This window comes from Saimiri boliviensis, chromosome 2 (assembly GCF_048565385.1).
Source record: "Saimiri boliviensis isolate mSaiBol1 chromosome 2, mSaiBol1.pri, whole genome shotgun sequence".
Lineage (NCBI taxonomy): Eukaryota > Metazoa > Chordata > Mammalia > Primates > Cebidae > Saimiri > Saimiri boliviensis.
This window is the reverse complement of record NC_133450.1, coordinates 227,298,865-227,443,043: the sequence shown is the minus strand read 5'-3', so window position 1 is coordinate 227,443,043 and position 144,179 is coordinate 227,298,865. Positions and strand designations below refer to the sequence as shown.

Below are 144,179 nucleotides of genomic sequence, written 5' to 3'. Positions count from 1 at the left end.
CATGGGGCACATTTCTTCAATTTTCAGCAACTTAAATCCCAGCATTAATCAGCTTTTGTAGATGCCACCCACTGTTCATACAGCAGCTAGGAAAACAGTAATGAAGAACTGTAAAATTAGCATTAGATCAGTGATCATGCTGACTGGAGTATTCTCATTTTGTATGAAAATAGGTTTTTCTTATTATTCAGGAATTGGTCAAAACATGCCATGTCCGCATTAAATGACTTCTGCGAGTGCTTTCTTTCAGGACAATAAATGGTGCTAAGAAGTTGGCAGGCCTCCCACCAAGTAGACCTTTGATACATGTTTTGTGAGCACATTAATATAAAATCAGAGTTAGAGAAACACAGGGAGTGTTCTCTAAACATAATTATCTTTTTCTGGAGTGAAACATAAATCAAACTATCACGTTACTCCCAGGAAGCCTAAACCATTTATAAAATAATGACTTTTGTTTTTATAAATTGGTTTAATTCATCCATTTCTTTGGGTTCCTGCAATTGTGCAAGGCACCACAGGGGCTAAACAGATGCACAGGAATGGCTCTGCTGTAAAAGTGCTCAGAATATCCACATACACTCCATTGTTTGGTCCACACATTTTGCCTTCTTTTACATTGAGACTGTGGAATTGAATAAATGTGCCAGTATTCTTCCTGCATGTGACACTGCTAACGAACTCCTTTGTCTGTAAGCTATTGCATTGTGTTTTTTTCAGTATTGATGTTAGAGATTGCTAGTTCCTCATTTCTGGTTCTTTTGGTTTATCTTGGCACCAAACTACTACGTACATTTTCAGAAAGGCTTCTCAGAGTTAGGTTGTGTATAGATTGTTCCCTTGAGGGGGAACAAAATAAATTGATTGATACAAGATGGGATATTGTGATCTGGATAATGGTTATTGGCTATCACCATGAGTAGTTCTGTGGAGCAAGCAAGGGTGTGAAATAGAAGTTCAATCAGATGTAGTTCAAAGAAAAGAGAGCCAACCTACGGATGGTTCTCAGTAGAGTGGTTTAGTAATTAGTGATTAAAAACTGTAAACAGAAGGTCTTAAGTTGGAGTTCCATGACCGTGCTTCAGAGAGTACATGAACTTTCTAAAATTATGTCACATTTTATATTTAGGAAGCTATATGTTTTCTTGGAGAGATAATCCCTTAGCCTTCCTTGCATTCTCTAAGGGATCGAAGAACTCACGCAAAAAATTATGAACCATTGGCTTAGATCAGGAGTAAGTGAACTTTTTCTGAAAAGAGCCAGATAGTAAATACTAAAGGTGTTGAAGAATATACAGTTTTCGTCAACAAATGAGTGTGCCTGTATTCCAATACAACTTTATTTACAAGAAAAAGGTTGTCCAGGGGGCCATGGTTCTCTGACTTCTGGCTTAAGTGCTCAAATAAGTACACTCAAGTTTTCCCTTTTATATAGATTGTATCTGACATAAGGCATATTTATGTAATTTTGTTGTTTCTTTCTTGTTGAGGTATAATTTACTTGGGGTAAAATGAACATATCTGCTGTATACTTGAGAAATTTTTACACATACATACACCCATGTAACCACTACCCAAATCAAGATATAGAACATTTCCATCACTCCAAAGAGCTCCCTTGTTCTCCTCTCTAGCTGTAATCTGCCCTCCACCCCTGGAAGTAACCACTTTTCTCTTTTATATCATCATGACTTAATTTTGCCTTTCCTTGAACTTGATTGAAATGGGATTAGACCAGTGTATACTTTTGAAGTCTGGCTTCTTTTACTCAACATAATGTTTTTAAGATTCATCTGTATTTTTCAACAGAGATTTTTAAAACAGGTTTCCTGGGTCACTCATATTGTTGTCTCCAAAGACACTGCTTGTTTAAACAAGAGTTTATTGATCCTTTGGTGTTTGGAGTGCCAGACTAGGGGCCACAAGAAGAGGCAGGAATATTTCTTTCTCCACTCTCCCATTACTTGGAGTTAAACCATAAACTCATATCGCAATTCAAGAACCTCAGTTATAGATAACATCAACAAATTAAAACAAACTCTGAGAATACCTTCTCATTGTAGAATTTAAAGGATTAAAGATATTGAGTGAGGTCTCTGTTTCTCTTTACCTTCAGATCAGTATAAATTAATTTGCTTTTATACTACCATTGGTTCATAGAAGTGTGAAGAAGTTTCTAATGTGCCTTAGTCTAGTGCTTTTCACACTTTTATATGCATATAAATCACCTGGAGGCCTTGTTTAAAATGGAGATTTGGTCTGGGGTGTTGCCTGAAAACCTGCATGGCTGGCGAATTCCCATGTAGTGCTGGTGCTGCTCCCATGTGGAACATGCTTCCAGTAGCAGGGCTCCTGTCTACTAATCCTTTTTCATATTGTTTAGAACAGAGATGATAGTATCCTAGAACAATGGCAGTGAAAACTCAGACAAGTAATATATTTGTGAATTAAAATGTATAGAAGTTTCTGAGAAACCAGATCAGCACAGGAAAAAAAGAAGATACCAAGGTTTTTCCCGGGAGTCTGCCTTATATAGCTAGATAAATTGTGTAGCATTCAGTGACAAACTTGGAAGTCAATGTTATCTGGGGAGCAAAGACTTGAGTGTGTTCTCAGCTATACTGGGTTTGAAGTGTTTGGGGAAATCTACAAGTGGAGATGTTAGTAGGTGTTAGGAGATATAGAGTTCTGGAGCTTAGAGCAGGGTCTGCCTGGAGAGATAAATCTGAGAACATGGCCATGACTGACATCTAGAGAGAGACTATAGTGGGAAGGAAGGAGAATCTTGCCCTTGTCTTTGAGGAACTTCAATAGTCAATGGTCAGACAGAGTAATCTGAATTTGTAAGGAAGACTGAGAAGAAATATCAAAGAGATAGGAAGAAAATCGGAGGAGAGAGAGAGAGAGAGAGAGAGAGTGTGTGTGTGTGTGTGTGTGTGCGTGCGTGTGTTTAATTTTTGAAATACAAAGAGGAGGATGGTCTAAGAAATGAACAACAGTAGCAGTGTTCAGGAATGCCTAAGGTATATAAAAGAAAGCTTTAAATATATCTGTTGATTTAGCTTCTATCAATAATTACTGATCATCATAAGTGTTGTTACAGGAGAGCAACATGTCAAAAATCGACTTGGCATGAATTGATGAAAAATGGGAAATAAGATAATGGAGATAGAAAACAGAGGTTTTGTCCAAGGTCAAAAAAGAGAGAGGAGGTGATGACTGCATGGGAATGTGAACCCAAAGGAGCTTTTTGCTTTCTAATTGATGAGACTTGAACACATTCCAATTCCAGTGGGAAAGATTATTATGAGATGGAACACTTGGATAAGCAAAATAGATGATAGTAGTGTATGTTTCTGGAAAAGGCTGGAGTAGATGGGATCCAAGGATTAGGAATGGGCTTTGGAAAGGAAGAGACGTGTTAAACCAATGTAAGAGAAGTGGAGAAAGATGAAAAAATGTGCAGAAGAATATGGAGGGCTTTAACATTCTTTGCGAAGTAGGAGGTGAGGTCTCTGGCTCTGAGGAAAGAGGAAACTGGCACTCTAAGGTCATGACTAGAGAGAGGTGCCATAGATTCAGAGTCAATATTCTAGAGAGGGCAGTATGTTGATCAGATGAGTGTAACAGATTGCTGCTTATTTGTTTAGAATGTAAGTATGTTGTGCGACTTGCTCCGTGATGTGGACAGAGAACGTGGACAGTGGTCACGTGGACTCTACTACGCTGGACACGTGTGACAGGACTTTGGGATACTGGCCAGATTATCGTCTGGAATTTAAGCAGGAAGAGAATGAAAATGAAGAAATTAGAAGTCTGATGATAGGAGTTACAGTAAAGAAAACAGTTATTTGGAGGCCCTGAAAAGGAGAATGGTCACAATGGGAGTATTTAATAAAATAATTTCTAAGCAGGAAGGAAAGGAGACAGGGTCTAAATGAGAGATGTCCTGATTAGTAATTTCAGGGTATGACAAAGTCTAAAGCTATACTAGTGGAGTGGCTGATAGGACACAAAGGAGAAGATCAGGTCATGAGTGATGAGGATGTCAAGAGCCAAAGGTCAAGGTGTTAGATGGATCATCATCTACTTGGTTATTGAGGTCACCCAGGATGTTGGGAGGACTTGAGGTGGAGTGGAAGGCTATGACCATGTGCCGAAGTCTCCCAGGAATGGTGGTGACTGGGAGAAAAGGGAAGTGATGAGTCACTGTAAGGATGGCAGATGGCAGCTGTAAGGATGGCAGATGACGTAGGGGTAGATGATCATTGCTGGCAAGGGGTGATGGGAAGCACAGAGGAAAAAAACACCATGTCCTGATTTTGAGCTACTTTCACAGTGAAAGAATAAACAGTGTTCACTTGTGAGGGATATGGGCGCAAGTGGTCTCGCCTAAAACAAGGTGGAGGGATTAAGCAAAGAAACAGATACATTCATAGAAAATTAATATATGGAGCAGCATTTCCAGAGAGCTAGCTCAAGGATTTAGATGGGTAGGGAAGGAATAGGCTGGATCTAGGGCTCAGAAGTACCAGGTATGAGGGGTGAAGGTGAAGGAAATGTGACTGACCAGAGACTTATACTTTGGATGTTCCTGATGAAAACACGTGGTTGTTTGCAGTTAATCTCTTTGAGGAGAGTGGACACTGGGCCTCATGTTCAGATGACTTCTTTTGGCTTAGATAATGTTGGTCTCATTAGCTATTTCCATAGCCACTTGGCCTTGGGTGGTGTTCTTCTAGGCTGCAATCCTGCAGCTGACACATGGGATGGTGTAAAAATCGTATTATTATTGAGCCTTATAACCAAAATTCCTGGCTATGATTATTTTCAACTTTTATGTCTTAGCATCATGCTCACTTGGCATTAGTTGGCTGGGACTTGTAATACAAGCACACGTTTTCATAGTGTTCACAGGCCTTAGAACAGTTTACAATCTATTGTCAAGCACATGATCCTGTATTATACCATGCATTTTTCCTTTTATAAATGCAACAATTTTCTCTTAGTTTATTTGCTATTCTGGAAAAATTCAGGTAAATAAAAAAGAATTCTATTTTCAGTTAATCACTTCTGTAGATTAATTGGTTAGTCAAATGAAAACACAAAGACATTGAGAAGAATTTAGATTTGATAAATGAACTTGGGGAGTGACAGGCAAGGTATATTGTGTTGATTCTCAGTGACCCTGAATGAGTGTAGTTGAAACTAATCTTCTCAAGTAGGTCTTCCTGTCATTTTCTAGACTTGATAATGGCTGCTGTCTATATTTTTATTTATTTATTTGTTATTTGTTCACTTTTAACATAGTGCTGCTCAGTATAGGATTCTATACTATCTCATTAGACTTTGTGACTCTGAGGTAGAAAGGGGTGGCAGATATTTCAAACATTTCACTGCTAATGTAAGCCTCAGTTTGGCTTTGGGAGCAGCAAAATGAGGTGGAGGGAGCATGAGGTGTTGAAATTTAGCCTCTTGCAGTTACCCCGGCTTGAGAAACTTACACAGCAACTCCTAAACGTTATTTTCCTCCTAGTTAACAGTGAAATTATGAATAGTTATTTAACTTGTACAGTCAATACGGACACCCAATAAATATGAAGCTTTACTTCTTCCTCCTAGCTCATCTATATTTCTTTATTCTTGTCTCCGAAGTGAGGTTTGGAAGTGTAGAAGGAAGGTAAAATGGTATTTTGTTTAAAGCCCACTGGTCCTGGTAGTGGACAAGTGCTAAATAATGTGACCTGTTGTATTTCACACTTTCTGGATATTCTAATACTAGTTTCAGTAGTTAAATGTTATTTTTAGAAAACTAACAATGTTTTAATATAATTGTAGGCTATACGAAAGTACACAAAGTTAGTGAGGGGTTTGAAAGTTGATACATCCTACCAAGAATGTAATCACTTGGGAAATGCACGATAATTTGGTCAAATGAAAAAGCAAAACTTTTTCAAGATTTGTTACTGAGATTTTCTTTTTATGGGAAGAAAAAGGAAATCATACTTTGTAGTTCAGACGGACTGATACCACCATGTATATTTATGTAGACTCATCTCCTGTCCTTTTCTGTGGCAGACACATTGGTTATTGTGTGCTCTGTGGCTGCATACGACATTTTGATTAAAGGATCTCTTTTATTGTCCATCCCTATTTATTGCATGGACTGACTCAATGCTTCTTGCAAGCTGTCTCAGTTTCTTTACTGTAAAAATACCATGACGAGGTGACTCTCAGAGAAGTGCTGACTTTTAAATTTTCTCTGTTGATTGACTTACAATTATGGTTCGTGGATTTTTTTAAGGATGCTTATTTGTTCAAAGAAGAATAATGAATGTGAAGAAAGAGTTTTCTCAAGCAAAAAGTCAGTCATTTTATGGAAATTTTAAGGAAATTCTTATGTAAAGCCAAAATCTAGTATATGTTTAAAGAAAAATTCATTGATATTAAGATAAATATATTTTCCTTTCTCTTCAGTCAATAAGTCTTACAGGAATTTTCCAAGATTCACCAAGAATTCTGAGGACTGTGTTTGGAGGATTCTTTCATTGCTTGGCACAGAAAGAAAATGTCATCTTGACCTTGTTTCTGAAAGATGTTTTACCCTCACTAATTAAGCAGCCTCCACTTGCTATTCAGTGAAGCTCTCTTGAGAGTGAAGGGCCTTTGATTGGGGAAATTCCCTAATTGAATAGGACTTCTCATCATGAAGTAGTCATAACATGTTGATTATAGTTTTACCATTAGGAATTCTATTGCTTAACACAAATGTATTATAACAAGAATTTGATTAACCTAAGTCAATATTAGCCTGTAGATATTTGGAACCAGTGAAAAGATCAAGTCATCTTAGCAATCCAGGAGTCTAAGAGAAGAGAATGAGCTTTTGATTCACAATCATAAAAGTAAGTATTATGCAATAGTATTTGAGTTTTTATATAATAGTAATTCTCCAACAATTGCTAATATCTAATATCTCTTTTTTCTGTATCTCTCAGCCTGTATTAAGAAATTTTTGTTATGCAAATATTCATGAATTCTCAAAAGGAGAATTATAAAATGAATTTCCATATACCCATACTACACCTCTAATAATAATGAATATTTTTTCAAATATGGAAAAATCAATCCCTTTCACTTTTTTGTCTGTTTGATGGAATAATTTAAAGCAAATCCCAAATGTGTTATTTCACTCATAAACACTCCAGTATTCACCTCTGTCAATCTGTTTTCTGCTGTTAAAATAACTATAAATACTAACACTTATCTACTCCTTTACAGTCTTAAAGTGCCTTATCTCATTATTACTTATCATAAAAATTTGGTAGATATTATCATCACTATTGAGCAAATTTTTAACAAGAACCTCAGAGGTTCCAAGTGGCTAAATGACATTCTCAGGGACTACTGAAAGGGTTTCAAGCCTGGGCCTCCTACAGACACTTCACTCAGCTTTACACTCTGCAGTGTGTGTGACCATGTCAAGCAAAAGGCTGCTGCCTTGGGTATTTGACTTCAAATGCTCAGAGCAGATGATCCTTTCTTTTGGTTTTCTGATAACTGAGGATCCACTGAAGGAGTTTGAGGAAGGCTAGAGGGAAGTGGCCAGTGCAGATGTATAGTAAGCATGACTTTTTATTCTGATGTTTTGACATCTGGGGTCATGCTGACGCTGAAGATACTGTCCCTCCCAGGGCTAGCCAATTCCTAGAAATAGCAAAGGACTTGCCTGAAAATGTGCTTTTCCAACCAATCCAAGGCTTGTACCCCCCAACTACCTCCTTTATCTAGCTTTTACCTTTCCAAGTTACTACCCACCTGCCTTTATCACTCCAGGGCTGGATACCAGCCAACCAGGGATGGCCCTTGTGCCCCAGAGCCTGGCAAAATTACTCAAACTAGTCAATCTTAAGCCTACTTACCCTGCCTCACCCGTGTCTGCCTTCCAGTGGGAACCACAAGGAAGGTTCTTGCCCAGTTTTTCCCTTGCTCCCTCTGCCTCCTGCCCAACACCGGTGGTTTGCTGTATAGCTCAGGGTGGTGTAGCATGCCCTTTCCTCTTAGGAGCAACAAGTATATGAACTGGGCATGGTGGTAGGTGCTGTTATCCCAGCTACTTGGGAAGCTGAGGCAGGAGAATTGCTTGAACCCACAGGTGCAGGTTGTTGTGAGCCGAGATCACGCCAATGGACTCCAGCCTGGGCAACCAAAGTGAAACTGTCTCAAAAAGAAATGCCTCTTTCACGTTTGTACCATATTTTTTTTTCACACTTTGTGCTTTTTGTTTGTGATTTCACTGTTTAAAATGGTCCCAAAACATAGTACCAAAGTACTAGGTGTTCCTGAGTGCAAGAAGGCTGTGATGTGTCTTACAGAGAAAATATGTGTGTTAGAGAAGCTTCCCTCAGGCATGAGCTACAGTGCCGTTGGCCGTGAGTTCAGTTTTAGTGAATCAACAAGATATACTAAATAAATGGTCACTAGACAGAAACACACATAAAACAAGGTTATGTATTGATTGATTGTTGAAAGTGTTGTGAACAGAAGCTGGCAAAAACTTGACTATTTTTCCCTTAAGAGCAATGGTTCAGTATTCGCTAATTCAGTGTTTGCAGCAATGTTATGGAAGGTTAACTACCATGAATAACGAGAATCAATGTGGTGGTGTGTATGTGCTGAAGATAAGATATCTAGAGAATTTTATCCATTCATTGAATAATTTACACACTCATTTCACATAATTGGCACTATATAGTCACTTCTCAAATGTGACTTTTTAATACAGGCTTTCCACCATGGAAAAGTAAAAATCTTATTCAAGTAACCTTAGTGATCTGCTCATGCATAGTGCATCAGGGTACACAGTATGATATTTTGCAAATTATTTTTTTATCAGGCTTCATAAAATAGAAGTATTTGGCTGCCTTACTCTTAGCACCAGGAGTGTAGGGTCCTTGGCCCTGCAGCGTCCTCACCTGCAGACCCTAAACATTGGGAGAGTCCCCAAGGTTTCTGAGGCCTGCCTGGTCAGGAGCCTGGAAGATATATGAGAAGTAACTGTGCTTAATGTTGCTGTCTTCAAAATGGTGAGATTCTCTGAACTCAGAATGACTCTATCAGTGGTCTCCATGTTTCCATATTGCCAGAATATAAGGCTAGCAATGCTTTGGTGGCTTTCTCATGTCATCATGAAATAATGAACTGAAATGCACATTTAAAAAGGGACAGAATCTCCTAGACTCTGTGTGATAGGAAGGGCTTGCACATTGGAATATGACTACTCAAAAGAAAAAAATTGAAACTGGAGGAGCGAATATAATTCTCCTAAGGAAACATTGCTGTTTAGTAGGTAATATACCTAACAGTTGACTAATCAACTGGATCTTTTGCCATTTTTGTAACTGAACTAACTTTTACAGGAATCAACAAAATTATTGAAAACATAAGAGATAATAACAATGATAATAGCTATCATTTACTGAACCCATTCTGTGTTCCAGGAACTGTACAAGGTACTTGTTATACATAATTATTTCATCAACTTCCTTTCTTCTTTGTGTCAGAAGTAGCATTATCTCTAATTTGCAGGTAGAATGACTGAGGTTCTAGGAGTTGCAAAAGGTATGGTATAGTTCGCAAAGGTAATAAGCATGGAACCAGGCTTTCTGATTTCTTACCATGAAATCCCACTGGCTTCCTTCTTTATGGAAGGAAAGGGGGTATATTTCTTCTAAATGTGATTAGTTAAAAATGATTTGACAATGGGATGGGCTGATTTTCATAAATAGAGTATTGATTCACAGAATAGTCTTTGAATTTAGAGTGGAGACTATTTCTGGCTGAGAACAGATTATCACCATGTGACTTTTGTAAGCTTTGGGTGATACTGGTTGGTTAAAAGCCAGTGAAAAGATGCTCTGATGTAAGCAGCTGAATGGAAAAGTTTTGTGAGCTCAGTTTTATCTTTTACCAGCTTCATCTTGGGCTCTCAACTGTTCTTGCCTTGAATACTCTCTGAATAAGCAATGAGAGAACAATACTACATTTCTTTTTCTTTTTAATAGAAATGTCATGTACTTGAAATTATTCATTAAAAGTTGAAAGTCTGTGCTCAGCTTGCTAGATGATGTATTTAGATATGTTTGGGGAAGTCTTTCACATCTCAAAGTTCTGGGAAATAAGCTCATATTCTTAGTCTGTTTTCACTCAAAACTGCAAATCACACAGCAATAATAGCTTAATCTTACTCAATTTCTAGACATTCACTTTTAATGCATGAAAAACTCTTAAATTAACAATATGTACATATGTTGGATTGATTGACATCTTAAATAAGATGGTAGAGGCTGCACTATTGCTTACTGCGTAAATTAATTGCATCTAGTTTCATAAATGCTGTATCACCATAATATTTGAGGTTAGTTATTCTAAGCACAATATGGGATAATCACTTCCATGACTCTCTGATTTTTATCTTCCAATGGAGATTCTGCAGATTCTGGCACCAATATATGCAAGCTCACAAATTTAGAAGCTGGTCCCCAAATATCTTTGGGGGTGCTCTAGGTGCTGCTCATCAAGCAACACATAGTTCCTGGTATATGGTCAGTGCTTCATAAATTTGTGCCAAGGGCTAGGCTGAGACCAGGTCATCAAAGCTGTCTCATAGCAAGTTATGCATAAATTGAAATTTTGTGAATCAAGTCTCATTTTAACTACTGAGTGAGGGCTTGTTATATTTAGAAACTATGCTTCAAATTATTTGTAAAATGAATAGCTACTTCCTGTTTGACTTTCTCTTAGATAAAATTTCCTTAAAGGGTAGATCACCTGAATATATGAGAAAATAACTTAGCATAACACGATATAGTGAATAGGATCTCACCTGTAATTTTCATCTTTTTATGCCCTGGAAAATCAGACCCTTTCTGTGATGTTTTCTGAATGTCAAGCTTTTCAATAAGTTCTTAAAACAGCTGTTATGGAAGATAAACATGCTAATTTTGCCCTTGAGATTTCAGCCTTTGGAGTTTAAGGTTCTAAAAGTGGGCTTTTGTAGTCACTTATGTAGAGAGCATAAGTATATACATGTGCACTTAAATCAGACTATAACAGGTACAGGGAATATTACAGAATAATAATGAGACATCATACATATATGGATAGATAGAATATATATAAATATAGACAAATAGAAAGACAGAGATAAAGATGTAAGGGTGGATTAAGGATATAGAGGATTCGATTATCCTTTCTCTGTGGGTGTGTACATCTACAATAAGCCAGTATTCTCAGATCCTCCTCTATTATAAATTATGATAAGAAAAAATCTGGGTCTGTGTTCAGTTCCTAGAACCATCTGATATGATTGGCTCTGTGTCCCCACCTGAATCTCACCTGGAATTGTAATAATTCCCATGTGTCAAGGACGTGGCCAGGTGGAGATAACTGAATCATGGTGGGTTCTCTTCTGTTCTTATGGTAGTGAATAAGTCTCATGAGATCTGATGGTTTTATAAATGAGAATTCCCTGCACAAGCTCCCTCTTTGCCTGCCACCATGTAAGACGTGACTTTGCTCCTCCTTGCCTTCCACCATGATTGTGAAGCCTCCCCAGCCATGTGGAAATGTGAGTCAATTAAACCTCTTTTCTTTTATAAATTAGTTAATCTTGGGTATGCCTTTATTAGCAGCATGAGAATGGACTAATACACCATCTTAGTTGCAGTTAGGCACTTAATAATTTTATGATTATAATGATATTAGGGAGATAAATAAAATCTTCCTGTCAAAAGAGTAGAAAGTAGTCATAAACATGAGGGTTAAAAATAAAAACACAGTAAACAGTAGTTAAACCAAGCAGAAAACTCACATAAAATCTTGGGATTAATCATAGGTTAGATTTAATTTTTCCTATGTTTAAAATTTTCCAGTTTGGTATATTTTGATCTTTTAATAACACTTCAGTTTCTTAGTGTTTTATAACTCATTTTATTCTAATAATAACTGCGAATGAAACCTATTAGGCCTAAACTTGTTATTAATCTTAGAATCTTATAGCCAACTCCATTTTATATCATAAGTTTATCAAGGTCTCTCTTACTTGCTGATTGTGTTAATAGAGAACCTGGGTGCTTGCATAAGATGACTGAGTCTTACTAGTTTAGCTCTCAAGTGAAAATTCCTTTAGTATGGACTCTGGAGCCATAAGCCCTAGATTTGACTGATAGCTTTGTTGTTTACTTAGGGATAACCTCAATAAGATATTTTACTCCCAGACCCACAATTTTCTTATGTGTACAGTGGGGATATTAACATCTATTTTATAGGATTATTATAAACACTAGAAATAGTGCCTACAAAAGGCCTACCTGGGAATCTGATAGGCACTTCTCAACTGGGAACTATAAACATGATGACGATGATGATGATGATGATGAGTTTTGGGATATGTGACATTTTGTTTGACCAAAGGAAGGTTTTTGAAGGAAGATTTATAATGTAACTTCAACAAAGGCACTGCGACCATTCTATATTCCTAATGGGCCTATCTTGCAATATCAATAAATGATTTAACCACTTCTTCCTTTCACCATCACATAAGGACAAGAACTGGGATGATGTGAAAAGGTAAATGATGGCAAAATGGTCGTAGAGGAAATGCCCACTACAACAGAAGCCCACTTACTCATGTGTATGCACAAAAGTTGTAGCATTAAAGGTGTTCTTTTGAAGGGTCTAAGCCACAACACGATTTGCTTAATTTATTTCCATCTTAAAGCCTTTCCCCTCACTTTCTTATAATCCAAAATTATAGAGCTGCAAAGGACACTGAAAAAAGAACCTCATATTTTATATGATGTAGCATAATTAGCCCGTTTCTGTGGCTGCCCAACAAATCATGCAGGAATTTAGTGTTGTAAGATAACCCTTCAATTAGACTCAATGATTCTGTGGTTTGGGAATTTAGACAAGGCATTTTCAAAGAATTTTGCCTTCTATTTGGTTAGCAGTTTAGACACAGATAATCAAAATTCCAACCGTTAAGCACTTATTCTCATTTTTTTTCCCAGAGGAAACTGGAGCTCAAAATAATTAAGTAACTTGACCAAATTTGGCTAATTAGTAAATGGCAGTGTAGGCTTCAACATCAAGTCATCTGGCTGTCCATCCTATCCTATTTTTCTTTCCTCAAGGGGCAAACTGTTTTAATCTTTAATATGCAATATTGTTAAGGAAAGGGTACACCTGACTTTTAAAAGATAAGGAAACAAATCTAAATTCCCCAAGTTGATAAATGAAATACAGGTTTTGAACTGCTTTCAGACAATGACAAGAAATTCCCAGGAAGGGTCTAGAAATGTATTCCCAATAGAAATATAAATAAATCCACATGCATACTTTAAAATTTTCTAGTAGCTATATTAAAAAATAAAACATGAAAATAATTTTTAAAATGTTTTATTTCAATCCAATATATTTGAAATATTATCATTTTAACATATAGTCAACATAAACAATATTAATTAGATCTTTTATATTTTTTGTACTAAGTGTTCACAATGTAGTGAGTATTTTATACTTATAGCACATCTAAATTCAGGCAGGCCATATTTCAAGTAATCAAGAGCCACATATGGCTAATGGCTATGATATTGAGACAGTTCAAGTATAAACTATAGGATCTTGTGGAACAGGAATGACATCTCATGATAGTATGTTTCCATTTTAATCATTGGAAAAGCAGTTCCACAAAGCACCCTGAGGAAAAAATAGTTTCATGGTTAAGTAAATTTGAGAAATGTTGAACATTATCTTCTGAATAGAGATTTATAATAGATGACCCATATATCAAAATCACCAAGAAGTCCTGCAATAAAGAAGTCTGTTAAACGTTGTTCAACCCAATGTCTTATAACTTTCTTAATTATGGGACTTTCAACTAACATTTATGAAGCTATCATTCTGTGTAATATATATTTTAAATGCTATCTCAGACTAGAACATATTTTTATCTGGAAAATATTTTTATCTGGAAGGGACATAATTGGTCCACATTTGAAGATTTTCATGATAACTGAAGCTTTACAAGATGGGTCAGTGAAAATGACAGAGTAAGGACCTTCAAAAATATCCCTGTCCCTCATAGCAATTAAAAAACTAGAAAAAATAACCAGAATCAACTTTTTTCAGAACTCTGACTTGCTGCACTCCTTGGGGCATGTATGAAAAAAAAAGATAAAAAGCAAAAGAATAATAAAACAAAAAGAATATTGTTTATGTTGACTACATGTTAATATTTCAAATATATTGGATTAAAATAAAATATATTAAAATTATTTTCATGTTTCATTTTATTTTTTAATGTAGCTTCCAGAAAATTTTAAAATATGCATGTGGATTTATTTATATTTCTATTGGGAATACATTTCTAGACCCTTCCTGGGAATTTCTTGTCATTAACTGAAAGCAGTTCAAAACCTGTATTTCATTTATCAACTTGGGGAATTTACAGATTTGTTTCCTTATCTTTTAAAAGTCTGTATATAGTATGAAAGAGAGAACTCATTAGATTTCCTTAATATTAAGTTTCCTTTTAAGAAAAGACTCACTTGTGATTCAAAGACAAACAATGAATTGAAGCTAAAAGGATGAAAAACGATGTACCATGCAAACACTAACCAAAGGAGAGTAGGAATAACTGTAATTAGTAATTAGTAGATTAGTAGCTAGTAACATAAACAAAATAGACTTTAAGACAAAATTTTTTACTAGAGACAAAGATGTTTTATAATATGAGTCAATCTATCAAGAATATTCAGCACTTAAAAGCATATTTGCATCTAACAACAGAGGTCCAAATTACATGAAGCTTATTTGACAGAATTTATGGGAGAAATAGACAATTCAACAATATTAATTGGAGACTGTAATACCTCACTATCAATAATGGATATAACAGCTAAAGAGAAGATCGGCAAGGTAACAGAAGATGTGAACAACACTATTAACCAAGACAGTTCACATATTATCCCTCTCTCTCTCTCTCTCTCTAGAGAGATAGATAGATATATGTAACTCTCTCTCTCTCTCTCTCTCTCTATATATATATATATATATCTGTAGTTAGAGCTCTCTCTCTTTATATATAGTATATATTTCTCTATATAGACATATATAAAATTATCTCTATATAGATATATCTATATATATATAGACATATATAAAATTATCTCTATATAGATATATCTATATAGAGATACTTATATATATATCTATATAAAATACAGTATATATAATTATATATATATAGATATATCTATAGACATATATAATTATATATACTATTAATTTATGTAAATTTTATATAAATTTATATAAAACATAGTTATGGTTTTAAGCTGTAAGTTTTGGGGGTAACTTGTCATGCATCAGATAACTACTAATATACACTGACAAGTGTTCAGTATAAATATTATCCTGGCTTGTTGAGCAGGATATTGACGAACTCCAGACAGTTGTTGTTTGAGCCCATTTATCTAATCTGACCTCTTTATGGATATTTATTTTAACAAATATGTTCTTGAGCTCTGAGTGGCTTTCTTGTAAAAAAAAAATGGATCTACAATCTTTATTTTTCTTGTTATCTTATTCTTGGATCCTTCCCAAATAGCTGAAGCTGCTATAAACATAGCCTCTGATTTAAAGGTATTCATTCTACCTCTTCACATACCCGTAACACCTAGCACATTTTACACATCACTAGGTAGTTGGTTGCTTAAGGCATCTTCTTTGACAAAGCCACCTGAATGTTTTTTTTAAAGATAGAAATAATGAAATATAGAACAGAGAAGAGGTCTCAGTTTTGAATGGGTGCAGTGTGAAGGGTCACATACACATCACTGGTTACTGATTGAAGCTTTGTAACCTTTTTTTTCTTTCTTTTTTCTTTTTTTTTTTTGAGACAGAGTCTTGCTCTGTCGACCAGACTGGAGTGCAGTGGTGCCATCTTGGCTCACTGCAACCTCTGCCTCCAGGGTTCAAGCTATTCTCCTATCTCAGCCTCCTGGCTGTAGCTGGGACTACAGGTGCATGCCACCACACCTGGCTAATTTTTGTATTTTTAGTAGAGATGGAGTTTCACCATATTGGTCAGGCTGGTCTCAAACTCCTGACCTCAGGTGATCCACCTGCCTCAGCCTCCCAAAGTGCTGGGATTACAGGCATGAGTCAATGTATCCAGCCACATAATTTTTTTTGAGACAGGGTATCAGTCTGTCACTTAAGCTGGAGTGCAGTGGCACAATCAGGACCCACTGCAGCCCCAATCTCTTAGGCTCAAGTGATCCTCCCATGTCAGCCTCCCATGTAGCTGGGACTACAGGTGTGTAACCACCATGCCTGGCTAATTTTTGTATTTTTGGTAGAGATGGGGTTTTACCATGTTGCCTAGGCTTGAACTCCTGAGCTCAAGCAATTTAAATGCCTTGGCTTCCCACAGCGCTGGAATTACAGGCGTGAGCCACTGTGTCTGACCTGCAACATCTTTTTTATAATGCTTATATGATTTCATGTCATGGATGTTGAGATTTAATGTCTATAAAATGACAATGATTTAGAATAACTGAATTCACAGAGAATTAACGTCTGACTGATTATAAGAAGTTGATGGCCTCCTGGTTTACAGGTATTATTACTATTACTGTTTTTAGGTTGAAGTGAAGTGGGAGGGTATGGTGATGTCTGGAAGCAGTTCTGTTTTCCTGGGAACACTGAATGATGTTCTTGTACCTATTGTTCTTATTGGGATATATCTTTTTAAAATTTCAAATAAATAAAGGACCACTTTGTGGTTAAGTTTTCATTTCCTGGAATCACAATGCAAAGTATTCCTGGAATAGATGCAGCAGTACAGCTCCTGTCATTTAATTTAATGAGCATATTTTAAATATATAATAAGTTCAAAACAATTATGGTGAGCTGTTTGTAGTGAGGGATAGAAAAAAAAAAATACCCAAGACAAGTTCTTCCCTCAAGGTACTTATCATCTAATTTGAGGGAAAAAAATCATATATATTTGCAAAATCTAAATGGCATACACACATCAAGATAAAAGAGATGTAGGTAGCTTTAAGAGTGGGAGTGGTTTCCTGGAAAACAGTTTAACCTCAGACAGTCTTGAAGGACCAGAACGATATACATGGGTTAAAAAAAGGAAAAGGAACTCCAGATGACAGCAAATTGTCCCACACTGTGATATATTTTTTAACAGTTTACAGTTGCCAGTAGCTTCCCTATGCATCAAGGTATCCCCACAATCCTTTGAAGAGCTTAGAACAGGTATGATTAGTCCCACCTATCAAACAGGACATTTTGAGTCAGAAAGCTGTCTCAGACCTTCCGAGTTAATTCATGTAAGACATGGGTTGGCAAATGGTAGCAAGCTGCCTGCTTTTTACAACTTAAAGTGGTTATATTTTAAATAATTATATAAGAACCTACATAATATTTTTGATTGTGCCCCTTGACCTATGATTAAATATAAATTAAACCCTGCAAAGACTAAAATATTTGCTACCTATAAGAAAAGGTGTGCTGACTACTAATTTAGGATCTTCATAATGTTTCAAATAAAACATTTTAAACTTATTGTAAAAAATAAATATTTTATTGTAATGGAATCAGAAAAAAAGATATGTCACCATTACAATACAATAGTTAAGTATGGATCATTCTGTAAGTACAATTTCATCTCTGTGTCTTTTATATCTAAACTTATGCCATGTTCTTCTTGTTATCCATCATTTTTTCAAAAATATATTGATACTTGCATAATATTCCATTGTATGACCATAATAACTTACTTATGTATTAGCCTATTGTTGAACATATATTCTTCCAATTCTAGTTAGTAAAAATAGCAGGTAATAACTGTCCTTGCATATAGGTATTTGTATCTTGGATTGTTTCATTGGTGCAAAGCCCTAGAAATAGAATTACTAGTTCAAAAGTTATGAAATTACCATTCTTAATGATTGCAATAAATATTGCTAAATTCTTCTCAGAAAGGCTGACCTAGTTTGTTCTTCTAATAGTAGTATATAAATGTGACTATCTTGTTACACCAGAGGAAAATCCAGGGTTCCCTTAAATATGTAGCCACCATTATGTAGGGGGTGTCTTATTTTACGGTTTTGCTGATGATTCTTGACATCAAAATATTTTAGTATTCCTAATGGTATTTTGCATTTTTAATTTCTTTTGTAACTTCATGTGTGTGTATATATGTAAGTTTTTTGCCCCTTTTGTTAATGAAATACATCTTGTTTCATAGATTTGCAAACAGTCTATAGATATGATGATACTGATGCTTGGTCTTTGAAATATTTTGTAGATATTTGTTCAAGTATATCATTTTATGTAAAGTTTTTCACTTGATTCTCCTGTGTTTTCTTGATATAGTGAGTACATTTTAAGATAGAATATAATTGAATGTGTACAAAATATATGCATTTCAAAATGTTATAGTGATACATACATTCTTAAACCTGAAAAATCTCTTCTTAAAGATAATATATAAGACAATCATTTACCAATTTGGATTAGATCAGGTGTGTTCATGGTAGTATGGCCATAGAAAATTTACCAATTTGGGAGAGTCATGGACAAACCTCTTTGTGGAATTCATCTTCTCTAGGGCAGAATTGTAATGTGTAACACACTGATGTTCTAGAAAAAATATATAACAATTGTTCTGGTTTCTTGCTGGGGTACTACATACATATTAGACAGAGGGTGCAGAAATGGATCTGAATGGAAGAAGTAGGGCCATAATGAATAGGTACAAATTCGAACTACCCATGTAATTTCTGCTCATTTACTACGTTTGCTACAGATATATGCCTCCATACCCATACTTACAGATCATTGAGCCCATGATCTTATATTAGATTTATCAAATTGACAAGTTTCTGCCTTTGTTTTCTACTCACCAATGTCATCCCTCTTTCTAATTACAGTCCTATTCATTACCTCCTTGGTAATTTATGTAGCAGTTGGTAGACACAGTAAACTTGACAGAGTCCAGTAAACTTTTATATGAGAAAAACTGTCAAAACAAATAGAAAGGGGATATAATCTTTTTACTTCATTGTAGCCTTGAAGTCCTGTTTTAATTTAGGCCTAACTTCTTATCTGTGTTTAAACCCTGTTACAATTCGAAGTTTGCCTGTTTCTCTCTCTTTCTTTCTGCCTTTGTTCCTTTTTGTCTTGCATCTGGAACTATCTGGATAAAAGCTCTGGTTATAATCCCTTTAATCAGTCTACTACAAATATTTGAATTTCACTTTTAAATCTGACTGAAATACAATGAAGAAAAAAGTGATATAGGATGTACTGGTGCAAATGATAAAACTACTGTTAGATTTGTACTGCCGATTTCATCTGCTGGGGTAACAGTAGCTCCCTTGGGTGATGTAGGGCTAATGAAGCATTGTTATTCAGCTAGAACCATAGTTATAGACAAATAGGTCAGGTTCATTCTCTAATTAGGAAATTATCTTCATTTTAGAAGGAGGCTGTGTCTCTACGCTGAAGTGCAGCAGAGGCTGCAAAGAGAAAACTTCCTAAGTATGGATTATTTCCAACCAGCAGAACGAGAATTGTTTTTTCCATCCTGGCTTGGGTCCAAGGGCCAAGATCATACTAATTAAGTACAGAGAAGAGAATGACCCCAGCCTTCAGAGCTTATTTTGACACATTTTCAATCTCTTACTGACCCTGGGTATCTAGGCTTCATTTCCTGGTAACTATGGCAACATCCCCATTTTTTTTGTTGGCTCTCCTGGCACTCTCTTATAGGATTACGTGATTTATGCCTCCTCAGTATTTTCCATTTATATTTTACTTCCATGTCTTAAATAAAACATTTAATTGACTGGAATGTGAATTCAAAACCAGTTACATTGCACTGTTTATTGTACCCAAGCCTGTACTTCAGGAATTTAATTTATAGAGAGGTGGTCATGTCGGTAAATACATGACAGGTACTTGGAGATGCTGATCTCCTTGTTTTACTAAAACTTGCAGAGCAATGGTACCTCCTGAGCCTGGCTGGCCTAGTTTAGCAGGATTTACTCTATTATGAAGAAAAGAATGTTCTATTCTAAAAGTGATGGGAACTTCCAGTGATGGTTGAATAATTTGAGAGAAATGTATTACAGATATATAAAGCCTTTCCTAGTGGCCTTCCTCACATGATGGAATTGGTTTCCTTGGAAGAAAACCTGGGACATCATTCTTGTGTTCATAAAAATGCTCAATAGAAACCAGCGTCTCCATCCTGTGGTGCCATCACAAGGTTTTTATACTATTGTTCAGGCCAGAAATGAACAGGAACAATTATAAAACAAAACAAAAAACAGTCATGTCTACTTATTTACTAACAGACTATCAAGAATCAGAGGCAAATTACTTTTTTCATTGTGAAGCAATATGATTTTTAACTAAAATGCTCAGGAAAAGACTCATTTCATGCTTGCACAAGTCTGAAGCATCTGTTTCATTTACTTTGAGAAGAATTGCTTTGGAATGTGAACTTTGGAGACAGAGTCCCTGGTCCAAGCCCACAGCTCTTTAATTGTCAGTGTGACCTTGGATAGGTCAATCAAGCCTCTCTGTGCCTCAGTTTCCTCATCAGTAACATGAGGATGATAGCACCTGCCTTAGGATCATAGTGGGGATGAAGTGAGCTAATACAGAAAAGGTCTTAGGGGCCTGGCACAGAGAGAGCATTCTGTGTTAGGCATTGTTGTTTTTCATAATGCTCTTGAGTTTTTCTTTATTCCAAAGAATATGCATTATTTACTGTACATAAGCTTATGCACTAACTTAAGAAAAGGTGGTTATTGTTTCTTTTACTAAGATATTTTTTTAAAAGCAAAAAGTATTTAGTATTACTCAGAGTAAACTCATTATGAAGAATTTTGTATTTTATTTAATATATGAAAATATTTAGTATTTGATTGTATTACTCTACATATAAAACTAATTCAAATTGTCACTGGATTAGTAGGTTTGACACTTTTCTGAGTGTATTGAGCACAATCTTACTACTGTAACACATAAATTTTTGATTAAAGGTAATTCACTCTAATTTTTAAAAGAATCTGCTTGGTTAGGAGTACATTGCTTTGCTGGCATCTGTGATCAGCTGGAAATAGTGATGAATGGCCTGCTTGCATTTCTTGGAAGATCTTTTATTCCACTGCTCAACCCAGGTCTCTGATTCGTTAGAGACTGAGGCTCATCCATCTGTTTCCCTAATTCTGAAGAATGGCCTGAAGCCTTCCACTCAGGGTTTGACTGTGCTCTTCTAGTCCCTCCCAGGGCTGGAAAGGGGTGTCCCTGGTGATCCACAAAGGTGTCCCAGCAGTGCCTAAACTCATTGTATTTCATCATGGAAATTGGGGCCCCAGCTTTGTCCAGCCTGTGCAGACCCTTTTTATATCCTTATTGATAATCATAAATGCAGGCAGAGAAGATGCGAAGGCTCATGGGTGGGTTCTCCTGATGGAATTTAGCCACTTCCTGGGCACAGGTGAAGCAGGGGCTCCAGGAGATGAAGCAGGTGATCCTGTAGTGCTGGGCTGGGTGCAGCTTCCAAAAGGAAATCGGGTCCAGGAAGCACAGCTCTGCATGGCGACCTTCAGGGAAACCAGGATTATTTGAAGCCTTGTTGAGTATGATGCCCCTGTACAGGTCCAGCAGGACCCAGGTGCCATTGTGCAGGTGCTCCACCTCGTAACACAGGTAGGTCTGATGCTGTCCAAGGACCAAAGGATCATTGAAAGTTGTAAGTGAATGAGCCTGGATCCATAAGGTGTCTGAGAACCTCCCTCAGCATGATGTGCAGTAATGTATAATGTTTAGGCAGCTTACTCCAAGGCTTGTACAATCTTCGGTTGTACATGAACTTGTCCCAAGAGTGTTGAAATTTGCCATAATTCATGCTCTTCATGGTGGCATGTGGACTGTCTCTTTTCTGACACAGTCTGCGAAGCTCCTCACAGTAATGAGGGTCTCAGAAGTAGTAGAGGCAGGCCACGAAGATGGTCAGAGTGACCTTACCGTCCTCAGCCAGGAACTCGGCCACATTCCTTGCACACACTCACAGGGGCTCCAGGATACAAACCAGGTGACCTTGTACTCCTGGTCGCTATGTAGCCTCCAGTTGAGAAACAATGAGGGAATCTCATTTCTGGGTGGTGTTGAGGCTTGGAATAGACCTCGCCTTGAAAGGTCTTTGCAACCAAGAGGGGCCTTAAGGAGTCCTTTGTTTTCATTTTCACTTGGCATTCCAATGAGAAAGGATGGGTCTATTATAAAAGTTGCAGAATAATGTATCTGGATTCATTTGCGCCACTGTGTTTCTGGTCTGAGGCTTCATCTGTGGCCAGCGAGTCCCAGCCATGATCTTGGTCTGGACCACTAGGGTTTCACTTTCTGCTACCAAGAATTTTGTATTTTCATAATTATTGCAGGGAAGACTTATTTCCTAGATTGCACCAGTCTAATGATTCAGTGGAACCCAATGAGATACCAGAATTTCAGTACTTACAGATAGTACCATGAAATTTTTCTGTTATTAACAGAAATTAAAGAAAATATCCATTTTAAAGATGAGAAAGAAATGTTTTATGTATGTATAATTTCTTTTTAACATTGAAAGGCATAGACTTATTAGATACATGTGTTCTCTCTATTACTGACACCTGAATAATTCTTTTAGGGAAAATCCTTGGAAGTTTTCCATGCTCTTGTTAGCTTTATGAAGTACCCTCCATAGTATGCTATGAGAAATTTTCCAAATCTAACCCAGGCTATCTTTGTGTGTGTATGGGCCACACATACTATCTGGCTCTATCATCTTGCATGGGTGGGCAAAGGTCATCATACGTAGGATTTAACCATGAAAGTTCCTTTGCCTTTGATGTTGGCCCAGCCATATCTGTATGGGACTCTCTTATATTTCTGCTGTTACCACTTGTGATGCATGACTGTCTCCTTTATATAACAGGTCTGGGAAGTGGAAATATGTTTAGTACAAACCTACTTCCCTCCCCTCATTTCTATCACTTTCTTCCTGTCCTCCACTCTCACCTGTCTTCCTACAGTTCCATAATTTTTGGTAACTAGCTTAACAGAAGTGTTTTAGATGCTCATGCTTTTGGAGGGCAATATGGTACTGAATATGCATTTTGTTTATTCAGAATTATTTTTAGGAAATCCAACCAGTGGCAAATTTAAAATGTTGCTTAACGAGATTAACCTTTTTACCTATACACTTATTGTAAACAATTTGTTGCTTACACATATAATTTGTTAAGGTTGGTGGGATCTTAGAGGATGATCCTCTGACATGAGTATTTTTTAATTATCATATCACAAGACTGTTGACATAGTTTAGATATTTGTCTATGCTCAAATCTCATGTTGAATTGTAATCCCCAAAGATGGAGGTGGGACCTGGTGGGTGGTGTTTGGGTCATGGAGGCAGATACCTCAATAGTTTAGTGCTGTCTTCTTGATACCGAGTGAGTTCTCAGAGATCTGGTTGTTTAAGTGTGTGGTGTTACCTGACTTCAAACTATACTACAAGGCTACACTGACCAAAACATCAAGGAATGGTACAAAAACAGGAACATAGACCAATGGAACACAATAGAGAGCCCAGAAATAAGGCCACACATCTAAGATCTTTGACAAAACTGACAAAAACAAGTGATGGAGAAAAGACTCCCTATTCAATAAATGTTGCTGGGCTAACTGGCTAGCCATATGCAGAAGACTGAAGCTGGACCTCTTACTTACACGCTATACAAAAATCAACTAAAGATGGATTAAAGACCTAAATGTAAAACCCCGAACTATAGAAACCCTGGAAGACAACCTAGGAAAACTATCCTGGACCTAGGATTAGTCAAAGATTTCATGACAAAGACACCAAAAGCAACCACAACAAAAGCAAAAATTGACAAATCGGATCTAATTAAACTTAAGAGCTTCTGCATAGCAAAAGAAACGGCGGAGTAAACAGACAACCTACAGAATGGGAGAAAATATTTGCAAATTATATATCTGACAAAGGTCAAATATCTAGCACCTATAAGGAACTTACCAAATTTATAAGAGAAAAACAAAGGAACACATTAAAAAGTGGGCAAAGGACATGAAAAGACACTTCTCAAAAGAAGACACATATGTGGCCAAGAAGCATATGAAAAAAAGCTGAATATCACTGATCATTAGAGAAATGCAAACTCAGCCTCCCAGGTGGCTGAGACTACAGATACATGCCACCACGCCCAACTGATTTTTTATGGAGATAGGTTTCACTGTGTTGGCCAGGCTGGTCTCAAATTCCTGAGCTCAGATGATCCACCTGCCTTGGCCTCCCAAAGTGCTGGGATTACAGGTGTGAGCCACTGTGCCTGGCCTCATTTCTGTTTAATACAGGGATTTAAAAGAAACAGCTCAAGTTAGGTTTTGCTTATATTTACAAATCAAGGAAGGTTGAGGTCACTTATGAGGCCTAACTGGCTTTGTCTGCTCAGGGATTCTTCAGGCCTGGCCTCCATTTTAACTTACTTTGACAGCTGCAAACCATTGTTTGAGGTCAGTGAGTCTCAAGTTTTATCTGCATCAGAATCACCTGGGAGACTTGTTAAAACATAGATTAGTGAGCCCCACCAGAGTTTCAGAGTCAGTGGGTTAAGGGTGAGACTTCAAAGTTTCTAACAATTTCCCAGGTGGTGATGATGCTGCCGGCCCAGGAAATATCCTTTGAGAACTAGTGATTTAGGTTATACAGAGATCCCTTATCCCAGAAGAGGCCTTTTTGATTCGAAATAAAGGTAAACATTTGCCTAAGAGGATCAAAATTCCATGTCCATGATTTTAACAAATTCTGGAGTGGAGTTAGTTCTCCTGTCTCCTTCTCCCCACCATCCTCCCTTGTTTCCTGGGCTGCCGTTCCCTCCTACCTGGTTAATATTAATTCAGGCTCTTCTAGTTCATTTGTGAGCACAATTAACATGTCACAGTATTATCCAAAACAGATGGTTCCCTCCCATGAGTAATTCTGGTGCCAGAGGTTAAGATAATGATTATTTTCACTTCGTTATTAAATACACATCACAATTATGACACTGTAATAATTCTCTGAAATATTTCTCTAATCTCAAAATGAAACTCAGATGTCTTTGGATCTTTGCCTCTATCTTTTTCTGCTTGACTTTTCCCCAGTGTTTTCCTTTTATGCCTGATTTTTTTAGTCGGGACATTTTATCAAATGTCTTCAAATGTGTATTTAATAAGTTCAATTTGTATTTTCACTCTGGTAGGAGAGGGGAGGGTTTGGGATATGTCAGGACTAAGGTAAGTTTGAGGGTAAAATTCAAGAAACTATTTGTAAAAAGTATATTTAATGACCGATTCTAATAACTTTTTCATCCTCTTTTTCCTATTTAGAGGTTGTTCAGTGGCTAATTATTGTCATATTTGTTTGGAATGTGTAAAACTCAGTTTCTGTAAGAATGTCACCCTGGATGCAGTTGAAAAACTTTGCAAAAATTGTGGACAGTAAGAGAATGTTGATTGTGCCCATTTGTGTCTCTTTGAGTCTTATATGTCGTCATAAAGTGAAGAGGATCCCTGATATTCGCTGTGAACTGGTTTATGTTTCTTCATAAGCCCTCATGTTTGTTTCCATTTTATTAACACAGAGTTGTAGCAATCATTAAATATTTCCCAGAATATAGCTTCCAGTAATTTCATTTAAGGATAAACTAAGTTTTCATGGCCTTTCCAGTAGCATAAAATACATTAGTTTCTTTGTACTTTGGAATTCGTACAAAATTTCCAAAGTGAAAAATATCTGGAAAAGATTAAAACTAAAAATCTGTTAGTCATGGGTAACTTTTGACTTTGGAATACCATTTATCAGAATTATACAATAAGCTAATGAGGAAAAAATTCAGGACCTGTCAGAGTTGATGTTAGCATTTCAGGTATATTATATTTCAAAAATAAGTGAGTAGTCTTACTCTGCTCTGTAAAATCTAGACTCTGAGTAAAATCTGAGGTTTTTGTAATAAATATTTCATAAAATTGGGGAATCCATTGAGCAAACACTTCTGAAGGCACTCTGGGCCTTATTAGATTTCAAAACAAAATAATAGATCAATTTGAGAAAATTTGGGTTGTAAATTGTAAATGTTGTCTGGAAAAAAATTAACCAATAATTTGTTTATTGCTGGAAAACATCAACTGAGAACTGAAAGGACATAATAAAATCTATTTGTCTTTAAAAATCAGTGGCATTCTCAACAAAATATGTTGGGAGGGAAAGAATCTGTCTTTTTCTTCCACTTCATTTTGTGGCAAATGTGACCTCTTCCTCTTTTTAATTTTTTTAACTAGGCCTCCCCACCTATCTTCTACGATATTAAAGACTTGCAAAATCAAGGAATTCATGTAATATCATTAGAAACCTTTATTCTGTATTTCTAATTACTACATTAGTGAAAAATTAGTGTCCTGGTTCATTGTTAATCTAAGACTCAAAGGTATTGGTAAAAAGAGATTTATTTGAGTATCTCATCTTTTAAATACTGAATTATATAATGCTTTCCAGAGGACTAGGAATGGCTTTAGAATTTTTTAGATCTCTTTCTGACTTATCTAGTTTGTATCGTTTTGTACTTCTATGAACAGTTTTAATCTTTTTTTGTCTAAAAAATAGATGAATATTTTAACATCTCTGCATGTTATAGCATTGGTAACTACTTTCATGTCACATAGAAAATGTATATTTCTCCATTATTTTGAATTACTATGAATGTATCTCTGATCTAATGATGTACATATTACATCCCCTAGAGCTAAAATAAATTTTTGAGTGTTTTGAGATCAAATTCATAGGCTTCCCTAAGAAGAAATCTATTGTGGTCTCAGAACATAATTTGTCTTTAGTTAGAATATAAGCTTGAGAAAAAGTGAGTGTGTCCCAAGCAGCCATAAAATAGTAAATTAAGAACAAAGGAACGCTGACATGCCTATCATTCTGATAGTTCTTACATTAGAATGAGCATAACTGCCTAAGAGTTGTTTAGAATTATAATGTATAAACCCTGTCTACTTTCAAAAAGACTTTGAGACTTTTTATAGGTAAAAACATATATATGCACCCACATACGACTGAGCAATTCAAAATTATATTAAGAAAAAGTTGACTGGAAAGCAGTTAGAGAAAGAATGTAAATCAAATTGGGGTTAAGCTGAGGAATGCTGTTTAACACTAGATGTCTATACAGACTCTATTCAGACTGTAAGTTGAAATTTGCTGGAAGGTAAGGCAACATGGGGAACAAAATAAACATCATGGTCCTTTCTGCCATCTAAGAAGAGGCCTACCAACACTTCACAAAGGCAAAATTAATACTCCTTAAAAAGAATTGATCATAGGATCCTTCTATAATATTAAGAAACTGAAAAGCTTAATGAGACAAAATTGCATAAGGTTATACAGATGATGGTCAGTTGGTATTTACTTATTTTTAAAATTTTAAGTAAGTTATTAAGAGAATTTCCAACCTTCCTGCATTCTATCACCATTTCCTTGTGATTATTTCACTTCTTTCCCTACAATTTGGTTACTATGTTTCTAACAGGTTTAAACACATTTTAGGGGTGCTGAAGGTAAAAGACTGGTTTGAAAATAAGAAGATTCCTTGCCAATACATAAAGTTAACTTGCGCTATAAGAATACGTGAAATGTGTTCGTCCTTCCCTTCTTCCTGCATTGCAGGGTTGACACTTTCTGTAAAGGGCCAGAGAGGAAATATTTTAGGCTTTGCAGGCCATATGTATGTCACGGCTTCTCAGCCATTTTCTTGCAACATGAAAGCTAATGAGTGTGACTGTGTTAAATAAAGCTTTATAGACACTGAAATTTGAATTTCATATACATTTTCACATATTCTAAAATGTTTCTTTTGATTTTTTTTTAAACATAAAAACCATTTCAGTGAATGGGCCCTACAATAGTGGGTGGTAGGCTGGATTTACTGACATCTGGTATCTCTCAAAGGACCAACATCCTTTCCCTTGGAATATAGCTGGTTTTAAACTTTAGATATTCTCAACATGCCCTCACTAAACACAGACAGGTGACAAATTCTAAAAACAGACTTGTAATTTTCATGTTTGATACTATATTTCTCCTTTGAGAAACAGTAAGTACTCGTCATAGTCCAGGTTATTTGAAAGATTTTTCATGCATTTATCATGCTTATAATCCATGCTCAGCTGTATCCACTCCAGATAATCTGCGTTCCTTTATTTTCATCTTTTTGTTGTTGTTGTTGTTAGACTGAGGATTCTCCATCTCTGTAGCTGCACCATCACTTCTGAGCAAAATAAAAGTTTTACAGTTTTTTTTTGCAAAAGGTATTATCCGTTACAGTTGGATAATATTAAATGACTTATGTTTACAATACCAAAAATGAAAGTCCTCAAAAGCTACTCTATTTTAACATAGTTTATGCATGATAGTTTCCCCCACAACAACCTGTCATGTTCTGCAACCAGCCTTTTGTCAGAGTTTTGATCCTTCAACACTTACCTCCTTCTCCCTTTGTTTTCTTCTTTAAGAAAACAAACTTACACTTCTGTATTAGTTTACAATTGCTGTAAACAAATGACCACAAACTTGGCAACTTAAAACACTACCCTTTTGTCATCTTAGTTCTGTAGTTCAGAAATCCAGAAACGGCTGAAGTGGGTTCTCAGCTCAGTAGCTCACAATGCTAAAGTCAATATGTAGATCTGACTTCAAGCTAGGGATATGTTCTCATCACAATCTCAGGTCCTCTTCCAAGCTCACAGAGGCTGTTGGCAGGTTTCAATTCCTTGCAGTTACAGGACTGAGGTACCCATTTCTTGCTGGCTGTCAGCAGGGTGACATCCTCAGCTCCTTAGGGTCTATCTTCAGGTCCTAGCCACCTGGTGTTCTCATGACATGGCAGCTCACTTCTTCAAAGCCAGGAGGGAAATGGAATCATATAATGTAATCATAGAATTGATTATCCCATCATGTTCACAGGTCCTGTTCACTTCAAAGGGGACTATGCAGAGCATGTACACCAAGGGGTAGGAACTGGGGTGCCACTGTAGAATTCTGTTTACCACCATTTGCTTTTTCTGCTATCCAAAAGTGAACTGAGGTTCATGTATTTTTATTAGATTTGATTTCTCTGCTTCTTGTATATATAATATAAAACAGGAGCTGGGTATGGTGGCTCACGCCTGTAATCTTAGCACTTCAGAAGGCTGAGGCAGGCAGATCTCCAGCCCAGGAGTTTGAGACTAGCCTGGGCAACATGGAGAAACCCCAGCTCTACAAAAAATACAAGAAAATTTAGCTGGGCATAGTGGTGTGTGCCTGTAGTCCCATTGACTCCAGTGGCCAAGATGGGAGGATCACCTGAGCCCGGGGAGGTCGAGGCTGCAATGAGCTGTAATCACACCACTGCATTCCAGCCTCACAAAAAATAAATAAATAAATAATAAATTAAAAACACAGACTTTTGTCTTAACTGAGAGGAGCATGATGAACGAGACACAGAGTTTGCTCATGTGGGAAAATGACATAAGTTTTGCTTAGTCATCACAAAATGGGATCCAAAGTTGGAAACGCAACACTTCTTGCTCAGTTCTAATGATGAATGCCAACTCTGCTCTGGTTCAAGACATGAAATGGTATTTGATATTGTTTGGAGCATTACAGAGATACATAATTTTTTTAAATGAAAGATTTACCAAAATCTGATAACTGCCAACACAACACATAGACAACAATGCTAAATATTAATTACAGAAACCATATGCAGTCAAAGGGGAAGTTCATCGGGGTCTTTGATGCCTTCTTTAAAAAAAATAGATCTGAGGCAAACAGGACAGGATGTTCACACTTGCTAATTATGGATAGGAATATATAAGTTATTACTTTCTCTTTTTTCATGCTTTACATAAAGGGAAAGTAGATCACTATGATATAAGTTTGCTGACACATTCCTTTTTGCAAAATCTCCAACAATTTTCCTGTAACTTCCTTAGGAATGTTAAGTCCTGAGTATATATATTCATGAGAAAACTAAGACTCAAGCTCTTACAGGGCTATGTATGTTTCAGAGTGTTTCTGAACCTCCTAGCTGGTGCCTCAGTAGTATGCCATTACTAAGGTATCTAGTTCCATTTTAAATGGCATCTTGGATCTTTCTGGGGCAAAGTAACTGCAGTGTTAAGTCATGCTCTGAGGAACGTTCTTGTACCTGAAGGAAATCTTACAGGGTGGATTACAATAGGCTTCCACTAAAAGCTTTTCCCACTTACCAGATGAAAAGCAGGTTAAAGTGGTGCTGCTCATTCCCATTATAGGAAGTTGGGCCAATTTATGGTGTAGTGGCAAGGGACCACTTCTCATGACTCCCCAGCCTAGTCAATGTCTAACATGAGGTCTCCTAAAGTATGTTTTAAAGAGTACTAAGTCTGTGGAAAGCTCATGGAAACTGAAACCAAACCAAACCAAAACCCAAAACTCAAGGTTACCATAGTCAAATACATTTAGGAAATATTTGATCGAACAGCTTTATTTCAAAAGAATATAGGATTCTTTCTGAAATTTATTTGTGCTTTACAAATGTAACTGATCACAAAACTATTTCTTTCCAAAGATATCTTTTCACTGCTTTGAGAAACAGGTTCTAACAAGATTATCTCTGATTCTTAAAATTCTGAGCAGCCAGAGAGGAAGCTGATCTTTTCAAGTCATGCTGACAACCATGGGCAAGCTCTCCTTACCCACTAATTCATTGGCTCTCAATGGCTGCTCTGTTATCTCCAGTTCTTGGCTAGCTGCTTCTGAATGCTAAAATAAAAAAAGAAGTACCTCCTATTTCTTTTTTCTGTCTCTTCTGTTTCTTAAAAATAATTAGAGACAGATTATATGACCATGGCTATCCCCTGAGTATGGGGTTATTAAAAAAACATTCCTGCTGCCCGATACCTGAACTGACATACATGCTAAGTGATGTATTTGTGAGTGGCAGGTTACAGTGCAGTTGTGTAAACTTTTGTAGAAAAGCAGGATCCAATTCTTTTACTAAGCTGGGAAATGGTCTGGTTAGACAGAAGAGAGAAAAGCTAAAAGATCTGCTTGATATTTACATTTTGTCCTGATAATGAGGAGCTATTAACTTAATCCTGTGATGAAGTTTGGCTCATTTGGGGGACAATAGAAGCCCTGATGGGGACTAAAGGGTGAAATATTTGATCTATGTGGTGGGACCGAATTACAGAGAGTTTTGGATGTTCAGATGAAGAGTTTATCTTTAGTTCTCTTTTTATTGGAGCACCACTGGGGGTTTATGAGATAGGGTACAGGCTTCCTCAACCTCAGCAGAATTGACATTTTTGGCCAGATAATTCTTTGTAATGGGAAGGAGGGGAGGCTCTGGCCTGTGCATTGTAGGATAGTCAGCAGCATCTCTCTAGCTACCTACTAGATGCTAGGAGCATCTCCCCCTTCTCAAATTAAGACAGCCAAAAATGTCATCAGACTGCCAAATGTCCCCTGGGAAACAAAATTGTTACCTGATTGAGAATTAAAGAGCTGGAGAATGACAGAATAACTGGTGTTTAAGAAGGACTGTCCAGTTGTGGTTGTGTAGAATAAACAGGAGGACGGCAGGACCAGAGCCTGGCAGAATATATCAGAGGCTGCCCCTGTATCCTAGGCGTGGTCAATTGTTACAGTAAGGGCCTCTGTTTCTCTGTATCCCTGGTTTTTTTTTTTGTTTTTTTTTTTGTAGACCCCTAACATAATGACTTAGGGCTTGGCCATGTGACTTGCCAGTGAGACTTGTCAATGGAATATCAGCAAACATGACACAAGCTGAAGCCTGAAGAATACTTGTACACTGGTGCTTAAACTCCCTTGAAACACTGCCACCATGTGACAAAACCCATGCTAGCTTCTTGAAGACACATGGCCCAGCCAACAGCCAGCACCAACTTCCAAAAAAAATGAGTGAGGCTTTATAAGCATCCAGCTCCAATTGAGTCAACAAAAAAATCACCTAAGAGATCCCAGGCAACCTAGCAGACAAACCACCTACTGAGCCCTGCCCAAATTGACGATAATGGTATTATGAACAAATAAAACGGTAACTCTTTAAAATCACTATTGTTGTTATGCAGTGATAAAAAACTGATACCATAGGTCTGAAGTATATTAATATTGGTAGAAATAAGAAACTGCATGCATAAGACATTTGGAATAATTCCTTTTTTGTTTGTTTTTTGAGATGTACTCTGGCTCTGTCACCTAGGGTGGAGTGCAGTGGTGTGATCTTGGCTCACTGCAACCTCTTGTTTCCTGGGTTCAAGTGATTCTCCTGCCTCAGTGTCCCGAATAGCTGGGATTACAGGGGCCCGCCATGCCTGGCTAATTTTTTGTATTTTCAGTAGAGATGGGGATTTACCATGTTGGCCAAGCTGGTCTCGAACTCCTGACCTCAAGTGATCCACCCACCTCAGCCTCCCAAAGTGCTTGGGATTACAGGCATGAGCTGCTGTACCCAGCCAATTTGTGTTTCTTGATGACTCTTCAATGAAGGGGCTTAGTGAAAGGGCAAAGCAGGTCATAGAAGATAAAAATTCAGAAATAATGAGCACAAAGGTCAGAGTGAAAATTCAGGCATAAAGTTGTGCAAGCATTCTTTAAAAAAGCACTTCTGCCTAAGCAGTTTAAAACATTAGAACTCATCTGTTTTGAAAGTCATATTCATTAATTGCAAACAGTATAAAGATAATAATAGTTCAAATATTTAGTTTAATAAATATATTTGTAAAGTTTTAAAGACATTATCAAGCTGGCCACCTTTTAATTCGTATGGAAAAACCAATCTTTAAAATAGGAAAGCACATAAGCTTAAAATCAATAACAACTTATATTGCACTAATGATAAGATTCATTTCAATGTATTAGCTGTCCAACAGTATAAAACTATATTCACTTACCAATTAGGTTGCCAAGACCAGGACTTCCAACGGAATGCCTCTCATAATTTACCAGTTAAATTTGCAGATGGGGGTTATCAGTAGTAGTTACAGTTTAATAGAAGCTGTTAGCGTTGATCATGTTTATTGTACAATTCAAGAGGAAACAGTTCCTCAGATGTTTAGCACTTAGCTTTATGTTTAAGACCAGTAGCCTTGGGAGAATGTGTCAGTAATATCCCTTACTTAATGATCATATTTTTATGAAATCAAAGTAATAAACGATAAATAGAATCCAGAATGAGATGAAAGGAAAACAGAGTCAGGAAGTTTAAAATGTAGAGGAAATGGATAATGTGAATAAAGTAAAAATGACCCAAATGTATCTTTACAGGCCATGAGTAAGAATTACCTAAAGGCACGGTTACATAAGCCATATGACAGACTGAGGGTCTCCTGGAAACGGATGGACAAAATGTTTAAAAGGATCAAAATGGATAGATCTTAAAAATCTCCTATCCATTATGCAGTCAGTGTTAAAGAAACAATGTCAAAAAAAAAATGTGTTTAAAACCAAAGGGTAACATACCTTTGGATACATAATTTAACTAAAGTTTGTTTAAAGAAAAAAACCTCCAAAGCCACCTCAGTCTTTGTCTCCCTACACAATGCTGCCTGCCAAGCGATTTAGTTTACTTTTTCTCAGGTTTAGGAGACGAGGATTGAGAAAAATGTGTGGATCTGGAGATCTGGAAGATCTGTGTTTAAGCAGTGGGACCTTAACGTTAGACGCACAAAAATGCGTTAACAAAAGCCAGTAAAATTGAGAATGGGGTCTTCAGGTAAATCTTGTACTTTGGTTTGTAAGAAACTAGAATATAAAGAAGTTTACCAGTTTTCGGGAGTAAGAGAATAAAACGCACTTAACCCATTCGGAATCCTGACCCTCCCTCCCTTACCTCCCTCTGTCCGGTTACCTTCTCAGGCGCACGGCGTGCGGAAGCGGAGCGCTGGGCTCCACCCGAGCAGCGCCATGCCGAAGAGCAACGCTCCCGCCGCACCCCCGTGGCGGCCCGGTCTCCCCTTCCTGCGCGGAAAGCGGCGGCGGGCTCCGGGGCGTGGGGACCAGAGAATCGGAGCCGCGCGCTCCTCCTCCCTGGCTGGGCGGGGCCGCACCCGCCGGGAGAGTAGCGAGGGCTGCCGCGGCGCGCGGGCGCACAGTCGCGGGAGGCGCTGCTTCGAGGTGCCCGGAGCCTGAGCGCACCTCACGGCTCGCGGGCCCTGCGCGAACCGGCATCGAAGGAGCCGTCCGGCCACCCCCGACGTTCCGGCCCCGCCCGGACGTTTCCTCAAGTGGCCAAACCAGCCGGACGAGCCAAACTCGCCGGGCCTCCGGGCGGCAGCAGGTGGCCCCGGACTTCCCGGGAGGGCCGTGCGCCCCGTGGCGCTCCGGAGCCCTCTCGGCCGCCCCCGCCAGGCGGGATGGAGGCGGACGGGGACCGAGAGGAGCTGGCCCGGCTGCGCTCGGTCTTCGCCGCCTGCGACGCGAACCGCTCGGGACGCCTGGAGCGCGAGGAGTTCGGGGCGCTGTGCGCGGAGCTGCGGGTGCGGCCGGACGACGCCGAGGCCGTATTCCAGCGGCTGGACGCCGACCGCGACGGCGCCATCACCTTCCAGGAGTTCGCGCGCGGCTTCCGCGGGGCCCTCCGCGGGGGGCGGCGCCGGGGCTGGGGTCCGCGGGATCCCGCGCCTGCCGTGGCCGAGGCGGGGCCGGAGACACCGGACAGCGAGGAGGACGAGGGCGGCGAGGACGCGGCGGCGGCGCGGGCCACCTCGTGGGGCCCGGAGAGTCCCGGCCGGGCTTGGCAGGATTTCCAGGCGCGACTCGGGGAGGAAGCTAAGTTCATCCCCAGGTGCGAGTGTGGGCTGGGGGCGGGAGGTGCTCCTGGAGCTTCCTGCTTGCTTTCTCGCACTTAATTGCGTGTGTAGACCCAATGCACTCTACTCTTCACTGTGACGTGCTCACTTTGACTTTTCGGAGATCTCCTAGACTTAGGAGTTAAGAAAAGGTAATCAGAGAGTCAGTGTTTGGGGCGAAAGTTTTAAGTGCTGAATCCTGAGCCTGTAATTAACCGAGCCCTTCTGAAATTTGTAGCCGCTGGCGGCCCGAGGGGGTTTAGGCGCACGCCCCGCATTTCACCGTGTCCGGGTTACGTCACCTTCTACCCCAGGCCTTCGGCCCGGGCCCCAGGGCTGGGGCCCGGGCTGCTTGCCAGTTTGGCGTCCTCTGTAGTAGTTTTCTGATTTGTTGTTTTCCTAAGACTGTAGAAAAGGAAGCTTTGTTTGGGCATTTATATTGTTGGACACAAATATTCACTGATGCACCTGCTAGGCGTTTTACAGAGTTCACACCTTTAATTTTCAGAGCATCCCTAGAAGGTAGGCTTGCTTATTTCTGAACTTAGACCTAGAAATTAGACCTTAAGGGACTTGCCCAGTTCAAGATGTGAATGTTGACCCCACATCTGTGAACTGAAAAACTCACTTTTTTTATAGGACAGAATAAAATGATAAAATGACAGAATATACTCTCTGCTCTTATTGCTCTGACAGAAATAACATATCAAGTCACTGACTTAATTATCAGGAGGTGAGGGGATGCCTGCAGGTGGGATTTCAGGGCCTGGAGAGAGAGAGGCCCAGATTTTCTTTTTTGAGCTTCATTTGCATTTGTCCATCCCTTGGTGTCTGCGCGCCTCCAGCTTCTATTTTTCACTTAATTCCCCGGCGATACACACATTTCAGTGCTGTACGTGTTTTTCTGCTTTATGTTTGGGTTTTAGCTGAAATTTTATTGAGTGCTAGCTGTCGTTATTAAGACGCTCTGAAAGGCATCATTTTGGTTAGCAGTTTGCACATCTGAGAGGAAAGTCTGAAAAGGACGTATCCCTGGAAGGTAGTCAGTGTGCTTGTTCATTGCTTCTCAGCTTAGACTGGCAGGGCTGGAAGTCCTCACTTCCTCCTCCTCCCAATTTCTCCCACCAGCATGGAAAGTAAGGGGAATACTGGGCATGGGGAGTGACTCACTATGTAAAGTGGGTGTGTAACGATCTTTTCTATTATTTACAAATGAGTTACCTTCCCACCAGGGAAGCAGCAAAATCTAAACAGTCCTACAACCTATGCTCTTGCTTTTAGTCGCCTTTCATCTGTAACTTAGTCTGGGTACAGCTGGTTAAAAAAAAAGTAAGAATTTTAGTAATGAGACAGGGTGAGTCCACATCATATTGGATGTTATGTATGCATACATGTGGATCTGTTCTTTGCAGTTGTCTGATCTCAGCAACATATGTTTCACACACAACCTTAAATGATTGAAATGACCTGGATCAGTGTACTAACCAGGACTTGGTGTTATTGAGGCATTGTTATTATCACGTTGCCTTTCCAAACTCTTCAGAGATTGCTACCTCTAGTGGGCACCGGTGTCACGTGGTAGATTTGTGTCCTAAGTAAGCCTCACCTCTTGATGTGATACTAACAAGAACAATATTTGTCTTCTCTCATGTTCAAGTGGAAGAGATCTAAACTGAGTTGCTGCATCAGATTGTTGCCATGGCAGCCATCAGCTGTTTTGGTAAATTGGATTAATTCTACTTCACTTCCTCATACAGCTGTTCACCTTTCCTTCATTCCATCCAAATGTGATTTAAAAACATCTTTTGTTATTGATAATACTGTTGGCATTATTCCAGCCAAACTTATTCCACTAATATTACCAGTTGCCTGTTATATGCCAGATACTAGGTTGCTGAGGACAAAGAGAAGGATGATATGTAGTTTATGCCCTCAAGATGCTAATGGTGTGGGTGAAACAGTTTTCCAAGGATTTCATCAAAGAACATTTAAAGACAAGAGGGTTACTTGTAGGCAACTCCCTGTATTGTGCACATAGCCCAACAGATGGCTGCAAGCAAGAATTTTCTTTGAAGTCTTGAGCTTTTCTTTAAAAAAAAAATCATTAAGTTGTCCATCTTAGTACACAATATTTGGGAAGTTGTTTGAATATAAAATAGAGTTTCTTCTGAAGGGAGAATTGTCTTTCTAGGATTGTGTGCTATTCCAACTTGTGGCATTGTTTCCCACCTGGCACTCCATCTTATCCCTGTTGACAGCCTGCCCCAGGCCTATCCTGGGGAATGTTCACATCCAGTTTGAGAAGAACGGATATTAAATAGGAAAACGTTTGGTTCCTATAAAGGCAAAGCATGGTACTATTGAGAGGACTTTCATTTCAAGGATCTTTCAATCAAAATATTAAGCAATTTTGGGTTAAACTCCCCAGTCATCAGTAATTGTGATGTTAGAGGGAAGATAATATTGCATCATGAAGGGATGGATGAAAGTGACCTTTGGGATGTGTGTCATTCTTGAGTTTATTTTCTCTTAGAAAATTGAGGGCATTTTTCTTTTAAAGGCTGAGGAAGGAGTGTCCAAGGAGTTTTGTGACTTGGAAAGCTGAATCTGGCAGGTGTGAAGGGTCTGCATGGTCAAGATGGGGCTTGACCACTTCCTGGTCAGTTTGGTAAGATCAGCCAGCAGGTGGAAGCAGCAGGACAATGTGATGTCGTTACATAAGAGAATTTGGGAGGGCAGGTGCTACCAGCACCAGAAAAGTCATGGAAGCAGGAAGAAAATGTGTGGGTGTTGAGGGGGAGGGGCAGACAGAGAGCAAACTTATAATGGAGACTCCCTAGTTTCTGATGCCAGGGTTATTGTCTTGGTGAAAGGGAGTTTCATACCCAGGAGACACTCACTCAGTAAATGTTTGCCAAATGAATGGAATCAATCAGTATTCTTTGATTCTTGTTTCGTATATCTGCATTTTGAGAGAGAGTGTAGTTGGTTTATGCTGTGAGCATTTTCCCCACTCCTTTTGCAGATTCTGTCACTGTTTTTCTTTTTTTCCATTTACTGTTGTGAGGCCATCTTGGTGTTCAGAGATTGCTAAGAGAAGGAAATAGGGTGTGTGTGTGTGTGTGTGTGTGTGTGTATTGAGTATTTGATAGAGGGCTGAGAGGAGGGATGAGGGGCTCTTCTCTGACCTCTAGTCAGAGCTGAAACTTTTCAGTGTTTTCTCAACTCCATGTGTAGCAATTTTGAGTGTTATCTGTGAATTGATTGATGCAGATAAATTAACTTATAAACCCACATTCTCACAAACAGGAACGTGAGGGTACAGCTGGCACTGGAACCATCGTGGGTCTGTGAGTGGGCACAGGTATCCCCAAAGTGGCCAAAGCCGGGACAGCTGCAGGTCAGGTGCCTGCTGTGTGACAGATATCCATGATGGGTGACCTGCCAGGCAGGGCTAGGCCAGGATTTGTTGAGATGTCAAAATCAGTGCCATTAGTTGCTTCACATGGTTTGTGATGTTTCTACATGTGCAGTGTTGAAGGGGATTCTTGTATTTGGTAGTATAAAAACAGATTTAACTGAGAGGAACGAAAACTTTACACATGTGAGTTGTATACAGATTGGCAAATTGGCTTGCCTTATTAAACTCAAGAGGAAAGGCTAACCCATTGGAGAGCAGTCCTGTTTAACTGGGAAATTTTTAAAAACAAGTATCTGCCAGTAGAGGCGTAGTTTCGGTACTGGTGAGGGCTGCTTTTCCCTTTCCCCTTCTTGGGTTCTAGTTTTCCTTGTCAGAATGATTGCCTTGTTTTGTAATAGGGTAGTTGCTTCACAGCTCCCTTAATTTACATGATTCAGTGGTTGATAAGATAGAAAAGGGAGAGGAGAGACAGGCAGACAAAGACGTAAACACATCAGGAGGGAGCCAGAGAGCAAGAGAGAAGGCCAGAGGTAAGAGTGGCAGAGCGGGACATCAGGAGAGGGAGTGAAACACAACGATCAGATGGAGGGGAAAGGGAGAGAGACTGGTGGAGTCCGTCTTGCCTCAGTTTCCCCGCTTTCCACTCAGTGAGCCTATGGCCCGGAGCCACTTGAGATGAGAGTGGCAAATCAGCTCTCTCTTTTATCTCAGCTCTTGAGTATCTTCCATATGTGAATATCTTGGTGCTTTGGGATATGTGCGTGGTATTTAAAGACAAATATATATATATTTTCATGTTCATGGCCAGTCCTGTCTGGTTCTCATCCAAGAAGAGAAGATGTCTTCTAGCCTTACAACATGGTGGTGGGCTGCACCTAAGTCCTAGATGAGGTCCAAGGGTTCTTTTGATTGTATGAGGTAATTTGACTTCCTCTTTTCCAGTTTGGATGCATTTATTTCTTTCTTTTTCCTGATTGCTCTGGCTAGGACTTTCAGTACTATATTGAGTAGGAGTGGTGAGAGCGGGCATCCTTGCCTTGCTCCAGATCTTAAAGGAAATGAACCTTTGATCCTTCCCCTGGGCCTGTGTGAATCTGTGCATGCCTTAGGTTTTATGGGCTCTACTTGCTGGAAGGGGTTGGCCGCTTCTGGTTCTGATATTTGAATTTGATCTCAACGTAGTAATTTCTTTTTGGCTTTCAGATTTTGGAAATGTATTCTGACCTTCTGGTCCTTAGAAGGCTCTCCGTTTTAGCCGTCTGGGCAGTGGCCTGTTGCGACTCTCAGAATTCACTGATTGCTCAGAGCTTTGTTCTCAGAATTTGAGGAAAGATTATTTATTCTGTCCTTATAGTCCTTAAAACTTAGTGTTATCAGGGAGACTATACTCCCAGAACTACACTCTTCTCTAGCTTTTCCTCAAACCTGAGCTTGTGATTTACTCTTTTCCAAAATTACTGTTAAATTCAGTTGTACTACCCCTCTCTTTAAGCACTTAAAAATCTTTATCTGTTTCTTATTTTCTGCCCAAGTTATCCAATCTGTTTTCACTTGTAAAAAGAAAGTAGCTGTATCATATGGGGGAAAGATTCGTGTGCCACGTGATTCCAAGTATGTATTGAATCCCTTTTCTCTCGTTAGAGGATATATACAGTTTACATTCTTGTTTCATGTATAACGTATTACAATTTAGGTAGCACTTGAGTGCAGTGTATACTCAGAAGGGAGAAATGAGAAGAGATTATTTATTCTGTGTGTTCAGGGCTGCCTCACCTGATGCTATTAGTTTCATATGAGGTTGTAAAATGGAAAGTAAACACTGTCTCCCAGAGGAAGGTTCTAATGGTGGAATTTGTCTATGACACATAGTATTTCTTTAGAATTATTTTGTCAAACAAGTTCATTGTTTCAACTTGTAAATATTCAGGGTCTTCCAAATGATAATTGCTTTTGTCAGAGTAATTATAAGAAAAGAAGAGTGAATTTTAACCCTTAAGGCCATAGTCTGTCTGTCTTATAAAAACAAGATATACAGCTCCAGGAGTGCAAATGTTTCTTTGATCATTTCTCTAGTTGACATTGCCTTGACATCTCACTAGGCGCTATACACACCTGACCCTGACCTTGTTTCTCACCTTCTTAAATACTTAGGAGTTTCTGACACCTGAAGGAGAGAGTTTTAGAAGACCAAATATTCTTACTTACATTTTGGCAGTAATGTGAAATAAATTGATGTGAGCTCATTCTAGATCACCTGCATTGCAGATTTGGATGACTCTTGCATTACAGATTTGGCTACACAATTTCAAAACCTGCCTTTGTGTTTGTGAGGTGTCCCACAGCACTGTGTGCATTGTCACAGGCTGACAAGGAGCAGAAAGGTGGGCTCTGTGTGTGAGCCATTTGTTCACATAAACCAAAGGTGACTGATGACAGGGTGGGGGATTTTCTGTGGTCTCAATAGAAAATTGTTGAGAGAATAGGGTTTTGATCATAGAAGTGTGCTCAAGATAGCCACATATGAGCTGCCAGTCCCACACTGACATGGACCGTGGAGATTTAGCTTGGAAAACTGCGTCTTCTGTCAGATCAACTATTGCTAATTTTGATGTCATCTATTTTGTAAATGTGTATCAGTTCTAGAAATGTACTGATGCTGTTGGTATGAGTTTATATCCGATTTATGTTCGTTCATAGTTAAGTGTAATGTGTTATAAGCAATGTTTAAGTCAATTCTGGAATTCACGGGAGTCTTTTTTTTTTTTTTTGGAGACAGTCTCGCTGTGTTGCCCAGCCTGGAGTGCAGTGGTGCAATTTCAGCTCACTGCAACCTTTGCCTCCCAGGTACAAGTGATTCTCCTGGCTTAGCCTCAAGAGTAGCTATGATCATAGGCATGCATCACCATGATTAGCTAATTTTTGTATTTTTAGTAGAGATGGGGTTTCACCACGTTAGCTAGGCTGATCTTGAACTCCTGGGCTCAGGTGATCTGTCCGCCTCGGCTTCGCAAAGTGCTGGCATTACAGGAGTGAGCCACCACACCCAACCTCGCAGGAGTCTTTAGTAAGGTCTATGTGTTAATCAAGTATGAGAAATATTATTCTAATGGTACTTGAAATCCTCAAGAACGATATAGGATTGAAAACATGAGTGTTTCATTTCTCAATGCGTGTTTATCTCCTCTGTCATTTAAATTGAAGGCATAACACTATAGAAAAAGTAAGCCTCAAATTTCACAATCCTATGCAAGGAACATCTGTGTTGTTTTCCCACAGAAGAAACTCTTCTCACTGTTTTTCCTATTTTTTCATCCATCCATTCATTTATTTACTCATTCATTCCTTAACTTAACAAACATGTTTTTTTTTTTTTGTATCCTCTGTATGCCCAGGACTGCACGAGGCCCTGAGTACTTAGAAATAGTCTCCTGCCAAAAGCCAAAGTTGCTTGGCTGGTTTCTTTCTATTCAGAAGATGACGACATCAGTGAGGATATAAAGTGGCAGGAATCACGAGGTCGATGGCCCATGTCCAGCTTTCACTGATGATCAGAAATCAAACAGATCAGCTATACTTGGGGAGTTTCCTCCTCTGTACCACAGAAAAGTGATGCTTTCATGCCTTCCCTTGCAAGGCCAAAGTGTGCCAAAACTTTCTTTCATAGTCCTGCCTCAGGAGGACTACAGGTCCCAGTCAGATGACCTCTAAGCTCCTTCTACTCTTACTACACCGTGAGCTGTGATTGATGTAATGGAGAAGGGTACGCAAATGTGGAGGCCTCCACAGCCAGTCAGGTAACATTAACCTGTTGATATGGAGTTTATGGCCAGTAAGAGCCTCTGCTTCATATTGCTTAGGGGACAGCCACTTCACAGCTCAGCCACTTCTCGGCTCTGGACAGCAGCTGCCATGCAGGATGCAGGTCCAGTGTTGACAGCTATGCTGGATTTTAAGTGCAAATTTCCAATTTTGCATCTCTCTGAAGTTCAGAGCACATGGGTAGAAGAGACAGCATTTCCAGTGTGCAACCTGTTTCCTACCTGTGAATGTGCCCTGGTTAATTCAAGTGTTAGGTTTGATCTCAATCCCTGTTGATTCCATGACATCCTAACTTAGAACTTTAATGGTGCCACTTATTTCCTTTCCAACTTTGTGGGATACCCTTTTAACCCTTTTATCTTTACTTTCGTGCTCTTAGATGTTATTGTACTTTGCAGAGTTATCTTTCTCAGGCTCAACAGATGTCATTTTGTCATAATGGTATCTTTGATCAAGTATACCTTTTAATTAACTAGATAGGAAGCAAAAAAGTACAAAAGGAGTTACTTATTGTGAAATCTGATTGCAGTGGTGAAAGTATCACCTATTGTTAGCTGCCTGTAGCTACCTGGTGCGAGGGTGAGGGCTCATGGGAGGTTTAGGTGGCATTTTCTGATGAATAGCATGCCCATCTGCTTAGGCATGGCAGACTCTACCAATTCATCCCCTGGCATGACACAGTCACCTCATAATTCTTATTTCTATGAAATAGAATTACAGTCTGCTCTGCATGTACCTGCATTGTAGCAGGGAAGTCCTAAAAAAAATCTTGAGTACAGAACTCATGGGAAGCTCCAGCAAGGCACAAAGCAGAAATGAATGTCAGATTGATTCTGTGTATACAGATTCAGGGTTTTGTATTGGTCTAATAGGATGATGCATCACCTCTCTCCTAAGAGATTATAGCGAATAAGCTATCTTCAGGACAATAAAAGTCCATTAGTCCACATAATTCAAAAATCTATTAGGTTGTTAGAGTCCTAATGACCGTGGCTAAAATTAAAATATGATGGGATAGCTGAGCACTTGGAGCCTTGAGAAATGACCTACTCTGTTGAATGATGTTTAAAATTAAGGTTCTTATCAGTAACAAAGTTTTTATTCAGCTCTTTTCATCAGTCCTAGCATGCATTCACTGGTACATTGGTTTCCACTGATTAGCTCCAGTGAAAGTGCAATGATTTAAGACATTTTGTATTTGTTAGAGTTCTCCAGAGAATCAGAACCAATAAGATGTGTGTGTGTGTGCGCACATGTATATACATAACACACATAAAATATATGTGTTATGTATATACCATATATATACACATATCTTTTTACATGTTATTTAGAAAGAGAGAGAGATGGATTGATTTTAGGGAATTGACTCATGTGACTGTGGAGGCTGGTAAGTCCAAACTCTGCAGGGTGGGATGGCAGTCTGGAGACCCAGGGAAGGGTTGAGGTTGCAGTCCAGGTGAAAAAGTCATCTGCTAGCAGAATCCCCTCTTCCTCCTGGGAGGTCAGTCTTTGTTCTATTAAGGTCTTTGCTGAGTGAATGAGGCTCACATACCCACATTATGGAGGGTAGACTGCTTTATTCAAAGTCTACTGATTTCAATGTTAATCTCATGTACAGAATACCTTCACAGCAAAATATGCACATGTTTGAGCAAGTATTTGACAACTGTGGCCTAGCCAATTTGATGTAAATAAAATTCATCATCATAGCCACTAAGGGAGTTTTTCAAATATTCTCAGTTTCGTGAAGATCAGAGAGCATTTTTGAATGCTTGTAGCTTATAATGTAAGTAACAGAAAATTTTTAAACTATTTGAATCTGGAAAAATTCCTACGCATATATTATATCCCTTCACCTTCCAAATGCCTAAACACTCCACAACCCAGAAGTACCAAATTTCTGAGGCAACTTTAAAGTTACTAATTTTTTTTAATCTTCCAAGAAAAGGTTTGCCCTACATCTGCTTATGGCTCTGAGATACCCCTCTGGGAGAAGAGATCTTATTATTCAGACTTGTTCCTACCCCTCCATCCTCACCCTACAATTCCACTCTCACCAGAATATTCATAACTTCAAATTGAGCATCTCAGAGAAGATGCATCTTGGATTTGAGCAGCCTTAGCCATCCAGCAAGCCACGCAAACATTTTGCTTCGCTGGACTTTCTGGGCAAATTCACTGCTTGCTGGCTTCCCTTCTTCTTTTCCTTCCTTCTCACACCTTCCTTCCCTCCTTTCTGCAAGTGCTCTGTGAAAGGAAGGCATGGTGCCAAGAAGTCCAAAGGCTGACATTTTAATGAGGAACAGTAAGAAATTTTTTCGTAGTAATGGTTTCTTACCTGCTATGCCCAACTCCTAGTTTTTGTCCGTGAGTTGGAAGTTACTAACAGGGATATAATATGAGAGCACAGGGAAGCCTGAAGTATTCCACCAGGTATAGGTCCGAAAGCAGCCACAAGAGAGCTGCTTGATTCATTTTTCAGTTCCCAGCAGCTCAGCAGGCACTGGTGTTAAATCACATAATCTCTTTGCTAGTCAAGGGCGTTTCTAGAAAAGCAAACTCCTAGGTCCCACTGCAGACTCCTGGAAGCATCTACATTTTAACAGAATTTCCGAATGGTTTGTGTGTGTCTTAGACTCTGCTGAGAAAATGAGAAGTGAGAGTGTGGTATGTGGCCACATCTGCTGGGCAGATGCTTTCAAAAAGGCAGAAAAGACCCAGAAAAAAAACAGGCTGAACTGAGGTAGAAAAGGCAAACTTTGCTGATTTCAAAATTTTGCGTTAGGGTGCTTCTGCTTATATGATATCTGAATTTTGAGATGTTCATGACTGAATTTACCTTGAGGATACAGTCATTTATACTCTATCAAATATTTCATGTATTTTGTGAATGTATTCTTCAAAGACAAAAACAGATGCAGTAAAGCAGAGCATAAGTATATAGCTTGCTGAGTTTTCAGACGAAACACCTGGATAAATCAGAATGCAGGTGAAGAAACAACATTTTCCTATATTGCAGAAGCCCAGGGTCCCCCCTCAATCACTGCAGACTCCTCTTTTTCAGAGGAGTGATTGTCCTTTACCTCTGTTTTAATGCTACATATATAAGTCCATACAGTGCATTTGGCTTCTTTCAGTCACCATGATGTTTCTGAGCTTGTAGTTTCAAACTTTTATTTTCATTGCTGTTGAGTATTCCACAGTGTGAAAATACCACCGTTTATTTATCCAGTTTACTATTAATGGCCATTTGCATAATTTCAACTTCATAGCTGTCATGTGTAGTACTGCAGTGATCATCTGTCACAAGTCTTTTGGTAACCATATGGACATGGGCAATGCTTTGGTCAGAAAAATTATTTGCAAAATCACTGAAGCTTTCCTTGCTAACTCAGGGCCATCGTTATGAAGTCTAGTTTTATCCTGGGAGGTAGTAGAATGATATCCCCAGGGATTTGTGGAGATGGTCATTCAGCTTGACTTTTTAAGTTCTCTTGTAGAGTGTTTGTCCTTGCTGTCAGGCTGCAAATGATGTTCTATTATTCTCAGTACTTCCTTCCTTCCTAGGTCTTTTGTCTGTTGAAGTTCTGGAAAACAAATTGTTAGGTACATTAGAATCGTGTTTTAAAAGCCCCGTTTGAATGTAGATTATTCCTATACCACGAAGGGTTGTCTCAGAGGCTGTTTTACTTTTTTTTTCTGACTTTCCAATCTCCTTTTGAATTCTTCTTGGTGTCAGATACCTGAGTTTCAGATAGCTGGTGCGCTGCCATCATTTTGAAATTGTAATATTATTATTATTTGTAGTTTTACTCCTGTTCTATTTTTATTCATATATTAACTCCTTTTTCAATTTTGTTTATATTGGAGGTTCCTCAAGTAGATGCTATAGTTCTAAATTATCTTTTTAGAAATTCAGCCACTTAGAGAGATAAGCACAAAACATTGAGTTATATTATATTGAATACAAATAAGTAGGTGCCCAGCCAGGAGCGGGCATGGTTAATGCTGAACGAACCCACTGGAGTCTGTCAGTCACCTCATATCTTGGGCTTCAGCCTCATAGTTGGTCACTGATATTATTTTTAATCCTTCCTCTTTTGAGTCTTAGGGGAATCCTTAAAAAACTACATACCACGATAAACAAATACTACCACTTTGTGGATTCTCTTTGTCTACCCAAGCAAATTGTTGTAATAACTGTAGACAACTTTCATTATAGTACTTGGACTTAAAGCAACAATTAGGCATTTCTTTCCATTTCCTTTAGTAGCTTTTGCATTTGTTTTACTGCCCAGAGAGATATGTTATTATCCAAGCAGGTGAGAGAGGAATGCAGTTCAGACCACAGGGAAACAACTGGAAATCAATGACATGTTAAAGGCTTGGGATAAAAAAATACAAACTGAGATAAATGTAAATATACAGCTTACTGAAATTGCTTTTCCCTTATCTGATGAACAAGTGAGTTAAGATGATGACTCAATTAAGGGAAGATTGAATTTTCTTTTCTTGACTCTTCTTGGGGGTTGAGGTCAGACTCCGTTGGCAAATGGTGTTTGCCTATCTGGAGGTTGTTTGCTCTTTTTGTGAACTGTGGCTCTGGGAGCACAAAAGTAGACCAGTGGCAGGACAACTGATCTTTGAATAATGTGTGGAAGTCAGATTATAATGAGAGTTTTGGCTACCTTTTTTTTTTTTTTTTTTTTTCTAAAGCACATTTCAGAAAATCATCCTTCATTCTGCAGAAAATCAAATGAAAAAGTAATGAAACTTCCCAGCAGGTTGCTGGGAAAGCAGTGGAGTAGACAGATGATGGGCAGTGGGGTCTGTCTCAGGAGGCTTCTGCCTTGTGGAAAATGTACCCTAAGCACCACTGAGTGAGACCAGGAGCCTCTCAAAGGGTCTTAACTGTTGAAATGTCAAATTAGAGATGTCAGCAACATTTTCTTTCAAAGGGGAAATGTGTTTAAGAAAATTTGCAAGAAAATCTCGACAACTGATTTTACTTAGTTTGATATTTTTGATCTTTTTTGTATCTTTTCATAAAACAGAAAGACTGGAACACTGTTATTGATTTATCTTTGTGTTTGATAGTTAGGTAGCAAGGTAGATATGTAAAAATCAGTGATTCTTAAAAGTAAATATAAAATTTTGTGACATGTCTTTTGGGACAGTAACTAAACAAATACCATATATATAAATAGTTTAAACATAATTCAAAGATGTTATAGAAAATAATTTTATGCTTAATTACATTAACTGTCATAGCAAACTTAGCAAATTCTGAGTTAAATGCCAACCATTTAATAATCAGTGGTAGGTATTCAAGATATAATAAATGCTAATTCAGGAAATATATTTGCTATTGAATGAACAAGTAGAATGCAGTTACATATTTCAGAATGTACTGATTTCAGAAGAAAAAAATATGTTCTTTACTGGTATTCGTGATCCTGCAGCATATTAAGAAATCATTTGGAAATTTTAGAATGACAAGAAAATTCTTATCTTTTGTAGAAGCTAGTGGTGAAATATCTATGTATGCAATATAATGTCTGTTGATCTTCATAGAATCATGTAATTTATTTTTGGAACTCATATGTTATTAACAAATATAAATATTGTTAAAAATATGCCCACATTTATTATTGAAGTATATTCAAAATATATTCAGGAGTTAATACATTGGTTTAGCCATTCAGCTGATGTTGAGATTTCAACAACCTCAAACCACAAAAACACAAATCTGAGGTGGAGTGTATTAGTCCTTTTTCATACTGCTTTGAAAAAATACCTGAGACTGGGTAATTTATAAAGAAAAAGAGGTTTAACAGATTCACAGTTCCACATGGCTGGGAGGTGAGGGAGGAACAAAGGGACATCTTACATGATGGCAGACAAGAGAGTGTGTATAGGGGACCTGCCCTTTATAAAACCATCAGGTCTCGTGAGATGTATTCACTATCACTAGAACAGCACAGAAAAATCCTGCCACATGATTCAGTAACCTTCCACCAGTACCTTCCACGACACATGGGATGATGGGAGCTACAGTTAAGATGAGATTTGGCTAGGGATGCAGCCAAACCATATCATGGAACAAAATAAAGGGGCCTCTGCATACCAGAAGTAGTTCCAGATATCAGCAAGACTGACAGTTTCTTGAGTTGGACTTATTTTCAGCTTTCTTAGCATCTGTTATATAGTAAATAGTGGATGCATCCCCATTGAAAACAATGTGAAAGGAGAAAAGGGAAAAGTTAGTGGAGAAGGCAGCAGCCCACTGAAGGCCAGTGCTAGTCAAAAAATTTTAAAAAGTTATCTATAAAATATATAAAAGGCGTACGTACATAAAGCAAAAATTTTTTCATATCACTTATGTGAACATTAAAAATTGCATGAGCAAAATAGTACTGGAACATATTAAAGTATTTTAATGTTAATTACCTATATATCTCTCTAATACCAAATTGGTGGTACTTTTCTGAAGAATACATCTTCTTTCAATGTGGTCATATTATGCTTAATTTTTTCCATAATACATGTTATATGTGCCACCAATTCCAGGTGCATTTCTACTTCACAGATTTCTTAATTTGGTAAAAATATAATTTTTACTGCATGCTTTATTCTTTTATTTTTCACTGAATTTATAATAGCACTTGTAATAATACAATTGGATGTTTTATATTTGACAGAATGAACTTCCTGAACTTTGATTCCATTCAGTGGATGGGAAAAAACCAAACCATTACTAGAATTGGTGCAACTGTATTTTTTTTTTTTTTTTAAAGCATCTCATTGCACTGATGTGAAACTAGCCTCATTTACCTTTGTGAAGTTCTTTTTCTGCTAATGCAGACCTATACACTGCTATCATTTCACTCTGCATTTATACAAGATAATCTGTAATAAAAATTTGTGCAGAATTAATTTGGAACAACAGTGTATTGATCTAAGAAAAAAGTCATGTTTCACAGGTGGTATGTAAGTCAGTCTTCTACAGCTGCATGAGTAAAACTGTGGACTCCGAAGAACACAGTTTTCTTAAAAGACATAGATCCTGTTGCTTCTTCAGGAGATAATCTTTTTTCTTGTTTTCATGTGACTAATGATGTCACTATGGGGCATCATGATATCACTGCAGGGCACCATGGTGGAGGATAATATTGACAAACTTTTTTGTTTTTTAAAAAAAAGAGGAGATAGTATAGTGTTCCTGTGCAACCTGTACTTTTCCTTATTATTAATATCTTGCTTTGCTGCAGTACAATTGTTATAATTAATGAACTGATTAGTGATTCACTAATATTAACTAAAGTCCACATTCGGATTTCCTCGATTTTCTTCTACAGTCCCTTTCTTGCTGTTGTTCCAGCAGCCATTTAGGACACCACGTTCCATTTTGTTGTCATGTCTCCATATGCTCCTCTTGGCTACGACAGTTAACCATTTGGAGCAGGTATGCATTTATCTACTTTCTTGAGGAAAGGAAATTGAGTACTCAACTTTTTATTAAGCGCACACTATTTTTTGTTCATTTTTTGAGGTGGTTGTTCCCAGAAGGGTTTACTGCAAAATATGAAAGCATTGCCATCCAGTAAAATAACTAGAATACACTTAAACTGTATAAAAAAGGTCAACTCGCTGTAGCAAGAGCATTCCAGGTACTCTCCATCGCTCTGAGGCAGTCCTGTCCAATTTCTGTTTTCTGTAGGTATTTCATGTGCACTATGCTTGTAATTTTCCAGTTTCCCACTGACTTGACCACACGGCTTCCTGGCAGCATTTCACACATCTCATAGGTAGGAGCACACTGGCTGACTTTCCAGGTGGTTGGCAGAGGCAGCTGCTTCCAGTCTTTCTCCACCACCATCTGAGTCCTGAAGGAGTTCTCTGCCTGCAGCTTCTCTTGTCCAAGCTTAATTTATCAGTGAGTTCTGCTTCCTGCCACTGAAAGGAAAGTTTTAGTTACATTGTGTCTGGAAAGGATCAGAGAGATGGGTTTATTCCTGATTATCTTCTGATTTAGCCACTTATTAGTCTATCTTTTCACTGCATGGATGTCTCACACACTAATAGGTGAAAATGGAGGTCCAATAAACTCACTCTGGATTATTTTAATGCAACTGTTAATAACTTTAAGTGCACAGTTGGTACACAGTTTAGTAACAGGTAATAAATGTTGTGACTTTTTGATTTAAATGAAAGGGAAATTCTAGTTAGATGCTTAACGTGAACAGGATACAGGACAACGAGCATCAACTGGGACTGTCCTAAATCTTGGAAGGTGACAGATGTTATCTAAAGAGAAATTTTACATAAAAATCGATATTGTACTCCTTATTTTCTCCTCAGCTCCGGTCTTTTTTTTTTTGGCCAAAGTAAAAATATTTTTTCCATGAAAAAGAACTATAATATACCTACTTGTGGTAACACTACTAGATTATGCCTACATTTAACTTGCCTCAGGTTAAGAGTGTGTGTGTGTGTGTGTGTGTGTGTGTGTGTGTGTGTGTGTGTGTGTTTTGACTCAGGTTACGTTGATAGAAGAGAAATACTGGGAGAGCAAATGCACATTGCAAGACAAGTGCTCTTAAATATAAGAGCATATTCTTACATATACATGTACACACATATAGCACAAAAATACTTTAATATCAACAGAATAAACTTCCTTTTATGAAAAAATTTTGATCTGGACCTGAGGCAGAATGTAGTAAGAGTCTGTTTATCTGAGTGTGGAAGGGTGAGATCTGCATTGCCCTATGCACAATGCTAAGCTTGGGTCCTTATGCTGATAGACAGTAATGGGGGCCAGCACAGCAAGGCTCATCTGTCTCTCTGCCTGTTTGTATACATAAAGTTTTACTGAAACACAGCCAAGCTTGTTCATTTGTGAATTGTCTAGATTGCTTTCACACTTCAGTGATAGAGCTAAATAGTTGCCACAGAGATAGTACTGTACTATAAAGCCTAAAGTATTTTCTACCTGGTACTTCACAGAAAAGATATTACTTATACAGGGACTATAATTTTTGCAGACTGACCCTGAACATGACCTAATTTAATTATCCCTTTTCACTTCCCAGAGCACTGCCACCCATAAGACATTTCTGTCCATAGGGCTCCAATACTACAAGGTTTTCTTCCTTTGTGCCCCTTTTGAAATAACACACAGACATGGACAGGAAACAATCATCTGTTTCTTTTTAACTCAGTTGGAGAGTGGAGTCAAGAGTAGTAATGGATAGAAATAATGGCTGGCACTTACTGATTACCAACATTGTACCATGCACTGTACCTCACAACTACCCTTAGGTGATAGGTTCTATTGTTATATCCACTTTATGGTTGAGGAAACTGAAGCTTGAAAAGTAAAGTGTGTGGCTCTGGGTCATAAAGCTTAGATGTGGTGGACGAAGCATTTAAATCTGCCCAGGATTCCACTTATCTATCCTGTGCTATATTCATTTATGACTTCAGAAGCCCTAGTTGCTTTGAGGCTGTGCCTGCCGTAAACCTTCAGCACAGTGCTTCCTGCTGTTGCTACCTTCCTGCCTTCATTGGTGGACTCCCACTAACTATCAGTGATAGAAAATAGGAAGCAATTCGCAATCTAGATTGTTTCTAGATATTGAATGGATCTAGTTAACTCTCTCATCTTCCAGGAAATTTCCATTTTAATGCCTTTTGGGGAAGTTACCCAAGTAGGTACTTAGTTAAGTAATATTTTTCAAGATGATACAACCCCAGAAAGAATTTTACCTGCAGGAGATGTATTTGGGTAAGGGCCCTGGGTGAGGCATTGGCAGTTTAATACATGGATTAGAAACTCCTCTGATCAGAGAGCAGCCAAACCGAAGCCAGAAAAGCCTTAGTCCCTGGACCAGGTTGTCTTTCCAAGTCTGCTGGCTACTGGGCCAACTTGAAGAGACCATTGTTTGTTTTATCTAGATTGGAGAGCTAGATAGCCATTCTGTACACAGATTGAGACCACAGCCAGTCATAGGCAACTCTATTAGTGGGAAGAGGTCATCCTGTCTAGAAAGCAAGTCTTAAAACTTCACAAGGGGAATTAATATTGCTCTGTTCTAGTAGCATAGCTGTATTTGGCCCTTAAATTTATTTTCTAGTTAATTAGGGTTTATTCTGGAAGCATGCATACTATGTAATAAAAGTACATTTTTCAAAGAGTACTTTTTACTTAACTTGTATGGGAGAAAAAGGATACACCTTTGCACTTACTGACTAAACAACTGTGATTTCATTCAGGTCCTCAAACCAATAAGGTTAACTGGTATTACATACTAAGAATATTCTCCTTGTTCTTACTCAAAAAGAGAAATAATTATGCTACCAGATATTAGTTGTCTATAATTTTACCTATTCTAGAGTAAAAGCTAGTGACAACTCCTGCAGTTCTACCTTTCTGGATTGAATGGTAATGGCCTTAGATTTATCTTTATCTCTGCACATTTATTTCAAAATCCTTTGTTTAATTCTTTGCTTCAGCCCAAACTGTGAAAATGCAAACTTGATTGTGTCATCTCTTGCTTTAAATCTTTCCATGGCTTCCCATCCTTTTGGGACATCCCCGCCAACCCCTTTCAATGTGCTTTCAGTCCTTGTGGATGTGCTCACTGCCTCCTGTTAACTTCTCCAGCTCCAGCTCTCCTGCCTGAGGCTTTGCACAGCCTGTGGCTCCTGATGCCTGGAAAAGATCACCTCCTACTGCACCCCCTTTCTGCCTAGTTCACACCTGTGCATGCTTCAGGGAATACCCCAGGGACTGGTCAGGTTCTCCTGTTCTATGCTGTCAGTGCATCTTGTACTTAATATTCACAGAACTTTTCAATCATATGTGAGCTTTATGCAGAAAGGAACTGGGTTGACTTCCTAGCATTTTATCTTCAGGATCTCACATGGTGCCCCTTGGATTGTATGCGTGTTTTACTGTCTCCTGTTCAGATGGTAGGACTATAGCATCAATTTTCTTGTGGCACTCCTTAGTATAGAATGATGAAGATACTGGCATTTAATACTGTGTACTTTTGTTTACAAAAACTGGGTTTTAGATGTATGAAAATACAGTTTGAATAATTTAGCTCCCTATTTTAATGCTTAAATCAGTAAGACTTGGGATCTAAGGGCCAGTTTTCCTAAGCACCCTATTGGATCACTGTGTTTGTTAGTGTGGAGTGAAGTTGTCTGTCCTTAACTGGTTCCCAGAGATGTTCTGAGATCAGTATTGTCCAAGCATTCTACATACCAGCCCTGCTGCCTTCTAGGTATATAAACATAAATATGTATGTGATCTTCTGAGTCAAATGTTAATCTTATGAAAATGCTTGACCTTTAAAAATGTTTATACATCTTAAGTATACCTGCTTCTCTTTAAGTACATATAATTTCCTTCTCTGCTTCAATGGGAATATTTGCCACTTATGATTCTTATTTGCCAGGGATCATTTAAAAATTTTAAGTTGTGAGGTTTTCATCAGTAATTAGCCATTGCTACTGTCATTCGTACAAATCTAATGTAATTTATTGAATAAGAAGATAAATGGCCTGGTGCGATGGCTCACGCCTGTAATCCCAGCACTTTGGGAGGCCAAGGTGGGTGGATCACGAGGTCAAGAGATCAAGACCATCCTGGCCAATGTGGTGAAACGCTGTCTCTACTAAAAATACAAAAAAAAAAATTAGCCAGGCGTGGTGGCACATGCCTGTGGTCCCAGCTACTTGGGAGGCTGAGGCAGAAGAATTGCTTGAACCCAGGAGGCAGAGGTTGCAGTGAGCTGAGATTGCGCCACTGCACTCCAGCCTGGTGACACAGCAAGACTCCATCTCAAAAAAAAAGAAGATAAATAACATCTAAAAATTTGGTAATTCCAAGTACATTTTTCTCTCATTGCATTTCACTTGATATCTTCAGATACAAATTAGATTTTTTAGTATTGGTTGCTCTCTCAGCACAGAAGTAGAAACTGCTTTTGTCTTGACTAATGCTTACGACTTGATCCTTAATCTTGCTTTACCTAGTGTTTGCCAAGTACACCTGTAAACAGATCTGCATGGTATTTGTGAGTGCAAGTGTAATTACTTTAGATGAGGCCCTGGGTCCTTCATGAATTCAAAATGCTTTCAAGCCTTGTCCCTACCAGGCACCCTTCTCAGCCCTCACTTGTGCCAACTGGGTCAGGCCCAGAAGAAAGCAGAGTTGTGTGTGTGGCCATTGTGTCATTTCTGCTTATTTAACCTTTGACGTCAGAAGCTAGAACACCGGAAGAGGCCAGTAACTACTACACTCTTGGAGGGGAACAAAAGATTATCTTGGCACCAAGAAATGATGCCAAGTTTATTGAGTTGAGAATCCATGGGTATTTAGCCTCCCAAGAAGCTGGGATCACAGGCTCTTGCCACAACACCTGGCTAATTTTTGTATTTTTAGCAGAGACAGTTTTCACCATGTTAGCCAAAATGGTCTTGATCTCCTGGCCTCAGTTGATCCACCCACCTGGGCTCCCCAAAGTGCTGGGATTACAGGCATGAGCCACCACACCCAGTCTAGGTGATGGTGTCTTAATGACCCCCTAAAAGGCAGAATTCTATTAAAGAGCAGGTTTTTATGCTTTGCACCTTCCTAGTGTCAGTAAATGACAAAGGCAAAGAGTTAATGATCCACTGAAATTACATGGGACAATCTAAGGTAGAGATTTTTCTTTTACTGCCCCCTAGTGAATATGGCTCACTATGCAACCAGGATTTGTATTCGGCTCTGATGGGAAAGATAATGGCAGTTTTCTGTGTCTTATACCACCAAATAAATAGACTTACTTCTGCAGGCTTATTAATAATGTTTTTCTTGAGCAATTCTTTTGAATCATGATTGGCCTCTGTATAGATCAAGCAGTTTGTTTATAAGAGCAAATCTGGGGCTGGCCTCAATGGCTCATGCTTGTAATCCCAGCACTATGGGAGGGCGAAGCGGATGGATCACTTGAAGTCAAGAGTTTGAGACCAGCCTGGCCAACATGATGAAACCCAGTCTCTACTAAAAACTGAAAAAAAAAAAATCAGCCAGGCATGGTGGTGGGCACCTGTAATCCCAGCTACTCAGGAGGCTGAGGTGGGAGAATCGGTTGAACTTGGGAGGTGGAGGTTAACAAAACAAAGAAACCTGGGACAGTTTTTACTGCCACCTGGCCACACCTTGGGGCCATGCTTAACTAAGCTTCATAGTTAATATGTACCTTATGTTTTGCAGTGTTTCCTAGGCCTGTGTTTGAATCCCATTTCTTCTGCCAGAGTTTAGCTGTTTAACACACGGGGAAGCAATATGATTTTATGGTTGATTAGGCTGCCTGCAGCGTGAGACTGGGTTTGAATCCTTATTCTGCCAGTTAGCCACTATGTTACCATGGGCCCTATACAGTATTTGTTTGCTGGGGCTTCTTAGGTGTTTGTGGTAACAAGCATCACAAACTATGTGGCTTAAAAAACAGGAGTTTATTTTCTCACAGTTCTGGAGGCAAGAAGTCTAAAATGAAGGTTATCAGCAGGGTTGGTTTCTTCCGGGGCCTGTCTCCTTGACTTGCAGATGGCTGTCTTTTCCCATGTCTACATGATCTTCCCTCTGTGTGTGTCTGGGTTCAAATCTCTTTTTATAAAGTGACCAGTAAGATTGGATTAGGACCTACTCTAATCACCGTATTTTAACTTAATTACCTCTTTAAAGACTCATTTCCAAATATAATCACATTTTGAAGTACTGAGATAATAAAGGTACTTCATTATATTGTGAGCATTTGAAGATAAGATACAGATACATGTCCTAACACATTACCTGGAATATGGTGAGTACTTGCTACATGTAAGTATTTTTATTGCAATTGTAAATTGAATTCTATCTGACTGTGTCTTCTTTTTCAGTCGTGAGATGGCTCTCTGCATGGCTTTTCAATTACTGAGACCTGGGATTATTGTCCTCTTTCTTGTGCCCTCATAGCATCTTAAAATAGTGCCTTCAACAGAGTAATAGGGCAAAAGCTCAAGGAACATTGATCAAGTGGATGGGTTTGAGTTTTGTGCTCAGGATTTCTGAGTGGTCTTCTATGGCTGTCACTTTGGTATCACTATGGTGTCACACCATAGATGGTTGTGAAATGCTCCTGATCAGACTTCCTGGTTCCTGGAGTGGCATTCCCAGTTTCCAAAAGTAGACAAGCACCTGGAGAAGAGTAATCTCTCCATGTCAGGGGCAGGAGACAGAAGTCTTTGTGCATTGTCAGTGAAGTAACTACAAAATCACAGAACCAGATCACCAAATGTAAGAATTATCCAGACATTGGAGGTGATTTTTCAATCAGGCAGTATGTCAAAGTGGTTGGCTTTCTTGCAATTATTAGCTATCCCTAACATTTCTAGACTTAACGAGTATTGATGGAATTATTTGATGTTGGTATTAGGGTAAGTTATCATCTCATTCCCAAAGAATTGATTATTCTCAAAATTTTTTGTATTTTTTTGTTTCAACTGGTATAAATTTTCTTTTCTTTAAAAAACTACTGCTACTCTCACAACCAAGTCATAGCCTGTGTTAAATACTAGCAAGCAGGGATCCACCAGGATCAGAAGAAGGCGGCCAGATTGCAGGTCTCTTATAGAAGCTGTCCAAGGAGGCCAGTATGCAGCCCATCAATCCAGAGACACTTGGATATGCTGGGAAATAGTGTGCTTATTAAGTCTACACATGGCTATTACATCCATCCAGAACAGATGCGTTACACAGACTTCATTAACTACACATAAAGGGCATATTATTCATAGATCATTAGAGAGTCCGCTAAGTGAATTAGCTGTTAAACTATGAGTCAAGGACACCACCAGCCTTACCGACTAGCTCCTTTATCCTCTATCAGATCAGTTACTGAATCTGGTTAATTTTTCTTTTGAAATGCCTCTGAAAACATGTATCTTTTAGTAAATGTTTTAAATAATAACTATGAGGACTGTAACATGCAAATACTGTGATGCACTAAGAAATATGTAGTTGGTCTTTGTCCCAGCTTCCTGGAGTACAGCTCCTAAAACTCTTGGAATCTCCAGAGTGATGAATGTCTTTTGTATGGTAGTGAGAAGACTGGTAGCTGGGGACCCCTAGATCTTCAAGATGGGGGCTGGTCCCCAGAAAGACTAAGACATGATTAGAAGGTTAGAACTTTTAGCCCCATCCCTGACCTCTGGGGAGGAGAGAGAGAAGCTAAAGATTGAGGTAATCACCAGTGGCCAGTGAAGTAATCTATCAGGTCTGTGCAGTGGAATCTCCATAAAACCCCTAAAACAATAGGGTTTGGAGAGCTTCTGGGTTGGTGAATACACTGAGGTATTGGTAGGATGTTGTTACCAGAGGAGACATGGAAGTTCTGTGCACCCACCCTCTGCTCCCATACCTTGCCCAAAGCATCTCTTCCATCTGGCCATCCTGAGTTATATCCCTTATGATAAACTGGTAAACCTAAGTCAAGTGTTTTCCTTAGTTCTGTGAGCCATTTAAGCAAAGTATGGAATCTGAAGAGGGAGTCACAGGAACCCCTGATTTATAGGTGATTGGTCAGAAGTGTAGTTGGCAGCCTGGAACTTGTGACTGGCATCTAAGTGGGGAGCAGTCTTGTAGGACTGATCCCTTAACCTGTGGGGTCTGTGCTAACTCTGAGTGGTGTCAGATGGAATTGGATTGTTGGACACTTGGTTGGTATCTGAAATGTTGGAGAATTGGTTGGTATGAAGAAAAAATCCACACATTTGGTGTCAGAAGAATTGTGACTATCAATGCAAATATATATAAAAATGTGAATTTATATGAAGTAATTTTTAGCTGACCATAACATAGTAGGTATATTCATTGATGTGGTTTGGCTGTGTCCCCACTCAAATCTCTTCTTGAATTGTAATCCCTGTGTGTCTGGGAAGAGAGCTGTTGGGAGGTGCTTGAATTATGTGGGTGGTTCCCCGATGCTGTTCTCGTGATAGAGAATGAGTTCTCAGGAGATCTGATGGTTTAAGGAGGTGCTCTTCCTCCTTCACACCTCACTCTTCTCTCTCCTGTTGCCATGTGAAGAAGATCCTTGTCTCCTCCTCCACCATGATTGTAAGTTTCCTGAGGCTTCCCAGTCATGTGGAACTGTGAGTCAGTTAAGCCTCTTTTATGAATAAATTAACCAGTCTCAGGTATTTTTTTTATAGCAGTGTGAAAATGGACTAATACACCCATTGTTATGACCATAAAGGCTGAAACATGTCTTATTAGGGGTGGATGAAACATGGAATTAAACAACTGATTTAATGTTACCCAGTTTTGCTGTAAATTAATTTATCTATTAAATAGTTTTTTAAAAACAGCAGGAACAACAACAAAATCCTCCCTTATTGTTCCCTTGCTGTGCATTTTCGCTGTCCTCACAGGCCCCCCCCGCTTAATGTCGAAAAAAATCCAACCCTATCATTCAATGATTGCCGATTTTTCTTTCCTTACTTCTTCATTTATGTTTCTCTTTCTTAAAAGTCCCCTGCAGAGTTGCCTTTTAAAATTTGTAATTGGCTTAATTTTTGTGTTTTTTTTTTTATTTGGCAGAAAAGAGCAAGTTAGTACCTTGTACCAAAACATCAACCTTGTGGAGCCGAGACTAATTCAGCCATATGAACATGTTATAAAGAACTTCATCCGCGAAATCAGACTTCAAAGCACAGAAATGGAAAATTTGGCCATTGCGGTGAAGAGGTATAGAAGTCCTTCCTTTTAAGTGTCTTGTGGGTTGTTTAACTTGCTCTCTGAGCTGGGTGGCAAATGGACTGAACTGTATTGTCACACTACGATATAGGTGGACTTCCTGAGCCTCAGGAGCCTAGAGCTTTCCAAATTAAGCCAGCACTGGAGAAGTAGGTCAGCTACCAATCACTCAGGAGGTCATCATGACCCTAGTATGTAAACTCTTCAGGATCAATGATTGATACAGAACAATTAAGAGATTTATCTTACATCCAGCTACTTAAAACACACAGGAATCTTTATCTGGAAAAGTGTAGAACACTGAAGCCTGGCCTTGTTACCTACATGTATCAGACTTTGAGAGCAGGTTACTTAATCTCCCTGAGTCTCAATTCCTGCATCTGCAAAATGAGGATGAACATCTTCATGTCCTCCGGGTGTTAAGACTTAGTGGACGATGTCATGGGTGAGTCCCTCACACTGCCCACCACTTGGTGTGTGCTCAGCAGTGCTGCTTTGGCTCTCTCTACTCTCTAGTCCTCCTCACCTGCCCTACCCGCCTCTGAACTGAAAGCCAAAAATCTATTGAACTCTTACTATATTACAATTCACATAAGCCATAGCTAGCTTACGTAGGATATCCTATTGATGTTAACTGCTATGTCATGCAAAAAAAAAGAAATTATAGGTATTGCAGTTCAAACATCAGCCTCTCTGCTCTCTGGAAGAACTGCATTCCTTTAACATATATTGGGAAAGAGAGGGCATTGTGCTTGTCACAGTTATTGTGTGTTGTGTCCCACAGATGCACCTTGCTGCCATGTGCTCCACCAGGAGCTATGTACCCTGCTGGTTTCTGCCTGGAGCTTATACACATAGCCCATTTAAGAGGGGGGCTGCCCTGTCTGCATAGGGGCAAGTGAGGGCTACAGGCCAAACTATCTTCAACTTCACTGTCTCTTTATCCTTCCCATCCACATAATACTGAAACTATCTAGTTAAACTTTTGGAATAACTGAAGGATATTACAATGTAGGAAAGGAAATGCTTTAAATTCTTGATACTAAATAGGACCTTTCTTACACAAGTCAAGCAAAAGTTGATGTATTCACAAGGGATTTCTTATGAACATTTTCAGTACCTGGCTGATGTTTTTTTGTCTCAAGTTAGCCTTCTAGGGGCCTTCCAATAGGATAAAGGGCTCCAAATGCTACAGCTCCAAATTCTGTAGAGCATACTGGAGTGTGGATCTGAATCCCAGAGTTGTCCTCCTTTCAGCTGTGACAAGCACATACACACATTGATTCCTCAGAGCATCCAATAAATATTAAAACAGACAAACTCACAGGCACACATTTAAGACCCACACAAAGATATGTGGGTACACACAAACATACACATGCCCCCCCATCTAAAGATAATACCATGTAAACCTACGGTGAAAAAAAAACAGACCGGCGTGCTTGAAGTTCTCAGTACCAGCTAGGCTGCTTTCTCATGATGGAGTGAGGACATCACACTGATCTGAGCTGTGTTGCAGTCCCCATCCACTCCCTTCTGTGCTACTGAGGAGATCCGGACCCAGACTCTACACTGAGCCTCATCTCCTAAAGTCTCCTTTCTTAGCTATCAAAGACCTCAGGAAGTGTTTAAATGGCTACTTGTAAACCATTCCTTGCATTCTTAGTCATCCATCCTTACCTCTGTTTTTGACTGGGGGAGGGTTTCAGCCGTTTTGCTCTGAAATGCACCTGAAGAACGGGTTCCCAGTGTCCCGATGGGAGTCCTAGACTAGGTCACGGTGGGCAGACATTTCATTACAAATTAGAAATTGCTGAGGCAAGCACTCTGTCATTATGCATCACCCTGATTTGTAAAAGAAGAAAAAATGTTGCTCGGAAGTGAAAAAGTCAGAGAGAGTCCATTCAGGAGCAGTCCCAGATGTTTGGGATTGGATATCTAGAAGAAGTAGATGGGAAATGATGATAACAGAGAGAAAGGATATGTGGCTTAGTTATTTACCGTCCCAGAGTTGATCAAAATAACTACCAGACATTGCTATGGAGATACACAATTTCTAGACTTCAAATAGCAGGTATTTATAAGCAGAAATGAACTGACCTTCCAAGCTTGGTTAACATAACCTTGGATAGGCTATAAGATGAGGAAGAAGTAAATAGGAACAGAAGATAATACTGTTACTGAAAATTTTACTTTGGGGTCTTCCCCGCCCCCACAATATTTCCTTGGAATTTTATGTGGTAGTTGGACTAACACATGAATAAACTGTGTTGTGAGGGAGTAGTAAGTCGAAAGCAGGTAGGTCGCTATAGCAGAGACCCATCGAACTAGAAGACAGAAAATCTTATATTTAAGCCCTATCATTTACGAATAGCATGTCATTTGTCCAGATGAATCACCTCTAAAGCTAATGGTTTAGATGCAAATCAATGTGCTCTGCCTCCATTGAGATGTGATTTATCATTGTATTCATAACAGAAACAGAATTTTTCTAAAAGGTAACCTTACCTACATTCTAGAACTTTAGGGGACAGATAAGAAATAATGATTGAGATCTTTTTTTCCCTTCTGACTTCAACATATAACATTATGAGTTTTATATAGGGAAATTTCAGAATTATATCTAAACATCATTTTGTCATGGAGTTTTTTTAAATCCAGGTTTGTAACTCAGTCATGAGAGCAAATTCTCAGCCCTGGATATCTTTATTCTTTGCCACAGTCTAGTTTAATGTCACTTTATCCAATTTATTCATCTATTTAATATAATCATGTACTGCATCAAGATGTTTTGGTCAATGACAGTGGTCCCATAAGAATATAACTGTAAATTTTTACTGTATCTATTCTGTAAGATCATACTGGATCTGAAATTATACTGGAATTAACTGTAACACAAATACTGACCATTGTGTTACAGTTACTTCCAGTATGGAGTACAATCCCATGCTGTACAGGTTTGCAGCCTAGGAGCAATAGGCTATACCACATAGCCTAGGTGTATAGTAGGCTCTAATAGCTAGGTTGGCGTAAATACTCTCTATGATACTTACAAAATGACAAAAGTCTCCTAAAGACACGTTTCTGAGAATGTATACTAGTTGTTAAGCAATGCATGACTGTATCTAGTTTCAAAATCATTTTACACCAAAATGGTAAAATCGCCAATCTCATTTTATTATGTAGAAGGAATGGGGAATACCATTTTGAATGGTGTGTTTCTCTTCATCTGTAATATATGGGGCTTAAAATTGATAACTCTGAAGTTTCTCTTCATGTTTCACGTTCAAGAGTATAATGAAAAGACGTGCATCCTTTTGAATTTCAGAGCCCAGGACAAGGCAGCTATGCAGTTGAGTGAGTTGGAAGAGGAAATGGATCAGAGGATTCAGGCTGCGGAACATAAGACACGGAAAGATGTGAGTTTCTGGGACTGACCATTATTCAGCAGATCTTTGTGAAGTGCTTTCTATAGAGAGGGCCCAGGCACTCTTCTGGGTGTCACACTTGGGTACAGCAAGTCCAGATTCTCACAGAGGCTCCCAGTAAAGGAATTTTTACTGGTGGTGTTCTCTGGGGGATGGGTAAGAAGAAATAGAAATAATAATCAAATAAACAAGCAAAGCATATAAGTTCAGATAGTGAAAACTGCCATAAAGAAACAACCTGTGTGATAGTGACTGGGAGAGGAGGCTGCTTAGTTTGGGGACTAGAGGCCTCTTTGAATTGGTAACATCAGAGACGAGGCCTTGGGAGAAGGCAGAGCCAGCCTTTGTAGAAAAGGTGGCTTGACATTCCATACCTGTTTCACTGCCCACACCCACTGCCCACTTTAAGTCTAGATTAGAGTGAAATTAAAATTCTGTCTTCAAACTTTGGTGTTTTATAATGGAATATAGTCATCACTTGGTACCCACAGGGGATTGGTTCCGGGACCCCCACAACCCCACATACCAAAATGCTCAAGTTTTTATACAAATGATGTATATTTACGTACAACCGGCACATATCCTCCAGCATACTTTAAATCATCTCTGGATTACTTATAATACCTAATATTTAATATAATATAAATGCTTTGTAAATATGTGTTATACTGTATGTTTATCTGCATCACTCTTACTGCTTTTTAAAATGTTTTCAGTCTTCAGTGGTTGAATTAGCAAATACAGAACCTGTGGACATGAAGGGCTGACTGTTTACCTTTATTCAGCATTATAGGAACCCTTTGTTGAAAGTTACATGTTACCTTCAGTGATTTCCATTGAAGAAAGAATTTTTTCTTATAAAATATTTGTGGGTGATTACTGTTTAACAGAAAATAGACAGTGTTAGGTTGAAAATTCCACTTTTGTTTATTCATTTGCCTGTTAACACTGAGTGGCAGCAAAATAATGTGCAAGTGGCCTGAACGTCGGCATCTGGGAGACCTTCGTTTACCTCCAGGCCCTGATCTTATCTAGGTGGCATTAGGAAAATAACCCAACCTCTGAGCCTTTGTTATTCCATCTCTAAAATGGGATGATGCAATCTACGTGCCTTCACAGGGTTAAACATGGTGATCTATATAAAGTGCCTGGTACAGTGCCTGTGATGTGGTGGCTGCAGCCTGGTTCTTACTGTCCTGCTCTTTCCTGTGGCTCTGTGTATTCTTGATTCCTTTTAGATTCTTTGCCTTAAATGGCTTTACCACACATATGCTCTGGGGTGTCTTTATCATCCTGTCTCTTCATAAAAAGTTTAAATGGAAGCTGGATGTCATATTCAGCCACATAAATGGCTTAAGGTTCATGGTCCAGCTTCAAAGCAATGGATAACCCCTTATTCTGTTAGTACTTTTTGTAAAAAGGGAAGAGTAAAATCATTTTTATGCCTTTTTTCCTCTCCCATCTATTGCGTTTAATCTGTGCACTCATTCATTCAGCAAACACTTATCAAGCACATGTGTTATTCTGTCATCATAGCTCATTGCTTCTTCCAGGTAACTGCCTCCCAAATTGGTTGTTGGTAATGGGGATATTACCATGGCCCCCACCTTTTATAACTTCATGTTTTGTTAGTGACAACATCTTCTTTAGTTTCCTTGGCTTCAGTCCAGAGGGGACAAACCTGTGCATCCACGGCATCATTTCTCTATCCCACAGCAGTGACACATGTGGCCCGTCAGTCATTACATCTACATGCGGTCTCCAAACCTCAGCATGCCAGTCCAGGACCTCTCTGTGGCACTGTGAGGAACCTTGTTTGCCTGCCCATCCGTGTCCACCTCACACCTTTCTAAACACAACTTCTATGGACTAACATGCCCAGGCCGGTCTAAGATTTTCCCTAATTTCCTTCCATTTCACACAGCTCCCCTCAGCTCCCCCAGATTCTTCACCCCCAGCTCTGGCCCAGTGGTCTTGCTGTGTATAACTCTGCTTTGGCTCCAGCTGTTTTCTTTGCCTTGATGATGGGCTCCTCACTCCTTTCCTCCTTCCTAAATTCTGCAAAGCTCAGAGGAATCCTCACTTTCTTCTTCATGCCCTCCCCTGCTCCTCTAGCCACATTTACCTCTTCCGGACCTTGACTACCATGGCATAATACAGCATATATTGCGTTTTTTCAGTTTTTTTTTTTTTAAACTGTAACAGCTTTATGGAGGTATAATTGGTGTGCAATAAACTGCACATAAAGTACAGAATATGTGAAGTTTGGACATATGTATACACCATGGAACCATTCCCATAGGCAAGATCATGGGCATAACTATCCACTCGAAGTTTCTTCATGCCCCTTGAAGGTATAACAAGCATTCCTTCCTCCTCTTTTTTTTTTTTTTGGCCCTTTCTGCCAGGCAATCATTGTTTTATCTTCTGTCACTGCAGATTAGTTTGAAGTTTTCAGAACTGTAGAGAAATGGAATCATGCAGTATATATTACTATTTCTTGTCTGGCTTCTTCCACACTGCGTAATTATTTTGAGACTTATTCATGTAATCAGTAGTTTTTTCTTGTTCATTGCTGAGTAGTATTCCATTATATAGGGGTACCACAGTGTTTAGCCATTCATCTGTTGAAGGACATTTGAGTTATTTCCAGTTTTTAGTTATTGCAAATTAAGGTGCTATGAATATACATAGGCACATCTTTACATAGACATATACTTTATTCCTCTTGAGTGAATTCCTGGAGTGGAATGGGTTGATCATCTGTGTAGATGAATGTGTATTTTTATAAATCATTGCCAACATGATTTCCAGAGTGGTTGTACAGTTGTATGTTTCAATCAGCAGTGTATGATAATCCTGTTCTTTTAGCCTCCTAATCGATGTGTAGAGGAATCTCACTGTGGTTTTAACTTGCATCTCTCTAATGACTAGTTGTGTGGAGGATCTTTTCATGGGTTCATTTGCCATGTGTATACTTTTTTTTTTTTTTTTTTTTTTGCTGAAGTATCTTGTTAAAATCTTTGACTCAATAAAAGTACACTTTTCTTTAAATTACTGTGTTTTGAGAGTTCTTTATATATTCTGAATGCAAGTCTTTTATCAGATACCTGATCTACAAATACTTTCCCCTACACTGTGACCTGTCTTTTTATTCTCTTAACTGTATCTTTAAGTATAACTTATTAATTTTGATGAATTATAATTTATCAATTTTTTTCATGGACCATACTTTTCATGTAGTATTTAAAAATCTTTAACCCAATCTCACAAAGATTTTCCCCCATGTTATCTTCTGTGTGTTTTATTGTTTTAGGTTACATTTAGGATCCATTTTGTATTTGGTGCCAAGATATGGATCAGTGTTTATATTTTTTGCATGTAGATATCCAATTGTTCCTGCACCTTTATTAAACAGAAAACTAACCATTTTCCACTGAATTGCCTCTGCGCTTTATCCAAAATCAGTTTTCTCTATTTGTGTGGGTTTATTTCTGGGCTCTCTGTTCTATTCCATTGATTTGTCTATCATTATGCTAATAATACGTTGCCTTGATACCTATTGGTTTATAATAAGTCTTGCAACCAAATAGTATTGGTTCTAAAACTGTACTTTTAAAAAGTTTTTTTGGCTATGTTAATTGCTTTAATTTCCATAGAATCAGCCTGTCAATTTCTTTAAAAAAAAAAAAAGCAAACAAAAAACTAAAAGTCTGCAGGGAGTTTGACTGAACTTTGTTACATATATAGATCAATTTGGGGAGAATTGACATCTTAACAATATTGAAAATATGATTTATCTCTCCATTTATTTATGTCTTCTTTCAGCACTGTTTAGTGTTATTCAATGTAAAGATCTTGTACATCTTAGATTTACTCTTAATATGTCATATTTTGATGAAACTATAAATAGTATTTCTAAAAATTTTAATTTCTGATTGTTCATTGTGAATGTATAGGAATACATTTGATTTTTGAGTATTGGTTGGTCTTGAATTCTGTAACATTACTTACATTGTTTATACATAGTGTCTTTTTGTTAGTAGATTTTGTCAGATTTTCCAGGGTGATAATTATGAAACATATGACTAAAAACAGTTTTATTTGTCTTTCTGATTCCGATGATGCTTTTAATTTTTCTTGCCTTATTGTACTGGTTAGAAGAATAAAGGAGATGAGAACATTGAATGTGATGTTAGTGGCATCTATGGATGCCTTTATTAAGTGGAGTAGGGTTCCTTCTGTTCCTAGTTTGCTGAATATTATTATTGTTGCTGTTATTTTAATCAGGAATGGATGTTGGATTTTGTCAAATACTTTTTCTGTCATTACTTATGGTTATATTTTTTCTCTTTTAGAATGTTAATGTGGTGAATTACATTGATTGATTTTTTGAATATTAAAACAAACTTGCATGTGAGATAGGCCCTAATTAGTTTTAACGTATTACCCTTTTTTTTTTTTTTTTTTTTTTTGAGACGGAGTTTCGATCTTGTTACCCAGGCTGGAGTGCAATGGCGCGATCTCAGCTCACTGCCACCTCTGCCTCCTGGGTTCAGGCAATTCTCCTGCCTCAGCCTCCTGAGTAGCTGGGATTACAGGCACGTGCCACCATGCCCAGCTAATTTTTTGTATTTTTAGTAGAGACGGGGTTTCACCATGTTGACCAGGATGGTCTCGATCTCTTGACCTCGTGATCCACCCGCTTCAGCCTCCCAAAGTGCTGGGATTACAGGCTTGAGCCACCACGCCGGGCTACCCTTTTTATAGATTGCTGAATTTTACTTATTTTTGCATTTATATGCAGAAGAGATAGTGGTTTGTACTTTTAACCCCTTTGTCTGATTTTAGCGACTGGGAAATTCTGGTCTCATAGAATGAGTTGGGACGTATTCTCTCCATTCCAGTTTGCTGGAAGTTTGTGAAGAGTTGATCTGAACTACTACCATTTCTCACCTGCATTACTGTAACAATTTCTTATCTGATCTATCAACATCTATCTAGCTGTCACAGGTTGGGAATGAAATAGGCTAGTGATCATTTCCTTTATGGAGCTCTGGATAAAGTATTTTTAAACCGTAAAATGTTTATGTTTGGGTTTGTGGCTGTTGACCTGATGAAGAGACTTGCAGTCAAGTCCATTTCTGACTCCGGGAAGGCTGCCTCATTAGCATCTCATTGTGAGGCTTCTGTGTCTTCATCCACTTGTGAGGCAGGCAATACTTGCTGCTTCACCTATGAAGCTGGATGAAGTCAAGATAGCCCCTTTTTAAAAAGTGACCATAAGGGTAGATGTTGCTCTTCTCCTAAGCATTTCACATGGATTATTTAATTTATATGGATTATTTAACTTGGATTATTTAATTTAATCCTCACAATAGGTAAAAAAGAAAATGGAGGTGTGGATAAGTTTAGCAACTTGCTCAGTCTCCACAGCCAATGAGTAGGCAGTAAGACGCGCTACCTCTGACAGGTATTCAGATGTGGGAGCATGATGCAGAGAGGCCCTAGCTTACCCTCTAGCAGACTGATTTCCCGTCACATCTCCCTGTTTTTTCTTTTTTTTTTTTTGTTATAATTTCCTGAAATTGTCTTTTTTTCTGTCTCCTCCACTAGAATGCATGAGAACATCAGTTTTATTGTCCCACTCTGTCCCCATGTCCCCAGTGCCTAGAACCTTTGGTAGGTGATCAGCGAATATTTGTACACTGAATTTTACTGGTTAGCAACATAAAACTATTTGAATACTGAATGTAGGATATAAAATTATATAATTTATTAAGAGAAAAGGAAATTTAAACATGTTTAAGCCCATGGGAGCTGCTTCCGAATAGCAGTCCCTTAACCTCCTGGAGTACCTTAATGCCATTCTCTGCTCCAGAAGAACTGGAAGGAACACCTCTGAGAAGTACCGGCCCACAGGGAAGCACTTTGCATAGAAATTTGCAGTGATGTGATTGAGATTTAGATAAGGCATCAGTTCTAGGGAAAAGGGTGCACCTGGGTTGCCTCGGTGAGTCCTGACGATATGATAGGATTCCAGCAAGCATGGCAGTCCTTCACCGTGCCATGTCTTGTAACTAATTATAGCAATAATGAATTGATTGATGTGCTACGGCCTCTATCACAATGTGAGTAATAGTCTTAGAAGTGTCACTCCCGGGTGAGGTGTGTATGTAGGTGTGGGATTCTGCACTTTGGTTTTGTAGGTTTCAATTCCAAAACTGCTGTACATTTGAAGTCACTGGTTTCCTTCCAATATCCCTTCTCACCCTCCCTGTATAGGAGAACTGAGGTCAGCCTTAATTTGACACAAAATATTTCTCACCTGTCGGGTTTTAAAGGTTGTTTAAGAGGGCGAACCTATTTAAATGAACAAAATCTTTTTTTTTTCTTTTAGGAAAAACGCAAAGCTGAGGAAGCCCTTAGTGATCTCAGACGTCAGTATGAAACGGAAGTAGGAGATCTGCAGGTGACCATTAAAAAGCTGAGAAAGGTAGGCATGTGGCACCTGGACTTCAGGAACGGCCTCAGCGTCTAAGTGTACCTAAGCTATTAACAACCAAAAACATTTGGCAGATAGATCAGATTTCAGAATCAAGGAACTTCTTGGAATGACCTTTATTTTTGAAACTGAGTCTCGCTCTGTCACCCAGGCCGGAGTGCAGTGGCACGATCTTGGCTTGCTGCAACCTCTGCCTCCTGGGTTCAAGCAATTCTCCTGTCTCAGCCTCCTGAGTAGCTGAGGATTACAGGTACACACCACCACACCTGGCTAATTTTTCGACTTTTAGTAGAGACAGGGTTTCACCATGTTGGCCAGGTTCGACTGGAACTCCTGACCTCTGGTGATCTGCTTCCCACAGTGCTGGGATTACAGGTATGAGCCACTGCACCCAGCCTGAAAGACCTTCTTTTAAGGGCCCTCGATTTCCTCTTCTGTTTCCAAGGGCCACCTGTCTTTTGCACAGATCTAATAAATATTTCTGATCCCGTCAACCGTTGTCCATAAAACTTTAGTTTTTCTTTCCTTGGTCTTCACCAGCTCAGCACTCTCAAGTTCCTATGTCTAGTGGACTGCATGCTTCATGACTGTTTTTCTCGGTCATGTCAAGCATCCCCAGGTCCCTACCCCTAGCTTATTGCAAAGTGCATGGTAAGTATTCAGGGAATATTTATTAAATGAAATGAATATTGCTCTTCTAAGTAGAAAATTTCAGATCTAGGGTACCCTGATTGCCACGAGTCACCAATTTTTGAAGAGAACCAGAACTTGAGTGTGAGCAAAGTTGTGATTAGTTTTTTTGTTTGTTTGTTTTGTTTTTTTTTAATGTGGTTGGGTTTTGGCTTTTTCTCTGTTGGTTTGTAGTGAGCAGGTTCTGTTTTACTCAGTAATGCTCTGGCAGTTGTTTAGCAGGTGCTCTGTAGGCAGTGGAGGGGAGAGGAGGGTGTGTTATCATTTGTCGATTTCTGTGGTATAAATACTCCTGCCATTACTGATTTCATGCTATCAAGCTGATATCACTGAATTTAAGGTTGAGAAGAGATGGTTAAAGTAGACTTTCACCTGCCAGTACAGGCTGGCTCCAGCACTGTACTAGACACATTTCTTGCATCTGTTTTTGTTTTTCCCATAACTAATGGGAATGTCCTAGCTAAAATGAAAATGGATAACTAAAAAAGAAGTATCCTTGCTGGGCATGGTGGCACATGCCTATAATTCCAGTACTTTGGAAGGCTAAGGCAGGAGGATTGCTTGTGCTCAGGTGGTCAAGACCAGCATGGGCGACATAGATCCCACCACTCAGATTTTATTGATTTTAGTTATTTAATAAGCATTTATTGAACTCACCATGAAGAAAACATAGATGCATCTGACACTAACTCTGCTCTTAAAAAAATCTTTAAGGAGGGAAGGTAAGACATTTCTACATAATTATATGCAGAATGGAAAGTGTTAAATGCAGATAATACAAAGGAGAATAGAAAGATCCAGATTCCAATGTAGCATAACTTAAAAAAGCAAGAATTTGATTGCTTAGTAGTTGAATGGTTTTCAGAAAGGGCTTTTCAGTTGTTTCCAAGAAAGTTCATTTCATAATGAAACCCCTTTTTCAAATGTTTAAATTATTTAGAACAAAATTCCAAATCCTTATGGATTTTATGTAGTTTAATGATTTATAAAGTCACATAATGTTGAAAACTGATGGCTTCTAGAATTGTCATATGTATATTCAGGGATAGTCCCAAACTTAACCAAAGCAATTCAGAGTGAGTTTGTAAGCACACAACTTTTATTTGCTCTTTCAGCTTGAAGAACAGTCAAAACACATAAGTCAAAGGGAAGATGTGGCTGCACTGAAAAAACAAATTTATGATTTATCAATGGTAAGAATTACCTTTTTACTTACAGAAATGCACTTCCTGTTAGACTACATAGTCATGCTCTTATTTTAGTGTTCCAGGAAGAGCAGCTTAAAGAGAAATTAATAACTATAGTTAGAAAAATTCCTTAAAATACCTTTGATCAAAGATACTATTTATGCAGGCTTTTTCCCTTGATAATATGCCACTTACTGTAAAAGCTTTTTACTTATTTTTCATACAAAGTAGTAAAGGCATAATGCTTAAATCTTATAACATAGTTAACCCTGTATTCTTCAAGCATCAGCTCTGGTCTGTATCCCTGGCTTTGTGATGAGGATTTTAATGCCTTGCCCCTTCCTCCAAGTTTTTTCTTTTCTGTCCCTTTTCCATCTTACGCCAGTCCATCTTTATTTTAGTACTAACAACATTGATAAGCTTTACATCTCTTTCTGTTATCTTTGCTAAATTTTATTTATTTTGATTTTAGATTAACTCCCAAATTTGAAAGCAAATAAAGAGCATTTTCTTTAGTATGATTCTATGTTTTCACTGCAGAGCTAAGAAATGAGTGAGGCTTGCATTTCTTTCTCTCCGTTCATCATCTCTCCTTCACTTAAAAGAAGGTTCCCAGCTTCATGGTCAAATGAATTTGTAGTTCCAAATTTTTCCACATCTTAGTTGGCTTTCCATTTGGGTAATGATATTCTTAATAGAGTTATTTGCCTTTCTTGGATTTTCTGGTTCAATTTTTGGTTTCTTGTTGCAAAAAGAAACTCTACCATTTTCATGATATCACTGATACCTTAAGACCCCTTTATTCTTTCCAATGCATGAAATTTATTTAGCTTTTCTCCTTGAAGATACTAATTTGGGAGTCTATAAAATTTCAGTTCTGATTAGACTGATTGTTTTTCAAACTTGCTACCCATATGTTCTGCAATTTTTCACTGGGCCTTTCATTGAATTGCAGCATTTTGCATATTACAATTTTTTTGTTGGGAAGAGGGTTTTATTCTCATTTTGCCATAGCACATCCTAAGAAACTTTTTCAGAACGATTATGTGAGGGAGAAATTTTCTGTTTTGGAATGTTTGAGAGTGTCTGCATTCCCCCTCACGATTTATTAAGTTTGTTTAAATAAATAGAATTTTCCAGGACTTACTAATTTAATTCTTTCAAGGTACCTTTTTTTTTTTTTTTTTTTTTTTTTTCCCCAAATACCTGGCAGTTCTTGGTGATCTGTTCATGTTTTAAAGTGAAGGACTAGCTTGGTCACTTGTAGCTGGCGTAGGAGTCCTGTGGGACTGTGTGAACAGATCTGCTCACCTCAAGGCCTCTCTCCCTAGAGAATGTCTTCATAGGAGCTCTGTGTGTGAAGCTGGCAAGGGACCCCAGTTGGGACCACCATGAGCGGGGCAGGGATATTCAGAGAGAAGCCTTAGCTTTTCTTAAAGGAGCCACTCAGTTTTAAAAAGATAACCTCTGTTTTGTCTTTGGAATCCACTCTGGCTCTCTTCTGTTACTTGTTAGGGAAAGATGGGATGGGCTTGGTGGGAGGGGTGCCTTATTATACAGTTTTCGTCACTCCTTCCAACCCCATATCTGGTTCTGTCTTTCTGGGGTTCAGCCTGACCACTTGTCTCCTTCTGGGTTCTGTGTCAAAACCTTGAACACACTTCCTCTAGACTTCCATTTCCCCACACTCTTCTTTTTGGGAGAACATTTTGATTAGTTTCCATTTTCCAGAAGTGTGTTTAAGTCACTTGAATGCTGTGGGTCCCTTTTCCATTCTTGTAATTGTAATTGGTTCATTTCCTTTGGCATTTCATTTTAATGAGGTTTTGAGAGGGAAAAAAGACAAATTCATGTACTCCGTCCATCATCTTGAAGGGATGTTTCCAATATTGTTTTAAGAAAATATAGAGATTTTCTAATCGTACTGTTTTAAGTGCAAAACTTAAAATATTGATAGAATTTAGTTGTAAAAAGTAGCCAGTGTATCTGGTAATAGGTACTATTGATTCCACAAAATATTTATCAATAATTTTATAGTTCTCATTAAATAAAGCAGAAATTCAAATGTTTGTTGTCAGTTTAATTTGCCAATACTGTGTTGAAATACATCATGATAAACTCTTGACTGTTGTAGTTTGGCATCCGATATCAAGCGTAAAAAATGAAGAACTTTGAGGATTTAGATTTCTGATACTTTATTAATTTATAATGATCTCAAATTACCTTGAATTGACAAATAGTTCTTTGAACACTGAGATTTGAAGAGTTGTGGAAGTATGGGAGTGGTGTGGAGCATGGCAGGACACTTTACTTCATTTCTCCCAGGCAGAGGAAAATCTGAATCTAATGACCTCCATTTTTCCTCTTTTCCAGGAAAATCAGAAAGTTAAGAAAGACCTTTTAGAAGCACAGACAAACATAGCCTTTCTTCAGAGTGAATTAGATGCTTTGAAAAGTGATTATGCTGATCAGAGTCTGAATACTGAAAGGTATGAACTTTACATTTTATTTGTTAGTTTGAGTAGAATGTTGAGATGATCAGGCAAAAGAAACTCAGCTATGGAATAAGAAAGAGTAACTTTCCTAATATCTTTCTTACTTTCTAATGATTTTATTTTCAATATCAGATTTCTTAGTGTTTTTTATGTTTTTAATTTTTTAGAGCAAACAGAATAATTAATTATTGTCTGCTTAGGCTAGTGCAAGGCTTAATAAATGTTTGAATTAACTGGGAGCTAAAAGAACATACTTACAGTGCCAAGGGTCAGTACTTATTAAGTGCTTTGAAGTCAGGAATCCTGGCCGTAAAACATAAGAAAAGGAAAAGTAGACAAGTCTATTTTTGTGGGTGTTAGTTTTGCAGTATTGTGTTAATACCATAAGACCTAATACACACACATACACTCACAGACATGTATTTATATATAAGGAACATAGACATGTATATTTTTATATGGCTGGTAAATATAAAATGCATAGATATGTGTATATGTGTGTATCCCCTAGGACATGCACACTTGGGAAAAATATCTTTTTTGGGTTTGTTTGTAAACTTTAATCAAAATTAAGGTCTTATAAGAGAAAACAGTGAAATATTTATTACTACATACAATCTCTAAACTAGATAAAGAGTTGTGAGTGGAGAGTGTGTGTATATATATGTATATAGATAGATATGTATTTATATATGTATATATTACATATATAATATATAGTATATTTTATATATTAATATATAATATATGATATAATATATATTATATTTATAGTATATATTATATTAATTATATATTATTATATATTATGTTATATATAATATGATTTTTTTCTTCTCTCAAGTAGAAATACACCCACTCTGTCTTCTTCCCATGTAGAAATATATATTATATATATATGTTTTAATATATATAAAAAATAATATATATCATATATTATTATATATTATAACCCAAATAATATATAATAATTTATATATTATATATAAATATATAAAATATATATATATTACCTATTTACATATAATGTATATTACATAATATGTATAGTATATATTATGTGAATTTAGTTAGGGAAAAAAGCAAAAAGATTATAGGATTTAATGACAGAGGAGCTAAAAACTATTAGAAGTAGTACCAAGAACATAATCATGGTTTGGGTTAATTGCTGTGTTATCACAGAAGAGGTTTTGTTTTAGTTCAGAAAAGGTGAAGAACTGTATTAAAGAGGTGCTGCTGGAGAGGAGTCTAGGTGGAAAGATAGCTCTGTGCTGGGAAAGGGGGAAGAGGCAGCCAGGATGGTGACATCAGCAACTTGGAGCAGGTGTCACTGCTGCCTGCCAGGCACTGTCCTGGTCCTTCACAAGCATTAACTGATCCAGTCCACAGAACACCCAATAAGACAGGGACTTTGATTATGTCCATTTTACAGATGGGAAAAGAGAGTCTCAGAGATGTTCCAGGTGAGGAAGTAACCAAAGCAGGGGCCAGACCATAGGGAAGGATAGGGCTTAGGGAAAGGTGAGACCACAGGGCAAAAGAGACATTTTCTTTTTTTTTCTTTTAAATTATACTTTAAGTTCTAGGGTGCATGTGCAGAACATGCAGGTTTGTTACATAGGTATACATGTGCCTCCATACCCCCATCATCTATGTTAGGTATTTCTCCTAATGTTATCCCTCCCTAATCCCCCCATCCTCTATCCCTCCCCTATTCCTCCCACCCCCAATAGGCCCCAGTGTGTGATGTTCCCCTCCCTGTGTCCATGTGTTCTCATTGTTCAACACCCACCTATGAGTGAGAACATGTGGTATTTGGCTTTCTGTTCTTGTGTCAGTTCACTGAGAATGATGGTTTCCAGCTTCAGCCATGTCCCAGCAAAGGACATGAATTCATCATTTTTTATGGCTGCATAGTATTCCATGGTGTATATGTGCCACATTTTCCTTATCCGGTCTATCTTTGGGCATTTGGGTTGGTTCCAAGTTTTTGCTATCGTAAACGGTGCTGCAATAAACATACATGTGCATGTATCTTTATAGTAGAATTTTTATTATCCTTTGGGTATATACCCAATATTTAAAATAGAAAAGCAAAACTTAAAAAAAAAATTTTAATTTAAAAGCTGGTTTAAGGTTATAATAGAGGGGCCCCAAATTTTGGGTTAAGGAACTTCAGTTCCTGTAGACAATTAGGAAGTGTTTACTTTTATCATCCAGGGAGCAAATGGACAAGTTACTGTGGACAAAACTTGACAGCCTCTGTGTTTTGGGAAGCTAGTGATGAGGTTTGTGTGCTTAGAGGGATAGGCGCTGGAGGCAAGGGTGCTCTGAGTACAGTTTGGGGAAAAAGCCAGAGCTTCCATCATAAAGCAACAGAGGAATTGCCACAGGGTGAGTGCCTAGTGAGCTTAGCAAGCCTGGTTCTTTGGGGATCTCTGTGGTTTAGGGTAAGGAGAGGAGGGAGAGCAGGAATAGGGTGAGACATGGAAAGGGGAAGGAATCACAGAAAAGAAGAAAATAGAAGGAGTCAGGATTATATAAAGCTTTGAATGAGCAGGGAAGTTTCAGCAGGCACAGTTTCTGAGACGCCCCTAGGAGAGAGGGGACTTGGGAGTTTCAGTCCCCATGGAGAACAAAGCTGGATCAGCGAGGGTGGGGATGGAAGAGCTGGTGGATGCCATGATGGGCTGAGGAGGAGAAGCTCTAGACTTGTGATGTCAGAGGCAGGGCAGAGCCTCACAGAAGAAAGCATAGAATGTGAGTGTGTTTGTGGAGTCGCAGAAGGAGAGGAGGCTGCTAAGGCCACAGAGGTCCAGAGGAGGAACACAGGAACTGTCGAAAACCATGGTCAAGGACACTTGTCTTTGAAAAAGGTGGAAAAGAGGCCAGGAGGGTAGGTATAGGTGAGGCAGGACTTAACACCTAATTCTCACTCAAACATAAAATGTAATTTTACAGGGATCTGGAAATAATCCGAGAATACACAGAAGATCGAAATAGTCTTGAGAGGCAAATTGAAATACTCCAGTAAGTTCTCATATCAAATGCTCATTACATTTACATTTCACTTATTTTTTGTTAATAAAAGAGATAACACATATGACATGAGTTGCCATGTTCTGAAGATGAGGTTTGCAGGTCAGCGTGTGTTTCTTCTCAGGATGTGCACTCGGCATCTCTGCTTAGCTTTCTGATTCTTATAATCCTAAATAATCCAGATGTGGGGAATACAGTATAAATCGCTAAACATCTTTGGAATTCAGAGGCTATGTCCAGCGTGTCTGTATTATGCCTCCATAAAGAGGAACGGCCTTGAGCGCTTAGCTTTTTCTGGGCTCTATACTGCGAGTTTTTCAGGCTGCTTCTCTTAGTGCAGCCACAAGGCTCTGTCTCCACAATCATTCTTTCTGTTTGTTGTGTTTACTTAGAAGTATATTTTTCTTAGGTTTTTTCTCCTCCCCAGGTAGAAATATACGCATTCTGTCAGCTTTACAACTAGGTTGCAGCTGTTCCGTCCTCTGAGGCTCCTCCCCACAAAACCTACCTCTCTCTTTCCCCTTTTTTTCTTTTCCGCCAATGCCATATTGTCGTTGGTTTCAGTTCCTCCAAATGAAGTCAGGTCAGGTTTGACCTTTTTTTTTTTTTTTTTTCACCATTTTTGAATGCTTATTAAGTCTCACCTGTGGCAGTTGTAGAGTTCATTTATTTCACTAATCCTTTGAGTTTTTGTATTCATTCATTTATTCATTCATTCAACAGATTTGTTAGCACCTCTGACAGGCCAGGTATGGCAGGAGCCAAGGATAGAGTGGGGAGTGGGTGAAATATCTCTTTCCTCCTTATGGGGCTAGTCTAGGGGAAGAAGACAGAAATGGATCAGTAATTATAGAAATAAATATAAAAGGCCTAATGAGAGAGCTGCATCGAAAGAAAGGTACGTGTCCCCTAAGGGAAGCTTTGGCCTATCAAAGAAGGTCAAAGAAGTGTTCCGGAGGAAGTGAGGATTGAGCTAAGATGCAAAAAGGGTGAATCAGCCTTAAGCTGGGGAAGCTTAGCCGCTCTGTGGGGTAGGAGCTGTGGAATCCTAGCTGTGCTATACAGGAGGCCACTGGAGTTCTGACAACTTAAATGACTTCTGTTAAGTCATATGGAAATAAGAGTTGGGATTTGAACCCAGATCTGACAGAGATCATTATCCAAATATCTACCTGCTACATGATGGTGCCTGGTGGAATGGTGCCAGGCCATGCATAGAATGCAGGAGCTGCCAGGAGCATGAAGCCTGATATAACACACGGCGTTCGTCCCCGAACTCTGAGATGCGGGAACTGGCTGCGTAGGTTCAGGCATTTAGAGAGCTTTTGAAGACTTGCATGGAATCTGTTCAATCAGCGGGGCTACCTGAAGGAAGAGTGAGTTCCACAGCATAGCAGTTCACTCCTACAAGGCCCTGAGACCTTTAAAGAGAGATGAGTAATCAATTAAGTTCATGTGCTTTGAGTAATGAATGATCTCAGTTTATGAGGTTTGAAGGGAAGTGGTGGAAAGCTGAAGAAGATGATACATTATTCCACATTCTAAATGTTACAGCCAGTAAAGAAAGTGGTGACACTGACCCCCACCGATACTTTCCTTGTCTCTCTTTCTGCTTGTTTCTTTACTCTGCAGAACAGCTAACCGGAAGCTACATGACAGTAATGATGGCCTTAGAAGTGCCCTTGAAAACAGTTATAGCAAGTTCAACAGATCTTTGGTATGCCACATAGTTTTATCATGTATTTCGTTCATTCTAGTGGTGGAATATTTTGGTGGTGATGAAAACTATTTAATTTCTTGAAGGAGAACTTCATGTAAGTCCTTATAATAATGAGAAGAGCTTTCCATAGAATAAAATGAGGCATTTTTCCAAATTAAAAAAATATGCTACCCCTCTGAAGAAGTAAGTGTCTAGATTGTTGGCTGATGAATAAGATCTAAGTGTTGTCCAGCTACAGAAACAAGATGTCGGATGATTCCTAAGACCTACTTGTGATATTTAAATGATGCAATAAAAAAACCTATTGATTTGGAAAAAAAAAATGTCTAGATGTTAACCAACTCTTTTTATAGATGTTCTAGGAATCTAGAGATAAGTGTGAAAGATGTGATCTTTGGCCTGACAGAGTTTTTCGTGTAGTTGGAAGTTAAGATAGACACACATAGTTAGGAGAATCCCATGTAGGTAAAAATAAACTACTGCCCATTTGAGATTGGGGAGAAGGTGCTTCTCTCTGAGGGGTGAGTTTAGACTTGTGAGTATTCTTTATGCCAGTGAGATACGCAGAATGGGAGCCTTGGATTTCAAACCCTCCTACGGAAATTAGCTTAGCTTATTTGGAATTTAAGGTCCTCTCCTGGACTGCATTTGTCATAAGGCCTTTTATCCCACTTTTGGAAGTTAGCTTCATATGTAAGATTCCAGGGTCATATTGGGATATGGAGGAGTCAGCCACTAAGCCAAATTATGGTTCAAGAAGAGACACATTCAAGGAAGTTGGTGTTGCAGGGTCCTGGCAATGTGTGGAACCACAGTACTTCTTTATGGAATGTGCAGTAGGGTTTAGACTTAAGATTGAATGAGGAAGAGAACATACTATGGCAGTCATCTTTGTTGCAATGTTTCCCTTGATTTTTATGCTCATGTTTGCTCAAGTAGTATAGCAAACTTTTAGTTACATTAGAAGTTTGAATCATGTGCTATGGTTTTAAAAAGTAGGTTTGTGTATGCCTATGTGTATATAAAATGTTTACATGAAAATTATATGAACTAACAAATAATTACTTCTGTATTACAGCGTATAAATAATATCTCACCAGGGAATACAATTTCTAGAAGCAGTCCCAAATTCACTGGTCATTCCCCTCAACCTCTAGGCTATGACAGGTATGTTAACACGTCCTCACTTTTTGTTTGAGCTCAGGATCACAGTTAAAAGAAAAGTAAATTTCCTTGGAGGTGGATTAAAATAATAGAATATATTTTGGTCACTGATTTATATTTTCTATGATGTTAAAAGTTCTGAAACATGAATCATGTAAAAATTAAAAGTGTATCAAAGAGGGCCAAGTTATTTCCTGAAGATGTTATGGGTTGGTTTTATATATACTCACCATTACCTCATCTCTAATCATGTCTTATTTCTTAGAAGTAACTCAGTAAGAGATATTTCAGGGAAACCAGTAGAATTATGATATTTGATACTGCAGTATTTCTGGTGTATCATGTTGAAACTGTTGGCATGATCTGTAAATATTTAATAGCTCAGCATAATATGTGAGCTATGTTGCAGAAAAAGGAAACTTTCAAAGCAAATATAAATATGGCTAGTAGATCCTCATAAGATACTGTTTTGAAGGAGTCACAGAGGCTTGCCAAAAGTCAGAATTTAGCCCTGCATTTAATCAAATGAACTGAAATATGAGGCCTTTTGTTATGTGAGACCTAATAATCACTTAGAGATTACATGAGTGTATGTGTATGTTTATACACATATGTCCAGTGTTGATAGTTAAAAGTTAATTTTGTAATATGTCAAAAAATTGAAATTGGAAGTAAAAGCATAAACAAAAAGTTTCCAATTCTTTTTTTTTTTTTTTTTTTTTTTTTTGAGATGGAGTCTCTCTGTGTTGCCCAGGCTGAAGTGCAGTGGCACAATCTCGGCTCACTACAACCTCCACCTCCCAGGTTCAAGCAGTTCTACTGCCTCAGCCTCCTGAGTAGCTGGGACTACAGACATGTGCCACCACTCCTGGATAATTTTTTGTAATTTTAGTAGAGATGGGGTTTCACCATGTTAGCCAGGATGGTCTCAATCTCCTGACCTCATGATCTGCCCACCTGGCCTTCCAAAGTGCTAGGATTACAGGCGTGAGCCACCGCACCCACCCCAATTCTCTATTTCTTTGTGACTTTTAGATTCATGTTCATCCCCTTTTCATTTGGGTACTTTGGTAAAAAGAATAATGTACTTAACATCCTGGTGTTAGAAAATGGTCAGGTTGCCATTTAGGAAGACCTGTTACTAAGGCTTATTGGTGATCATGTCTTAGAAAATTCTATCCAGGTATAAGTTGTTTCTACTGTTCACTGATTTGGTCAACAAAAAATTTTAATGGATTGATTTTTAAATAGCTGACTATTCTGTTATTGAGAAATAATAGATTTTTTTAAAATGTGCATGTGTGATGTCATTTTTGACTAATATTTAAAATTGATTCTAAGTAAATGGGGGGAAAAGTATACAACTGAAAAGTATTTTAGAAATTTCACCACGATTCATTTTGAAAAGATTAGATGAAAGGCTCAGAAGAACTGGACTAAGAGCTCCGCAACAAAAGATTCTAGGGGACAAAGTCATCATGTTCCCAGCATGTCTTGAGTGACAGGAATGTGGTACTCATGTGCCTACCTCCTTGAGCTGTAATGAGAGAACACCATAGTTCAACATCATGACCTTTCTGGGCGTGTGTGGTGATTAATTTGATATAAGAAATTGACATTTTATTTTCCTTTTGAAAGCTAATATAAAAATGTAATAAAAGCATGTTGTACATCTTATTGTTTTTATAGCTTTATTGGATTTTAACTAAAAAATTTGTTTTGGCTTTGTTTTTTGCAAGAACTCTTAACAAAAATTTAATTTGTTTTGAACTTTTACGTAGCTAATTGTAATGAAAATATTGAGGATTGGCAAGATGGTTGACTTTGAGAAGGATACGCAGTTCAGTTGAGTTTGAGAAAGTTTGATCTGTACATGTATTTTTATTATTTTTACTTAAAAAATAATTTCAACTTTCATTTTAGATTCAGGGGGTATATGTGCAGGTTTGTTAGCATGGGTATATCATATAATGCTGAGTGGGCCTATATTTTCAATTTAGAGTGTAGATGTTTATTCAGGTGAATTCTCAGTTCAGGACTTCATGTTTTATTTGCTCCTTATCAAAATACAAGTAGGCTTAAAATAAACCGTAACCAGTAATGAAGATATGGAGCTGAAGTAGTTTGTAGGGTATTATAGTTAGAATGGTTTTTTTATGTACTTTACAGTTGGACCTAAAATCAGTTTCAGAAGAAGAGTTTTATAAATAATACAAAAATATATTCACACACACACGAGTGCACACCTAGCTAGCAACATAGATTGAGATATGATATAAAGTTGTTGGCTCAGAGTAAAGACTTTATAATTAATCAGTATATTGAGAGAGAGAAAGTTAGTTAAATCATCTTTTTAGTTAAGTTTAAAATATGCTAATGGCATAAAAATACTTTGACTTCTCAGAATTACATGGTTCATACTTAATTATATTAAGCTCACCTTCTCTTTTCTAAGCATATCCACCTCTTCTCATATCTGAAGACCTCTGTATTGTGCCCATTCTCCCTTTCCAGTGATTCGTGTAAGCACATGAGTAGGAGGTGCCCAGGGTATAGTGGGTGCTAAATAAGTCATAACCATCATCGGTAAACTTAGATTCTTATGGAAATCATATGGAAGAGCAAAAGTAAACAGGAATGTATACAGTTTGTTTTGATTCTCTTATTTGATGTGAATTTCTTCCTTATTTATAAAATCTTCAGAGTTTCATTAATGGTAAGATCTATAGGCCTCATAAGTTCTAGCCTTTATCTGAGGCACCTCCCTCCCTATGAAACATCTCCCAAAGGGCTGTTTCCAGATGGTGTGTCAACATTTTAGTGGCAGAAAACTCATGTGTCAAACCATACATTCCAGTCATGTTTCTATTTGCTTATCATTTTTTATCAGGTGTTTCTAATTGCCTATCATTTTTTGCCATGTTAATTAGAAATATGACACCCAGCAAAGCTTATCTTATTTTGTCTTATGCAACCTGAGAGGATGTGGTCTTCGTGTATCAGCTCTTCAAGTATTTGAAAAGAGAAAACATGAAGACTTAAGTTGAGTACACTGAATCTTATTTTTCAGATCTAAGGGTCTTGAGTCTGAAATTGTGGTTGCATTTTCCGTTTGGGCTCTCAGCAGCCCTTTTAAGTAGAGATGGTATCCAGAAATGGACACGATGTTCAGAATGTGGTCTGATCACATTAGAGTAAAAAGGCTCCTATGTTCTGACTACATGTTTTTGAATACAACTTGAGATTGTGTTTATGTCTTAGGTACTCTAATTCTTTTTGTATCAAGAAATAAGGAATCCGATTTTTTAATGGCTTTGTTTATTAAGTGTTTGGATGTGAGGGTCTTTATCTTAATTGATCACTGCATAGAATGAACTGATGCTTTTTGAGCATTTCATTTCCCCTAATGCCTAATCATGCAATACATTGTGGCTCTTAGCAAAAGTGAGAATGTCAGTCTCCTTGATTCCATCTCATAGCACGTGGTCTTTGGCCTGTACTTTCTCGAGCATTTCCAGCCCTCAGGTAAATTGGTCCTCCCCTTTGTTACTAGGTCATCCCGCTCTTCCTATGTGGATGAGGACTGTGACTCCCTGGCCCTCTGTGATCCTATGCAGAGGACGAACTGTGAAGTTGACAGCCTACCTGAAAGCTGCTTCGACAGTGGCCTGTCTACCTTGAGAGATCCCAATGAGTATGACTCAGAAGTGGAATACAAGCACCAGAGGGGATTTCAGAGGTCACGTGGGGTGCAGGAGAGCTTTGGAGGTGATGCTTCAGACACAGATGTAAGCCCCAGAAACCACTGCTTTCCTAGGTCTTCTACATGATTGAAATCTGTCATATTTGCCTTCTATCTGTTATGGGAATCTGCTTTCAAGGTCCTAAATACAAAGCATAGTTAGTAAAATGCTTTTTTCTCCGCAAAGTTAGGGAGAAATTCTCATAGAATGCCATTCAGTGCCACTCTGTTCCCTTATGTTAATAGCATTGACTGTTGATTCAGCTGCATATTTTTCTTCTCTTTAATCCATAATGTATACGTTTTAGACTTTGTTTTTTTAACTGCTTACATTTTTTAATTTAACTGCTGACATTTAAAAAAAACTAGGTTCCTGACATAAGGGATGAAGAGACCTATGGTTCGGAAGGTGTGGCTTCCATCTTAGACTGGAAGCCCCAAGGATCTGTTAGTGAAGGCAGCATTGTTAGTTCATCAAGGAAGCCCATCTCAGCACTCTCCCCACAGGTAGGTGGTTTCTGAGACACTCCTATTCATTAGCACTGCTTTTTTCCTGTGCAATGTAACTTATTAGGATGAAAATGGCAATACCTTTATCATTCACTGTGGTTTTCCCCCCCAGACAGACCTGATAGACGACAATGCTAAATCTTTTCGCTCACAGAAGGCTTATAAGATTGTGCTTGCTGGGGACGCTGCAGTTGGGAAGTCTAGTTTCCTCATGAGACTTTGCAAGAATGAATTTCGGGGAAATACAAGCGCCACCCTGGGTATGGCTTCTATTTCGGTTGATAATGGGAAAATGACCTTCGTTAGCTTGATTTTCTCTTCTTTGGGGATTACATACACAGATACTCAGATAAACAGTTTTCTCTTTCTCTGTATATATACACATATATAGATGTGTGTGTGTGTCCGTGTGTCCGTGTGTCCGTGTGTCCTAGTCTATGGAAAGGTCCTTCTTGCTTTGCCTAAGGCCTACTTTTAGGAAAGGAAGGCTAAAAGGACTGAGATATCTTGCCAGGTGCGGTGGCTCATGCCTGCAATCCCAGCACTTTGGGAGGTCGAGGCTGGTGGATCACTTGAGGTCGGGAGTTCAAGACCAGCCTGGCCAACATGACAAAACCCCATCTCTACCAAAAGTACAAAAATTAGTTGGGCATGATGGTTGGCACTTGTTGTCCCAGCTGCTTGGAGACTGAGGCTGGAGAGTCGCTTATACCTGGGAGGTGGAGGTTGCAGTGAGCTGAGATAACACCATTGCACTTCAGCCTGAGTGACAGAGTAAGACCCTGCCACAAAAAAAAAAAAAAAAAAAAAAAAAAAAAAAAAAAAAAATTTGTTTAGCCAGTCAGATGAATTGAATTAAATTTAGAGCCTGAGATATCAGATTCATTTATTCAGAGTGTGTTTCCCGAGTCCCATTAAAAACAAAATGCTGTTGTAGGTGCAAAGGATACTGCACTTACATCCCAATGGAGGAAAAAGGCACAAAAAAAAGGTTTAGGGAGAGGTGCAGTTTTACATAGGGTGGCCAGGAAAACCCTTCTGCTAAGGTATCATTTGATGTTGACAAAGTAACAATATGGATTGCCACTTTGTCATTATGGTCAAAATCATTGCCAGATACGCTCCTTCTGTTCCCCACCTTCCCAGCAGAACAATAGAACATGTAGTATCCTGATTGCCCCAATTTGCATAATAATCAGTAAAAGGAGTTGAAGATATGTAAATTGTCATCTATTTTACTTCTTTGTCTAAAGAGTTCTTATTTTGATAACCTGAAACATTAGGACAGATTGATTGTTCTTTTCACAACAGGTGTGTTTGCAAGTTTATGGTTTTCTGATAACACTCTTCAAGATAACAAAGCTGAAAGTTTATTTCAATTTTACTCATAAAAAGACTACATACGGTATTTGGTTCAGTTGCCAGAGACCATAATGCATATAGATGTGTGTAAGTGTGTGTATGCACTACTGTGTGCATGTATACCTACATATGTATACGTGTTTAGATATACATACATTTATAGTCATACCTATCATACCTATATATTCACATACTTACATGCATAGACACAAAACATATATGCACCTACACATATACATACACACATGTAGTCTGCACATTCACGCATGCCCACTCATACACACATGTACATGTACACATGTGCACATTCACACACACACACACACGACTGAGTTTATCCAGTCATCAGGGAAAATAAAACATAGATTTTTCCCTTGGCTCATAAATTAAATAATTCCTCAAGTCAGCCAACTGCAGGTGGGGCCTCCACACACACATGTGTGGTCTGATCTGTCATTCCTATTTGAAGGTCACTCTCCTTAAAGGTCATGTTCATTCCTCCCTCCCTGGCTAAGCTGTGGCTTACTGGCTTTTGCCTCATCTAAAGAATGCTTGAAAGTGAAAAACCAATGGAATTATTTATATCCTGCTCTCCGCTCTCGTGTTCCTTTTCAGGAGTTGATTTCCAAATGAAAACCCTCATTGTGGATGGAGAGCGAACCGTTCTGCAGCTCTGGGATACAGCTGGCCAGGAGAGGCAAGTGCTTTCCACAGCCCTGTGGTCTCTGCCTGAGTTTGCATTAACAAGCCTTGCAGGCCTGTTGATATTCTTCATACTCATAATTATATAATGATAACATACTTTATAATTACATGCATAATTTTACATCTATTTATAAAGAGTATTATAAGTTTAAAATGCTTATCTTTTCCCACATCTTATTCTTCATTTACCTATAACTGCTGTGAGATCTTTAAGCTTCTTTTGAGCCGATGTTCAGTTGTGACAGAGAGTGCCCTTTTCTAACAAGAGAGGCAGCACTTTTTGGTGCAGTGACAGCCCCAGGAGCTCCCTGGCTGTAGAATAATAAACGATGGAGAAGAGAACCAGTCAGCTCCCCTTGATTTAAGGGCAGAGGCACAAACCACATAGCAAACTCGCAGCTGATGATGGCACCTACCTTGTGTTCATTACCGATAAGCAGAGCATTAAGCACAGGTTTTAATATTGTCTAACTGTTTGGGAATAAAATCTATTCAGTTGTTCATAAGTATGGGGTACCTGGCTCTGTAACAAGCATTATTCAGCATGCTAAGATTCAGGAGTGAACAGACAGGCACAAATGCCTGCCCCTATGGTGCTCACATTCTCCAGCAGACTGGGAATTTTGACATCTAAAAAATATTTGTGGTTGACGTAATTGTATTTAAAATACTCATAAAATATTGTACTGGGTTTTGAGTTAGGGCATGTGCATTGAGGTGTGCTCTTCCCAAAGTGAATCCCCTGACCTCCATGTATGTGAAGTCCTGGTATGTTACAGCATTCCACATTGGTAGTTCTTCCACCCACCCACAACACTCCCTAAACACCACCACCAAATAGAAGTATTCTCTAGTTTGTACCTCCTTCCAGCCTCCTGTGTTCCACATGGGGGTTCTGGTAGCTTGTTGCTGAGGTTGAAATTTTTGGAAACTCTCCTCTCAACCTTGCCCTGGTTATGCTCTGGAGTTTGTAGACATTCTGGGGTTGTTTGGTAGAGAAAAGGATTGGATGTTCTAAGTTGGTCACCCAGGATTGGATGTTCTAAGTTGGTCACTTGTTACCTATCATTGGGTCATTCGAGGCCTTTGAAATGGCTATTTCACAGTCAGATATTGCAATTAGAGTCTTCTCACCTGGGGTTGATTTTAGAAGATGAGAAAAGAGCATAAAAGAGAAAAAGAATAAGGCAACACAAACTGACTGTGTGATTTTCTCTTTCTCAGATTCAGAAGTATTGCCAAGTCTTACTTCAGAAAGGCAGATGGTGTTTTGCTGCTATATGATGTTACATGTGAGAAAAGCTTTCTTAATGTACGAGAATGGGTAGATATGGTTGAGGTAAGAAATCACAATGGAGAAACCGAAAATTACACGAGGCCGTTTTAGGCCATCTTGGAAAATGTTGTTGTTCTTCTTTGTCACAGTGAACTTGATTAGGAACCATTGATCCAAGCCACCAGGAAGAATTGGATGCTACAGGCAGGACTGGCAGCATTCATCTCTTCCTCCGGATTTGGGCACATTTCCCCGAAGCCAAGGACGCTAATGAAGGGAGCTTTGGGGAATAAAACTTGTAGGTTTTCTTATAGATAAAATCAGAATCCCATTGTAAGCAAGTGAAAATCCAGGTAGCCTGAGTATCAGCTCTTACAAACAAGGAGATGGTGTGGTTGAGTGTGTAGTGTGGTTGGGGGCCTGTAGGGGTGTCCATGGGCATGGGAAGTACAGCTGAAACACCATCTGGATGTGAGCATGTGTCGAGATTCAGAGTCTGTGGGAGTTCTCTTCTCAACTTCGTTCTGGTAGTGATTTGGGATCTTTAGATGTCTGAAGGTACTACTGAAATACCAATTGGTATTTTAAACATGGGCGTAGCTTCTGTGCTTTCTTTGGTTAAATAAGGTGATGTCTTTCACCTGAGAAACATTCCTGTCCTCTAATTTCATGGTAAATAATTTTTAAAAATAGGAAATGATTTTGACCACATTTAGCGCACTGTCAACAGTTATTAACATAACACTACAGTTCAAGCTGTGGTTCAACATGCACTTTTGAAAAATAAAGTAGGGGCTAATACAACTTTTCAAGTAAGCATATTATCTGTAATTTAAGCAGGCATTAAATTGCAGTAGTGGCTGAACAGAGAGGACTGGTTGCTGTCTGATCTCAAGTTAGCTTCTGGCATTAATGTTGTCTTTCTATCTAAAGTATTAGTGTGAGAAATGACTGATTCCAATTGGCAGTAAGACTTTGATAGTGATAAATAAATATACACTCTGTTCTATTAACTTATGACAAAATGATTGTAAACAATGAAAGTGTATTTACATTTATGTAACAGTTTTACTTCACAAAATTTCCCTGTGTTATAGTCATCTCTCTAGCATCTGAGAAATGAAATAAGAAACATATTATCCTAACTTTATATGAGAAATTTGAGCCATAGGAAGCATAGGTAGCACTGGCTTAGAGTTATTTAGTGGTTAGGAGTAGAATAGGGGCTAAAGCCAAACCTCTTGATTCAACAGTGATTTCTGTTTTGGTAAAGTACCAGAGTGGGCAGATTACATGAAGAAGCCTCTGATGTCAAGAAGGGATCCCAAGGCCTGTAATTACAGCACTTTGGGTAGTCAAGGCAGGCGGATGGCTTGGGCCGAGGAGTTTGAGACCAGCCTCGGCAGCATAGTGAGACCCCCATCTCTACAAAAAATACGAATATTACCCAGGCTTGTTAGTATGGACCTCTAGTTCCAGCTACTTGGGAAACTGAGGTGGGAGGATCACCTGACTTCTAGGAGGTCGAGGCTGCAGTGAGCCATGATTGTGCCACTGCACTCTAGCCTGAGTGACAGAGTGAGACCCCCATCTCAAAAAAAAAAAAAAAAAAAAAAGAATCCCAAGGTATAATTAGTGCATAAAGGAGCGGTGGCTACTGAAGTGAACAAATGGAGATCCCTAAGATACAGCATTAAGTCCAGAAAATAACAGATAATTCTAACTCATCCACACTAATGTTTAAAATCTACAGCAAAACTGTCTATTGTTGACATTTTGGACTTAGTCTTTATTTAAAATCTTTGGGTTATAAAAGGAAGCACAAAAGGCAAGGTCAGCCACAGTGAAATAACCCCTATGTAAAGTGGCCCTCTGCCGTAATTTGCAAAGCACCTTCACACACTGTCGTCTTTTCCACTATTGGCATCACCTTTTCATAGGGTCTGACAAGGAAGAAAACTATAGAAGAAATGAATTCTTAAATTTGTTATGGATGAAAAATTAGGTACTACTAATGGCATTTGACTTTCACCTTGGGAAAAGAATGGGCACAGTGAAGGTTCTCCGTGGCTTACTATTTCTAATTTGAGAAAATTCTACAGGGACGGTTTATATGGCCACTGTAAATATGGGTGGAAATGAATGGTGCGATCACTGGAACAGGCCAGAGGATTGAGAAGCAGTAGACTGTCAGCGGTGAACCGACCCTCTGAATTAATAATTGGTTTACTTTGATGGAAAACTGCTGTGTTTAAAAATCTTGTAATAGAATTATGGATAAAGGAAAATTATAGCCATTTATGTACCTGTCATGAATATTTTATTGATAGAATTTTTGGGTAAAAGGCTGAATGGAGATATTTGAGATATTAAGATCTCTTCCCAATTTTAACACATTCAAAAATATTATTTGAGTACCTACCCATTCTTGTGTAATAGTCTACGTTCTCGGGATATATCTGTTAAGAAAACAGAGCCCTATCCTTATGGAGCCTATGTTCTAATAGGGGAGACAAAATGAAATAATATGCTGGAAGGTGACGATGTTATAGAAACAAAAGGAGCAGGTTAAAAGGCCTGACGGTGAGTAAGTGGACTGCAGTTTTCATTAGGGTAGCTTCACAGTGAAGGAGATACTTCAGTCCAGACTTGAAGAAGGTGTCCTCTACCTCTGTGGCTTTGAGAAGTCATTTAGATGCCTGGATTCTTGGGCTTACTGAAATGATTGTTTAACTAATAACTTTCAGATGATGCCCCTTGCATCCAGAGATCAACAAAGAACCCAATTAATGAGTGCCTTAATGAGTGAAACCTGATTTTGGAGAGGATCATTCATTGCCTTCTTTCCTTTGATTTTATTATACTCTGGAGCCTTCAGTCCAAGGAAAATTGTCTGAAGAGAAAGGAAGTTCCTTACAATCTCGTGTTGAGGCACGTTTTGTGATCCTGTACCAGGAATAGCCCCAAACCCAATGAGTACACAGGTATCTTTAGTCACTGCAAAGAGTAATTTCCACGTTTTCATCAAAGCTACAACTTCTCTTATTTAGGAACCAGAAACCTGTGTTTCTGTGCCAGTCAAGTTATCTTCCTGTATTCTCATCATAGCCTGCTGAGATAGGATATGCCCTCATTAAATCCTTCATTTTACAGACAGGGAGACTGGAGCAGAAACCTGCAGAGACTTGCCTGATCTTACACAGCCAGTGGGTCAGGCTGGTGGAGGGGTGGGTCTCAGACTTGACTCTGCCACTGACACCTCATATTCCATGAGCACCACTGTGACTGTGGGACATTGTGACAATTGCATAGGCTGACTTGGGAGACTTATCTTAGAATCTATGACTTTGAAAGATTGATACTTGACTCTTTCTCAGAAAAATGTTGACCTCAAGACTTTTATATTTTGCTTTTGTTGTAAACCAGAGAGCAGTGAGTGTGGAACTTCCAAACGACCGTTTTGTTTCATTATAGCCAAAAAATTACTGTGTGTTTTATAACTGTAATAATGAACTTGACTTGTGATCACTATTGTTTGAAGTAACAATTGTAGAAAATTCTGGGGGCACTACAGCCAAATATGATTCTGTGGTCATGCCTTTTGAGTTTATATTGGCTTGTAGTGCTCTGTGTGCTAGAGATAAGAAATTAACAGACACGTGTTTCCTTTGCCATAAAACTGATTAATCCCAGTGCCTTTTAGCCTTTTCATTAACCTAAGGATGGAGCATTATATAGAGGCAAGGGTTATGGAGTTAGTTTGGACCCAGGCCCTGACTCTTATACCTTCTTCTTTGACCTCTCTGAATTTCAGTTTCTCCTCTGTTAATGGGAAAATGTATGGCTGTTTTTAGAGATACTTTGAGGTTTAAAGATATCCTCTATAAAGGATCTGGCACAAAAGGGGCAAAGGGAGAATGGTAATTGCTATTGCCATTGTTGATGTGGTCATCGCAGTTTGTCCGGTATTTGATGTGCGCCCCATTTTTTTTTTCCTTCCTGGTAGGATGCCGCCCATGAGACTGTTCCCATCATGTTGGTAGGAAACAAGGCTGACCTCCGTGACACTGCTGCTGGGGAGGGACAAAAATGTGTCCCAGGGCACGTTGGAGAGAAACTGGCCATGGTAAGAGTGAGGATGCCTTGGAACTGGAAGAGAGCATAGGGGTTTAGTGGCTTTGAAGTCAGTGGCCTTTCACTTTTGTCTGCCTTTGCTTGAGAGGTTCTTTGATAAACCTCCCCTGTTTGAGGCATCTGTCCTTCTTAACACAGGCAGAACTGCTGTGACTTCTACCTTTTTTATGAGTGTAAGTAATTCTGCGAAAGATAAAGTCCCTCACAGAAGTAAAACAAGCTCATAGTCATTTTCTCCCATTGAGTATCATTGACAAAAGGGAACCTAAATAATCCCATAATCTTCCTCCTCCCTCTTACCTACTTCCTAGACTCCTTTCTAGTCCTGGAATCCAAGTAAAGGAAGCAAATGGTGGTCTAGTTTGAAAAGACGGCTTTGGTTTCAGAGGGTTACAATGCCAAGGGCAGAAGATGGTACAGTGTCTCACCTGTATGGAAGGGAATTGGAAGACTTCTTTTCTTTTCTAAGATTTGTGCTTAGTTGATATAAAAAAATCATTCCCGTATACAAATGCATATGCATTTTGGGGTATGCGTTTGCATACAGGAATAAACTCATTCCTGTTCAGGTTGTTGTCATGGGCAGTGTTTGTTCTCCCATCAGTGTCGTCTATCCTTGTGTCAGAATGCTACCTGGCTCTCTTCTGACCTGTCTTACCCATAGAAGTAGTTAGATGCACCATGGGTCAAATAAATTCATACTGCAGCCGTCTGATTTGATGTTGATAGTGTTGTCTGTCGTCAGCACCAGGAAGGGACTACTCTGTAGCATATGTATGTGAATTTCAAAAAGAAGTTTCAGTTTTAATATTTTAAGCTGGAATAATTGTTCTTGTTTTAAAATTTAGAACTGCAAAGCAAATGTGGTAAATGTCAAAACTAGGCAATGAAATGCAGAAGAGATTCATTCAACCCATATTTATTGGTGTCCATCACGTAACAAACAATTATGTGCTGAACCAAGAGCAGAGAATGAAGCAAACATTGTTTCTTTGCCCTTATATTGTTTACTATCTGGGGGAGTATTCCTTGCCCTTGTGTTGTTTACTATATGGGGGAGACAGATGTTAAACTCATGAAATCCACATACTAGACACACAGCCACTTTGAGAGCTGGTTATTCTTGGCTGCTTGCCAGCTTGATTCCCTCTCCATGATTTTGCAGAGTTCCCAAAGTTTGCTTCCTTATGTGGCTTGTGACCTCCATGCTCCTGCATCCTCAAAGGCAATCTCTGTTTCACCCTATAACATCCTGGATATACAAGTCAGCACCAGCACTGACTGTTTCTATCAGAAATGCATTTGCTTTGTGGTGTTTACAGATTTTCTATGGATTTGTGGGCTCATGGGTAAAGGTCCCATTGTGCCATCTTTCCCCATTTCCTGGCTCTTCTCGTTCTCCCTGTTCTAGAGCAAGTGCTCCCTCCTTCCCTTATCCTACACAGGACTGTTTAACCCACACCCAGGCCCACAACACTTAGTTCTGCTTATTAAGAGAAAGTGTCCAGCTGGTCAGACAGAGGCACAGAAAAATAACTTGAGCAATTAAAATTGTGGTAACTGCTATGTAGGGAGAACACAGAGTGCTATGAAGGTTTATGATGGAAAGTCGTAATACGATACAAACTTTTCAGGGCTAAGAACTACTGAATCTTAACTTGAAGGAAGGATTACCTAAAAATCCCAAAAGTAGGTAGATGTCAGACTGGTGGAGAGTTGGGGGAACCTAGGTTATGGGAAGAGCAGGTACAAAGGTCTCAAAATTAGGAAGGCTTTTTGGACATTGGGGAACTAGAGGAAGACCGGGATTACTGTAGCTCTGTGAGTGAAGAGGGAGGAGTGAGGTGGGAGGTGAAGCTCGGAGCTTGCCCGGGGCTACATGAAGCTGGGCCTCATTGGCCATGGAAAAGCATTAACACATTTGCTGAGGAGGAATGAGAGGCATTGAAAGTTTGAAGCAAGAATGTGACATGGTACCTTATCCACTATGGCTGGGAGGTTGAATAATGGAGGACTAGAACATGTCCATTGTTTTCAGCAACATGGAGGCTGCTGGATCCAGAAAGGAAAAGTTAGCGGGAAAGAGGATGTGTTAGCTGCTGGCCAAGAGGAAACAGACGCTTGATGGACATTTAACTCCTGAGTGATTACCTTAAACTCATCTTTGTTTGTCTCAGAATATTTGATAAAGAACATTTGGTAGCATGTGTTTGACTGTTGGAAATAAAAACCTTAAAACAGGAACTTATCTATTTTTTAAATGTAAAGTAAAAATCCTCCAACTTGGAACTGTTCTTGGAGCAACTATGCTTAAACCACTTTCTTTGTAAGTACTGGAACTCTCAATTCAGTTTCTTAGCTATTATTCTTAGCATGCTCAATAGGAACGTATTTTTATTTTACTCATTTTAAAAGCTAAACTTCCAGGAACCTCAATGAAGGGCTTCTTTTAATTGTGTATATTTCTTTTCTACAGACGTATGGGGCGTTATTCTGTGAAACAAGTGCCAAAGATGGTTCTAACATAGTGGAAGCCGTTCTGCACCTTGCTCGGTAAAGTTGGGGAAAATGGATGGAGGACTGAATTTTCACTTGTTGCATATGTCACATTTCTTGTCCATAGTGTACAGATAGAATATATGTGGGAAAACACTCTCTTAACTTTCAGTCATGGTGGGAGAAATAAATATATGGATATTATAAAAACTGGCAGTGCTGCTGTGAACACTGGCAAAATATCTTTACTGCCAAAGAAAAGAGGTGCATCTGAGGTGGTGTTGACATTTCTGAAAAATGTCACCACAAAGCTAATAGTCGACATGTATGAATCATTTCCAGGAACCAGATTTTAAACACAAGAGACTATTATGAATACAACTATTATATTTTCCCAGGCAAAAGGGAAAAAAAAAAGCAAATTGTATGTCATGCCAGTTGGAAACACTTCGTCAGAATTATTACCTAGATAATTATTAAGCTAAGGCAATAGTGTTAATAGTAAATAACATTTTGGATGTACAATAGAATGAAAGTGGCATCACTAAAGAACTTGGATATAAAGGTATGTGTCTTAATGCTTGAAGTAATTCTTAAGAAATAACATTATACATTAGATTTTTCCCTTCTGCTTAGTTTTCTGCCATAAATGAAAAATTATTCTTTACTGGCCTAGAGGGATTAAATATTTAAAAAAAGGAAAAAAAAAACAAAATGTGCATTACAAAATTTAGAGCAATCATCTTTAATTGCAGACAAGAGTTAAAATATAACTTTAGGCATGTCATTCTTCTTTTGCTTATTTGTAAAATTTTATAAGAATCTTAATTTTAGTATGATAATTGCCTTCTTCTGCTAGTGAACATTGATAGTTAAAATACTTTGCAATATCTTTAATGCTGTTTTTCAGTTAATAACTTAGGGCCAGGTACAGCTGTAATCCTAGCAGATCCCATTGGTTTCAGCAACATAGAGGCTGCTGGATCCAGTAAGGAAAAGTTAGCAGGAAGGAGGATGTGTTAGCTGCCGGCCAAGAGGAAGCAGACACTTGACGGACATTTAATTCCTGAGTGGTTACCTTAAACTCATTTTTATGTGAGGCGAGCAGGGAGGATCACTTGAGTTCGGGAGTTTGAAACTAGCCTGGGCAAGATAGTGAGACCTTGCCTCTATTTAAGAAAAAAAAAAAGAGAGACAGAGATACACACACACACACACACACACACACACATATTTATTAATGACTTGGCATTTATAGTGCTTAATAAAATAGAGTTCCATTAATAGAATGCTTGGACTAGGACTATGGGATGGACTGTTGCCCTCACTTAAGAGAATCAGGGAGTGGACTTAGGAGGCCTGCTTGGCATTAGTTTGTGGCAGGTTTGGCAGATGTCCTGTATTCACACTCAGAGTCTTTGAACATTTTCCTCTTTGACATCAGTCCAGGAGAGATAGCCATCTCCCCTTACATCACTGGAAGTCATTTTTATTTAAAGTAAAAACAGTGCTAACCTTGAATGTGACCTAGAACATTTTTTTCCTTTTGCATTAGGCTGTTTTGTGCATCTCTATAAAGGAATACCCAAGACTGTGCGATTTATAAAGAAAAAGGTTTAATTGGCTCATGGTTCTGCAGGCTTTAAGGGAAACTTAGTGCTGGCATCTGCTTGGCTTTTGGCGAAGTCTCAGGGAACGTTTATTCATGGTGGAAGGTGAAGGGGAGCCAGCATGTCACATGATAAGAGGGGAGAAAGGAAAGGGAAGGGACTACAATCTTTTAAACAACCAGATCTCCTGTGAACTCAGAGTAAGAACTCACTCATCACTAGGGATGGAACTAAGCCATTTCTGAGACATCCCCCTGCTTGATTCAGTACCTCTCACGAGGCCCCACCTCTAACACTGAAGGTCAGATTTTCACATGAGATTTGGAGGGAACAAACCTCCAAACCAGGCATCCCCAAGCTATGGCCCTTGGGCCTCATGCAGCCCCCTGAGGCCATTTATCCGGCCCCCCGCCGCACTTCAGGAAGGGGCACCTCTTTCATTGGTGGTCAGTGAGAGGAGCACAGTATGTGGCGGCCCTCCAGTGGTCTGAGGGACAGTGAACTGGCCCCCTGTGTAAAAAGTTTGGGGACGCCTGCTCCAAACCATTTCACCTTTTAAAAGAAAAAAACACAATATTTGAATATGTGTACATTCAACTAAATTATGTGGTTTTTTTGTTTGTTTGTTTCTTTTTGCCTGTGAATAGTAGGAGAATCATGAGCTGATAATCACATTATCACATTTGTGAAAAAAGAGTCAGAGTAAAACTTTTATGTCAGGTTGACTAACAGATTCCATGCACTTGTGGGTGCACAGGAATCACCAGCTATTTTGGCCAAACAAGCTGCATTCAGTAAAGAGGGGAGAGTTCAGTAAAATGCAGAAGTTGCATTTACTAAAGATCAAATAACTGTTGAATTGTCAGGTTTTTATGTTTCAAATGGTTGTGCTGGTGTTTCATTATTATGTTGCTGAGAACTGCTTGATGGAAGTGATAGAGTGGCTGGGCAGATGGCGGCAGGGAAGGATCTGCAGGTCTTCAGAGCATCACTGGGATGCCTTAGCCTTGGTCAGCAGAGCACATTATTGCTGCTCCCACGCAGCAGTAACAGACGCAGCAGGTCAAGCCTTGCATGTGGATACTGGCTGCTGACAGCAAATTGGTGGATTGTGGTGTCAGCAGGCTCAAAGTCCATTCTTAAATATACTTCCAAATAGCTGTGAGGTCTTGAACAAGTCCCTGTCTTTCTTTTGGTAACTCTGATCTATAAAATGAGGACAGGGGCTGAAGGAAATGATCCCAAAGGTCCTTTCTAATTCTAACAGTCTGTGACTCTGTATATGACAGCCTGTACTCCACTGAATATCTTAATCACTGTTTAATGCTCTATTTGTCTTATGGGGTCTTATTAAAGTTAAATGGCTCCAAAGTGCCCAGGTCACACCCAGAGTGAAGAATCGATTCTCTTTATTATGTCATAAAGATGGGAGAGGCTGTAAGTTTCCTGTGCCTTTCTTCCTGTCTGCTCCTATGTGGCATGTTGGGTCAGCCAGGTATTGGTCCTGCTTACAGTGAAGCTTAGACCCCAGCTTGTGTGTGTTTACTTAAAACAACTGGTGTGCAAAGGCATTTTCATAACTAGGTTATTTCAGCTCCATAATGGACAGGTTATAGTTGTTTGGTTTTTTTAAAAAGCTTTAGGCAAGAAATCAGATAAGCTTCTTGTGAATCATTTATCATAAAGGTTTTTGTTTTATTGTTATTGCATTATGGTCAGGCTTTGGGCTTCTAGTGATGTTAGTGATGTGTTAAATATAAAAATTATAAATAAAGCAAACATATGAAGAATTTAATTGCTTTATACCCAGCATTCTGAATTGCTTGTCAAAGTTCCCAACCCTTAAATGGAAATGTTACAGTCTCCACAGGTAAAATTATCATTTTTAAAAGTTTTATAACCTTGGGAAAAGTATGTATAATGCAAAACATGTATGTTTTCAGTTTAGATTTCATAGGGTGAGATCATATAATGTCATAAAACTAGAAGAAAGTATGGGTTTGCACTGTCCGAAACAATTTATTTTTAAAGGGAGGCCATAAATGTTTGGCTAACAACCTGAAGTACTCTGATTTTTCTTAGAAAATCTCTCAACCCCGGGAAGAGTTTCTCCTAGAATTGCAATTTCCCTCTAGTGCTGATAGGTCATCTTTCATAACCATTGTCCCATTAGTAAGTAAATTTGCCGTTCCAGAATCACAGCCTTTAAACACTTTGCAGCAGATTCAAGTTCAAGAGGCATTTAATTATCAACTGCCTGAAATTGGAGAAAAACTCAAAAAGCTTAGGCTAACATAGCAGTTCAGCTTCAGAACTGAGCCCAGTGGGTGTATATCTGTCCATAGACTGAGACATTTAAACTGCAGTTGTTAAGCATATGGTAGTTTTTGGTGAGGTGACTTAATTTTCCCAGCCTTAAATCTGTTTTAGATGTTTGGAATTGTATCTGTATAATTTCCTTAAAGTGCAGCATGCCTGCATTTTTGGTGGATTCAAGAGGCCGAAGGCCAGATGAAAATGTGGTTATATACCTTCCCCCTTAATATTTGCTTTCGGGTTCAATAATGTCTGCATTATGGGCACTTAGCATGTACATGGCCCCATGCTATGTTCAATGGAGACATCGAGGGAATAAAAGACTGACCTTTCAATTTACCATTACAGAAAAACAAAAAAAAATGACAGCAGACGGCCAGACAGCCATATGGTAGGTAGCTGATAGAGGTCATTGGATCTACAAGAAGAGAGATGTGGATTATTCTGTGAGGATACTATAGTTATTGTGCCCATTTTACAGATAGGGAAATTAGAAATTAGAATACTTAATCAGCTTGCTCAGTGACACATCTAGTAAGTGGCAGAGTGGGGACTCTTCACCACCAACTTGGATAACTGGCTTGCTGCTTAAACGTTGATAATCTCAGGGTCTCTACCATCCTCTCTTCCTTTTTGTTCTCTGTCTGCCTAATGTCTTCCAACCACATGACTTCTGGAACCATCTCTAGCTGGTGACTTTCAGTTTTTGTATTTTTAACCTCCACCTCTTGTTAAAATCATGTAAGCATGGAGTGAACCCCCCACTGGAAGCTCCGTAGCCATGGTGACTCTGCATATCCAAATCCTAGTGTGTTCATGTGGCTTTAAACTTGTTCCCCAATCTGTATTCCCTTTCTCAGAAATCTACCAAAATTATAATTAAACAATAGTCACCTGGAGTCAGTCTTGATTCTTTTTCTCTCTTGCTTTTATCATTTGCCTCCAGTGGCTTCTGAAGGTAGTTTTTCAGTCTCTTTTGAATCCATGCATTTTTCTCACTTTCTCCCTTTTTCTGCTTTGATTCAGGCCTCAAAATTCCCTACCTGGTCTAGTGCAAGAATTTCTGCCTCAGAGTTTCTCTAATATCCATTCATTCTCTACCCTATAATCAGGTAATCTTTATAAATAAAGATCCAGTTAATATTTACTTCCTTGCATCCAACCCTACATTGGTATCCTACTGACAACACAGAGTCCCAGGTCCTTAGCATGTGGCTGATAACCTTTCACAGCATAATATGGTTTGGCTGTGTCCCCACCCAAATCTCAAATTGAATTGTATCTCAGAATTCCCATGTGTCATGGGAAGGACCCAGGGGGAGGTAATTGAGTCATGGTGGCTGGTCTTTCCTGTGCTAGTCTCGTGATAGTGAATAAGTTTCACTAGATCTGATGGGTTTATCAGGGGTTTCTGCTTTTGCTTCGCTCTGATTTGTCTCTTGCTGCTGCCATCTAAGAAGTGCCTTTTGCCTCCCGCCATGATTCTGAGGTGTCCCCAGCCATGTGGAACTGTAAGTCCAATTAAAGGTCTTTTTGTTCCCAGTTTCAGGTATGTCTTTATCAGCAACATGTAAATAAACTAATATACAGCCTGACCTCAACTACCCTTCTTGAATTTCTAGCTCTTTTTCCCAAATGAGTGATAATTTGTAGACATAGCAAATTGCGTCCAATCATGGCCAAGCTCTTTCATGCCTCTGCCTTTCTACATGCTGTTCCCTGCACCTGGAATCTCTTTTCTGTTCTTTCAAAAGGTCTCTCCAAGGTCAGAGTCTCTAAGCAGCCCCATCTCTGTGAAACCCACAACACACTGTGCATGTGTGGCAGCTGCTCTCACAGGACCACAAGATTATTTATATAGACTTTTGACTCTCCCTCAACTCACTAGCTGAAGGTCCCAGAGCCTGGCATAAATTGGGCATTTATTCAATGACAGAATGACCGAGATTTTGCAATTGGAAGTTGTGTTAATCTTCTGTTGTCCTTGTAACAAACTCCCACAGATGTAGAGGCTTAAGTAATGCAGATTTATTATCTGGCAAGTTTGGAGATCGGAAGTCTGAAATGCGTCTTCCCTGGTGTTAGGGTTGAATTGTGTCTCCTCTTTCTTCTCCTGAGTCTCTGATGCCCCATCTGTGAGGTGAGGATACTACTACTCACCCATCTCCTGTCAGGTGTGGGTGTTTGGGGTGTATATCAAATATTGAAAAACATGTATATTGCATTTACCAGCTGGCCTACAGCTAGAATTAGTTCCGTTTTTTCCCCTGTTGAGATGTCTTGTTTCCAACTCACGGTGCAGTGGTTTTCAAAAGTTAAGATTTATCAGCAACTTCTGCAGCTGTGCTGGCCAGTTTGGTAGCCACTAGCCACTCACAATGTGGCTAATGCAAATTCAGATGTTCTGTGTGTTCAATATAGAATGGATTTTGAAGGCCTTCTACACATTATAAAATACCTCATTAGTAGTGTTTTTATTGACCACATGCTGAAATGACAGTATTTCTGCTATACTGGGTTAAATAAAATATATTAATAAAATTAACTTTACCTATTTCTTTTTACCTTTCTGGCTACTAAATAATTCAAACTGACATGCATGGATTCCATTGTATTTTTGTTAAGCAGCGTGGCTCTGCTGGAGGCATACAGATTCCCGGTAGTTTCAGTTAAGTGCTTCATCATCGATCATCCCAAAACTTGGTTCCCCAAAACAACAACCAATTTTTATTACTTATAAGTGGCAGAGGTGGCTGGATCTCAGCTGGAAAGTTTCTGGACTGCTTTTGTGTGGGTATCTCCTACATTTGCAGTTAGATGGCCACCGGGGTTGTAGCTTGGGCTGGATGTCAGCCACCAGGTTGTTCCTCCTCGTGGCTTCACGTGGACGTGACATCTCAGTCCCCAGGGCCATTCTGCTGTCCTCTCTCCATTGAGGAACCCTGGACTGCTTGAACCCTGGACTTTGAAGAGGGTAGAGGTTGATACAGCCTGGCATTGTAAACACTTGGGTTTAGAAGTCACAGAACACCATTTTCTCCATATTCTGCTGATGAAAGCAGGTAGAGAGCCAGCCTGACCAAGAGGGTAGTGGGGCAAACTTTCACCTCTTGATGGGAGAGGTATCTGACACTGAAAAGCGCAGAATTATTTGGAGCCATCTTAGGGAGGCACTCATGTCATCCACAGAGATAGCCATTCAGCTTGTCTAAGACTTCCGGGTCTTCATATTTCACCAGCATCCCCAGGGGCTACATCTAGTATACTTCTCTAGGGGTTTTTCATAAGATCTTGGAGAGTAACACATTTTTTGTGAGTCTTGCCTCTAGCAGTTAATACTGGAAGAAACTTAAGATGACACAAAAGGATGGTGGTAAATCCATTGTTACCTCCATGATCATAAATAATTAAAGAATGGTTATAAAATCACCACTGCCTTTGTTAAGCTCAGCAAGCATTACATGAAGCTGGAAACCAGGTTCCAGAGTGTTAAGGTGCATGCTGTGTGTATCACAGATTCTACAGCATCCTGAAACCTCAGGAGAGAGTGAGGGGAAGACGGGTGTGTACGGGGGTGTGTGTGTGTGTGTGTGTGTGTGTGTGTGTGTGTCCTCAGAAACAGCTCAGAAAACAGAAGCTGGAGCCAGTCTGTGTGGTGTGCATCCCACTTCTGTAGTCATCTGACCTAAGGGAACTGTCTTAACCTCTTTTTGCCCTCATTTTCTCACATGCAAGATGAGGAACAAACTATTTACATGGTTCTTACAAAAATTAAGTCAACACTTATAAAGCATTTAGAACAGTATCTAGAAGGCCATGCAGACACTCAGCAAGACTCTTTTCATTTCTACAGAACCATCTGTGGCTTAGTTTTTATACCTCAGTAATCCTCTCTCTCTTTTCCTCTCTCTCTCAGAGAAGTGAAAAAGAGAACTGACAAGGATGACAGCAAATCCATTACCAGTCTGACCGGGACCCATTCCAAAAAGTCACCACAGATGAAGAATTGTTGCAATGGCTAAATCCCAAACATCCTTGGCCTGTGAAGTCTTCATTTCCAGCATACTGAATCTGTGTGACTTGTTTGGCTCTTAATAGAGTGGTGCATCCTGCTGACACTGTCCTATGGAGAGTTGCAGTGCAGGAAACCTGAACCCTGCTCTCGGGTCACTCTGGAACTTTGGCCCTTCTTCGTTGTGTCTCCATGACTGAATGGGGCCCTCTGGTTAAATAGACTAGTCATGTCCTTACCGGTCTTAAAAGATAGCACATAAATGTGTTTTAAATGGTTTTAAAAAAGGAAATCACATGCTCAGATCAAAGCTGTAGAGGACACTGGCATAATTAGATTCACGTGGTAGCTGACTTTGTGGGTAACCTAAGACTGCATTTAAATATTTGATACTAAAGTTCTAGTAAAAGGGAATTCTCATCCTAGCTTTTCTGTTCACTGGCCTTGTGATCTTGGACATGTCACCAGCCCATGTCATATCTGTTTCTTCACCTATGAAATGAGCAGCTTGCCCTCCAAGGCCTTGCAGCCCTCGGTACCTCGCAGATTCTGTGGGAAGCAGTAGGAAGGAAGAACTGTGGTTATTCCTGCTTTCTTAATATTGGAATATTGATTTTTCTCACTTCTGAATTAAGGACAGAATTTAATAGTGAAAAACATGAAAACAGAAACTTCTTATGTATAAAGAAACATGTTTGAGACAAAAATAGTTGTATATAAAAGAGGGTATTTCATAATCTCAGAATACTTATAAAGCCCATTGTTTAAATTTGGTGTGAAAAATTCTAATGAAAACATGTAAAGCCACATACTACTGAAAGCACAATGCCCAGGAAAGTTGTCACTCTTCACTAAGAAAAAAAAAAAAATCAATGATGGAGTAGTTGCCAGAGGCTGAGAATGGGAGGAGAAGGAGTGACTGCTAAAGGGTTTGTGGTTTCTTTGGGGGATGATGAAAATGTTCTGGAATTGGAATCATGATAATAGTTAGGTAACTGTTTGAATATACTAAGAACCCTGAATTGTGTTCTTTGAAAGGGTGAATTTTATGGTGTGAATGATCTCACTAAAAAAGTATACTAGTACTTAGAGTGATTTAACATTTCGCAAAATGAAAATATCTATCCCTGCTGATTTCAAAGCGTCCCATGGTTTAGAAGCATCACCTGTAACATGTAATGCAAGTCCCCTTAACTCTCGAGTTGCTAACATTAACTTCCTTCAGTAATAGTCAATGAAAGAAATACTATGCGTGATTGGAAATAATGTCTTTAAAAGAGGAATTGACATCAGCAAAGGTGAGTCAGGGTCCTTTGTGTAAGTGACTGGTGGCTCATCATCACTAATGACCTGCTTGGGCTTGCTCTTCTTCCAGAACCTGCATTGCTTCCCAGACTTCCCCACTGAAATGTCTCTAAGAGCCAAAGGAGTCAAGGGTGGGACTGCAGCAGAAGATTCTAATTTATCTTGCTTCATATAGGTCCAGGCCCCAAGTAGCTTGCTGAAGGAACTTATTTATTGTACTATATAAGCTAAAAACATTTGTTTTTGTTGAACTAAAACAATTCCATGTAGCAATCATTTTTCTGTTTATGGTGTTTGTGATAGAACCTTAAATTCCGCAAGCTTCAGTTTTTTAAAAAATGGGCATTACTCGAGGTACTACATGCAAAGATTATAAATAGCTACATCATCATTTAACTTTTATAAACATGGCTTCTCTCTATTGAAGACATCTGATATTTTTGCTGGAAAGTTGGATCTATCCACAGTAACTCTACCATGAATTCCCGTTTCTTGGTTCCAGAAAAAGAAAAGATTACATTTCTAATCATAAAGAATGCCTGTTTATGGGAAATATTTCAGAATAAGCGGAGTATTATGTGGCTTGGTGAAACAGAAGTTTTGCCTTGGCTGTTTGCCTTAGTGGCATCTTTTGATGAGATGGGTGAGATTGGGTCTGAAATATATGTGCTGATATATGGGACACATGTTTAGGTTTTGGTGCAGTTGCACAAAACTGTGTTTATATGTCACTGTGTTGCCTTTATTTATTTTCTCTTTATATGGGTTTTACAATATGTAAATAAGAGTATGCCTGTAATACAGAAGTATTTTTGTGGTCTTTAGCTCTGGATTGTCGTGTCAGTATACCCAAGTTGATGAGATTACACCGGTGCCTTTGATAGACAAGCCAATTATCTTTAACTATTTGAGCCCTGATAAATACTTTGGTAATGTAATCCAAATTAGAGACTTAGAGCTCTGGTTAGCAATCATGTTTAAAGAGAAGCTACTTAAAGCTCTGTATGCTGCAATGCTGGGAGATCATGGTGATTACCAACATTTTGATTTTATGAAGGCGTTCTCAAATCTAAAGCACATTTTCAGTAAGGACAAACATATTTAATGTTTTTACCTTAGACTTAACTTGATACATTTGTGTATTACTATGGAAGTTATTCACCCTGTCTCTGTTTTTCTTTAAGAGCTTTTAAAATCAAAGTTATACTACACTCCATTTTTAAATGCATCTTGATACATTTTAATCTCATTATGGAAAATAATGTTGGATAAGGAGATATTTTTCACTGTTAACTTTTAGCCCATGCATCTTCATAATTTGTTTCACTTGCTGCTTTATATGACATATGTGACATTTGATTATTTAATACTTGATGTGATTTGCATAAACCCAAGTTGCACAGTCCTCCTGCTGAAGATAAAATTGAGGTTAAAGATAAAGATTTATTTTCATATTTGTACAGCGATCGGCTTCAGAGTGATGGTTTTTGTGGGCTTTTATTGTATGTGTCTGTAAGAAATTTCATATGTATATGTTAAGTAGGCCTCTGAGTATTGAATAATTGTTTTATGATTTTGATTTATATGGTTTACATTTTCATTGTATGGGCCATATTTCATTTATACTGTTTATTTCTCTTCAAACCATTAATAATTATACCATAAAGTATAATTTTTATCGCAATGCAAATGTCTAAGGACTACAAATATTTTCTGCATTGTAAATTCAATAAAGCTTGCTTCCTTTGGCCTTTGGAGTGTTTCCTTCAGCTTTACTGCAGATATCCCTGAAGTAATTTTAATTCTAGGATGTGTTTGCCTGAAACCATACCTCTAAAACATTTGTCTTTTCTGGTCATGGCGAGCTGAGTGTTGGGAGAGAAGAATGCATGCCTGGTGTTCAGTGTTCAGTGCTGTGGCACAGACAAATCCTGGCCAACAGGGCGGCAGTAGACCAGCTTGGGGCAGGACAGCCAGGACTAGTGAGGCTTTTGTGGAAGAATGTCAGTGCTCTGGCCAACCTCATGTCTTCTGAAGAGTTAGACCTTTTCTCTGATTCTCACTCCTTTCTACCTTTGTATTCCCATGCACCCCAGATAGGCTGAGGCTGCCTGCTCTCACTCCTGTAGCACCTTTAAAATTTGTCAGCATCCTTGTTGCCCTTATACTTGTTACATAGACAGATGCCCCATGCCCTTAGTCACCTTGTCTACTGCTACTTCCCTTCTGTTGTGTATAGTGCTTGATACTTTAATAGTACTGATTGTTGAATGGATGATGAAAGAATTAAGTGGTTAAATAAGAAAGGCGTTGCAAAGAGTTTCTGCAAACACTCCCCCCTCACACACACACAGACACACATACATGATGATGGTGGACAGTGTAAATAAGAGGCAGTATATTTTAATGTCCATGGGATGAGCTCTTAGGCCACCATGCCTGGATTTGAACCTGGCCTCAGACCTAGTAGGGTAATTATGAGCAAGAGACTTAACCTCTGTGTATCCAAGCTTCTTCATTTGTAAAATAAGAAGGATATCAGTACTTTTCTTTTGGAGTTGTTCTGAAAATTAAATGAGTTAATCTATGTAAAGGGCTTGAATAGTGCCTGACCCTTTGATTGCCCTCTATTAAACAGACATTTTGCAGCACCATTGGCTGCATTGGTTTTGTTCAAGACCCTGGGTACTGCCACCAGTGAATAACAGAACTCCAATAGTATGCCAGGTCACATGGGAGACAGAACATTTCAGAAGATTCTCTTTGATATAAATTCATTGACTACCTTCCATGTACATTCTTGGTGTTTCAATGCACACAAAGTTGGAGTATCATATAGGATAGGTTATTGTGTAGGGTGGATTAACAGAGGAAGAAAGAAGGAGAGAGAAATAAGGTTCCGAAAATTAGAATGGAAAAGTGTGAATGGAATCATGATTGGGGTAGGATCTCCATTTATTAACGGCTGCTAGGATCAAGTAGTGGAAGGAATAAGGAAAATACTGGGCCCTGACTGGGATTTTGAATCTAAATGATAGTGAAAATGGTAGTGGGATAATGGAATTCTTTAACTAAATGGAAACTGACCTTTATGTTTATAATATGACAAATAGTCTGTTTAAAAAGAAAGATTGTCTGTAGATACATCCCAAAATCCACAAGATTGGAATGAATCTCAAGGAAAGCATATTATTTTGCAAGATTTAAAATTTAAAAAGAAAACTTGTATGTTTCCATAGCTATAAACTTAGAAAAATGTAAAAATACTTCAACTTGAAATAATAGGGTAAGAAATTTTCATATGCAAAATTCTAGGAATATGCATTTTTTAAATTTTTCCTGAAATTTTTTCTGCATCCACATAAAAGATTTATTTGTGAATTTATACTAATTTTTTGTAGAGGTGAGAATTTAGTCGTAGGCCCTTTAACTTGTGATCTGTCTGACTTGTAGTTCATGAGCCATGTTTCACAGCATTTGACTTAAGATTTACAGAGCTCCTCATTGTCCTTAGGGTACTGGCTTTCCGAATATCTTTTAGTCGAAGTTTTCTTGCACATATTCCCATTGCTGGGTATGGAGTAGAACTTGAGAGCTGGATAATTACCTTTTCAAAGAGAGTCTTACAAGTAGTTCCTGTTTGATTTTAGGGGTAAAATTAATGTTATTTAATTTGCCACAAATTTCTTCTTGCTCAATCATTTTAGAAACAGATGTTTTACCATTTAGATAAAATCGAAACTCTTCTTAACATGATGTCTAAGGCTCTTCATGATCTGGCTCCTGCCTGTTCACTCACCAAGTCAGTCAATATTTACTGAGCCCAACTATACTAGTCCTGAGTACTATTGTAGACAGCGGAGATACACGGTGGATAAGACAGAGTGTCAAAGAGATTACATTCTGGTGGGGTTTGACAACAAACTTGTAAGCAAAAGGAAGATCCACATACTGCCTCCTCCCACGTTTCTCCAACCAAAAGTCTACGCTGGGGCATAGGAAACTCTTTATTAGATACCACATGCTCTCCCTCACCTCCAGCCCTTTACTTAGGCTTTGCTTTCTGCTTGGAATACCACTGTCCACTCGAGTTTCCCTACCCAACTTCTGTACATCCTGCACACCTCAATTCAGAGATCACTTCCAGTAGCTATGTCCATCTCCAAAGTCTGAGCCAGATCCTCCCTTCCATGCATATCTTCCCCAGTGCCAGTCATAGCACTTTATTAGACTGGGTTATCATGATCAATTCACTTGCGTGCCTGGCATGTCCAGTGATTCCAGCCTTCCTTTATAATTTTTTGAGGGGGGGGGGTAAACTTTCTCCTCCATGAATATGCACTTCAGCAGACTCATGATTTTCTGATACCTCTAGATCAGGGACCTAAGATTTCTATGCCACAGACCTGTTTGAAGCCCAGGAACACCTCAGAATCATGTTTTCGAATGAATGAAATAAAATATAGTATTATAAAGCAAACCAATGATATTGAAAGACTGTTTCCAAAATACTTTTAGAAATTGGTGATACTAGCAGGATTACTGCTGCTTTAATGGCACATGAAACTACAAGATCTGGTGATAGGTCTTAAAACCACCATGATTATGACATAGGGATGAAGGTGAACAGTATTTCAAGACATCTACGAGACTCTAACGTGAACTGTAAATATCTGTGATTTCTCTTGGTCACACAGTCACAGGTACTGATAATACCACCAAGATTTAGTTGCCAGCCTTTCATATTAAATGAAGGTTAAGCTTAACTTAGAGTTTAGTGAAAATAAATAGCGTAATTTTTTTTCCCTAAACATGATAGAAATAGGGATTCCTATCTGCTCTGGGTTAAAAACATATACTGTGTTTAAGTTGCAAACATATATATTCAGATGAGGATTCCCATGTAGCAATCAAAATGCCAAGCCCGACTTGGTGGTGCCAAGTCTTCTCACTCCTCCAGCTCGGTTCTGCTGCAGCCTAGAAGCTCACTGCGGGAAGGAGGGCTGGGTCCTCCTGCTCTGTCCAGCTTAATCTACGCTGATCTCTATTTACTGATACACTCCCCTCGAGGCTCCAGGCAAGGGGAATATGGTGCTAACGCTATAGGAGATAAATGTCACAGAAGAAAAAGAATGCAGGTGGCCAGCAATTCTTGCCTGCCAGGAGTATTGAAGATCAAGCAAAATATGGCCCTTGCAGGAATATGTTTCAGCCCACCTTCTGCCTTCTTACTGCCTTGAAACCACTCTGGTTTAGTTAGCCCTTTTAGAGTCATGAACACTGGCTGAGGAAGCAAGAAAAGGTAAAAGCAACACTAAAACATACAAATCCAACAGGCATGCGCCCCCATGCCCAGCTGATTTTTGTATTTTTAGTAGAGATGGGGTTTCACTATTTTGGCCAGATGGTCTCGATCTCTTGACCTCATGATCCGCCTGCCTTGGCCTCCCAAAGTGCTGGAATCACAGGCGTGAGCCACTGTGCCCAGCCATAGCTATGTTTTATACATTTGAAAAGTAAGGTCCCTCTGACCTTCCCCTAAGAGAAACAATATTTCCCCCTTGGACACAATATCACCCCCCTTGAGAATTCATATCTAGAGGATGTCCAAGACCTAGGAATTGCCTAGTTGGAACAGAGGTCATTGTACCCAGTATTGTGTACAGTTGGGCTTAGGAATCTGATAGACCTGGCCTTGAATTCCACTTCTGCCACTTCCTAATTCTGTGACCTTGGACAACTTTACAAAACATACCTTGAGTTTTAGTTTGCTCATTAAAAAGTAAAAGTTAAGTGCTTTGCACATTGCTTGACACCCGGTCCATGATCAGAGTGGATGTTCTTTCTAGTTATTTGCCAGGCTGTTTCCCCGGCTCTCTGCGTAGAACACCAAATGAACACCAGATGAAGTGAGTTATGTGCTAGTTAGGTCAAGGAGTGATACAAATGCGAACAACTAATTTGCAGAGATTTTTTTTCTCCTTAAAGAATCTTAACAATAAAGAGCATGACAACTTTATTGTCTAAAGGGATATGCTCACTTGGGAGCCTTGGGCCACTGGGAAGCTCTGTCTCTGCTTCCTCTCACCGGCCTGTCCTTACTCTGGAGAGGAGGCTGCAGACTGTCTCAAAACGTTAAAAGCAAAGAAAGAACATTCAGATGAACTGTAGTCTAGAAGAAAGTTGGTTTCTTTTCAGTTGTGTTTCCTTAGCCTAAGGTGACTCTGTACATAAGTACTGGGAAAAAAGCAAAAAAAAAGAGAAAAGAGAGTGATAGAGGAACAGTTTTAAAGAGATGAACAAAAGCAAAAAAAATGCTCCCTCCCAGTGCTGATGGCATCTAGGAAGGAGATTAAGGTGGTAGTCATTTTCTAAATGAGGTGTTTAAATACATCGCTCTCAATTTCTAAGAGATGGAGTGATGATGCATTTGGATAATCCAGGACACTTGATTTTCCTTTACCCATAAGACATCAGAATTTTTGCCATATTACAAAGTCTTAAAAGTCTGAGACCTGGAAGAACTTTAAGGTAACAACTACAGTTTTTTGACAAATTCGTTGAGAAAACTGAGACCCCACCAAAGAGCAGCAAAGTGACGGACATACCCAGGTTTTCTGATCGCAGATCCACTGGTCTTTTGGTTCCAAGGTAGTAGTTAGTAAAACCAGGTCTCGGAAAAAGCACAGGGTGTGGAGTACAATTGACTGAGAGATGGATCTAACACTTCCCCTTATCAGAAAGATAGCTTTAGAAAAATCAGTAAATCAGATTTGTTCTGATAAATAACAGCATTGTGGAAGAGCAGAATTCTACTTGAGGAGCAAATATATCTGCACACTGTAGGTGCTTCATCAATGAAACAGTATCTCAAACTTCAAACCTAGGTCTCTTGGTTCCCAGAATACTGGCCCCTTAGATTGGAGGCCTCTCAAATGTGTCCTAATCAATTTTCATCTGCGTCAATTTTTATCATAGGAAGTTTTTCAATATCATACATTATAAGAAAATGCGTATTAAAACCATAATGATTTATCACCTTTCCTAATGATTAACTTGTCAATTGCAAAAGGTTTGATAGTAAATTGTGTTGGGAAGTATTTGGGGGAACAGGCACATGCATGGTTTGGAGTATTAATAGATATCACCCATTTGGGGAATGATTTGGCAATATTTATCATCATTTAAGGTACACATATTCTGGAACTCAGCAGTTTCACAGATATGTCTACACATCCAAAATGCCTTATCATTGCAGCGTTATTGAAACACTACCTAAATGTTCATTTAAAAATGAGTTAAATAAATTATGGTACATTTATACAATGGAGTATTATGCAGCATCAGGAAGAATGAACCAGCTGTACATATACTGCTCTGGAACCATGTCTAAGATGTATTGTCAAGTGAAAAAGAAAGATACAGAATGATATGTATACTCTGATGTGGTTTGTGGTATAAAAGACATGAATACATATATGCTTAGTTATACATAGGCTATGTATGGAAGGTTACAGAAGAAATTCAGGAGAAAGGAGAATTGGGGAACTGGGAGACAAGAGTGAGAATAGAATGAGATTACTGCTTGGTATGCCTTTTAGAACCTTCTGAGATTGGCTCCATGTACATGTATTAGCCATTTAAAAAAATAAACACAAAGCCAAAAGAAAGCCCAGTCAAGCAAAATACTTGTGGTCTCCAGTGCTGGCACGGACTGCCCACCTACTCTAATCTGCTTGGCTGACCTTCTGTGGCTCTCTAACCTCTTGGATCCTCACCTTGGCTTTTTCTGTTGACTTCCAATACCACCAACCTCCTTTGTCCTGACGACTCATTGCAGACATGCGCCTCTGGCTTCCTTCGCTGGCACTCTCTCCTGGACACGATGCTATGAATCAGGTGTCCCCAAACTACGGCCCCAGGCCCACGGGCCGCATGCGGCCCCCTGAGGCCATTTATCCGGCCCCCCGCCACACTTCAGGAAGGGGCACCTCTTTCATTGGTGGTCAGTGAGAAGAGCACAGTATGTGGCGGCCCTCCAATGGTCTGAGGGACAGTGAACTGGCACCCTGTGTAAAAAGTTTGGGGACGCCTGGATTGCTCTCTGGCTCTGTGGAGTTCAGCTTGCTGGAGCCCCCCCCTCCTGGCCAGGCCAACCAGATCACTAGTTAGCATGCACCTCCTGGCTCCAGACGCTGCCTATATACAAAGAGAAAATGGTCTACTTGGTTGTCCATTGCAAAGAGGTACAAGCAGGGCTGCCTATAGCAACGTTTTACCTTTGCTTGACCCAGGACATCTTGGTTTCTTCGTTTTGCTTGTTTCCTCATTGGTTTATCTGTTGGTTAGTTCTTTTTTCAGTCATTCCGTCTATACTTCCGAATGAGAGAAACGAAAGCTACAGTCCAATGGGATTAGTATTAGACGTATATGTCCAGATTTCATATTCCTCTGTGTTCCTTTTCTCCAACCCAATGGATAATTTAGATTTTATTATATCCTGATAGCATGAGGCAATAATTAAACCTTTTGCCAACTGAGTATGTTGTATGAACAGTGGCAACTTTGAGGAGTCACGTGACCTCTCTTTAACCCTCACTACCTAGAAAGATCTACAAGGTACAACAAAGACGCATTCAGTTTCATGACATGTGCAAATGAGCCTTATTTCCCTTGGCTGATTTTTTTTTTTGAATCAGTAAAATTCTTATTATTGAGTCTTTTCAGGGTTTCAATTCATTCAAAGGGCACCTTGGGGAGAACAATGAATGCCTTTGCCCAATTGACCACTTTCTATCTTCAACCACCTAGGACCCAGGATGAGGTTACAAGTGCTGCCAGGGACCCCATCAATATTGAAAAATGCCTCTGGCTTAAGCTTCAGAAATGCCTCCATTGATTCTATTTAAATATTTATCGAACTCCCATCTCAGACCCGGTACACTAGACCCAGTACACTAGACCTCAGAAAAGTCACCTTTGCCCAAGCCTGGGAGGGGCAAGTGTACAGGAATTCTGGGTGAAAAAAAGAAATTCCTCATGGGATGACTAAAAAATGGGTTAGTTCAGCTTTAAGCAGATAAGGATCCAGGAGAAAAAAATCACTGGGCCTAAGAACACTGGTAAAAGTTTATGGCCCTTGTTACCAGCCAGACAACCTGACCTGAACTGGAATCCAAGAAATAAAGAAACTAGAGTGACAGCAAATATGAGCAATGACCTTCATAAAATCACCTTTCTGAGACACCATCTTGAACAACTGCACAGAAAAAAGCATTACAGTCCCTTAACTTAACCTATAGAAAATATTTTTTAATGACAGTCTTAAATTTAGTATTTCAGAGTACAGACTTGAGTCTGGACTTGGTGGCTCACACCTGTAATATCAGCATTTTGAGAGGCCAAGGTAGGAGGATTTCTTAAGGCCAGGAGTTGGAGACCAGCCTGGGCAATATAGTGAGACCCTGTCTCAACAAAAATTAAAACATAAAAGGAAAAAAAATAGCCAGGCATGGTATCATGCATCTGTAGTCCTAGCAACTCAAGAGGCTGAGGTGGGAGGATAGCTTGAGCCAAACAAGAGTTTGAGACTACAGTGAGCTATAATCATGCCATTGCACTCCAGCCTGGCTGGCAGAGCAAGACCTTTCTCTGAAACAATCAAACAAACAAACAAATAGAGACTCCGGAGACACACTACCTACCTGAGTCTGGATCCAGGCTTTACCTCCGAATTTGCTTGGACTCTCAGTGCCTCCCAATCCTCATGTGTTAAGATGGGGATATGATAGGATTCATCACATGCAATTGTTTCACAACAAAATGAGTAAAGCACTGAGTTGGCACCAGAACCCTAGTGAGTAATAAAAAATACAAACAGTTAGCTGTGGCAAGTTTTGCCTTTCTGAAAATGACCATGTCTTCCAAGGAGTGGGATTGTTAATTTGCCTAGTTCTGAATTTTGTTCTTTGAAATTTTTGCACTGCATAATACTTTTTTTCCTTTTTAGTGGATTTGCTTTGTTGTCCTTTCCACATTATTTTTTGCTTGCACAGAATTTATACAAACAAAGGCAGCCAGATGGTCTGTAGTCCCTGGAATGTGTTACTGATGTACATGTGCTCCTTAAGTTCAAGAGGAGCCACATTACTGGCTTAAAATGTCATGAAGAGGTTGCAGCTGAAAGTCCCTGAGGTCAGGAATGATTTGTTTCAAATTTTAACGTATTTCTTATTGTAAGTATCATTAATAATGTTGACTAAGCCATTATCTTTCCAAAAGCCTGCCTAAATCATCTTTTCCCTGAACTTGTGTTTGCATTAATACAGTTGAAGTCACTTCTTCATGAAATACAAATTTCTCATGTTTATTAAAATGGTTTGCATTTGTGCACAAGTTGACATTGCCTGAGGAGAAAGTCAAATAAAGACCTTATCAATAAGAAGCCTTTTGAATTTGCCCTCAGGATAGTGACAGTTATCAGGAATATGTTTGTCCAATTCTGTCATTTGCAGAACTTAAGTATGAAACAAGTTGTCATTGGCCTTGTCAATTTTTCTGTCCCCACAATACTTCTTGTCCTATGAGTTGAGCCCTAGTAACTTTCAAATAAATTCTATTTTTGCAATCTAATTGCAGTTCCGACCATATGGACCTATTCAGACTTTTGTAACATTCCATTTCCAAATGATTTTCTGCCAATTCAGTTCAAGCTGCAAATCAAATCTAACCTCTGTAATGAAAAGAACTGCAGAGAAAACCCTTTTCCAATTGTCCCTCAGAACGGTTCCTTAAAGGACCTCCCACTTTAAGGCCAATAATAATGGTCACGAACATACCCATGGTCATGCTTTTTGATTTCATAATCTGTTTTGTTTAAGTGAAACTGAGTTATTTTACCCAGCCCCATGCAGTGGAAGACAGGTCCGCTATTAACTCCACAGCTGCCGCTACTCTGACAGCAGTGGGTTGGTTATCCTAGTACCTCTAGGTGGCAGTGCAGCCCAAGACAACGTGCTGAGTCCTCGGCTTCCTCCCCTCCCCCCTCTCTGGGTTGGCAGCACAGGTTGGATTGGCATACAGGGAAAATAATCATTAAAAATAAATGCAATCAAAAGAAGTAGGTTGTTATAGTGGCACATTGGAACTGCTTTTGTTAGAAGTCTGTCAGCCTCCCATTAGAATTGTTGTTTGGGAGGAGTTTACCACTCAGTGGTGAAAATTTGCTGGAGGTTAAAAATGCCACTTGCTGAGACTCAACCTTGTTGCCTATTTATTCCTGAGAAGTTTGGTTTTAGATGGTTGGGTGGCTTTGAAGTAGCATGCAAAGACACACAGATGGGTCTGTTTTGCTTAACGCAATTCATAACTGTTTTTGTAATACTGAAATGCACTATGACCCAATGACATGCTGAAGTGTCATGGGCCACACCAGAGTGCATGTCCTTATGAGGATTTCAAGATTACATTCTAAAATATATTGTTGTGTGAGTAGGTAAAATATTATTATAAATTGCTGCTTAGTAAAATATTTAGATTGGTTTAGCAACAACCCGGGTCCTCCACCTCATCTGAGGCCAGTCCCTTTCTCCCCTCTTCTTCTAGGCCATCCTTCCCTCTGCCGTAAAATGAAGAGTCACTTTCCACGAACATTAACATCGGATGTTAAGTCAGGGTGGTCTACATTATGCTACGGCAACAAGTGAGCCCCAAATCCGATGACTGACCACCACCAGAATGCACTTCTCATTTGCACAGCCTATCTGACTTGGGCCTTGGGTGACTCGGCTGCACACCATCACTGAAGTGCTATCATCTTGTAAGTGCGCCATCTAGAATAAGGGTTCTTCTCTTCTGTATTCTGTTCTGGAACCTATACACATCACTCTGTCCCCAGCTCATCGTTGTCAACTGGTGACAGGTCCTCACTGCACTGCAAGGGAGTGGGGAAATATCAGGCAGACATCTCAGCCTCCATCATAAATCACTTTTAGCTCTGCATTTTAGGATTCTGTGATTCTGATGGTGGGGACAATCTTATTAACTTTTTAATGCTCCCAACTGTTAAACACCAAATGCTTGTTAATTCCTCAAAAACTAAATTTAATGGAATACCTTGAAGAACTCCCAAGCTCACATCAAGGGGCAGGCTCTTGTAATTTTTTTCTGTGAAGTCTTAGTCTCCTTTTCTAGACAAAATTAATTGCTTCCTCTCTGTGCTTCGTAGGTGCTATGTTCGTGCTGTTGGCTTCGGGTTTGTTACAGCTCAATCTGTAGCTCCTCGGTCTCCTCTGAAAGAATACACTCTCCTTGATAGGAGGTAATCAGTTTTATCTATTTTGTATTGCTGATCCCCAAAAAGATATGGATGAAGAAAAATGAAATGATGAAAAATGTTATCCTATGGAAAATAATGATAACAATAATGTTTTTTAGCTTTATGGGCTCTGATGCTAATCAAGTTTCAAATGTATATAATATACATAGATGCCTCATCTCTTTCAATTCCTAGAGTGATTTTTGAGGCAGGTGGATAAGGGAACTGTATTTTCATAGGTCAAATAACATTCCCAAATTTGTGAGGTAGCAAATGCTAGAGCTGAGATTCAAATTCAGGCCTCTTTGATTGTATTTCTGAACCACTATGCTAAATGCATAATGATTATACCCTGATTTGCATGTCTTGATAACAAAAACATTATTAAAAATCATAATTGAAAAAAAAAGTTTACTGTGCCAAGTAATGTTCCAACTTGAAGTGGAACCGCCGCTAAAGAGACAAGAGACCTGGATTCTATTTCTGGTGCCAGTTCTACCACTTAGTAGTTGTATGACTTTGAGCAAGACTGTTCATTAGCCTCACTCCAGTTTTCAGAGCTGTATATCCAGATTTAAAGCTGGATCATTAGCTTTCAGCTTTACTGTATATATTGGATACCATCCTAAAAAGCAGATTCTGATTCAGTAGGTCTCAGGGTTTCTGAGATGCTGCAGTTCTAACAAGCTTCCTGGTGATGCTGTTGTGGCTGGTCCACGAGGAACATTTTGAATGCCAGGAGCTAGATGACTGCTAAGGCTTCCCACTATCTGATTTTGTGAGGGCTTAGGAACTGTTGGGTTGAACTACTTCTTGATCTAAATAATTGGCACAAAAATATAAGGCAATTCATCGTTGACCTCTCTTCTTCCAGCAACACATCTAGAGTTTCCCTGGAGAGTCTCTCCAATCCTTAAAATCTATGTGCTTCAGGTGAAATTCAGAGATATCAATGTTTTGGAAAATTAAAAATTTTTAGAATGTTATGGTTCCGATTATGTCATGAGATAGCTGTAAAGCCAGTAAAATACAATCAAATACGTTCCTTGGAATTTAGGAACAGACACAGAGAGACTTTTCCATGCTGGACTTGAACTCAAAAGTACTAGAGCAGCCTTAGACATCAAACTTTACTGCCACAAAGGTAGAAATATATTCATAATGAGAAAACAGATCCAAGATGTGGAGGCAGAGGAGGCAAATCCTGGGGAAATCTTTTGAACTTTACTTGTAAAAGTAACTGGGCAGGCTCAACTATAAATAATTAGAAACACATATTAACTTGTGTGTATGTGTGTATACACACTTCCGTTATGTGATTAGCCAGTTAGAAGCTCATCACCTGGGAGGCCCAATTCTGCTTCTAGATAAGGACCTTGGGACCTGGAATCTGGGCTCAGCATTGGAGAGTGGGGCTGAGGGGTGACTCCTGAGTCAGAATTGAAGGCTGAAGCCACTGCGAAAAGCCAAACAGAAAATAGAACAGAAGCATGGATGAAGCTGCAGATGGTGGGAAATGGGAGAGAAGCCACAGAACCACACCAGAGATTTAAGGCCACAGCCTGAGGGCTTGAGGGCTTTGAAAGGAGCCTGCAGAGTCTCTGAGCTGCTGGAGCCTGGTTGGGGTCTCTCTCACAGGGCAACTCTGCTTCTGTAGTGGGAGAGGAAAGAATCAGGAGGTGTGCCAGGCTGGGAGGACAGGTAAGGAGATTGTGCTGCTCTCTCGAGGCTTAGTAGGGCAAAGACAGGACTATAGGCTGCAATTTGTTTTGATTAGTGAACTGCTGCCTGCAATGCCTTTGGGGTGTGTGTGTGTGTGTGTGTGTGTGTGTGTGTGTGTGTGTGTGTGAGATTATTTATTTTCCCAACAGAAGCAGTAATCTCACATCACCTCTTCAGACTGGGCAGCTATTATGCATGTCACAGATGAACTCCTCTTAGGACAGATGACTTCACTCTGACCTGAGGCAAAAGCTATTTAAATTTTATTAGGGAAGCAGGCCAACCACCCTATTAGACCTTTGGGTGATTAAAAGAAAATCATCCTATAAAGCGTTCCATTATATACGTCTGTTAAATAGCCATGGCTTCTTGATGAATATAAAATATCTGATAGGCAGATGGTATAACGGGAATGATTTATCTGAATTAAACTAAACACTTGAACTTAATTTTATGGACTATCATGAGATCCCTGTCTTTCTTATTTATGAGCAATTCCTTTCCTTTACCCGGGCCCACAAACATGGATGCCTCAGTATATTTTGAACCCCATGTTCCTGTCATTGTTTCTGTCTTGCTTCAGTAACTCTAGAGCATTTATCCATGTAATAGCATGGACTTCCACTCCACTGCTTATATAGCCCTTACGCCTCAATGAATTTGCTTGATGGGATGCAGACAAAATGCTGCTTAGTGTATTTTATGTATTTAAATGAATATTTATAGCAAACAAAGGAGGCAGACATTTTAAAAAAGATATAATCATTTTGAGGCAAATGGCTACTTTTTTATCATATATAATAACTTACATTCTATACATTCCTCATTTGCCTTCTAGGACAGGGTGTTGGGCCATATTTGAATAAGTCCTGCATACTGACATGTAGGCTTATTAAAAAACCGAAACACTTCCCAAAATATTATTTCAACCTACTATCTTGAATTAACTATTCTGCAATGGTAATTTACATTTGTAAAGATGTAGGTATAAGGATATTCTAAACAGAGATTTTTTTAAATGATTTTTTAACTTAAAAATATTTTTGTTGGTACACAGTAGGGGTATATATTTACGGGCTACATGAGATAATTTATGGGGTACATTGCATGCCTCATGAAATGAGCACATCATGGGGAATAGGGCCTTCATCCCCTCAAGCATTTATCCTTTGGGTTACAAACAATTCGATTACACTCTTTAATTTATTTAAAAATGTATAATGAAGTGATTATTGGCTATAGTCACTCTGTTATGTGATCAAATAGGTCTTATTCTTTCTATATTATTGTATCCATTAGCCATCCCCACCTCCCCTCCAGCTCCTGACTACCCTTCCCAGCCGTTGGTAACCATCCTTATACACTCTATGTCCACGATCTGAATGGAACTTTTTTTTGAGATGGAGTGTCACTCTGTCACCCAGGTTGGAGTGCAGTGGATCACTGTAACCCTGGTTCAATTGACTCTTCTGCCTCAGTCTCTTGAGTGGCTGTGACTACAGGCATCCACCAATGTGCCTAGCTGATTTTTGTATTTTTAGTAGAAATAGGGTTTCACCATGTTGGTCAGGCTGGTCTTGAACTCCTGACCTCAGGTGATCCACCTGCCTTGGCCTCCCAAAGTGCTGGGATTACAGGTGTGAGACACTGTGCCTGGCCCTGAACAGAACATTTTTGATTGAGGAAAATTAGACACAAAAATGTATCAAAAGGATGCCCATATTATAGTAGAGACTCATAATGGAATATAATAAAAATAATAAAATAAATTTATACTTGCTGACTAGGAAGGATTTCTATAAACAAAGACAGTCTCACGATAGGTATGTGATATGGTTTGGCTGTATCCCCACCCAAATCTCATCCCGAATTGTAGCTCCCATGATTTCCACGTGTTGTTGGAGGGATGCTGGTGAGAGGTGACTGAATCATGGAGGAGAGCTTTACCTGTGCTATTCTTGTAATGGTGAATGGGTTTCATGAGACCTGGTGGTTTTATAAAGGTGAGTTCCCTGCACATGCCCCCTTGCCTGTAAGATGTAAGATGTGACTTTGCTCCTCCTTCACCTTTCACCGTGATTGTGAGGCCTCCTCAGTGATGTGGAACCGTGAGTCAATTAAACCTCTTTTCTTTATAAATTACCCAGTCTCGAGTATCTCTTTTTTTAGGAGATTCTGTGAGAACAGACTAATACGGTATATATACTACAAACCTGTGTTTATTAAAATATTAATGGTAAAAATAATATGTATTAGTCTATATTCTCATAAAACTATGAAGGAAACTACCAAATTTTTGTCAAAAAAGATAAGTAAAATAATGGGTTACTGCCCTCTTTCTAAAAACATTTTCATATAATTTTATTTTAGAATTTATTTTATAATGTGAAAAAAATATTTGAAAAATATTTCAAAATGAGTCCCAACTTGGTATATATAGAAACAATTCTGGCCTATCATTGCATACCTGGCCAGTCAAAAAGGTAAAATGAAGCAATGTCTACTGATGTTTACAGAAGAAAGGACAATACCTTTCACCATAATAGAAATTTGTGAGCTGCTGGCATGGCAGGGAACTTAGTGACAGTAAATCCAACTCATCATTCTGAACACGGAGTAAGTGAAAGACTGGCAGGGTTAACATCTTTCCCAAGCTCATGCAGTCAGCCGGTGATGAGAAGGCAACAGCGAGGTCAGGACTCCTAGAATGCCAGAGTCTACGCTCTCTCCATGAGTATCTGCCTTCCAGTTTAAAGTTTAGTAATACCCAAGTTTTGAAATATGTTTTCCATTGCATTTGAAAGCTAAATAAATAAATAAATAAATAAAATAAATCTCATTAGTTTAAGAATCCTAAAATGCCAGTGTCTTCATTGCTCCTATTTTATTACTGTACCATATGATTCTGGTTTTGCGTGTGGAAAATGAATTAATCATGACCCTTCTTTGCAGCCCTGTGAGGCAGGGAGTGCTTATTACAGTGCCTTCATTTTCCAGATGAAGAAGCACGGCAGCAAGAGGGCAAGTGATGTACCCAGGGTCACATGTTGGAAGTGGTTAACAATGACGTCTGAATTGGGGAGTTTTATCTCAGATGAATTCTATCCTAAAGCATTAAAAACAAGTCCTGAAAGTCCAGGACACTTGCCAGTACCTCACAGATTCTCGTATTTTGGGACTGCAAAGATTGAATTTTTGTAGTAGAAAAAAAGAGAGACAAAATGACAAAGTTAGAAAGGCAAAGTAAGTATATAACAGGGATAGTAAAGAGATAATTAACCCCTTCACCATTGAGCCTATATTTGCATATCTGTGAAGAAGGTAGTACTTATGAGATGCCTGTGCATAAACCATCTATTTCCATTCTCTGAGAAAGATACAGAAATATTGCTTTTGCTTTCTGTCTTCCTGTGATAATGGGCACAGTGTCCATAAAAAGGTTTAGAGTTGTCTATCTCAGATCCGTATGATGTAGCAATGAATTTATTTTTATTGGATCAGTCTGTGCATAAGAATATTTTGATTATATATTCACAATCTAAATTAAATCCTCCATTAATTGGATGGGAAAGAGTCAGATAAAGTGAATCACATTATCCAGACTCTCCTGAGATACTCACACCCTTGATGAACCTACTGGGACTCTCAATTCATCAAGTACTCTTATGAGAATTCACAAGCAGGTTTTTTTTTTTCCTTTTGGGACATTTTGTTTATATGTGCAGTTCATTGTGGTCATGTGCTTCCTATGAAACACACATTTGTGGTAAAGTGATGCCTTATTAGTGGGATGAAATGAATCCCACACCCCCTCCACCAGGGCAGAAACTTGGTAATTGGAGAGATGGTTTGCACCAGTCATCATCTTAGTTTCTCCAGGAGTTTACACTGATTTCTGTAAAATAAAAGCTGACTCAGAAAGACAGCAAGTGAGCCTTCAGAATAATATGATCAGGAGGAGTTATCATCACGTGTTGGGTTGAAGTTGGGTTTACAAGATCAGTCCTGTGAGTTGTTCCCTGGGTTGAGTGTGGGTAGGGAGAGCAGTCCTCAGATACACCAGGCCAAGTGGTCTCCAGAAGATGACTTAGGATGGAGATCAGCTGTGTTTGCCTCTGGGCTTCTTAGGAAGAACTCACCATGCCCACCTCTTCACCCCTTCTAGTAAAGCTGATGGAGGGAGGTGAGCAGAGTTAAATCACACTCTTTCTTCCAAGGAGAATCCACTCTTTCTCTCCAGACTGAGTCTTCAGAAGCCTCCACTGGCACCAGGTGAAGCCAAAGGCACTTGTGTATAAGGCACATGGAATGAGCTGATCTAAGCCTCTGTCATTCTGTGGGTGGGTGGCAGGGTGGGAGTTAGTTTGATGTGTCCTGAGAGAGGACTGGTGACTTTCACAGGGAAGACTTAAAGAGGATACCACAGGAGAAGCTGACAGAGGATTTGGGGAGCAAGGGGAATGTAAGACATAAGGAAGTGTATCATGGGACAGGATACCCTCCCAAGACTTTTTGTCGGTGCCTTTTGTCAGAGACTACGATAGGGAAGGGAGCTGGGCAGGGAAACTAGCATGAACCAGTATAGCAAGTAAATAGTTGAGGTATAACAACCACTTGTGGTAACTAGAAACATGGTGAATGGTTTGGAGAAATGACTCCAGAAAGCTAAATAGAGGCAGATTGTAAAACTCGTTTGGCATCTGTTTTGGAAAAATAGTTTTTGGTAAGCAATAGTTAGAACCATTTAGAGTAACTCATTCACCTCTTGGCCAGTATTACCTGCCATATTATTAATAAAATACATGATCAAATAATAAATACAAATAGAGCCATGAAAATAATAATATTGTTTGCATAGCATTGTCTACATGTCTTTTTAGCACTGTTTATCTACAATCAATAGAAGTAGTCAGTTTAGGTGTTATTTGTTTTACAGATGATAAAATGGAGACTCAGAAGCTGGTTTGAACCTGTCATTCTAATAACCTCGGTCACTCTAAAAGCTCTGACATTTCCAAAGCTCCAGGGAAAAGTAAGGGTGAAAGTAGGGTAAGAACCAAGATTTCTCCGCCCCAGTCTGATATCCTTTTCCAATGAACTACACTGTCTAATATTACTTCAGCTAGAATCCTTTCCCTGGCAAATATTTCTCTTATTTCCTACTCTGTTCACAAACATGGAAGGAAAATATAGACCATTTGAATGACAGGGTCACCTGGAACTACCAAAAATGATTGAATAATTTTTTCATGCGCATCATTCTCCTTTTTATTCCCTCCTTCTCTTCTCTCATCCCCCAGTCCCATGCATCAACCCTCTTCATTATTGAGCTACAGAACCCAGCTTAATACAGTAGTTTGTAAAAGATTAGATTAGATTAATTTTATCCTTCAGAGAAAAAAACACTATCACAGAAGAGTATTTCTTTTCATTTAAGGGCATAGCTTGTCATATCTAGCTCAAGAAACACTAGCTGAAATTATTTATTTTATCTTATCTGGGCCCTGAAAAAAAATTAAACATTGTTTTGAAACATCATTGAATTAGATCATTTTTTTTTCGTGGAGAGTTGTTACTAATTTATGCAATTGTCAGGATTAGCAATCAAGCTGCTTCATGTTTGAATGTACACTCTGTAGAGTGAATTCCATTTGGGTACCATCAGAGTGCAGGATTTAGAAATGTGTAATGACAGAGATGATTTGTTCTTCTATTTATTTTCTCTCTTTCAAAAGAATGTGTTATTTGAAAAAGTAAGACTGCTGCGTAATCTATTTCATTCCGTTTTGATGGTAGCCTCCCCTTGTACAACATATCAATTTTAAATAATACAGATTCCCTTCCCCCATAAACACATAAACCTTTCAAGCGCATGGATTCTAGCAGACGACTGACAAAGCCTTAACTTTACTGAACATGAGGCTGTAATTAAGGAAATGTGGACTTTGGAGATAATCATTAGTTCTCCCGTATGCATGTCTAGCCTGGGATTTTGCCGCCTACTGTGTTTCCTTCTTAATGACAATGTTGGGAGGCTTCCATGTAATTGAAATTGCCCTCTTTGAAGAATTGATGTGCTAAGTGATCATGTAATCTCATGATCGGTTAGTAAGACAGAGATGAAGAAAATCTGTGTCCTGGCACAGAATAGAAACAAACAGACAATTACATGGGAAATTTCTGTACCACTTTGCAAGTTTGTGCTATAGAATAAAGAAGCTAGGTGTTATCCACTGCTGCATAAATTTAGAAAGATGCTTCTAGACTGTTTTAGGTTGATCATCAATAGATTCCAATTATACTCTATGGACTCAACCACTTGTAGTGAAGAACCATGTGTATGTACGTATGTCCATGCCAGGAACAGGCACGTGGAGTGTATGCTCAGCTATTTCTGCAGCAATTTCGCATTTTGAGCATCCTTAAAATTTGCTCACAGGTCTATGGCCCTTGTGCACTCTGACTGGGTGAGGTTAGACTCTGGGATCCAGGCTCCAGGCCCCAGGCTGTGGCACATGTTGGGTTTGGGTCAGCTCTGTGAGTTTCTCATCCTCTTTGGATCAGCAACTCTCCTGCATACGACAAATGGCAGGAGTGCAAGAGGGCAAATGGAAACAAACGGCACCACCAGAGGCCTCACCCTTGAACTCCCTCACTGTCTGTCACCCACAACCCATCGGCAAATTGCATGGCCAAGCTCAACACAGCTACAGCAGGGAAGGAATTCTAAGTCACAGGGCAAAAGGCATGGATGCATAGAATTACGTTATATATAATAATTGCAATTAATGATTCAAGCTGCCAAGAGGCCGAAAGTCTCATGGTGGCTATTCTTGAGAAGTGTTAGACTATGCGTTATTATTGTAGTCTCTTTATGTTCAGATTCTCGATACAACAATACAACTGTCAAAACTGCCTTCACTTCAAACGAAGATGAGAAAATCTGCTGGCAGGGCTAGGGCATTTGCTCTACAGAGGGTCCTGTGTTTTTTTAGGGATTTGTTTATGAATATGTATAATTTGGTCACATGAAATGTTTAGGTTTTGTCTCAGTCACTAAATACCTTTTAGAAAATAGGTAGGCGTTTTTGTTGTAGAAAAGCCCACATATTGGTGAGCCCTCTCTGTCATGAGCAGGAAGGAGAACTCTCACCTCCTCCCCCACCATCCTTCCCTCCCTGCTCACTCCTGAATATCTAGCCAGTCAGTACATGGCAATCCCAGGTGCAGGCTGGGTGCTGGCACTCTCCAGAGTTAGGGTCTGTCTTGGGAGAGCTACTCGCAACTGTCATTTTGCATGGGTATGGATTTGTGTTCAGTTATCTAGGAAAGAATTTAAGTATTGAATACATTTAACATTATATTCAAATATGAAAATGTACAGTACATTTGCCTCAAGGAACACTTCATAATTCACATTCTTTTGCAAATTTTTCTACATGTTGTAAAGGAAGGAAAATAGGATTAAAAAGCATATATGTTCTTGTCTGGTTGTACGTGTGGCCCTGCTAAGCCTTACTGTGCTCCTTGCTGCACAGGACTCAATTTATTTCATTTTTACACTGTCTGAAGACTAGTTTTTTAACTTCTCAAAACAGAACTGTCCACTAACGTTGAAAACAAGTCCGTTGATCTTTATATGAATTTCCATTAGGGTGATCTCTCCCAAAAATTTAAGCTCGAAGAAGAAAATTTTAATCCACTTTCTTAATTTCAAGCTCAAAATTACATGTAGGCATTTCACAAATGCACTTGGATTGTGGAATGAGTTTGCTTCAAATACCTGGATGCAGCGATGCAGAGATGGAGGTTGCAAAAAGATTTGGCTCCTCAGCTCAGCCCCTGACACTAGCTCTGTGTCCTAAGGAAAGAGAGAGCATCTCTGCATTTCTGCATGGTATATGGCTCAAACGAGAGGAAGGGGCATGCAGGACTGTTTCATCAGCATGCAAGACTGTTTCATCATCATCAGGGCATGAACCACTCTTGGTTTCCTGGAAGACTAAGAGCTAGTGGAGGTGACTCTCTTCAAGAAGGGCACAGGAGCAGCTTCCAGGTTGCAGAGCCATCCTCAGACACCTTTGGTGACACCTGACATTCCAGGGGCTGCCACAGTGGAAGAACAAATGAAACCTGTGTTTGAAACCCAGGTAAGACTTCTCTGAGGACACCCAGAAAGTACTGGGGAGATTTCACATATGCAAAAATAGAGAGAATAAAGTGCTCCAAAAAGACAGGGCTATAATACATCAGCAAATTTTTTCTTACCAACATTTTTTATTTATGCTCGCAAACAGAAACCAAAGGCAATTCAAGGCACTATAAATTGACAGATGTATTTGGCCAGGTATATGTGTTGGAAACCAACTGTTGAATTTCTTGGCCTTATCCGAATAGTTCTCCAATGAGTGTTTGTTTAAAGTATGGTCATTAGTCCTGTGAAAGCAACTCCTGTTGCCTCTTCTTTCTTAGCGTCCTTACAGTTCTTTGTTCTGGTGATTTCCCAGTTTGTGGCCATCCCATGCTCCTGCTCTCCTTGATTTTTTGGATATGATAGATCTAGTTCCTATCTCGTTCTTTGGTATTTCACTAAAACACCTGGTATCAGACCTCAGGAATAGGGAGATTATTTTTTGCCTGGTTGGAGGTGATTATTTAGTGGGGGTCATTCCTATCCTTGTTGTGCAAAGTTGTGAACCCAATACTTTGAAAGTAGAGGTCTGAAACGTTGCCTTAGGGTCTGGCCAGCTTCCTGGTTTAGGAGATTTACATCAGCAATCAGCCACAATTCTTAAAGCAGCACTATAAAAACGTAGTAGGCACAGTTCTACTATGTCCTAGCATTTTGTAATGAGGTGCATTTGAGTATTTTTATGCCATATACAACATGGAAGTCACATTTCAAATGCATTTCAATTACTCACTCATACTTCTGCAATATGGATTTTGAAACATTTTGCCCACAAATTTAGACTGAGTTTTTAGACTCCTTTAAAATCATCCAAAAATGATAAGCTATAGATTTTAGAGAAAGTAATAGGAAATCAACTTTTGAAGTAGCATGAATGCTAAAAGAGTTATCCTGGAGGCATAAAACATTTTTAAGGTTTTCCTAATCGCTCCTTGAGACAATGGCACCTTAGTGATTGAGATTTGAACTCCTGTGATCTGCTTAATACTGACAAGGTTATTCTAAGGGCTTAGAGCTCTCAAACACGAGCAGCATTTCATTACCCTAGATTTCAACAGAACTTTTGAAATGCCAAGGGTTTGCCTACTGTTCCCAAGCTTGGTGAAATATAGCCAGGTCCATCGGGTCAGAGGACCTTACCTTTCAATGCAGCCCACCGTGAATGTGAAATGCTAACTCTTTATAGCCAGAGTATTTGAAATGGCCTTTCTGCTCTTAATTAGTGGATGCTTTCTCTACCACTGACTACCTGGGTCTGACATGATGGAGAATTTGCCTGGTTTACAGGGGGGCCTGGGAGAGCCATTATCAATCACAGTGTGTTAGAAATGAAAGATTGAAGTAAAGATGATTAAAGCCCCAGTGGCTGCCTTCACAAATGAACTTCAGGAGAAAAAGCAGCTTTAGTGTAAATGCGGCGAGTCTTCATATTGGAGCCTGATAAAATTAAAGGTAATGCCAGGTAATATAAGCCATCGTTGAATCTTTCTTTTATTAAAACTGGGCTAAAACAAGGAGTAGAAATTTGTCAGGTGCAGTAATTACTTTGGTACTTTACTGATGAAAGCTGTCTGGGGCAAAGCCCTCCCCTCATCTATTCTCCGTTTCCTCCGAGTTCCACTTTCAGCTGCTAGAGAAGGATAAATACAAAATGAGGTGAGAGCAACTTCACAGCCTATTTATGGATTAAATATTTCTAAGGGCAAGAGAGGTGGTATTATTATTATTATTATTCTCATACCTTACCCTAAATTACTACCTTGAGAAAAATTCTAGATTATCCGGTCCTTAGGAGAACATAGAAACATACATGTTAATAACCATAGAAATGGAGGAAAAAAACTTCAAAAACTTGGTGAAAAAACCTTGGTTGCATGTGAAAATAACATAACCAGGTATTGCAGCTGGGGCAGGAGATGGGAGGAGGATATAAGAAACTGGTTAGGAAGGAATGACAAATCTCTTAGGTCACTTCTGTTCAAAGTATGGTCTTTGAAGTAGCATAAGCTTCTTCTGGGAGGTTGTTAGAAATTCAGAATCCCAGGCCCCAGAATCTGCAGTTCAACGAAATCCACAGGTGCGATAACAGAAATGCTACAGGTTAAGAGGCTCTGGTATATGTATGACTTTTAAACTAAGTGATACTCAGGAAGTATCCAAAGCCCGGGAGACGCGTAAAACCCAGAAGAGATTCACAGGTTCTCAGCAGGCATTTGCAGAAGGAATGGCAGTTAAAGGAATTATACAGGTAATGCTGGTGAAGACAGAAGTGAATATTAAGTTGGTGCAAATTGAAAGTAATGGCAAAAACTGCCATAACTTTTATACCAACCTAACAGCAAATGCAATAGAAATTCACATGAAATTTTTAGATTTAAGACAACAAAGCTCTCTCTTTTAAAGACTGAAATGTGTGCAATAGTAAAAAAGAGTTAAAATGCTTCACAATAGATACACTTGTTATGAAAGAGCTGTCCAAACAATGGTGACACGAATGAGTATCAGATGTTGAGCTACTGGAAGCAGAAGAAACAGAATTTGCACCAGATGAGAAGACAGGAGTCTTCTAATCTGTCCTCTATTCACTTTTTGTTAATAGCTCTAACAAAAGCCTAGTGAAGTGAACAATAAACCAGACCATGCTTAGCCATGCTAACACTTGGTAATTTACTGAAAATCCTTATCTATTCATGTATGCCCTTAAATTAACTCTTTAGTAAACTCTACATTATTCATCCATAAATGGGTTTTGTTTTTTCACAAGCGCAGGCTCATTTGCCTGCTCCACTTTATATGCTGTGAGACTTTGACCATCTGTATCTCAGCCTCCTTTGCTTCTGTTTCTTTAGCTGTAAAGGGGCGATAACAGTAGTACTTAACCTTACAGGGTTCAAGGATTACAGGAACTAGCACACATTCTTCACTTAAAAGAGTGCCTGACACAAAGTTAAGGCTTAATAATTACTGGTTATAATTATTATTTATGAAATCCTAAACTAAAAGTATCCATTTAGGTATTTTAAGGAGAGGTAGCTGAACCAGGACAATTTAACCAGCATTTGAGGTCACTCTGCGAGTACCCAGAAAGGACAGATCACATCAGGATGTATTATTTTTAGGTGCTCCATACCTTCATTATGGGTGTTAGAGAGGATTTAAGTAATTATAAATGAACTTAAATGTATTTTCATCCAGCCAAGAAATAAACTCTTTGGAAGTAGAAAATCCATTACTTATCTTTGCTTCCAGAAGTCTCAGCCATTTTCTTGGATCCTCTTTCATTCTCACTCACTTTGAAGGCCAAGTTCACATCAGCTGTTCCTGGATAAATAGTAATAGCCAAAGCAGAGTGGCTGAATTTCATCCTTTAAAATTTGATGGAGGAATTGAAATTAATTTGCAGTTGCATAATGCATCTTGTTTCATATGACAAGAATACTAGAATACAATTAAGATATGGTGAAACTGTGAAAATTTTAGGATCAACTCGAATTCATTAAGAATGAGAGCTTATGCTTAAAAACAACTTTAATCAAAAAGCGGTTTGACCCAATCACTTTGCAGTAGTTTTTAATGTGCATTTTGAAGGTTTTCCTCCTCTGCCTCCTCTTGTTCCTCTTTTTCTTCCTCCTCCTTGACCTCCTCCTTGTCCTTCTCTCCCCACCTTTTCTTTCTTGAGTGGTATTTCTGCAAAGAAAACATCATTACAAAATACAATATGTCAGCTGGGCACGGTGGCTCACGCCTGTAATCCCAACACTTTGGGAGGCCGAGGTGGGCGGATCATGAGGTCAGGAGTTGGAGACCATCCTGGCCAACACAGTGAAACCCCGTCTCTACTAAAATTAAAAAAAAAAAAAAAATTAGCCGGACATGGTGGCGCGCACCTATAGACCCAGCTACTCAGGAGGCAGAGGCAAGGGAATTGCTTGAACCCGGGAGGTGGAGGTTGCTGTGAGCCAAGATTGGGCCACTGCACTCCAGCTTGGTGACGGAGTGAGACTACCTTTCAAAAAAACCAAAAAGCAAAAACGATTTGTCCTGGATGATGTCAGTAATCTCCCAAAGCAATGCATTTTAATAACTTTCCTTCAGGAGGCATACTAAATATGCAAAATAAATAAATTTGATCCATGTTGTGGACTAGCTATGTGAAAGCTTTTTTTCTCGTGATTCTGCTCTGACACTGTTTTGTCTTAACCGTCCTGCCCTAGGGTAGAACTGCACATCTCTCCTTGAATGTAATACTTTCCTTAGGTGAATGTAATTTCTGAGAGTATCCTGTTTTTCTTCAGACTGGGGCCATGTTGGTTAGCCTGTTTGTACTATGGGGTTTGATTTGCAAAGGTGATTTCCTGTATCTGCTCTCTTTATCATTGAAGATGCTGTTGGATATCTACACAAAATCAGGAGAAAGAGGTCCTCGGGATGCTGATGCATTCCAGTCGTAGTTGCTTGGCCCACACAGCTCAGGTTTGGCAAGGAGGACATGGCAAAGACACAGTGGAAATCCTGAACCAGCAGGGATGACTGTAATTGAATTCCTGGGCAGCCCCTTTGCTGCCTTCTAGCCCAGGCACACTTCTTTACTTTTTCTCTATTTTCTTTCTGGCTCCATAAATAATCTGCAAAGTGGACAATTGGCAGCTAGAAAATCAACTGGACTTTATATCTTCTCTAATTAATGTGTCATTGTCAAGCACCACAAGACATTTGTAGAAAGTAAACTCACACTTCTGCCTGTTACAGTACTTTTGGTATATGACAGAAGAAAGACAGGTTCAAGGTGGAGCAAATAGCCAAAATTCTAAAACTGAGTACGCTCTATGTGAGCTTCCTCTTATCTTGACTTGTAAATTCGTAGAGGAAAATGTTTTCCTGAATAACAAATTATTAATATAAATAATAATTACTTATAATTAAATATATTATATTTTCTGTCCTCTACTCTTTTTTTAAAATTACATTTTAGTGTTGCATTGCACAAACTGAGAACATTGTAAATACATAGAAAATGGGAATGACAAAATAAAAAGAAAAATTATAAAGCACATGAACATCCCTAAAGCTCTGAAATTAACGCATATGAGGAGCACAACGGGTCCATATTAATGCTTAAAATATTTAACAATAAATGAAAATTTTAATATAATTCTTATTTATATTTCCATCTACCACCAGCTTAGGATGTAAACTATTTGCCTTACATTTGCCAATGGTGTACAGTTCTGTCACATCTTTTAAAATTCAAAAAGTAATACATTCTTCCTACGCACCTACAAAAATGGTTATAATGAAAAAAACTGAAGATCCCAAGGGCTGATGAAGATGTAGAACAATTGGAAGTCTCATCCATTGCTGATGAACATGCAAAATTGTACAGCAACTCTGGAAAACAGTTTGGCAGTTTCACATAAAGTTAAATATTCACTTATCATAACACCTTGCAAGCATATTCTTTACCCAAGCGTATTTCATTTACCCAAGGGAAATGAAAATATGTGTTCCTACAATAACCTGTACACAAATGCTTATAGTAGCTCTATTCATAATCACTCAAAACTAGAAACAGCCCAGATGTCCTTCAGTTGGTGAATGGGTAAACAAATTGGTACATCTATACGATGGAATACTACTCAGTGATGAAAAGAGACAAATGATGGGTTCCTGTAACTACTTGGAGAAATTTTCAAGTAAAAGGCATTATGCTAAGTGAAAGAAGCCAATCTCAAAAGACTACGTACTGCATGAAATTCTCAAGAAGTCATGTGTTTGCCATGGGTTTGGGATGACGGGAGTGTGTGACTACAAAGGAGAGCAAGGGGGAGTTTTCTGAGCAAAACGAATCAGCCTTATATCCAGATTATCCTGGTGGTCACGTAAATCCATACATGTGCAATAATTCATAGAGCTGTGCATACAGAAACAGCTAATTTCATGGTGTAATAATTTTAAAAACAAAATTAAAAATACATTCTTATTGAAGGCTATTAAACAATAGGGAAATATAAAAGCAAAATAGAAATGCTTCATCCATCAACTCTCTGGGAAGTCAGAGTTGGGTGCGTACTCTTTCAGAGCTCTCTGTGTTCTGCTGACAAGCTGAGAGTCACCTGTGAGTCACTGACTCAGGAGCAGATGGCCTTGATTTGGGTTCTAGACCTTCCACTTATTTATTGTAGCTCTGTGACCTTGGGCAAATTGCTTAACTTCTCCGTGTCTCAATTTCCTTGTTTATAATGGTGCTCATGGCAGTGTTGTAGGCATTTGCATAGCAAGCACTGTGTGAGTACTTGCATTGTTACTACACAAATGCACACATCAAGTATATTTGTGTAATTCACATAGTTTTAATATTGAATTTCTCCTTTCGACATTATATTAACATCCTTTCATGCCAGTATATAAAGATTTTCACCGCTATGTATTACAAAGGCTTCACAGTAGTCTATCATATCAGTAAACTATAATATATATAATATTAATATTATATACAAACTATATGTATTTAATAAATTTAGTATTAAAATATATATCTTATTTAATGCATAATCTATACACAATATAGATTCAATTAAGTTCTTATTAACGAGCATACCCCTTTTAACTTAAACCAATTTTTTTATTTTTTGCTTTTGAAAATTTCTCTCCATCAATCCAATCTCAACCTTCTTTCTACCTTCCACATTTTGTTCAAACTTTGTGGTTCATAGCTGGTGACTTTTTCCCTCTTCCCATCCTCTTTCTCCTCTTAAAAAACTTTTCCATGAATCCAATAGGCTTTTGGGAGGCAAAGGAGATGATGTGTGTAGTCAGTCCACTATCTTAAATCATAAGCTCTTACTATCTCCTAAGGTCATCTCTTAAAACAGAGTTAGAGGAGATATTCAAGCAGAGGAGTACAGCTGGGGAAGAAAGCGACTCAAGCCAGGAAATTTAGGTGTTGATTCTGCGTAGCAGTCAGTTAGCTGGATGAAGTTGGGAATTCACTTTGTATTCTCTGGTTCTCGATTTTTTTTAACTGTAAAATGGTATGGTAGACAAGGAGGACTCTTACTACTCTACATTTCCCTAGTTACAAGTGAGGAAACTGGGTCTCACAAAAATGAAATGATTTATCAATGATCAGCCAGTAAGTAAGATGTAGAGTTGAATTTCGAATGCTTAGCTTCAGATTTCACGTCATGGCTACACCAAGTAGACCTGAGCCATCCCGCCTGGAGATCCAGAGATCTGACTATGAAGGGGACAGGGACATATCCTCACTGAGCACCACTCCCTACCATAGCAAGGACACACATGGATGTAGGGATGTGTGCCTGCACACAGGGCAGCTATCCCAGGAGGTCTTTGTCCCTGGGGCCTCCCACCCCTGAACTCCTTCAGCAGAACTTTGTTCCAGAGCACTACCTGCTCTGGTTCCTCCTAAGTGGGGTGAGCGAGCCGCTCTTGGCTTGGCCCAGCACCGAGAAGGCAGCCTGGGCAGATGGCGGTGCGGCTGGTTGCACAGTGGTCGGCCTCTCAGCGCTGAAGAGCTTGGCTGTGCTCGTTTGAAGTCGCTCTGACAACATTCCTCTCCTGGCAGCCATGTACTCTCTCCTCCGGTCTTGTGCAAGCAAATGGCTTTGCAGCAACCTCCCTCACATCTTGGTGTAGGCTAGGATACAAGCAGTAGGCCTACCTATGCATGTGCAGACATTTCATTTATTTAAATCATTCCACAAGGCCTCCTCCAAATTTCATTTCCCCTTTCTTTCCATGGGTTTCCCTTTTGGATGCGTGAACACAGTTTATTCTTTTTAGTCAATATTAAGTTTTAAAAAATAACAAAGAAATCCCCAGTCCTCCAAATGCAAAAATAAATAAGCAAATAGAAAATCAAAATAACAAATTCATGTATCCAATAAACCCATTAACATGCTTCTTCACAATCCTCATCAGCTTCTGATTCAGAAACAAGTTGGCTTGTTTCTTACATGGTTTAAGAATCACATATTTGTGTATTATTACACACCTTTAATTTCTTTAGTGTACAAGCTTCTGGGACCCTGATTTGTGTCCTTCGTTCTCTCTGTGTCCTACATTCTGGCCTCGTTCTTCCTTCCCATGTCTCCACTGCATGGCTGCCTGTTCCCTTGAATAGAATACAATTATATAATGTGGCCAATCTCTTCGAGTCTCCTCCAGACCAGTTGTCATCAACTCTGGTTGATGACAAAGACATATATAGTTTGTCATCAAAGACAAACTATATCCCCAAGTGCACCATAAAATCACTTGGGGATATAGTTTGTCTTTGTTGGATCCTAGGTTTGCATATATTTAAAAATATTTCAAATGACTTATAGGTAAAAGGAAATAAGGAATGGAGAACGTTTGTAAATAAAACCAGCTTCCTTTTCCTTCTATCTTTGTAACGCAACCTTTTCCTTTTCCAGTTCTCAGAGAGGCAATAGAAGGTTCCAGGTGTGTGGTTGTTGGCTTGAGAGTGTTTGATCTGGCGTTGCTCCAGCACTCTGGGTGGAAGCATGGCGGCTCACTCTAGGGCTTATAGGCACTTTCAGGGGTCACAGGATGAACATGATGCATAGCTTTTTCAGTTGCTTTTCTCTTTATTTTTTTAAACAGCTTTATGGAGGTATAATTGATATATTAAAACACTGCACATATGTAATGTATACGATTTGATGAATTTTGACATATGCATACACCCATGAAACCATTGCCACCATCAAAGTAACAGATATGTTCATCACTTCCAAAAATTTCCTTGTGTCCTTTTTTTTAGTGATAAGAACATTTGACATGAGATCTACCCTCTTAAACTGTAAGGTGCACAGTTAAGTATTGTTAATTACAGGCACTATGTTGTACAGCAGAACTCTAGAACCTACTCATCTTGGATAACTGAAACTGTAAACCAATTGAACCACATCTTCCTATTGCTCTTTCACTTGTAATTCTGAAAGCAGCAGATGAATGATGTAGGATTTTTAGACTCTTCAATAATCAGGTAAGAAATGAGAAGGGGAAAGAGTGCTCTATGTTGCAGAAACTGCATTAAAAAAAGATTTGTTTCAGTCATTTTATATTACAGTATCGATGGTATCACTGTTTGGAGTGTTTTTGGATCTGCTTCTTTTAAAAATACTTAGGGACATCCTGGCAATAAAGGCACAAAGCATTTTGCACAGGTTGCATGTTTAAGCTCATGGGAAGAGAGTCATAAAGCACATCTTCCATGTCCACCTTCTGCTGGGTAGTGAGAAAACTCTTTTCTCTTTGCCTAAGCACCTGTGTTGAATTTGGTAGCTGTGATGTTTGGACTGATTCAGCAGTAATTAATCTCCACGCTAATTATGAGCTCTGTTGTCATTTTGCTTGATGTAATTAAACTGCATAGCTGGAGAAAGTTTGGAAACTACCGTTTCCAGGAAAACTCTTCCCTATAACTTGGCAAGGAGCTTCAAGAGTGACAACATAATCAGCCAATTAAATAGAAGCTGGAAGCCTGATGTCCTTCAGGATGAGTTTATGGGAAGAAGACAAATGTGTGTTCACAAGAGGGACCTGCTGTTTTACTGCTGCTTTTTTGGAGTTTGAAGCATTCTAGAGGTTTTCTCTCATTAATCCTTGTGATAGCTTTATTAAACAATAAATGGAACAAGCATTTTAGTCCCTTTTAAAGAGATGAGACTATTAACATTGTGAAGGTCAGTTGTCAAATGGCCCAGTGACCATGGGTCAGAAGAGAGAGCAAAGATGCATTTTCTTAGAAAATAGAATGATTCCCTGTCCTGATTCCTACAATAACCCTCAGATTTTATTATACTAGCATGAAGACATGAATATGTCCTTGTGAATACAATCTTTAAGTCTTTTGGGGCCAAAGTTTTATTTCATGTTTTAGTCTAACATGAGGAGATACAGAGCATGTGACAACTGTAAGCTAATGAAGGGAGAATGTTGCTGAATCTCACTGACCTTTGCCTTGCTCAGCCAAAAACATCTACTGTAGTTGCAGTGTTTCCAAAACCATGCATGTGTGCGTGTATGCACTCCCCTGCTCATACTCAAGAACTCAGCTTGATGTGGGGTGATACATGGACTCACAAAGGTAGAGCTCTTAACTTGTTGTAGTTTTCTATTAACAATAGTAGGAGAAAAAGTCCTTTTAAAAAGAAACATTATAGTAAAACTGTGAAATATATAATATAAAATGCTAAATAATGATACTAGTTGATATGTGGGTAGAACCCAAATCATGAAAGTGGCACTTGAATGACTCAAGTTTGAGAAACAGGAGCCTCTATCCACTGTCTCCTACTCCTGTTAAGAGGTCTGTCTGCTGATTCCTTTGCTTCAACAGTAATTCATTTTGTGAAAGGCAGGTCAAGTAAGAAATCTAAAGTGTTGTACTCTGAAGTCATCAATATATATGGAAGTATCTGGCCAGGCGTGGTGCTCACGCCTATAATCCCAGCACTTTGGGAGGCTGAGGCAGGCAGATCACGAAGTCAAGATATCGAGACCATCTTGGCCAACACAGTGAAACCTCGTCTCTACTTAAAAGACAAAAAAATTAGCTGGACGTGGTGGCACACGCCTTGTGGTACCAGCTACTCGGGAGGCTGAGGTGGAAGAATCACTTGAACCCAGGAGGCAGAGGTTGCGGTGAGCAGAGATTGTGCCACTGCACTCCAGCCTGGTGACAGAGCAAGATTCCGCCTCAATATATATGTGTGTATCTATCTATCTATCTATCTATCTATCTATCTATCTATCTATACACACACACACACACACATATATATATATATATATATATATATATATAGAGAGAGAGAGAGAGAGAGAGAGAGAGAGAGAGAGATATGGAAGTATCATTACAAAGACAAAATAACGGAAACCATACCAAACCTCTGCCTGGTGTCTCCTAATTAATTTTAGTGCCTGATCATTTGACTAACAAAGGCTTAGATCTTATGAGCATAAGATTTAGTGCCTGTGATCACCATAGATTATGATTATGTCCTAAGAGTGTTTATCCTTACTCACTCTGGCATGCCAAAGAAGCTAGCCATACTTACATCCTTTTCTTCTTAACTAAGGACAACACTATAAATGGCCAGATTCAGGTTTTTCATATTGATTTTGACTTTAGAAAATAAGGGAGACTCTAAAGGAAAATATCCTAATCCACACTTCTTGAATGACTAATACACATAAGGACATAGATGAATCTTTTCTTGGGGTTGCAGGGAGCCTGGCATTGTCACCCAGGCTGGAATGCAGTGGCATGATCTTGGCTTACTGCAACCTCCGCCTTCCAGGTTCAAGCAATTATTTTGCTTCAGCCTCCCAAGTAGCTAGGATTATAAGTGCCTGTCACCACACCCACCTAATTTTGTATTTTTAGTAGAGATGGGGTTTCACCATGTTGGCCAGGCTGGTCCTGAACTCCTGACCTTAAGCAATCCACCCACCTTGGCCTCCCAAAGTACTGGGATTACAGGTGTGAGCCACCACGCCCCAAAGACATAGATTAATCTTAAAGTGAAAGAATCCAAACTCAAAATGTTACAAACTCTCTAGTTATGTTTATATAACTATCTGGACAAGTAAAACTATCAGGACAGAAAACGTATTCATGGATGCCAGGGGCCAGTGGTTGACTTTGAAGGAGCCTGGGAAACTTTTCAGGATGATGGAAACCATTCTTATTCTTGACTTTGGTGGTGGCTGCATGACTGTATCTAATTGTGAAAACTGGGACTTGTCACAGAAAGGGTGAATTTTACTGACTATAAACTGTACCTCAATAAACCCGACTGGAAAAGAAATATGTTTTAGAATTTCATAAGACAAATTACAAGTACAATGTGAAGTAACAGTCATTGGCTGGCCAACAAAAGGCCAGTCAATATCAGCAAATCATTCCTCGAGGGAGGAGAAAGTCAGACTCAACCTTTGAACTGATTTATATTGACGGACATCCCCTTAAACTCTAAGACTATCCTGGAAATGTCCAGTGTATGCAAACTGTTCCCATTCAATCTTTTTGTTTTTCTTCATGATGACATTCATTTCAGTGCTATTGCTCCTCATACTGGGAAAAAATGTTTAGGTTCTGTCAACGTTGTCATGGCAAAAAGTAGTTTCCCTAGTTTTGTACCGGATATAGTAAATCAGTTGATAATGATTGGCCTGTAGCAACTTTTTAAAACAGAAAACACCATCTTCCTTGCTTTTGGTACGATTAGGAAATTCCTAAGAGTAACAAGTAGGAAAGCATAATCTTTTTGAGGGAACATACTCAGAATTATTTGGGAATGGCCAGTTTATTTAACCATGTAATCAGGAGCAAATAGAGATTCGTTTCCATGTAAAAATAGACTTTTGCCAGGAGTTGGGCAAGTGATGTGAATTGTGAGATGCCAAGATAGATGTGAGGACAGCTGCCTGTGATGCCGTGGTGTGGCTCTTCCTGGAGGCTTGTCACTCACTGGCTTCTTGAAACTTATGCTTGTCCTCTGGTTTGGTGAAGTAAGAAACACTCAAAGCTTTTAGCAAGTTGATTAAAATTGCTTAAATAAATAATGTAAATTATGGCACTTAAGAAAAATTATATTGGTACATTTTCATAGGTTCCTACACCTTGAAAATATAATGTATTAATGTACAATACATGAAGTCTAATCATGTTTTCATAGACATTGTTTTAATAGGACCACGTTGGCTGACACCTGTAATCCCAGAACTTTGAGAGGCCGAGGTGGGTGGACCATCTGAGGTCAGGAGTTTGAAACCAGCCGTGCCAATATTGTGAAACCCCATTTCTACTAAAAATACAAAGCTAGCTGGGCATGGTGGCACATGTAATCCCAGCTACTTGGGAGGCCAAGGCAGGAGAATCACTTGAACCTGGGAAGTGGAGGTTGCAGTGAGCCAAGATTATGTCACTGCACTCTAGCCTGGGTGACAGAGGGAGACTCTGTATTAAAAAAAAAAAAAATCAGCAGGACTGGTCTCTCTTTCCTTCCTAGGAAACACGATGTGAGGACAATTCTGTTGTTTTCCAGGGTCGATTGGGCATTGGGCAGTGTGGCTGGCTAAGTTCCCGTTTTCCTCCACACTCTAGGTGCCCTTCCAAGGATGCATATGTGGTTGAACAGCATGTCCTCTCAGGATCGAGAGAAACTGTTCCTCAATTTAAGGTACATTTCCAGGGAACGTGGGAATGAAAAATGGTATAAAAGAACTGGCCAATAACGCTGTCAATTTGTGAGAATAAACCTAATGTTGATTTTTCACGTAGCTGATTTTGTTTTGTCAAAGGAATTAAATCTAACAAAACCAAAACTAGCTTTGATCAAAGAAGTAGACCCCTTTTTAAAATAAGAAATAATAATGTTATTGAGAATTTAGCAGTTTATTGCCAGAATAATAAAGACCATAAATGGAGGAATTTTTGCCTCTTGTTCTTTGTTAAATCCCAGCTCCCAAGCCAGTGCAGGCATAGAAGAGGCACTGAATAAATAATTATTGAATGAATAAATGCAGTGTTGCTAAAAGAAAAACAGGTGGACTTGGGCTGAATTTTCATCACGATAAATGTGGCTATGCAAAATAAATTAGACACAGCATGATTAACCCAGGAAATAGAAATTCCTCTTCTCTGAAAATCTCTAAGAGTAGGCTTCATGCTTCTATTTCCAAGATTTTGTCAGTCTAACTTTTGAAGAGGAGAGGATGGCCCAAATATATTCTGAGGTTCGAAGGTTCTCGAAGTCTCATGAAAAGTGTCATGTTTGGTTGCAAGTTTTCCTCATCTTAGGATTGTCAAGTTTTTCAAGGCTCCAGGAATATTTATCCACAGTTAATCTTCTGCCCCCAATCATTCTTTAGACAAAATTTCTTTCTGCAGATCCATATTGCTTCTTACACTATTTCATTGCAAGCCACCTGTTACCTGCATGTGCCGATGATAATGACCACAGTGATATTTATTCATAGATCACCTGTTCTTCATGGAAAGCAGGAATCTGTTCCAGTATCTGGGCCACAAGTAAATATTAATAGCTGAATAACATTTTTGCTTTCTGTCTTCAGGCAACAGAGAAAGGAGTCTTGCTCACGATTTCACAGATAATAATAATTTTTTGTGTCCCAGACCATTTTCAGTCCAGGATATTATTATATATGCATTATGGTTCTATTTTCCTTTCGAAAATAGTTTAGTAGATCAAAGTATTTCTTTCCTTTCTATGAATAATTCTTCATTCATTCAAATCCTCCTCTGAAACATGCATTTCTACTAAAGATTTCTTGGAAACTTTGGGTAGAAAATAATGGTTACTTTATAATTGGTTTGAAATCAAATCTATTTTATGAAATAACTTTCTTATTATCTTGCCAGAATATTGATAATTTTTTAGAAAAAGGTAACTAATTTGATAATTAAGTACTCTCTATTTCTATATCAAATATCTAAAAATGAGCAGGTTTCATGCTACATTTAGAATTAGTTGGTTTTTTTTTTGGAGGGGGAGGGCTCTTAATAGTTACAATGCCAGAAATAAACTGCAGTCCAAAAGCCTCTATCACAGCCATGATATATTTCAAGAAGGCACAGTTGGAAGACAAGTTTGAAACAATGAAACTCAGATTAGAAAGACACTTGATACAGATTTAAAGATTACACATTATCAAAAATGCCCTATGATGATGTTGATGAAACCAAAAGACTCAGTTCGCTAAGATCAATTTTGTTACATTACCTATGCCAGTAAAAGACAATATATCTGATGAAATTAACATGATTAAAATAGCAAGAAACATCCAATACTCTCTGGTTCACTTTGAAGGTATAATTTATGAAAGTATTTTAGGATCATATATAATGCAAATTATCATATTTCTAGAAATATATTTATGCTCGATGAATTCATGGATGATAATGCCTGGAGCATTCCAACAGAGGTAGTTGCATGAATTAATGGAGCATATCTGGGCATCAGTCCAATAAAAATGTTAGCTGAATGCTTCCTTGAGGGCAAAAAGACATTGAGAAGTAGATAGCTACAAGCAATTGGTGCTGGTTAAACAGAACATCTTCCTTACTCTTTTTCCACTCACTTCTGAATTAGGTCAGCTACATGCCTTTGAGAGAGGAGAAAGGCTTCAAGGAGCAAGTTTACTTTAATGCAGTCACTTTTCAAGTAATTTACTTCTTTTTGGATAGACCGACATTGCATATGAATACCCAGGCTTACTAGCAAGTCCTTAATAATGAAGTCTCCACATTTAATGCTAATATCTCAGATTTATGCTGCACACTTCTTAGAAGATCAAAGTACAGTACTTAATTTTCAATTTCTATGGAACTATATGTGTGAATACATTTATTTTGTGTTGGGAACAGTGGGAAGAAATAGAATGACATTAACCAGACCTTACAGGAAGAGTTCCCTGCTTTCCAGCTTACACTTTTCCATGAGAGCATAAGGAAATAAAAACCCTAGGCTCACAAGCACCTTTATGCCCCACTTGCCAATCAGGAATAGAAGGCCATGGGAGGGGCTTTAAGTGATTTGTAGTGGGAATAGCAGAAAGGACAATGGTTGTGTGATAGTTCAGCCAGGTGGACTGGCACTTGATCTTTACAACTAGTCTCAAGGTCACCCTCTCCAACTACAGTCATGTAGTCATCGTATCATTGCAAAAATGAGAAAAAAAAAGACCTCTCCTCCATGTATCACAATTATTTTCTGAGGCTCCACTGTAATACTGTGTGTAGAAATGTTTTGCTGATTGTAAAGAAAGATGCAATTGTGAAGTGCGGATGTTATTATTCTCTCTAATGGAAAGCTCCCTGAGGGTTTATACCTTTCATAAACCTCTTCCAGCTGCCTACTTTATTTCCCAAACACCCCTCCTTTGGCTCTTCCTTCTTTTTGTTCTAATTATATCCATGAGGAAGCCTCCATTAGGAATTAATGAGCATTAGTACCTTAATTTACCATCTGCTCCCCCCTTCCCCCCTTAACAAATGAAGGTGTGTCTCAGCTTCAAGACCTTATGTTGATTGTAGCCAGGCAGATGGGAGCAATTCAGATTAGAAAAACTCTTTTTCTAGGGTACCAAGGTCATATTTGGATTCAGTGCTGCTTTTGGAAGCCAGATGGTGACTAGAAGGTGAGAGGCTCTCAGTTTAGACACCTTGCTATAGAACATACTGGACACACCGATGTTTGTTTATTCAAGTGGGCATTAATTAATTCAACTGCATTTCTTGTGGGTCTGATATGTGACAACCTATACGCTAGATGGTAAAAATATAAGGTTGAATAAAACAGAACTCTTTTCCTTGAATTGTTCACAGCCTGGTGAAAGAGACAGTACATGTACTCAGGTAATTCTAATGAATGTTTGATATGCTATATAATAGCAATAGAGCACTGAGTCTAGCTTTGGATGTGCAGAACTGAGCTACTCTCAAAATTTGGGCCTTTCAGAGAAAGTACTGTACTCTCAGTTTCCTCTGTATCTATTAGCAAACGGGAACTTGTTTGTGGACCACTAGCCAACCGATAACCCCAATTCCACTCCTCTCTTGTCTTTTTTGCCTGTTTATGCTATGTTAAGTACAGAATTCACCTCGATGTAACTGCAGCATAAGAAGTATTTATAAATACAGAGAGTATAATAATCTCCTCATAGCTATTTTTAAAAACTATGTGTCATTTATTGTTTAATGAAGAGGGTGGTGAACTAGAATTCTAATAGAAAGCAGATGGCACTCTGAACTATTTACAAAGGTGTGAGTACAATCTCCACACAAGGGATTGCACAGGAATCTGGGGATAGTAGCAGCTGAGCTGGCACAACTTCTGTGTCCAAAGGGTAACAGAGAGCAATCAGTTTCTGAATCCTGCAAGAAGAATGTCTTGTAAAATTGATCTTCTCGAGAGGCATAGCGGCTTCCTAGTGGAGAGACATGGCAGGCCCACTTTGAGGCTATCTTGCAGAGAGAGAACCAGAAAACAAATGCTGTGACCCCACTGTCCTCTTTTCTCCTTCAAATCTCCTCTCTGGTGCTCCCTGTTGTCCAGACCACAGTAGATCACACTCAGGCAGGTCACCAGAGGGATGGAGAGTGGACCCAGAGAGACAAACAGGATAACCACCAGCGAGAAATCAGATTCCGCAGCTATGACATGAAGGTGTGGGGGTACAGATTTGTCTGCTCCAAATGTGTTTTTATATATGCATATATAAAGTGCATACCTGTATAATATATGCATAAATATATATGCATGCTTGTGTGTATGTTTTTTGAAAGTAATAGCACACAAGTTTTGTGTAACTACCTTCTTCCCTGAGATGCTTGAAGAGACATTTGAATCAAACATCGTAGTTGATCAAAAGCTTAGCTATATTTTCCTTTAAAAGAGAAGCCTTTCTTTTTTTTTTTTTTTTTTTTTTTTTTTTTTTGAGATGGAGTTTCACTCTTCTCACCCAGGTTGGAGTGCAATGGCAGGATCTTGGCTCACTGCAACCTCTGCCTCCTGGGTTCAAGCAATTCTCCTGCCTCAGCCTCCCCAGTAGCTGGGATTACAGGTGCCCACAACCACGCTCAGCTAATTAATTATGGTAAGTTCAAACATATACCAAAGTGGGGAGAATGGTATAATAACCCCCTAAATGTCCATTATCTTGATTCAACATTTGTAAATTCATGATCAGTCTTGTTTGCTTTATACCTCCATTCAATCTCTTCACTCTTATTACTTTGAAATACATCCCAAACACCATATCCTCTAACATTTGGCTTTTGTTAGGTGAAAGGTATGTTCGAATAATTATTTAAGGAACCACCTCTCTCAATTACAAATTAAGGAAATATGCTCAAGAGCTGAATCATTGGTAGTATTTAATGTATTTTTTAAAAAATCAGCCAGCCCTATTTGGCTATATTTAAAAATGACAAAGAAATGTGGCAAAATACAATCAAGTCACACGATTTATATCACTATGTATTTTGTTATAGTTTAAAAATACTGGCTTGTATCTTTGTTTATCTCTCTTTTTCTCTTCTTTCCTTTTTAGTTAAATAAAAGAAAACTAAAGAAAGCTTCATTTCAGAATTTAATTACCTGACCCTTCCCAAGAAAAAATACTGGGAAGCTCTTGTGGGGTACTATTTAATGTTTCCCTCTGATTTGTAATATCATGTCTTCTATACAGCATATTTCAGTACAGGAGCGGGCCTGTGCTGTGTGCCCCTTTTATTCTGTTTATGATCTTTTTTAATCATTGTGCTAATATCACACTGTCTGAACTAGTGTAACTTTATAACAATTCTTGATATTTGGCATTTGAAGTCTTCAAAAGTATCCTGGCCTTTCTTGGCCTGCTCTTCCCTATACATTTTAGATTCAGTTTGTCAAATTCAGTGGAGGAAAAACAAAACCTCCCAAATCCTGTTGGTATATGGCAGTTGTTTTCTAAGAGGAACTGAAATGTAAGACATATTTCTTGAGAACTTTGAAAGTTTTCTGGAAGTTTATAACCTGAAGACTGCCTGAGACCGAAGCTTGAGACAAGCAGGAATAAAATACAGTTTTCTCTTTATTTCTGCATGCATTTTTTTTTAAATACAGAGTCTCATTTGTCACCCAAGCTGGAGTGCAATGGCACAATCTCGGCTCACTGCAACATCCGCCTCCTGGGTTCAAGTGATTCTCCTGCCTCAAACTCCCAAGTAGCTGTAACTACATATGTGCACCACCTTGCCCGGCTAATCTTTGTATTTTTAGTAGAGACAAAGTTTCACTATGTTGGCCAGGCGGTCTTGAACACCTGACCCCTGGTGGTCCACCTGCCTTGGCCTCCCAAAGTCCTGGGATTACAGGCATGAGCCATCATGCCCAGCTCTACATGCATTTTTAAGCAACACTTAGCCTGATTAAAAAAGAATGTATCTTTCTAATGTGTGTGTTGAGCATAGGACTCATAGCTGTTTAGTGTAGTTTTCTGCTCACTTTCATATTTTTCTTTGCAACAAAGGCTCCTACAGTGACAAAAAAGACAAGGCTGAGAAGCAACATAAAATGATTGACAGAATATCTCAGCCAGTTGTCTAGAAAAATGTGCACCATGGACCCCAGGGGCAAT

The 144,179-nt window shown here is 38.9% G+C and overlaps 1 protein-coding gene and 1 pseudogene across 1 annotated transcript; one reads left to right on the top strand and one right to left on the bottom strand.

The window, feature by feature from the left end:
• Positions 1–21,045: 21,045 nt before the first annotated feature.
• Positions 21,046–29,578, bottom strand: LOC141583792 (DNA dC->dU-editing enzyme APOBEC-3G pseudogene; annotated as a pseudogene).
• A 4,959-nt stretch (positions 29,579–34,537) lies between these two features.
• Positions 34,538–104,768, top strand: RASEF (RAS and EF-hand domain containing). Its single transcript, XM_039475267.2, has 17 exons — positions 34,538–35,033; positions 58,920–59,066; positions 62,404–62,494; positions 68,904–68,999; positions 70,814–70,891; positions 73,259–73,374; positions 76,342–76,410; positions 78,052–78,136; positions 79,218–79,306; positions 82,857–83,091; positions 83,415–83,552; positions 83,668–83,815; positions 85,533–85,614; positions 86,847–86,961; positions 90,905–91,024; positions 93,509–93,585; positions 101,371–104,768. Exons 1-17 carry the CDS (start codon positions 34,603–34,605, stop codon positions 101,474–101,476), a joined length of 2,223 nt encoding a protein of 740 aa, XP_039331201.1. The 5' UTR covers positions 34,538–34,602; the 3' UTR covers positions 101,477–104,768.
• Positions 104,769–144,179: the final 39,411 nt, after the last annotated feature.

Coding starts and splice junctions, on each gene's coding strand:
- RASEF (XM_039475267.2), top strand. CDS start 34,603: ATGGAGGCGGACGGGGACCGAGAGGAGCTGGCCCGGCTGCGCTCGGTC. Junction 35,034..58,919: donor GAAGCTAAGTTCATCCCCAG/GTGCGAGTGTGG, acceptor TTTATTTGGCAG/AAAAGAGCAAGTTAGTACCT. Junction 59,067..62,403: donor TTGGCCATTGCGGTGAAGAG/GTATAGAAGTCC, acceptor TTTGAATTTCAG/AGCCCAGGACAAGGCAGCTA.